The following is a 112,245-nucleotide window of genomic DNA, read 5'->3' as shown; positions in this document are numbered from 1 at the left end:
AATGCTCGGATTATGACGGTGTGCGTGCACTGCAGTACCTCCTTATAGTAGTATTATAATACAGAACGATTTACCGGCAAGTCCGAGATTCTCTACGCTGCCGAGTGCTGCAGACTTCCAGAACCGGTTTCGTACGGATTCAAATTAAACCGTAGGTATTATATACTGTTGTTGTACCCGTCCACCGGGGCTATTATTAAGTAATTGATAGAAACTTCTCAGTTCTCAAACACGCGTAGCCACACCAAATACCTATACCTATATTATATTATACTTCTTAGTCTTATACATAGGTACGTTATAATACCTATAGGCCATCCACGTAGGTACATAATAAAATAATACGAGGTGCCGTTTGATCGTTTTTCGATTTTATTTAATGCTGTTGTTCAACGGGCCGCAAGTATGGTATTAATGGTATTATTACTATTATTACAAATATTAGTAATTTAGAGCCAAACACAAAAATAAAATATTAGTTATTTCTTTGTCCTCTTTGAATCTCACACATTGTTTTATAGTCACAATAATATAATTATACTTATAGCAACTGTTTATTGGTTTTATTCGAAGTGTCAGTGTTTCATAGTTATCAAAAATGAATAAACGTCTCAATGAAAAGACTGCAGTTATTGTTCTTTATATAATATATTATTTTTCGTCGTTTAAAATGCACTGTGCGTACGAACACAATAGCTCCGAAAAGTAGCTCGCATCAATGAGAATATTGCGAGATCTGTGCATAAGATAAAGAATTATTTCCTTTCACGATCTCCACTACATTTTCTCTTATACACAGCTGATATTACATTGTGTATTTAATTATTTAATTTAATACTTAAACTGTGCCTTCACTCTATGCGCAAGATTAAAAAAAATGTTTTACTCGTTTAAAAACAAAGATAAATATTATACGTCATTCCAATACATTTGGGTTAAGTATTCAACCAACCATGTATTTAGATTTAGTGTAAATGTGTAATTATACTTATAAGCATCAAGCATACATTTGTGTTTTATTTTGTATCTGAATTGTTTTCTATAGTTATATATTTATATATATTTAAAAATGTAAATATTTGGAATGTGTCGACCTAATAAATGTTGTGTCCACAAAATGTGAGTCAGACATATCAACTTCAAGAATTGAGTGGTAGTAGTGGAGGTCCTCTGTCTCTTGTCGTTTAAAATAAATACATTTTGATGTTTGTTTTGTTTATTATGAATGACGTAAAAAATGTTTAATTTATATCCACTATCTAACTTAAATGTTAGCTGGATAATTGGACAAATATATTGGCAGTCATATTCAATAAAGCGGGTAAGTGGTAACGTTCTGCTGTGCGCATTATAGGTGTCTAGAGAGACAGCGAATCACTGGTAATGGATGTGTTGAATTTGAATTAAACAGTCACTATACACGAAAAATGATTCGGTGTGTTAGCCTAATATCAGTTATTACTAAGTAGGTATAACTGTATAAGGTATATGTCATGATATAAGTGTGATTAAAGTACCTCATTTATTTGACTATTAGCCATTAGTACTACTGCAGTGAGTTCAATTGATTTTTGTCAAAAAAATTGCATTTGAAAATGAAAAAAAAATTTATCGACAATCATTTAAAAAAAAAATAATAAAACTCGAAATTGCATTATGCCTATAAATAGCTCAAAAAGAATCACAATATTACGAAAATTGTATGGTGCAAAATACGCTGGGGACGAAACGTCTTTAGTTTCAGTAGTAAACTCGTTGGCTGTTGCGATAATATAATATCATCACGATTCACGGCAGCAGTCGCGTACATCTAATTCGGGTTTTTCAACACCTTACTATATAGATAGAGGTACAGGTACCTATATAAATTATTCTTTTTAGTGTCATCCGGCATGTCGTTAGTTTTGTATATTTTATAACTTATGCATAAAATAGGTATATATTATCACTGTGTACAATAATTCTCGTATAACCTGATACAGAACGCAATAATAATCCGGCAGCAGTTGAACAGTCGACTGCCACGCATTATCCAGCGTCATCCAGCTTGATCTTTAACGGTTATTCTTCTTGCGATGACCATTACATTAATATATTTATATCCTATACAGCTACATTAATATGATATAAGTAGATAGGTACACAGAGATTAGTGCGAGTCTCGTCGTAATATAGTAAAACGTCTTTATATTCAAATTGTACAATATAATAATAATAATAATACAAATAACAGTCTCGCTCGTCGGCCGCTCTGCAATGGTGTTTATTTTATTTAATATTATAGGCAAGCAGCTCAGATTATTATGTTATATCGACAATAATAGTTTTTTTTTATGTCTCCATTACTTACGTTTGTATATCGTCATATAGTCGCACGTGATTTCGTTTCAAATTTTTTTTTAATGTTTTTCATCTCACATTTTGCACATTCCGTGGCGATACTGATGGTCGTCTAACTATTATAATAGTATATTTGAAATATATAAGACAATATAATATCATATTATTATTATATACACTAGATACCAATGTCGACTCTTCCGTTCGCGTATCAGATACGGATGTCCGTTATTGTACGATGATACACTATATATATATGTTATAAGTACATTCTAGTCCGCTTTTTAACTGTTGTGTATACAAAATAGTGATTAGTTACGGACAACTGATCGCATCTCAGCATTTGTGTTATTACTATTATTATTGTAGGTACACGCCGAGTTCTTTACAATATTATAATTATATTACGTCATGTCGACACACAAAACTCAAAATCACGGAGTTTTTTACCCCTGTATGTGTGTCAACTGTCAACCAAAGATACGCTACAGTAATATATAATAATATACCTATATGTATTATAATACTTTTACACCTCCTACGTACGTACTAAACTATAGTATTACGACCACAGTTCAACCGCTGTGTTCAATAGCCACGTCGGACGTCGGTATTATTTTTATCAGCCACATGCAATTTTAAGGTCTAGTTTCGCAGTCTATAGTTTGTTAACGTTATTAAATTACATTTTACAGATTCACTACAGATAGGTTAAACAGGTGTGTGAATCTAGCAGAAAATATTGACATAAAAATTCATGAATTTCTAGATAATAATATTATAATGTGTAAAACTACATTGCGGGGAGGGGGTAGGGTCGTCTGGGGTGGTTTCAATGGCAAAATTATTTATCATTAATTATCATTAATTTGCTTAAACAACAATATACAGCGAGTTCCACTTAATGTGATCACTGGTTTATAGAATCAACCGTTTATTAGAATCAAAAAAATGTAAAAATAACTATAAATTATTATATATATAATCATAAATAAATATGGAACTGTATTAAAAGATTGGATTATGAAAACAAATGTTGTAAATGATGTTTTATAGAACCAACCAGTTAATAGAATCAAAATTACCTACAGAGAAGTGATCACATAAAGCAGAACCCACTGTTTTTGGGTATTATAAATAAGAGGGTTTAAAGATACTATTTAAATAGTTAAAAGTAATTTAAAACTACATATATAAATATTGTATTTACTTAACTCGCTTGATACTTTTCGAAAATGCATTTAGCTTGCATTTAATTTATAATAAATAATTAATTTAATTTTCTACTATAAACAAATACTTTTATATTATCTAGGTATATATTTAAAATTTAAACACTATATAGTATATTAATGGTTGGCTTATTTTGATAGGTAGGTACATAGTCACATAGCTAGTCTTTATATTGTTTAGTATTGTTTCCCACAGTTAACAGAACGGAAGTTCTAATAATCTAATTTATTCAATTATAATTATAATCTATTACACGACCATGCTTAAAAATACTAAATAAATATCTCAAGGTCAAATTTTTGAAAGGAGTTGTATAATAACTTTGATTTGGGCATTTACTAGTTCAAGCAGAATTGGGGATGTTTAGAGAAAACGCAGCTTGTGCCTGAGTAAAATATCAAGGCCCCAGATCTTAAATGCATCCATAGACCTTATACTAAGTATACACATATATTGAGTATAAGGTCTATGAATGCATCATTCCTTTTAATTACCTTAAATTTTACAGATACCTGATCCCCAAATTAATTTATGAACATCTGGAAATTAAATATGCACTCAAATATGCGCGCATTCTGTACTACGTATAAAAATAAAAAGCTAGAAATGTTACTCTGCGTTATTGAGTAGGTAATTTTAACTTTAATGATATACCTAGAGAATGGATAAACTTGAATTTGAAAAAAAAATGAAAAACGACTATGAGCGGAAATTTCAAGTTAGTCATATTTCTAAGAAGATTTTATTATATAGGTACTATTATATTGCTATAAGTAATTTTCTATTTCTCATAGATATCTGATATTTTAAGATCAAATTTGGATGGAATTCAAATATTTAAAAGAAGAATAACAATTTTAGTTATTTTGTTCTAACTTAAAAATATTATTCAAGGGTAATTGAAACTTTTTACGTTCATTATTACGTTTTGTACACATACAATAACGTTTTTAAAATGCATTTTTTGGCAATAATTATTTCAACTCTAACAAGTACTTATATAGTAAAATAAATTACTTTAATAGCGACAATATCATAAACTTAGGTAGTAATATAGGTTGACAGACTGTCTTTACCTAGAATCGTTTTATGTATACAATGGTTTCATATTATTGATTTCGAGTTCATCACGTCCATATTACAGTACCCTACACCTCGCCAAATGTTCAGCAGAGCCACTTGTACTGTATCTTTTTAAGCATTTGAAATTTGAATGCTCCCAAGTCCCAATGTCTATATAGTTTTAATTTCAGCTATCACATAAAAATGTATGTAGCTGTACACCTGTGAGCGAAAATTAACTACAAAATAATTTACTTTCAAATTGTTGTGGTTTTAACGTGTTTCGAATAATTATTGAACTATTAAAGTTTAAAAAAAATGTGACTTGTGTATTTTGTATGTATTTTAGTAGTAAAATTGCTGTAAGAAAAACTTTTGATGAACCTTGTAATACATTTTCTAGCTCTTTAATTACAAAAATCTGTGGATATCACAAAAAAGCCAAAATATTTTTAAATAAATATGTCACAAATGATAATTATTATTTAGAGAAAAATTCAAGCCTCTACAGTAGTCTTTTTGAACTACAATAATAAAACTATACTATTGTTGAACGCTTTTATAATTTTATTGTATGGGTCACGTGAACTCTTTTGATTGGTGACTTGAATATAAGTTCAGTTTTTAAAAGAACTTTCAAAACACTATACCTACTTAACCTATACTATTATCTAAACAATACTATGAAGACGGTGAAAAAACGAAGTTAAGTACATGTACGTTTCTTTTTACAAAATCCGTTTTCTATTCGACCTTTCCTTTCTCGTTTCTCGACATACTCAAAATATGTTTAAGTAAGGATAACACAATTTTGTGGGTGACCAATAAAACTGAGGAAATACAAATCAACACAAATGTCAACACGTACAGTAAGTAAAATTGATACCACTTTAGATTAAACGAATAAGATTTCATGTGCGCCGCTCCTTTGTGACTAAGTACATAATCTGTCAAGTAAGGCAGTAAACAACAGATTCTGCTGGCGATATCGGTTGATGCTTGAATACTTTTGATGTGATTTTAGCGTTTTTAATGTACCTAGTAAAATATAGTGAATTATAGTATTGTTATATATTATACTATTAAGTTTATTTTTAGATTCTGAGTGGAGCAATAAATGTATAATGATTTCATAATTTTTTTTCCGTGGGTGTAATTACTCATCTGCACCTTTTGAGGTACTAAAAATTCTCAATTTTCTACTTCAGCATCTTTTTTGGTAGGAATTAAATCTAGCTAATGCTTAGGGGGATCAAAAGTAAAAAATGTTTAGAAGTGCGGGAAAAAACCAAAATTAAAAATCACTAGTACATTTATTAACGCTTGTTCTAGGTGTACAGGCAGTGATGACATTTTGATGGACGAACCAAAAGTGAAATAGATTACCCCGAGGGGTGATTGTTCGATGAGTTCTAACTTCTAATACATCCTGAAATTAATAATGGCTTATATTTATATGAACCATGACCTTAGGGCTTAGACCATATCCATAGACCTTATGCTACAGACAAGCAATGCATGTATGGAAAGAGAACAACATTTGGTTACTCGATTACTCGTACGCACGGTATAAAATATATAGATGTATAGATTATTGTATTTTGTCTTCAAGACAGCCTACATCACTGCGTAATGTTGTTACGCCTCTCGTAATGCTGTTGTTATTGGTTCACAGTTCTTGTCTAGTAGTATAATAATTAATAGGTTTATGTGTCATATTCTATTAGGTACTTCATTAAACTATACTCATTTAATAAAAAACATCATTGTTTTAGTATCAATAATCAAACGAAAAATTTCCAACCACTTTGTGAGGGGGGGGGTGTATAGTTATATACTGCAATTTTTTTTTATACTTAAGGTCTGACTAATTTTAAATGTATTTTTGTTACATTGGTACAAGACTCCTAAGCTCACAATTTTTCATTAAACGATATAGCTACGACAATATGTTTGAAATTTTGAATATTATATTATACCTATAATCTATGGTAATAATGTTATTTTATTTCAAACAATCTATTTCAACGTCATAAATCATGAGTCTAGTAACAAATCTTTGCAGCCTTTCGCAGATAGCAGAAGTATTCCACGAGACTCGAGGAAGTCCGTGTGGACGGGAACTTATAACGATTACTCCATAGTGGATAATAATATATTATAATTTATAAATTATAATATAATTCATAAAATGTACCTATATAGTATATATATAACCTTTTCAGTGTTAAAAGATGCTCAGCCATGTATTATTTTAAATTAAATTACCAAGGTAAATCTAGTAGGTACTTAGGTGCTAAGTATTATACCTATATGGCATATTCTGCTCTAGTGCACTATATTTACTTGCGGTCAGTTCTTGAGTTCACGCAGATGTATTCCGCCGATATTGATGACATTCGGCGGAACGGGGTTCGGATTGGAACTATTATGAAATGTTTGTTTACAAACACTATATAGACGCCGGGTGAAGAGTTAATAGAATCGTACTCTTTCGGTTCGGTGTATTTCAAAATTGATTCGGTGTACTCTTTTATGATCACGCAATAAGCCAACATAGCAGTGTTGACCAATCTCTGTACGAACTTCTCGGGGACGGCATGGGCGCATGACGGGCAAAGATGTAAGAAACCGTGGAGAGATTCTACATATTGTGTCCGGTCATGGAGTATTCCATAACGAAGTGGACCATTGGCGACCCCGTAACGTAGATCTGAGGGCCCAAAGGTGCAACTAGAGGCCAAATACTTTGGGTGCTAAAATTATGCAGAGGAGCAGACCCGCGGGGGGTTACGCCCTCTCCCCCCCCCCAACCTACCCTACCTAACCTATTTCATAAAAACTAAAAAAAAGTAAGTAACGATACATAATTGTTTAAAATGTTCAGTAAATATAAATCATAAATGTAAAATTGGCTTACTTTGGTATAAATATTGTTTTCAATAAAAATAAAAATGTAATCCTTATAGTGAAATGGGCCACTATTGCGCTGAGCGCCTTAAATTATTTTACTATATAGATTATAGATACCTGGAAGTGCTGCTATAATATTTTCATTCAATTCACAAGATGAACTTTAACAAGAGGTTCCAGGATTATCAATACATTCATCTTCTATAAAGTGATTGTTTTTTTTGTTTTTTTTTCATTCAAATTAAAAATATTCAACATTTTGAAATTTATAATAGTTAACATACTTTACAGATCACATCAATATAAGGAAACGAAATATTTTATTGAAGTCGTACAAATGGGTTTAGATAATGACAACTATTAGGCAGCGTAATACGTGTACACTATAATATGATTTTTAATAAACAAATGCCAAATGCCCAATTTGTGTTTCGACTAAAAACATCAAATAAAAAAAATCTTTTTTCATATGATTTTTAAATTTTTGGTGATTTTGATCTGGGGGTGCGGTAGCACCCCCAACCACCCTCCTAGTTGCGCCTCTGTCTGAGGCAAGTTCAATCTCGTCGCCAAGTACGAAACGCAGTCCGAGGCATACGGTTCTATGATGACTAAGTCGTAACGATCAAACGAGTGATTTGAGTCCAACACTTCTCTCATTCGGTCATTCTTGTAGACCTTGTCACACATGACACATATCCCTACACATTGTTATCATCATGTCCATATTCCCCGTCAGATTAATCCATCTGTTTATCATTGTATTTATTTCTGCAAAGTTTTGGATTTTCCACAACGCGTAAAATATGTCCACTTTCGTGTAGTTTTCTCGGTTAACTTCGATGAATGGTATGAATAAGGTGACGTTATGTCCACCATCAACCAGCGTCCGGAGGGTGTCGGTCATAAATTTCCAGTCGCTAATACTGCCAATCCGCTCCACTGTTAATATTCTCGCGCCATCGGCTGCTATCGATCGCTGGAAGATTCGTGAACCGACAAACGCAAAAACTAGTACAGAAATTAAACGCACATACACAGTATATTATTCAATTAAAACACCTTATTGTTGTTTTTTTTTTAGAAATTGATACGATGTGGTGATGGTGATCGACGTAATCGAATAAGTTCATCACGCACTGAACTTTAGAATAATAGTTCTCGATTGAAATTTAGTAGGTTTAATTATGAACTAAATTAGTAAAGATATTGTTTTTCAAAGATGTGTTACACATAAGTAGGTACCTATATGGGTGTAATGAAAATGTAAAATAGAACTAGGTAATAAAATTATAAAATTACATTTTGAAAACGTTATTGAAATAATGCATTAATGCCATATTATAATCTTGAAGTAATACCGCACAGAACATAGATTTAGTCTATTCTGTAATAATACCATATCATTTCAAGTGTAAAAATGAGTGAACAAAAAAATAAGTTTGTACCTTTCATGATTTTACGACCTGTGTGTTTTCGTCGAGTGAAGGGATAAGGTAACCAATAAAAGTATTATATATATTATTATTTATTATACACATAATGTAAGTTCCTACAGTCCTACACGGTAGAAAAAGGTAAAAATTCTTACCCGGCAATAAAATATATTACTATATTTCATAAATTAATATTATATAAAATACAGAATTTTTCTGTAACAAGTTTAAAATGTTTATAGAACGTATAAAATATAAACAATATTTTTCTTTACAATTATGAAATATAATGACATGAAATTCAATGCTTTAACATTTTAAAATTTAAAATTTAATGTCGTGTATGACAAATGACAATGAAATATAATTGTATATTATAATAATATATTTGTCTGACATGTAGGAATGTACAGGTACATATCAAAATCTCATTTCTACATTTGTGTAGGAATCATTTACGTGTGTAACTTTTTATCTGCTACCCTCGTGTAGGAACTTGCGATACCTCGTATTTTGTGGTATAATCGAGTTTTTCGCCGATCACCGACATCATGGCGCGCTCTGTATGCGCTTAATAATTGTCTTGTTTGGCGTTCTATAGGCGAGATAGCGCCCCACATCTAGTAGCCAATACTCAAATACAAGTACACATTTTAGATCGCTATTTTTAACCCGTTATTTTTGCTATTTAAAATCTTTTCATGAATTAGTTTTTTTCAAAATCGAATTTAGGAATAAAGGCTTGGTCCAACCTCTTGGTCATTCGACTGTATTTACAATATTTACATTATAATATTACTATATTAGTGTACAATTGTTACATGTAACTTAAAATTAGAACAGCGTATATAATTTGTATAGTTATATTGGATAGGTATTTAAATTATTTTGTGTATAGGTTCTTATATTTACTGCGACGATAAATATGGTGAAAAAATTGGTCTGCTTAAATCGTTGGTCCCGCCTATCAACACTCAAATGATGTCACTGTATCTACCTACGACCATAGACGTATATTATATTATACGTCTATCGTCTTATGGTATCTTCAATTTTTTTTACTATGATGGCGTCCATCGCCGTCGTGGCCGTTACAGTCATCGTTGAGTAATCCTGATATAATGCTCGGTCAATCGCTTAATTTTTCATTTCAGCAAAGTATTTGATTTTAATATTTTAGAACCTCACATCACTCTGAATCCTAAATTGAATCTCATCGTCCATCTGTGTATCATAGTTATATCATTTTATAAAGGAGAAAACTTCGTTTATATTCATTTGATACAGTACAAAAGTGTCCACTATTGTAAGAAAATATACCTTCGAATCGAGACAAAATGACATCTGATACCAAACTAGAAGAAAAACCTTTAACGGGATTCTCAAAGTATTTCAATACAACGACTATAAACGGTCGAGTGAATGTAAGTAAACCATTAGTATGCAGCGTGTCGTCAAGAGCGTTTTAACGTACAGGAATTTAAGATATTTTTTATCGTTAAAATAAGAATACCTAAATTTTTACAGGTTTTTAAAATTCAAACATTTTGAATATTTCTTTATTGGGAGGGGCTGAACAGTTATTCCGAACAAACCCTACTGTAGTTTACCCTTAAACATTTGCTTACATCTTGCAATATTATTTTGCCGTATTTAATTGATACACTGTCATGGCTAATAAGTCGAAGTTTATTAAAATAAATAATTCTAAGCATCATCGTTGTTATACAATGACAACTATAATGAGCGAAGATAATCCATTAGCATTACCTAAGTATCAACCTATGTATAATTAATTTGCGATTTTGATAAAATCGTAAAAATTTGAAATTCAAACCTTCATAAAAAATGAATGTGATTTGTGGCTCTGAATATCTATTAAATTCTTGCAAGAAAAAATAATGAGAGACCTTGTGGCTTGAACTAAAAGTTATTTTCAAACTATTCTACCTTTGAGATTAAAATTAAAGTTAAAATCTAAAGATTTTATTACAAGAATTTCAGAATTTTTAATGTTTGACGAATTTTGTTGGTTTCTGTGATATTTATACATTAAAAATGGTTTTACATTTTAAAGATAATAGTTTTATTAGGTTCTATTGTACTAACATAATAAACCAAACTATGTGGTTTGAAAAACACAACAGCCCTCAAGCCAAACGTATGATTGTTCTGCCAAATCACTAAATTTTTAATACTCAAATGTAGAAGTATACTTGAGAAGCCCAAATTACATCAGATGAACTTTTTTTAAGTATTATACATTATAAATGCTGAATTAGATCATGATCAAATTATATACTTTAGCCTCTGTTAATCTGTTATATATAGATTTCCTGTGCTACATTTGCAACATTAGGAATGTTTTTGCTGTACGTGAAATTCAAACCGAAGCTGGATAAAAAGTCACAGACAAGCAATGAAAAATAAATACACAAAAAGTTATTTATTTTTTTGTAAATTTTTTCTTTTTGATATATATAGTGGTTTTCATTTTTCAAAATTCTATTTAAAAAACAAAAAAAAAATATATATGTAATAATGAAAATAAAATGATAATAATAACTGGTATTCTTTTATAATAAATATAATTATTTACTAAAATAATATGGTTTTCAAAATTATTATATTATTATTTACAAAAGCAAATTGAAATGTATTAAAAGTATACGTTTAATATTAAAGTAAAACACGCAAGTTCGTAAAACCTGTTAAAACAAATGTAGTGTCTCCTATCAACTTAAATGCCCCTTAGATAAAAATATAAATCAAGAAGTTATCACAGCTTCTACATGTGTTTTAAGTGGCAATCTGGTGTGCCTACGCTCTTAAAAATAATCATAATTTAAATATATAACTCTACACATATTTTTTTCATTGTAAAATTACTTTTTTAAAGTACATTAAGAGAAAATAAAAAAATACTTATATAATTCAATGTTTAAATTAGTCAAAAGTTTCTTAATTATTATTATTTACACAATAATGTTCATCTACATTTGGGCATACTTATAGTTGATAACTAACATGGAAATATTTTTATTATTAAGAAATAAAACAATTATTTACATATTTAAAAATATTCCTCATAGTTTATTATTTGAGAATAGCTAAATATAGAAAAAAAAAATTGTGTAAATGTAAATGCTTATAAAATTAGTTGACGTATATTTTTAAGTAAAAAAAAATAAAATTAAGAGTTTTTATTAAATTTAAACCACAGACTCTATCTGCTTTATTTCTTGCAATGGTGGTTTATTAGGGGTAGGAGCTGTTTCAATGATAGTTGGGACCTGGTGATGATGATGGTGTGTGTTTTCATCCTCTTCATCGTCTTCTTCATCATCTTCATCGATTGGAGTCAGCGCATCATCGTCGTCTTGAGGCAGGGCCATCTGTCTCTGGTCCAAATAACGTTTTAACGGAGCTGCCATAAAACTAGTTATTGCAGACAACAGGAAGAATACAGCAGCCATAAAGAATGGCCAGTCATATGATTTTGTATAGTCATATACTGCACCAGCTAATGGTGATCCAATAATTGCGGCCGCCCCACGGAATAATATCAAAAGACCAAAGGCATTTGTAAGCTTGTCCAGACCCAATAGATCCACAAGAATGATGGATGTTAATGATATGTAGCCAGCTAAAACATAATAAATAAAATATTTTATCAAAATGATTAATTTGTGCTTATATGTTGATTAATTAATACTCACAGACTGCAATTCCAAAGAAGACTGCCATTATAACATAATGAGTGTAGGTGACACAGAAAGGAGTTGCAGCAACAGCAGCTGTACTGATTAATAAACATACATTATTGAGGAACAGCGAATCAACCCAAGGGAAATCGGCTACAAAACCACAAACTACGCGCCCAATGGTATTGGTTATACCAATAATAGACAGGAGAAATGATGCTTGACTTGAATCGATATGTGAACTCTAAAAATTTATCATATAAAGACAATTTAATTTGATAAAAGAAAAATCTTGGGTATGCCAATAATTATTTATTGTATAATGAACTATCAAAACTCACAGATTCTTTGGCAGCATCTACTAAATACACAAAAGGTACATAAAGTCCAGCCATGCCAAATACATTGCTGATGCCAATTATCATAAACACAGGATCTTTAAGTAAACTTGTGTCCATCATCGAAGACAATACAGAGTTAATAGATTCTGGTAAAAATGGACAGCAACCTTCTGCAATATATAATCAACAATTCAGTGGTGTTCTTTCACCTTAAAAGTAGTTCATATCAAACAGACCGTCTATTTCGTCATCATCATCTTTATCGTTATCTTTCATCATGGATTTTGGTAACGACAAAATACTTTGGCGATAACTGGCAAGTGATTTTTGTGATCGGTATTCGGGTAAATTCAAAACACTACCCGAGTAAAAGATATCTTTTCTGGACATTGGACGAACTGTTTCTTTTCCTCTTATGCTTGTTTTAGATGAAGTGTATCCAATACTGTCTGTATCCACCTGAACATTTGAAAAGTAAAAACAGTTAAGTTTAATTTTGTTCATGGGTTCAAAGTTATATGAAATAAATTTTATTTCTAAATATAAAATATATTGATATGCCATCACCCGAGAGAATCAAGCACACAGAAAATGAAATCAGTAAATTTCTAATGCAAGATAACTATTCCAAGAAAACTGTAGAATTATATTCTCTCGGCAGATAGTGTATAATATACTATTTATTTATAAATAGATAAGTTATTGAAACACTAACATTTGACCACATATCTTCGGCGTTATTGTTTTTACTACCAAGTATTGATACATTTGATAATCTTAAATGTATAGATTTACGAATATCTCCATTTGAACTGAGATTAGGTCGAGACACTTTTATGGGCCCCAAAGTAGGTCGGTAACGTTCGCTGGCACTTGTTTTTCGAATACGGTCGAAAAATGGTACTGAGCCATTTTTTGGTAAACCTTGAACGTGTGTAGTAAATGCAGGTTGAGAAGCATTTCTTGGAATGGCGGCCTTCACTTCAGTCAACTCTCCATTTCCATTTGATTCACCATTTTGTTCAGGTACTTCTGGTTTTGAGTTTTCTATTTTATTGTCTTTTTTATCAGATTTAAATTCTCCACTTCCAGCATTGCTAGAACTATTGCTAGATCCACTCTGTTCTGGAGCTTTTACTTCTTTAATTGTAGGTAAAACTGCCATGGTTGGTATTGGTGTCATAGGAGATCCAGTGCCACCTACCAATTCATCTAAGTTAAAACTTGAATGAACTCCAGGATCAATGTTTAGTGGTAACTTTTGTCTTTTTTCTAATGACCCATCTTTAAGTTGTACAATGAAATATGATCCACCTATCGAACCACGTTCCATTTGCATGCGCTTTTCATCTGCCATTCTTTGGAGTAATGGTTTACAGCCTTCATTTGGATATTCTAGAGGCTTCATTAAAGCACCAAACAACTGAAATAAAAATAAAATATTAAGATGTACATCTAACAGTATGCAGTTAAATAAAAATAGTAGAACAGATGAACCAAGAAGAAACTTACGGCACACGACAAAATCATCCCAGCAAGTATCAAATTTGAGACTTTCCAATCAAAGTTTTTGAGAAGCATAGTGGCAAGGGGTGCAAAAGCAAAGGTACCAAAACCAGAACCACATACAGCAATACCGGTGGCCAATGATCGCTTTGTTTCAAAGTAGTATCCAACACATACTACAGCTGGCAAATAGATAAGTCCAAATCCAATACCTAAAAAACATTATTTTTTAATTGAAGTATTTTTTTTTGAAAATTTAATTGGTCAATGTAAGGTAATCTAAATTAATTTATATAATTTTAAAGACATTTTAGAAAAACAGCTTGATAAAACCACAAGCATCCACATATTACCCGACTTAAACATGCTAAACCTAAATACAATATATTATATGAACTATTAAAAAATTAAATAATATTAAATTAATATTACAACACATTATAGGTATTACTTATATTAAATAAAAACATGTAGTTATATTAATATCTTAAAGTATATATGTAATATATATGTCTGTGTGTTTATACATGATGTATAGATAAATATTAAAAGTAAAAGTTGTTTTTGACAATTATTATTATTACTTAATGCTTATTTAATACATAAAAACGGCAAACTTGATGAAACAATACTTTAGTCCTATATTTTTCAATCAGTGGTGATTCAAGGTTTTTATAATATAGTATAATATAAAATTAAAAAATATATTTATAAACTACGATTTACTTTAAATCAGTATTTGCTACACTCAATCATATTTTAATAATAAAAGCAATTGAATTAGTTTTAATCCACTTCAACTTGGTTTTACACAATATTTGAAGTGAGAAAATCAATAAAAAATAATAGAACATCTTTAACACTTAATGAATATTAAGTCAGTTGGCTATTCCTAATTAATACTGAACTTTGAATAGAATGAATTTCTAAAATTAGAGTAGTATGTCTAATATTGAATTTTTTTAATCAAAATTTCTTTAAGAAATGCATCAAAAATAATTTTAGCCGGTTATGAATCCTAACATTAATTGATCCTATAATTGAAAAAATTCATCTATAAGAAGTATGATATTTAACACATTTCAAATGAAATAAATTAATAGTGGTACATAATTGATTCCACTAGGGCTACAATTAATATGCATTGCTGTGCTATTTTTGTGTCTTGAGAAATTTAATTAGCTATGTCCACTAATTGCTTCATACTAATAAATATGATTTATTTTTTACTTAGCATATTTTATGGTAAGTTTAAATAAAAGTCATGTTAAAACGCTTGTCTTATTTCAATAATTTAATTTTCAATTATCTTAAAATCATTGATTTTGTCTTTGACGAAAAAAATGAAATAACATATTTAAAAAATGCAATGCAATTATTTAAAATCAAGACTGATAAAAATGGTTTTGTTTACATAAAAAGTAACTTATTTCAATTTCAATTATAAGAAACTTTGCTTTCACTTAATGATAGTTTGGAAAATATTGGTTAACTCATTGCATATTTTATTATATTATAGTGCACATAAATCTTAAGCCTGCTTATTATATATTTAACCATATTAAAACAATTATGTAAGTTAAGTAAAAATGCATTCTTAATAAAATATTTGTAGGCAATAAATTTATAACTTTAACTTATAATTACCTACCCATAATTCTTATATTTACAGAATTATTTTCTATTTAACAAAAATAAATAGTTGAAAAATAATTAAATAATGGAAGGAAAAATGAATTATTTATAAAACTAACAAAAAATATATGGTAGTAACTATTAAAGCTGGTCTGATATATACATCTTCCATAGACAATTCATTTTTTTATATATTAACAGTCTAAAAATATTATTACTTATTAGTTATTAGTAATTTATTGGCGTACACACTAATTTATTTATTAATAAAAAAATAATTAATAAGAAATAAATTTCATTGTACATTTGAATCATAGAATTAAAAACATTGTGCAATTTAAGGGAAATTATAGAATTAATGTTTTATTTGAAGTAAGTACATTTTTGGTTTCATATATTCATTAAGAGAATTAAAATCCAGCATTCTCACAAAATAGAGTTCAACAGAAACAATTTTGTGTTGTAAGCTTTGGACTTGGAATGAATTGAGCTGAAGTCACTTTAAAGGAAATAATATTATTTAGGCCTATACAACAACTACTCATAGGCTTTTAATATTTATTTTTAAATGTGAATTAAGAGCATTTTAAAATAATAATATTTTACTTAGTTATAACTCACTTTAAAATTGAAATATCAATACAATCCTATGAGGGTGCCATAGACAATATTCTCACCTTTAAGTTTGATAATAAGCCAATTCACTCTAATCTTGAAGCTAAAAATATAAATATGGTATGTTGTATGACAGAGGCACAATACATGCAGATTTGGCGTCCTCCTTAAGTTAGAAATATTATAATTCAAAATCTTAAGATCTTTAAATATTTTTGCACAGAAATGCTCATAATGGTATTTCAACATTAAATAGTTTAAATTTAATTAATATTAAATTAGACAAACTATTTACAAACATTTCCTAATAATGGAAACTTCCAATTAATGTACTTTCTTGTATACTTTTTAGCACTTATCCTATATACATTGATGTGAATCTATATTCTATTGCCGGCTCCCGCATCCTCCCGAGTTAGCCTACGATCGAAACCAGTTCTCCTATGGCAGGGTGTTGTGTTGTGACATGTTCTCTCATAGAACAGAATATAGTCACTGTAATTCATAATAAAAATGAAGACTTATATGCGATTTCCTAAATTAACACAAACATGCTTTGTATGCAAATAATCTCACTTATAATTGTACATACTGAAAATATATTGTATTTGAATACACAACAAATAACTTTAACATGTAAATTTTGAGTACCTTACAACAAATTAAAGTTTGATTAAACAATAACTTAATTATTGTTATTTATAACACAAGTTCTAAAAATCAACAGAAATATGCTTCTACTTCTCTCATCCTAAAACCCTGCGATTTTTTTTCAGACTATTAAGTAAAATAAATTCTTATTTTCGTGCAAAGAATATTTAGTTAACAAATTGTGTATGTACATTACATTTAAATTAAATTATAAGCTATATTATATTAACAGAGAATAACTGTTCAAATCTAAAAAGTAATTTTTTTTTAATGGTCATTAAAAATTAAATATTAAGTGTGTGCGCCAAAAATATACATGATTTCTCAAAAAAATAACTTTTTTTAATTTATAAACATGACAATCACATTCATACAAAATTATTTAAAATTACTTATTTTTTAATAATCAGTTTTGTGTTTGTAATTCTAAGTTGTGATATTACTGACATATTTGTTGTTAAATATTTATAAGGTATAAATAAAAGTAAAAAAAAAAGTACATAATGTGGAGACTCGACCAATAGCATTGGAAATTCAATGAATCAAAATAAATATAAAGTAATCATTGTAAGAATAAATACTCTCCTAATGACTTAGGTTTTGCAAGTATAAAAAAACTTTTAAAAATTTAAGAAAGTGAATTGTATCAAACAAATCTAATTAAATGGGGATAAAAAAAAAACAAAACAAAACAATTAATTGATACTTAAAAATTGTCCTAACATACCTTTTGTCCTAAACAATTATTTTAACCATGGGCTAATTTTTTTTTTTAGAGTAATCATATATATTTTTTGATATGACGATAGCTGATGTCCGTTGAGGTGGGATGTCGTACCACCTATAAACAAGGCAATGTAACAATCTTTACTCAATTAGGTTAGGTTATCACAGGCCGACAGATTACATACACGGCTAGTACATTATTACCTGTCCAGCTACCAACATTTTTAGAGGTAGCCAGACAATATATTGTATAACTTACCACCCATAAAACCATAAGTGAGCATCAAGACATTGACGTTTGGTGATAGTGTACTGAGCGCAAAGGCTATGGATGCGATGACACTGCCTGCCATACACACTACACGACATCCGTATTTGTTGGTTAAAGCACTGACAATAGGACCTGTATAACAAAAAATTATGATTAAAAATTAATGGTGGTTGCCAGATGTAAGAACCTGGCCAAAATTAAAACTTAAAAATACATTTAAAATTATATTTTTGAAAGTTTATCTAAAATACATAATTGATATACAACAATATTACATTATTGCTGTTTATTTAATATTAATAATGTTATTACTTTAGTGTTTAATCGCTTCAGTGCCTTTTTAAATCAAATAACTGATGCATTGGTGCAACTATTAACACCGAGGTACCCACTTTTTTAGTATAATTATGTTAATGATTTGTTTCTTAGAGATTTTGTGTTATAAATTTACAATAAAAAATTGATTCTTTACCTGAAATAAACCTATTTTAAAAACGGGTTCGATTTCTTTTAATACATTATGTAAATATTAAAAATAAATAATATATTATGAACAGTAAGAATTATAAAAGTAGGAAAAAATAATAATAACAACCTGGACAGTCTTAAACTTATAAGTCTTACAGTCATGATAATGAAAACATTTTTTTATGCAGTGATAATAAATTTGTCTTCCCCACCTTTCCTAGAAGTTTAGAAGTAGTTAATAGGATATCACCTACAAACATAATCTAAAACTAATTATAACTTTATTTCATGTCAATAATATTGCTATTTCTGACACCATCGTACTTCTAACTTTTAAGTTTTTGAGTATGACATAATTAAGGCGTCGGTATACTGTAATGATTATAAACATTGAATGTTTTGTTATTATATTTATGAAAATTTTGTGTTGTCATCTTTAATGAAAATTTTTTTTTTTTACTATTTTCATAATGCACAATACCTAATAAGTACAAAAGTTTGGACTTGAACTGTCTTGCAGGTTTAATTTAAAATAATTATTTTATTTTACATTATTTTTTACTTATAATTTTTTGTTGTAGAAGAATATTATATAAGCTTTCTTTTGAAATTTTAATTTATTTATAACTTATGAGCATTTTAAAAATTTAAATATATTTTAGTACATTTTAAAATATCTTTTTCAAAAAATGGAATATCAAAAAACAATTTTGGGGACAAGGATATTCTGAACTTTAAATTTGATAATTAGTCAGGTATAATATGTTATAGTTACAACATCTGTCAACATTTTATCACTTTAATATTAAAAATGATTGAGTGAAATAGATTTTTCTGAACATAAAATGTTCTATGTTCTGCATTAGTAAAATAGAGACTAAGACTACATATAGATTATGATATCCTCTTGATGGCTAAATCTTATATTTACAGTAGTTCAATATTATAATAACTAATGATCCATTTTCGGGTAAATTAATTAACTATGCCCCCCTTCCCCACACTCATAATTAAAAGTTCCGTCATTTTTATAATTTTGATTTTAGGCAGGGTTTCACGAAAACATCCCTCTAACAGAGGAGTGCGACGAAATGACATACCTGCGCTGAGGTACATTCCGGACAGGAGGCTACCGACCCAAGCAGTCTTGCCCTTGCCTTCTCCGAAATAGGTGACGAATTCGCCAAGGAACACTCCAAAGGTGTAAGCGATTCCGTCCACAACCATGTTGCACATGAAGCTGGCGAACACGATGACCCAACCGTATCCACCATCCGGCGGTGGCGGCAGGTCGTGATATTCGCAAAACGAAATCCCGTCGTCCTCGGTGTTCTGCACAGGCCCCATTGCCAAAGGCGGAGAGTTGGCATTTTGCCGACCTGCTTCGTCGGCTCGGTCGGCGGCCGAACATTCGCTTTCAGTCTGAAACAACGATAGACATCAAAATATTATAATACAATTGATGAAACATATTTCAACAAACGACACACCATACGAAACGAATTCGCCGCGTCGACCACGTTTGTTGAATAAAGTTAAGTAAATAACACAGTAATTATTTTTATTATAAGCGCGGCAATTTAAACATTTGAAGTAAAAAACCGTATGGCACAATAAATATTAAAAGTCAAATAGGTTCAATGTCATTAGGTCAAATAAATGTATATACTTTGGTTCCATTCATGTTTTCAATTTTATTATTTATAAATATTATGTGTAGTTCGCCGCTTCGACAGTCGCGTACTATTAGACATTCACTATGTGAATGCGATTATCGGCAAGCTGGAGCCAAATTATTTGTTAGCACAATCGAATAACTGTCTCTTATAGTCGAATCACTACCGTTCGTCAATTTAATATAGAAAATAAAAAAATAAAATTATAAAACGACTAACGCCACGATAATATAGTACCCAACGAATATTCCTCGACTATGATATGTGTATTGTATTTTGAAGCATTTCGCTCGAGACATCTGTACATGATCGCGAATAAGCCCTCGAAGAAGATAAGATTATAGCATAATACTTATTCATTATAGCCGTTAACAGAATACAATTCACTGCGATATAAGTAAGTATAGACATCACAACCGATTAACGCGAGTCTTAGGACATTTATACCGGTGTATATTATAGTATAGGAGCCTGATAAAACGTTCAACGTACTAAATACACGCGTATAGACAAACAAATAAACAACACAAGGTCGAAAAACCACAGACATGGGAAATTAATACGTTGTTACTAATGATATCGAAAACTTTTTTTTAGGATGAACGATTTGATTTTCAGAGGATATAAAAATATAATTATTTTAATAATATACCCATATACCTATATTATAATGTAATATACGACGGAACTGCGGTTGGACGATATTCAAAACGTACCTGTTGCATAGATTAAAATATATATTTGAAAAAAAAACAAAAAATATTAGCACAATATATATACTATATGTCTATATAGGTAAGACAATAAATAAAACTACACATACACAGTGCGATTTTCTTCCAATTCTATTGTAAATATTAAATACAAATATATATTCAATACATGTAATAATTATAGTATATTATATATTATAGGTACCCGTTACCCACAGTCTCATTGCATTTAAAATACGCATGGCTTTAGAAAACTTTTTCATTTTTACATATTATAGTACCTAATGTATAATAAGTGAGGATTGAATGATTACCCAATGAAACATTGCCAAGTGCTACCATATAGGTACTTATACTACAAACTTGGAGCAGAGCTATTAAATTGCTATGCAAAAATTTTTAAGGGACTTTTTTATTTATGCAATCCATACAGTCAAAAAAATCAAAGGCATACAGTTTTCATTGAATATTTGGGGACATTTTTCAATAATTTTAAGGAAATAGGTTAGAGCAATAGGTATCAGTATTTCTAACGTAACCCGTATATTATACATTTTATATCCATTATTGTGTGACATACATACAACATGTGATTCCAAACGTCATCAGCTCTGGGCAGAATTTCATCGCATCGTTGGGGATGAGAATATACTTCAAGAAGAATGTAATATTATAATACCAGAAAATATTACGTAATTGGTTCAATGTGATACCCGGCACGAGCCACGAGAAAAATTAAATGTGATGACGTTATCGATCCGACGCCACGGTATGATATAGTGTAATTTACGACGATTTTGAAGAAATCTAATGAATAATAATTAAAACACATCTACATCAATTAAAATTTTATTAATATCATATGCCCTATTAATCAAACAAATCGAAAACAGAACAATAAATAGTATATATACAGCAACGACTATACCGAATAATATACTGTTTACTACATTAACTATTACATATTTACATAATTCAAACCAATGTTTCATCACGTCGTCTGTTATTAAGTCGTAATAAAAATGAAGTAGGTGATGCATAATTGCCATAATGGCACAGTGTTAAAATTACTACTTATATGTAGGTTAAGTATGTCATTTGCTAATGTATAAAATAGTTAATTATTATCATCTTGGATAAAACACTGGTTGCTTACTGTTATAGTACTAAAGCCGTACACCCAACAACAATATTTTAAATATAATACGATTTAAATTTTTTACTAAAAAACGAGATCAACAAAATATTGAAATCAAAACGAATAAAAATCCTATATTCAAGAACATTTAATGAACTATTTTGTACTAATTTATGGAGAGAAATAATAAAATGATCTGTTAAACAGTAACAATATAGAGGGACAAGTTGTTTATTCGACGGTTCAATAACTTATACTGAACACATTAAAGTTCATTAAATAGCGGATGATTGCATGTCTTGGATGATGTCACTCAGCAAACAAACTAAATTATTAACTGGAATGAAATTGTGTATTGTTCTACTTTTTACAAAATATAGTCAAAACTGAATCAATGGTATACCATGTGCATATACGCATTGTCGGTATCAAGTATACTATACAGTATACCTACTTTAATAAATCTTAATTATAATTAAGTAAGTTGAAACCATATCAGTATTATAAAGTAACGTGTTAATTTTCAGTTATTTCATAAATATTTTTATCCTCAGTGTTTCATGATTTATAACGAACAATTCGTGAAATTATTTATACTGTAAAGTTACAACTAATGCGTAAATAATGACGTTTGGTTTTGTACGCACTTACCTAATGGCATGTGTAGCTAATTGTATTTTTATGATTGTCTGGGTCTAAACGATCTACGTAAAATATTTTGTCGAAACTGGGTAACTATGAACGTTTTTTTACGTTAGATGGATTTTTAAATGTCAATTGTCAACAAATATTCTAAGCGTTATATTTATATATATACATTATATTTTTAAGTATACACACATTTAATGTTCAAACATTATTAATTATTATGGTATATAATATGCTGTAAAGATCTTATAAAAATAAATTGTTCTATTGACTTGTAACAAAACTGTTAAAATTGTGTTCAAATAATATATTCAAGACCTAAGCAATATAGTTTGACTGTTATGCGACTGTATGATTCAAACCGTTATAACGTTTCGAGTTTTTAAAATCAAATTATGCTCTAAGAAACATTTTACTGCCACTTAAAGACATAGATAAACAATAGATATTATGTTCACCTACCTAGAAAAAAAAATATAATTCACTTAAATTAGTCTAATTATTTGATCTACGCTTACATAAAAACATAATATGTAACACGGATTAATCGTTCCAATAATTAAAAATGTAAGTACCTCTAAGATAGGTATGCATAAACAATTGACAATTCTTCAAGACGAATAATTTATCAATTAAACAAGTGTTTTTTTAATAAATCCCTCATAAATCTAAGCCAACCAAACTATTGATACGTGATAAATGCCATGTTACATATTAATATTATTATGCGACGATTAAGCACAAAACTCTTTACAGACAAACAAGTTCCATTGAAAAAGTCCTTGCTGATAGTGCACGCGGAACGATATATACAAAACGATAAAGTGTATAATATTCGTTGTTTCGAAATCATTATTATCATCTAATTTTAATAACCATTTTATACATACATATATTATTATGTATTATGATACAGTTCTACTTCCAACACTATAATATGTATGTATAATATAGGTACGTGGGAGTTGGTTTATTGTTTGGCATCATTTTATACTATATGACAAGGAATGCTATGCACGTATATAATAAATAATAACACAATATTCTATTTCGTTACAATAACCTCGTCGTTCGGTCGGGGAAATCGAGTTACTCACGTTGAGAAACTGCAGAAGCTAGTCGCTAGTGTATATTCTCATTATGAAATCAAATAAATACATGAGCAGCACGCTATACTAAAACTTCACGGTAATTTAACCCAAGACAATTTTGTCCACTTATCATCAACACATCACAATAACATATTATGTACACATTGAGCTCGGTTACACATTAAACATCTACTCATTTACAGTGTAAATGTTTTACACTACGGACTGCATCAATTGAAAATGTAAATAATTAATGGATATAATGACCATCATAACACGTGCCCGAAAATATTCTTTTTTTACAAATATGTATAATAAATACTAATAATAAATATAGGTAGGTACACAAAACCTATAATCTATATTTTACACGTCAATGATATAAATGACATATTGAGAATAATAAATTACTTTCAGTTTTCGTTTGGATTGTAAACTATAAGATAGATTCATTTAAGGATTGTAAATATCAATATGACTGCAGGGCAAAATAATTTTAATGAAATATACTCTCAACAAAGATCACGTTTAATTAAAAATAAAATACTTATTATTTAATTAAAAATTAGCACAAACGGGATGGATAATTCATTTTTAATTAGAAGTTTTAAACTCCATTTGAAAAAATGTGAACATAATTATTTTTGAAATAAAACATAAATTGATTAATTAAACATTGACATCGTTTACAAAATATAATAAACATTTAATCTCGTAACGATATATTGACTGTCATGTCTGTGCATCAGCTGTTAAAATAAATTTATTATTTTTAGAAGATTCTAATAAGGTTGGAACTATACTATGATTAAGTATTATTGTTTATTATATTAAAATAAGTGAGGTATCAAACATTTAAAATTTAAAAACATATTTATATTATAAGGGAGATTAAAGTGACAATTTACTGCACGTTCCTATATAATTACCTACCTACCTACCCAATTATTAATCTCCAGTGTATTTAATGAATAGTTTTTAAGTTATATCATACATTATTCAAAGGACAAACCAGTATTTTAAATGTTGACTTGTGTTGTAATCTGTATACAATTAATTGATTTAAATTATCTGGGCACCAGCATAGAAAATAATATTATACTAAATCGGAAGACATAGTCATCATGAATTACAATTGAGCAAAATACAATTTAAATCAATCATGGGCGGTGTTAAAAGCAAGACTAAAAAGTAACAATTAAAAACGTTTTGAAACATTTAACTTTTCGAAAAAAAATTCGTTTCTCTAACATCGTATTGTATAAAATATTATACAGTGACCTGTGGGTCAAACTGACAGTTAAACCTTAAACCGGTCACGCGAAGTTTCAAAAAGATAGGTAGGTAAGAAAATAAATAAATTAAAAACTCATAATAAAATAATATTTTTAAACTACGTTTTGGCAGCAACCTTGGCTAGGAATTGATTAAACCAATAAAATGTTACTCCTTTGAAAAATGACTCCAATTTATGAGAAAAATGTGTTTAATCTGATCAAGGACGATAATATACGAATTTTATTTTACGGAGTTGGAACATTTTAAGACACTAATTTTTATATATAATATGTATACTTCACGCATTTTCTTATAAATTTGTTTTATTACAGAGGCCACTTAACGTTAAACAAATAAGTTTGAGTATTCTCATTGCAATCAACCAGACGCATCTTAGCCATGCCAAGGAAAACCACTAACCTCGTATACCTACCGTAATCAGATAAAGTAAAAAGTATAATAGGTATATCATATTATTATCATATACAATATATAGGTATATAGCACAAGCACATGTACAAATAACAATGAAGATATTTTCGCTGACCTTCAAAAATAGAAAATCTACATATAAGTAAAGCTCACATTGATAATAGTTATCAATTAAATGAAAAACTAATCAAATTTTGCATTAAAGTAGGAAACAAAAAATTTCAAAGTGAACAAAGTTCGAGTTAAATATTGTTCAGACAAAAAGTCAGAGTTCTAATTATTAATCATTACAATTATGTTTATAAAATATTATGTACTTATAAAAATTACTACTTCCATTTTAATTTTACAGTTTGAAGTAGCACTTAACCACGAATAATTATATATGATATTGGACAACAACTTTACCGATGTTCTTAGTTTCTTACGTTATACAGCATTTCACTTTTCAATCGAATTTTATTGAGTTTACCTCCAAGTTAATTATGATAGTTAATAGTTATCTTGCAGTTTAATATTATTGCCATATTTATTAACTTATACCTTGTACTTTATACTTTATACCTGTATAATACTTTACGTATTTACCCTATAACCCAGATTCAGGCTTTTGGACATAAGACATTTTAGATTACAGGTACAAAGCCCGATTAAAAGAAATTGGGGCCTTCGTCTACATACATCTATCTAAATGCGTCTAGTCAGTGCACCTCAAATTGTTCCTAAATTTAAACTTATGTAGAGAAATCATTTCCAAATAAATCTCATATGCTTATAGGGCTCAATAGTACCATATAGTATCTACAATAACGTTAAATAATATGGCCGCAACAATATAATAGGTATGATTTCTCTTTTTCGAGTACAGGCGCAAGGGAGATTGCACAAACATAGTCGATAAAATAATATTTATTGTTTACTGGTCTATTGAATATCAATATAGCTGATTATACGAAATTGTTTTTATACATTTATTGTCCAGAGGTCTACGGAAATAAAATATTAAATATGAGGTTCCTAAATTTTCGTGGCTAAGTGCGTGTGCAGCGATTGCATATTTATAAATCTGGGTCCGCCAAACCAGCTTTTAAAGTTTTCTAATTTACATTAAATCCTATATAAGATATTATTTTGAACATAATATAAGTTATAACAGTCCGGACTTTTTCCTTGTTGGTAATTTGTTGTTCGACTTTTTCACCACAAAAAATGAAATCGAACTTCTTTCCCGAGATTTGTTACAATTCAAAAATGAACACTAAAAACTTCATTTAGGGGCGGAGAAGTATGTAGCTAGAAAGTCTATTTTATATCTGTTTGATTATTACCATACTGTTCAATAAATTTCATTTTACAAAAAACTGAATTTTCTATGAATATATTAAGTAAGTTATTTTACTAGTTATTACTCATATTATCCTTATGTACTGAACTACTTTTATATATAAATTTAACACCCATTAAAACTTGCATAGTTTCGAGCACAGTTCGAAGATAAACTTAATTTAATATAGCAACAACAATTCTCTGAAGCGACACTTAAGTATCTAAAAGTTGTAAAAATATAAAATAAAAATTGGAAACAGTAGGTAATTAAAAAAACTTTATGTCAGAATACCCGAGTATATAATAATAATATTATAACAGTACCTATACCATAAAGAATTAAAATATCTAACCAAGTGGTTTTACAATACGACGTGATATCTTTTAAGAATTAAACTCTTATTTAGAAAAGAATAATTATTCTCACATTTACTGTAAAATCATTCTTGAAATAATAACCTATTTTGAATAGTAAAAATGTTCTACTTTTTACAAAAAGTCCAGACACATTGACGCACCAGACCATAGTTACGACATTAATCACGTATACATAAGTACTATAGTCTATAAGTAGGTATTAATTTCAAAAAGTGAACGGTCACATCGCTATACAAAAATTTAAAACAAATTTAACATAACTATATGTGAACCAAAGTCTGATCAAAACCCTTGCGATGTGCTCTTACTTTCGAAATTAAAATACGTAATGACGACAATGACTGTTTTTCCCAAAGGCCAGTAGAGTCAGACGAGTATTTGCAACTATTACAGCAATAATTAGTTTCTATACATCCTGTCCACATTTGCTTAATGATTATTTATTTATTATAAGACGTTAACAATAAATCATATTATTTTTTTTTTTACATAATGATTCAATTTCATATTTAATTTCTTGGGTATATATTTAATCATATACATTAGAAGCGTATTCTGGGGAACGTTATCTAAGAATTAAAATAAAAAAGTGGTTTCGATCATATTGAAATTCTTAAGAAGGCCCAAGCTGACACCAGCTGACAAAACTGGTTGGGTGCATATTAATTCAAACACATATTAACTGCAACGCAATAATATTTTCGTGTATAAAATGTGTAGTTAACTATGGTTTTTTGAAAAATCGATAACTTACATAAGTAAACGACGTGCATAGCTTACAACGTACATTTTTATCTACATCTATTGATCAGTCACTATAGGGAACGGCAATGTTGTTACCCAAGAATGTCGAAACACAAACAGACCAGGTAAGGCGTAATAAATGTTTATTGAAATTAACTCCAATACTAAAGCTTACAGGTAAAGCAGTGCCTAATGTTAGCATATTAAAAGTATTTAAATTATAATATAGAGACAACCCGTGGAAAAAGGATCAACATTATCAATATATAAAATTCGAAATTTTTTAACACGACGTGTTAAACATATATATATTTTAATCAAGATTAGGTAGAGGAAGTCGTACCCAGTTTATAATGATAAGCAAACAAAAAAACCAATAACATTGAGGTACTGAATATAGATATAAACGCAAATTTAATATTCTGAGTACCAACATCAGTGCATTTCACACATATATATAAGGTAAGTATTACATAACTGAACAATGAGTTGCGTAGCACGATTGTTTATGTGATTAAGCTCAATAATTTATCATATATTCGAAAATAAATGGGATGTCTAAAACGTTTTTCAATGAAAAACAAATAATTTTCTTTACACAAATACAGACTGTAAAATTTATTGTGAATCGAATGAGAAAAATAATTTAAGATAATAGATAACTACATAAGTGCCTAATACTTTTAGCAGTTCGTTTAGCAGTCAGTTCAATAAATAAACTACACAATAAATTAACGTGTGGCACGGTGGTTAGCTAACTAGGTTAGGTTGATATCATTTCAGAACGTAAGACAAATAAAAAAATTTAAATCGATTTATATACTATCAATTTTTATTTTATCGTTACTCAATCAATTCACTTTAGATAACCATGCTGAACATCAATTAATTTTTTGAATTCGTGAAATTTATAAGACAATATACATTATAAGCGTTACAGCGAACCAATTAGTAATTTGTTTATTGACAGTAGTTTATTTACAATCAATATTCACTACTTGCAATACAGAAAGAAGAAATTGTAAAATACTCGTTCGGATCTCAAATTAATATTAACTGATTATATTATTTACGCAATAATTATGGTTGAAATTATAAAATTATTCCCATTTTCCGTGGTCTGATCAAGGCATTAAGTGAAAAGGTTAATTTAGAATAGAGCTGTATGCTTGAACATTTTCATATAAATTTTATTTCCCTGGACATTTTCAGCAACATTGAAAATGTTCAAGTTTTTTCAATTTTTGTTCTGGAGTAAGGTAAATTAATACCGGTAGAAGTAGACACAGGACGTAATCACGTTTTCAACTTAGGCGTAGTAATAATAATATTAAAAATTCGTGATATTACGTATTTAGTAATAATAACGAAAACTGCGATAATTATTATAATAATGATAGTGATAGTATACCGACTATGTTGTTGTAATACTCTATTGTCGGTAAATGTTTTGTGTTTCATTAATAAATGGTCAATAACTTAAAAAATAAATAATTAGATTTTTTTAGGAATGTTTATGAAAATGTACAACTTTAGTTTCGAAGAATACACAATTAATATATAGGTACTTATTTTTAAGTTCATCAATACACCAATAAGTTCCAGTTTTTGGGAACACAAAACGATGGCAGTTGAAAATATTCTTTTCTCTCAAAAACTATAAGTAATATATTATAATTACATTTTATTATAGGCACGAGTACGATTTATCTGCATGAGAGTATTAAATATTACTTATGCAAATTAACATATTGTACCTATATGAATAATATAGGTAGAGACTTTTAATATTTATACGGATGCGATTTCACCAAAAAAAAATAGTAAGTAAATATATTTTGTATTACAGATAATAATTATTACCTAATACCTACATTAATTGCTGAATTTCCGAGTAAATGTCGATAAGGAGAATATTATTTACATTTTACAAATGTTACAATACAACAAAATTGAATGTAGAATTTTTTATCGAGTTGATTCATTAGTTCACTAGTAGTAAAATAGTACCAAACACATGCATCAACACAAATCGGGTATATTTAATGAACGGGTGGGGTGCATTCTAATTCATCCAAATTTATATTTAACCTATACAGATTAAATTGAAACAAGTGTATCATAATCAGTCTACCTTTATATTTTAATCGGCAAGCCTGCAACAATAATTCTGTAAATATACATAAATAATAAAATTTCAGCACTAGGTTATTGTAAGCTTCTCTCACCTCTAAATCTCAATAAATTACTGATTTCCTATGGGCTATGACTAATGCAATGATAAAATATGTGAATACATATCATGCTACTACCTAACCTATAAGGCTATAACATATAATTCGAATTGATGATAAATAAGCATTATATTATGTGAAATTGTTGGAATTAGAAAACAACTAATGATTTTGTTCTAGCTTATACGGATAGTTTTAAAAGTAAAATATAACCACAAACAACGACAACTATTATCATTCAAAAGTCAAAACATAATTTATGTAATATGTACTTTTGTATTATTTAAGCACTTCGAAGTTCAGAATAAATAGTTAAAGATGCCAGAAATATTATAATATTCACTCGGAAAACACCGGGAAATTCTCCCTGAAATGCTAGACTCAATTGGAGATAACGAAGTGAAAACCTGATGTATATAACCGACTACTAACGTAGTCGACACAGTTATTAATGAATAAATAAATTGATATTAACGTTAACAATCGACTAAAGAATATTATTCTAAGAATTTATGAAAAATATTACATTAAAAATTATTTTATATAAAAAAATATTAAATATTTTGGTACATAATGTATGGGTACAAACAGTCTGTTTCCAATAATTACTTATTAATACATTTATTTTTCATTTACATCCGCAAAATCGAAGAATTCGTCCCAGAATTCGTTGCCCAATAAAATATAAACGGTTTAAGTCCTAAGAGCTTCCATATAAAGAACAAGAATGGATGGATGGGTACAGAGTTCGTTTCACATTCATGCAATATTATATAGAGAATGTATAATTCCCTATAATTTCACATATTTAATAGCAAATAATAAACAAAGTGTTTTACTAAAAATCAATAGCAATTTTAATAATTTAAAATTGTAAGTATCTAATAATTGAGACAATATATATTTCTATAGATTTTTGTTTTGAATGTCGATTCATCGGTTAACTTATTTATTGATTAAATAAAATAATTAGCTAATACATCTTATTAGATATAGGCAGAAATACGGTTTTTCCGAATTATAGGCGGTATTGAAAATTAGTTAGTTGTTTCCGAATTAGTAGCTGAGATTAGAACTTAGAATACTAGATATAAGAAAAAGTTACAATGAAATTAGTTTGTTACGATTAGTGATGGCTTAAGATGTTAACAAACAAATGTGTTTAACTCCACTCATAGATAAATAAGCTGACGTGTGTGACGAGGAACTTGAAGTGTAAAATATTAAACAAATAGGCCAGTTTTTATCTAAAACCTCGCAGACCACCCGTGTAACTACAGTGTACCTAGAGAAGCCAAGGCTGTTTAAAAGTATACTATACTTAGTGGTACAAGACACATACACACCTATAGTTCTACACAGGGTTTCACACTCACCCCAACCCATGCCATCAATCACATTTTCCATAAAAATAACTATGAACTAATATGCGAATGAATTCGAAACCACAGTAATCATGATAACCATCGGTTACTTTAATGGAAACTAAACATTAAGTAATTATACATTGCGGTCAACAAAAGTTCAACAAATCCCCTGTTCAAATATACTGATGGTGCAGTGCACCACGACTGTACCAAAAATTGTACAATCGAATATTCGAATTGCCCCAGCATACGAAGACGGGTACACTGCAACGGTTTTTGTTTTCGCGTTTACAGTACGACGTAACACATAAAAACTACCGACTCTATTAACTACCTAACTGCCAAAGTCCAATTATTAATATGTTTGTTTTTATCATAAACAAAAAAGTTATGACGAGACATTAGAAAACGCCGTTGAGACAGTTGGTCGCTAATCCGGTAAGACCGATCAACGTTTATTTTCAACATATTTACAAGAACCGAGAAAAATTAAAACTATAGTTTTACAATTTATATTAATAAATAGGTGATTTAGACCATGTTAGTACAATACATTAAAAGAGTACCAACCTAAGTTATAAGCTAGACAGTACCTACTAGGGTTAGTTATAAGTTAAGTTTGACCTAATATTTAACGACTTGAACTGTGTCTATTTGACATGACTAGTCAATTTTATAGTTAATATTCGGTATATTAATCATAAGAATAATTAAATATTTTGAAAATGGGTTAAACTTAATTATTAATAATACATACAAGTAGCTAACTGAATATTATACATCCATTAGTAACGATGTATGTAGTGGCGGTCAAGCCATGGGGAGGGGGGAGGGAAGATCCCCTTGTCCCTTAACCTTTTTTCTAATAGGTAACTTTTATATAATATTTATAAGACAGTAACCTGAAATTATATTTTTAATCACCAAATAGTGTGTGTTAAAAAATCACCCCCTCTCCCGTGACAAAATAATTTGATTACACTACTAGATAGATGTATGGTTTTTTTTTTCAAAAAACACTTTGTGGTAGTGCAAAAATATATTAGGTAGGTAATAAGTCTCTAGGACTTTGACAACAAATTGTTTTTAAAAAACAGGTACATTATTGAAAAAAAATAATAATTAGGTACCTATCTAAATAAAATCTTGAATAATTTTGGTTCAATATAGTTGTTTAAAAAATGTTTCGAATTTAACGGGTGGTCCCCTTAGCTTGACCTACATTTCGGATATCATTGATTTAATAACTGATAAGCGTAATCATGGATACGCAAAAGAAATTGTCGTGGACATAATGAAATTGTCAAATATTATAACTGTACCCACCAAAATATTAAATAACCACAATTAATTTAACGATAGGACGGTAAGTGGTGTATCGTACTAGAAAAATATTTTAACATCATATTGAAATTTTATTTTATAGCAAATATTTAAAAAATCCTAACCACAAAAGTATATCGACTAGAATGATAGATTACATAATATTATATTCGTATGGTTTTCGGGGCGATAGTAAGCCAGTACCATTGTATGCTGGCGTTGACAATCTGATATGATAAAAATTATTGTTGTTTTCGTCATCGTCGGTTGGTTAGATCAAATAGTGTGGAACATATCGTCGCTCAGGTGTTTTCACCGTTTCGCCTCCCACCCACCCACCGAAAGCACAACGTTAACGGCCCACTCGCGCGAAAAAAAATCGTAGTCTCGACCGCGATAACTGTTATCACGACGCGGGAGGCGTTGGACGTACACAAAAATGCGAAAACGACTTGCAAATTGTGCAATAAATATTTTACACACGCAGTTGTCAATAAGTAGGTACTAGGAACTTTTTTACCTAGTTCCACCAGTTCCGAGTTCCGTGGCTGGCGTACGCCACGCCGTCTAATTTTAGTACTCAAACCCAACGGCCACGGTTCGGATTGACCGGGAGCCAAAAATAAAAATCAACCTAAGCGAGCGCCCTAAATTTTGTTTTCCTCAGACAACACGCACGCCCGGCGATGACGGGGCGTGCGGAGCGGACGACAGGTCGACCCTTCTTCGTAAATCTAATCGTTCTTGTTTCAGTTATCCATATCAATAGGATAATCATTGAACTGAAAACTAGAGCGACCCGCGGTAGTGAAAAAAAATCCAAGAACTCCATAGGCCTCACACAAGTTTACAACAGATCGTTTATAAATTATTTTATCGATAACATATCAATCCCCCTCCCCCCACACCGCCACCACCGGCGACGGTAGCGGCGGCAGTCACCGACGTGTTTTCAAACTGACCTTAGACATGGCGGCGATTGGAGATGTTACGCGTAAACGACCACGAAAATCGGATCTTGAAGTGACACGGCGGCGGCGGTGTTAAGGAGATGCAGGCAGAACAGCAACAAAAGCCGGCCGGGCCGAGACGTCGGTGTGACCGGTGGCGTCGGGTGGACAAGAAACGCGGACGCGCGATCCAGACACCGGCGCGTTTCAATGGCGACAGTAAGATGGCGTCGTCTGGCACGTAGACATTTCGAACGCGCTGTATACACGGGTACGACGGTGTGTTCTCCGGGGGACAGTAACAGTTGTAGTACACCCTTGTGGCGTTACGACGATCGCGAACGATGTAGCTTCGTTGTTTGAAATCCGTCGCCGTCGTCGGCGCGCCGCTCGTCAAGATGACAAACGAAATTGATACGCCGCGTTTGCGGAACGGAAACGATTTGAATTATTTTTCAAAAAATTAAAATATTAAACTAATATTGGCGGCAGCGTCGATGGTCGTACACGGTGGTGGTACACTACAACAATACACAACAGTGAACCGTGTGTGTGTGTGTGTGTGTGTGTGTGTGTGTGTGAGCGCGCAGTGTGCTGCGGTGGTGTGCTGTGGCTATGGTAGCGCGGCAGCCTACTCGCACGTCAAGAAACCATGGCCGACTGACTGGCACACGGACACGGGGACGGGACGTCGGTCGGGCGACAGAAACCGTTGTGTGAACGACGCGCGGGCGCGTGTGCGTGTATACGTGTGCGTGCGTGCGTCCGCAAAGCGACCGAGCCAGCCAGCGATCGGCGACACGAAACGCTAGTCGTTACTCGCTACCGATCTCACTGACGCGGCGGTGGTGGACCGGCGGCAGTACGCGCGGTGTACACTGTACACCATTATTACACCGGTGCGGATGCCGGGTTGGACGTGCAAGTGTGGTGCAAGTGTGGTGCAAGTGTGCAACACGCAGGACGGCGCCGGCGGCGGCGAACGCAACAGCCATGTTATCTGTCGGTGACGTCACAACCTAGTGCGGCACCGTGGCCGCCGATATCTGTGCACCGTCCACTGCCGTCGTTTTTATTAATTGTTTAATACACTACAAACACATCGACCAAGTACCGACGCACATCGCGTTGCAGAATTCACGTTAGAAATTATATATTTTAACTTGTCTGAGTTTTTATTACGACGTTGTTTGCGTACGCGTTTTTCCCGTCGTGTCGTTAGTAATTTTCTATCGATTGTTAGCGGAGGCGGCGGTTATTATTACCTACGACCCATGGGCGCTGCAGATCGATAAACCCGGTCGTACATTTAATGTTAATATAATATTATAATATTATTAATATTGTGTATTAACCGGATTCGTCCGGGAAAAAAATTGGCAATTAATGAGCGCTCTGTATATTTTGGTTTTTGTTTAAAAGTATATCAGTTCACGGGCAAGCGGCGGTGTACCTTGCTTTGAGGACAAGTCCGACCGAAGCGGGCAATCCGCCTGAAGTTTGTTCGGTTAGGTTAGGCAAGGTTCCCAGGTATCCCACCTATCGAACGTAGTTTAAACTACTTTCTAAACCTTTTTGGTATCTTTAGGAATTATTTCTGAAATGTTCTTCAAAATCGGTCGTGTAGTTTTTTTGTCTATAAATCACAACGCACACACACAAATTGCCTTTTATATATATATATATATTATGTAATACATTGATAGATTATGTTATATTATACACAAATCGTCGTTTTTTCACCATCACCACCATACAAAATGTCTAAGGAGTGGTCGGAGGGGGTTGTTCATATGTGTAAATTGTTTAGTCACTTCCCCCCACCCCAAAAAAAATTCCTCGTGTCCACCAAATATTTGCAAAATTAACCTAGAAAGAATAATTAATTATGTTAATACGAGTTGATTTATATTTCTACGCCCCCCCCCCCCACTACAAATGTTTAACCACATATGAATATGATGGGGTGGTCCGACGTCTCCATATCACATTGCATTATTGTTTTGTAATATTATTATATAATATACCTACCTAATCCATGTAAGAGTGGTAGACGTTTATGTATATATACTTTCCACCGTGAGAACGCTCACCCGATTCTGAGCATCCCCCCGCGTCACCCTGCTATCAAAACCAGTTCCCACATGGCTGCAGGGTGGCATGTGAGGATGCGTAGAAAAACCGATTTTGGTTGGCTCAAGACTCGTTCTCTCGTTGGACGGGGTATAGGTAAGCATTACTACTTTATTTTTAAACTCGGAAGACCAAAACAACGCGCTGCGGTCGTCCCTGCAGCTATTGTTGTACAGTGTTTCGAATAGGAGGGTTTCACTTTTTAGTGTTTGATCAGACTGGAGATAATTTAACTCCATCGTATCCCGACTCACAAATTATGTGGCACAGTCGTTCAACTACTACACAGACGATTCTTTCATGTTATTATATATATAGTGTCTGGTTTGCTGTACATACGCATTGTCGTATTGTGTTTCGGAATTCGGGACGCTTCTTTCGTTTCAGACTACCTATTCATATTTGATACACACCCCCTGGGCACCGGCTGCTACTCGCACGGGATAAGATCTGTATTTTTTATGTTGACACTAAAATAGAATTGCACTCAAGTGACTTTTTTAAGATTCAACTGCTTAAAAAAAAATACCAACATAGTACATGATTATTTCTACAAAACTTGAGGGTTTAGGTAGCGTTTTTGTGTGACTTTGTTCGTAATTATTCATAGATACAGCAATAATTATAGTCTTGGCAATTTGTATAACAATCAATTTGACATAAATTGCTCTCATAAAAATGTAATCAAATACATTGTATTATGAAGATTATTATAAATATTTCGATATTTAGTTTATAATTTAAAAAGTAGGAACCTAATACAATTTGAATTCGAAATTAATTAAAGTTCAAATACAATTCATAATTAACTTAGTGCAATTATACAGATAGTACACGGTACATCATATATTATATGAACACATGCATAACTATACGTACGTTATGCAAACGTATAAAAAAATAAATATTGTTGATTTCCAGATAATAAATCTAATTAGGTGTTACAATTCGTTAATATAAGCAAATGTATAGATGTTTTTGAGAATGTTTATTTACTTATCTAATTTACGCAAACATGATAATTCATAATTCATAATAAACACATAAAAGTTATGAATGTAGTCATGTATGTACAAAAAACAAATATACCGTAGGTATACGTTAGTAAAATAAACAAAAATATAATACCGAAAACTTGTTTTTTTTTTTTTTCCAAACAACAAATAATTGGCATTTCATAATTTCGCCATTAGAATATGAATATAGGTGTATATATATTATATATTAGGTTATGTCAATTTTACAAAAATGTTAAGAATCGTTGAATTGTACATATTTACACTAACATTTGTTCGATAAAAATCAAAAACCATATTTTATTTCAAATTGGTCGACATTTTTGCGCATCTTTAATTTATATAAGTAAACATTTAATCAATACTTAGTAATATGTTTACGTCAACCAGTAATTAAAATAAAAATAAGCATGTATCGTTTGCCAATCATTTCTGGCCACAGCAAATTACTAAATATGCACGCATCCGAGTATAGTAAATTAGTAACCATAGTAAGTATTAAAGAATTAGCGAGTTAAATTATTGTGAGTTACATCATTTAAAAAACTCATGTGACATATATAAAAGCTATATGGACATTATTTTATTTTTTTTACATAAAATATAAATAGACGGTAATTCTACTAGACGTGAATATTTTACAACTCGGTACTATATAGCTAGGTATCATGACTTAACCTACATGTATACTACTTAATATTCTACTTAGGTACCTATATATTAAAATCTTAAATATTTTTACATTTCTAAGAATTAATAAATTAATATTGTAGGTATATAAAATGTTTCATTTAATATAAATATCAATTTAACATCATAATATCATATTATATACTATATTTATTAAGTAGGTAGGTACATTATCAATTATGAACCATTAAATACTTGTCTTTTCGTATATATATTATGTTTCGTTTTAAGAACATAATGTTTTTACGCAGATATTTCTACATATTTTATATAACATAATTTACTTATTTCCTTAAAAAAATATCGTGCAAGAGCAATATTATTCACTATATTACGTCAATACTCAATAGTGAATAATTCATATTATTTAATTTTATATACATACATACATACATACATTGATATTAATTTAATATATGGTATATTTGATTGATATCTGAAATTTTAATTATTCAAAAAAATTGTATTAACATTGTCATTACATTAAATTATAGAACAAAATATGTTCACTATTCAATATAGTAATATATCGTACATGGTCACATGGACATGGATATTATTTAGTGACATTTAAGGCATATACGCATATAGGTAATTAAATATATAAATGGTATTATAGTGTATACATCTATATCAATAGTTGAATTATCGATTGTGTAATCATCTTTGTATGGTTGAACCAGGACATTTATAAGCGCTTTCAAATCTACTATACTTAGGTAGGCAATTAATAAATCACAATAGTTTAAAGATGTTAGTTTTTTGATTAAATATTTCATTGTTGTTGCACGTGAACATACAACATAATTTAAAACAAACATAAAGATAATAATGTGCATTGAGACTTGAGAGTTAACGTAGGTAGAATTATCCACTAATAGGAATGGGCATTTACACGTTGAAAATACGGTAAAGAGCATATTATTATTTAAAAAATAGATAATAATATAATATTATAACATAATTAACTATACTTTTTTCTTGAACAATATCATATTATATTCGCATACCACAGCGTACTTACGTAGTTGAAAAATAAAAACATGTTTACTGCGTGTATCTGCATGTTTTTTTATTTGTATATAGGTAGGTACAATAATATATTATAGACTTAAATTTATAAGGAGGTCCAAATATAGGAATTTCTGAGAGCGTTTTATATTGATATTGTATTAACTTATTAATTAATATAACATTAATCAGTAACCAGAACCAATAACGCATATTTATAATATATATAGACATATATCGTTGCATAAATTGTTACCAACAATTATAGGTAGGTTAGGTTAGGTACCTTTTGCATTACCATGTACATTTCCGATATTTATCAAGGATAATATTACGTGATTATTTGTTATTATATATCGGTAATGAGTTGATAAAATATCTTTGTAAAAACAAATGTGGATTCTATTACCTATATTTGTTTCTGTGAATGGGGTTAAGTTCAGAACAATAAATCAAAACATTCTTAGTCGTTAATCAAGAGTTCTCCTCCTTCACTACATATACTTGTATACATCCTTAGACACCTACAATTGTAGCCTCCCCCCCACAAGAAAAATGTCCCTTATCCAACGTATTTGAAATATTGATTAATCTGATTTAAATATTGAATTGTCCAGTCCACAGATAATTATTGTTCTCGGAGTTATTTAAGAATTAACGATATTTAAATTACAAATCAATAAAAATTATTATTATTAAATCTTTATTATGAATTTGGATGTAAATACACAATTTTATTGATGCAGATCTCTTAATTTTTTTTAAAAATGAGTACGTTTCATAACACCCTAAATAAAATAAAACTTTTTCATATTACATATTAATCATAATTGTACATATTACAATAATATACAATCTAGTGTCTACCTTTTAGAGCATTTTAACGATATCATTGTACCTATTGATATTACTATTCTTTTTACTTTTTAAGTTATTTACTTTATTCTCAAATTTATTTTTGAATACAATTTATAGGAGGAAATTATATTTTCAAATTATTCCCTAAAACATCAGTAAGTACATCAATGTTTCGAACCTCAGCCATAGCCCATATATTTTGTAGGTATAGTTAATTTTTCTGTAACGGAACTATTTCTGCTTATACTTGATAATAGTATAATTGTGATCTCCTTTGCATGTTATCCAGATAATATTAAATATAATGTAATAATATGATCAATATCAGAAAAATAAAAATAAATTTCTAGTTGTGCCAATAAACGTTATATGTTTTAAGTAGGATAATAGTGAAAAATATCTACTATATAATATTTATATTACAGTAATATAATATAAATATTAAATTGTTTATAGACTGACTAATAGTTTTAAAAATTTAAGTATGAGAAAAAGTGGAAAATGTTTTAAAATTAAGCAAAATTATGGATTGCTAGAAAAAAAATTACATGCAATAAATTATTTATGAACTTTATATTTTGCGTATAAAAATCTATAAGCGTTGAGCTTCACAAGTGAATAATAATTACATTTTACTAGAAATTCGGATATTACAGTTACAATTAATTATTTATTAATTATATTTGAATGGTAGGAAATATATGTTGTAGACACATTGACACAAGGCATATGAAGAATTGATAAAATGTTTATAAAATGTTGTATCTAAATGTATCTGTTCTAAACTTCTAAATAAGCCAAGGAAAATAATTAGGTTCATTATTTTAGTGTCAAAAATGAATATAAATGTTAATAGTGAAGTTTTAATTTTTAACAATTCTTAGATAGGTATGTATTAACAGTACAAATAAATACGTTTAAAGATTGTTTTAATAAACTATCATTTACATATTGTGTCAACATCCTTTAGCCATTTTCAATACAAGAAAAAATGTTTAACTTTTACTGCACATCAATCATATGAAGGTCAACGTACTATACAGGTGAATACATTTACTGGTTTATAATATTAATGTAATATTATTTTATTTTGCTATACATTAATATAATTCGTGTTTAACATTGCATATTGAATTCACGTTGTTAGACGTTTGCAATAATTTAAAAATAATGCGAAATGACGCCCATAGGTACGAAAAATAAATCAGAGCTCTCTAAATACGTATTTTTAATTTAAAATAGTAATGATGAGTGTATAATTAAACTATTATGAAAACTCTTATTAACTGTCTTTATTAGACATTACATTTTATAATAAGTATATTTGATAATATACCTAGGACCTAGGTACAATTAATTGTATTATGTATCCAACGATCAACCTGAATTATACACAAAATTATACTTATGTGTAAAACCAAAAATGTACAGCAATTACAAAGTTATTTATATCGACAACTGGTACTAAAACACTTGTAGAGTAAATATAGAATTATTATTAATATGCTATATTAGTTACATTATAATATTATGCAAAATATATATTAGACAATAATTATGTGTATACTGTTTAGTAATTTGCGATATAGACATAAAGTACTAAAAAATAAAAGTCCAATATGTAAACACTAATAATATCCGATTGATATATAAACATTATTATAAATTATAATAATGGTTAGGTATACTTACATAGATTGGTAATTAAAAGTAAATAATAATATGCGTTATTCATATTATCATAAACGTAAATATACTAATATCAATAAAATTAATCTGAGGAATGATAAACCTGCAATAGCTATTATAACAAGTGACATTCTAATCAGTAGGTACCTAACAAAGTGTCAAATAATATTTTTAATTAATTTAACGAGCTATAAAACAGACAAATAATCTAAATAAATTACGAAAAATTGCATTAAGTTTTAATTATTGAAAACACATACATGATAGTATAACACATATGTATTTATGTACTGTATAATGTATATAGCCATATAGGTATTATATAATAGCAGAAATATTCTCTTACCAAGTGAACAAAGATCAAGGTTAACATACGTCATCACTACTAGCATAAATTCTAATTAATCGTAATGTTTTTCTTGAGAAATACTATGTCTATTAAATGAAGTTGACGAATTGAACAAATTATAAAATTTCACAACACATCTATTAATTATTATTGTTTAAAACAACTAAAACGATTTTGCATTTGATATAACTTGTTATAGGTGTGCACGAATCGTAGTATGTAGTTAAAATTGGACGTAGAGAGAGAAAAATTAATTTTTAAGAAAAAGTAATAGGTAGGTCTGGCATAAACACTTTTCTCGTTTAAATTTTTAAATTGCATGCCACAATTTATTAAACATCATTACGTATATTACGTATTTTAAAATAATAATGACGTATACCTATAACATTATTAAATTTAAATATGCAGTTTTAAACACAAACACATTTAATGAAAAATTAAATTGTTTATATGCTATTCGCAAAATTGTATAACTAACGCCGAAAATTGCGGTCAGGCAATTTACACAAGTAATTAACCTACTTCGTATTAAACTAACTTAAGCGTCCCCAAATCAGCTCTGTGCTCACATAGGAATAGGAATGAGGTTCGATGTCACATATTGTAACATATATCCTATGTATATTATTAGGTTATCATTTTCTATTTTAAAAAATGTGTTTAAGTTCATGGTTATTTTTTAAAATTAATAACTAGTGAGCTTTAGTAAAAGAAAACTATTTACTTGTGGTAATTACAAACAATATATTATGATTATATTTTATTATTATAATTTTAATACATACAAATTAAGGAAGTATCAGTTACTAAGAGGATACTACACAGGACACCTTCGTGTGTTGTTTAATTCTTTAAGTGTACACAGTGTAATAACACATATCAAAAAAAAATTGAGTTCATGAAATCAAATCTTTTGTTGTAATTTGTAAGTTTTAAAATAGGAGTAAATTGATCTATTGCCAAACTTGAAGTTAAGAACATTATCCGTGTTTTACGTAGGTTTTTTACGATGTTTAGATGTGTCTGCGATTTCCTTAAAATTAGCATTTTTAAATTGTAATATTATGTACTTAACATACTCATAATTACATATATTAACGAGTATACTTTACAGACCACGCGTATAAGAAAAAATAATACTATATTCCGCTGTTCAAAATGGATCATCCTATTTCAAATTGTAAAATACCTATTAATATGAACGGGCTCTACCTATTTATTCAATTAATAAATATATCAGTATTATACAGTGTAATGTGAATAACCTGTAATATAGGTCCTATATAAAAATGACAAATATAATAATATTAAAACTATATTTGTACAAAGTAAACATTATCATATAGACTATATGTTTGATCTACGTTCGATTTTAAAAATACATAATGAATTATAATACAAAAATGAAATATGAAATCCTATACAAATTATAATTCAACAAAATACAATGCGTGTGTATAATACATGAATAATGATTATTGATTAAAAATTCTAGAAAAAAAATCACTTGAAATATACTAAAAGTATATTTAAAAAATACGAATAACTGTTTTATAATATATACCAGCTGATACTCGTATTTCTAAGAATGATTATTAGCAAATTTCACTAGAATCAGCAAAAAGTTATGTATGGCATGTATTTTTAAGCAAAAACTTACCTCGAAAATTAGTTGTCATTATAAAATGATAAGAAATTAACGTACTAAGACATTAATGAATAATTAAGCTTAACATATTTTTTTCAAATATAATATCTAATATCTAAACAATAATTAAGTTGAATTAAATGAACATACAATAACCAATTTATATCGTATGTACACTTACCAACGGATATGCATACGTTTTGAACATATTATAACTTATAAGTATAATGCTAATTGAGTTACAACATCATAAATAAAATAATAGTATACTCAAATATATCACATCTTAATTTATAATTTTAAATTTTACAACAAACTTCAGTTTGACATACTGTTTAAAAAAATAAATTTTATAATTTTTGATTAAATTTGAATTACGCCTAATAAACTGAAATTGAAAACCAATTTATGGGATTTTTTTAGATATTTAATCAATTTAGGTATTTATTGTTACGAGTTATGGCCGTGGGGTTTGACCATGAAATTAATTTTTTATGAAAAAAAACCTCACATTGCACTTAACTTACCTTATGCAGGTATAATTAATAGTTATATTATTATACCTATATAAATATTATCCTCTTGGTGGCGAGAATATAGTTAATACCTACGTTCATTTAATGTTATAATATTGTATTAAACTATACTGAGGAAACAAGTTAAACACGGGAATTATTATTAAGTATAGTTTTTAAATAGAATATACTACTTATAATAATAAAAATTATTGTTATAAATGCAATATTATGCAATAGGTGGAATTTGTAGAAGGTACAAAATGTATTATAAGTTATAGCCAGATTGTCTTAATAGTAGCAAGTTGTAATGTGTGCTGCGCTCTAGACGATGTTTTATAATGCCTGAAGGCTGAACTGTCTATAAGTAAAGTCTAATAGATGGCTCACACTAAATCGTGTTTTCCAATTCGTCATGATACCGATAATAAATAACCACGATGTAGATAATATAGTGTCTTCACTCGGTGTAGCGGTAAACACATTTAAACTTTAGGAACGAGTGTAGTTTGTAGTTTTTAAGAGGTTTATTAACAAAAAAAAAAATTAGTAAGAAAAATAAATTCTGATTTAACCAACGCGCTGAGCATTATAACACTAACATTTCAAAAACAAAAAAAAATTTCGAAAAATAGCTTGGGAAGTAAACTACATTCGTTCCAAAAGTTTATGTGTTTACCACTACACAGTATTTTTTAAAAAACTAGCCTACTTAGCGCGCCTGGCGGCCAAATCCCGCAATGTGTCAAATTACAACTCAAAAATGTCATTAAAAGATAGGTAGTGACCACACCATATTAGCTACATACATCGTAAAAATAACCTAACCCACGATTATAAATAGAAATATAGAATTAACTAGGTACATAATTATAATGATAAATGATAACGATTAATTATTGACGATTTCGGCAGTACACAATTATAATTTTTTTTGACAGTGAATTTATTACCGTAAAAATATAAATAAATAAAATAGAAAATAAGTATTACATTTTATTTGCTTATTCAAAACCTAAGCCAATTGTTTTCGGAAAAAAAGAAATCTGAACTCGTTTTCTAATACAAAATGTAATACCTTTTTTATTAATTTAATACAACACTTCACAGTATGATGCTAATACTACCCTATACAACTCTTAAACCTAACCAACAACCTAACCTAATCATTTTCCAGGCTCAAAAATTAGTCGCACGCAGCAATATACTCATAGGAAGGCATGTATTTAGCATTGAAATTAATGGAACACAACAGATCAGTGGTAGACATAGACTTAACTAGAGCTTACATTTGAAGGTGGAGGGGCAAATTTCCCTCAAAAGCCCCCCTAGTGGGCCGATTATGGCGCAATGAAAGGGGTGGAACTCGTGGCTGGACCCCCTATAAATAAAGAGTGTCTGAAAATGTCATATTCTTCAAAACAATTACATTATTTTATTTATATGATAGTTATAATTATATAATTATATAGTCGTATTAAGTATAATCAATTATTTTTATTGGTTATAAATTCAAAACTGTAGAAAAAAATATGTTCAAAGATAGTAGTCGTAGTGGATGAGTACTTGATTTTATGAGACATCGTTTAGTTTTAAGATTCTGTGTCCTCAAAGTCACTTCCAGCTCCCCTATTTGCACCAAAAGTGGTGTCAGATATATCAGAATGACATTAAATTAAGTGATGAATATCGATATATTGGAAGTAATCGGTAACATGATGGTTTAACCTATCAACCATTATTATAATATATATTTTTAGAGGAATGGACTTACTATGTGGTTTGTCGATGTGTTTGATGAAATAAAATAATATTTCTTATCAACTCAGCTCCATTCGGCATCGTATTTTCGATTGTGATACTAAATCCATGTGTTAGAATTGTTTTAAATAATAATATATAAGCTAGACTTGTGCCTAGGTGCTTAAGAGGACGTCGCGGTCGTACCCGAATGTGTCGCCTCCATCTAACACACGTACGATGTACCAAATTTTCGTACAGCAGATTCAATAGTTTGCTTTTAGTTTTGATATTAGAGTGAATTGGCTTATACAATAAAATTTAAAGGTAAGATTATTATCTAGGGCCCCACGTAGGCTTTTATTGATATTATTATTTTTAAGTAAGTTCTTACCTTTTTGAAACTATACTTTTTAAAATGATCATAAATAATAATCTTACCTTTAAATTTTATAATCAGTCAATTCAATCTAATATTAAAACTAACAGCACACTATTGAATCTAAAGGACAAAAATTTGATATGTCTTACCCTTACGTAAGTGTGTAAGACGGAGACAACACACGCGGGCACGACGTCCTCTTTATAATATACCATTCACCGCTGTATATAATATTCTAATATTGAGGTTGAAATCATTTATTGAATTTACCTTTAACTTATTTTATTATCTAAAATCGATTCTGTAATCTTATCTATGGACTATTAAAACTCGAGGTGGAATTTTACGGAACATTTTAAATTTAAGAGCAATTTTTGTTTATTAATTAATATATATAGTGTACACGAATGTTACCTATATAATAAAATACCATTTGAAAAATAAATATTCTTGTATTTCATTTTAAATTGAGTATTAATATGACCATATGGGTATTGTAGACGCCGTTCCTCGTCGATAATACCACCAACAATCTCAGAAGCTACCAGAAGAATAACAATCACATGTGAATATAACACATTGATGTTTTTAAACGGTTCAAAACTGATTAATCTAATTTATACAAGATTCAAATGCAAATAGGTACAAATGTAAAAATTATAAAATTAAGAATAGTCTTAAATAATCTGTGTACAACTAAAACAGTAAAATCTTACTGAATACCTAATAAAAAAATAATAACATGCATCGATGTAGAGGCATAGTCATTATATTATATTACCTAATAAAGCAGTTAGGTACCAACACAAATAATACAATAAAAGTGTTTGAATAATTCTCAACAATTGATTATTTTGAATCCTTGACAAATAAAAATTAATATTGGTCAATTTTATCATTTTAAACAAGAACTTTTATAATAAATAGGTATATAATATTATATATACTATATAGGTAATATAGGTTAATGTTTGTAACTTAATAATATGAGTAAAAATATGTATAGAATTCATCGTCTTATCGAGCTATATATTTTGAGTTTTTTTTTAAGTTTATATATTAGCTCATAAATTATGTTTATACCGAGTTACTTTATTATTTCAAGTAACTAATTTATAAATAGCAGGTTAGGTATGTTAGTATGTATACCTACCTACATTGGGAAATTATATCAATGAACGTCTATTATAATATTATGTACGACTATACTATAGGACTCGTAGAATTTGTATATTACACAAACATAGAATAACATAATTTGATTTAATACTATATAACATACCTATTTGATATTTATATTAAGTTTCTTTGTATTCTTATTTCGTATAATATACGATACGTATTATAGTTTTATAGTGTAGGCATGGACAACAATATGAATGTTGTTGAAGAAATAAAATCGTAATAACTTTTAAATAGGTAAATTTAATTGCTTATAAAATAAAGTGAAAACAAATTTCTAATATTCCTAAAATTCCTAAAATTGGCTATAAAATGTAGGTTTAAATTTGATATAAATATACTTTACAAATTATGTAAAGACGCAAAGTCAATATTAGTTATAACTTATAAATTATAATTACCATAATTTGTAATATGAATTCGTACGTGACCAAAATTAATGTATGACGGAATAATTTTAACATCTGTATAAAATAATACATTCTGTATTCGGTAGTAGGTACCTAATTATTGTCGATGAATTACAATTATAATTTTGAGTAAACATTTTAAAAATATCCTATACAAATATTTTTGCATAATCTAGACTTAATTAAAAACATTTTACAGTAAATATTTCTGAGTAGGTAAATTGAGTCCATGAAAAAAGGCCATAATCAAGGCCTAGGTATTTTTGAAACTCACGAGACATTTTAAAAAAGATATGCAATGTGATACACATATTAGTTTGAAATGTTAGAGAAAAAAAGAAAAATGTCGGAAAAAAAATATAAATTATATGATTAAAAAATTAAAAATTGCAAACAAAAACATTATTCGTTTAGACTTTGAACGGAAACTATCATACATATTTGTACCAGTTACTTGATGAATATATTTTGATAAAAGTTACATATTTTTATCATAAGCAATATAAACAACAAACCCAATATTTCTATCTATACGACTATACCTACCAATAATAATACAATTATATTTCCATTCCTTGGTGTGAAAAGTATTTATTTTTATATAATATCTTTACACGTAATGTGAGTATGAATAAAAAATATAAGGTCGACATTTATATAAAAAATTTAAAATGGGACGCAATTTACAGTGACTAAAACATTGTTCCACTTCGTTTTTAGTTCTATCGAATCTAAATATTGAAATCTAAATCGCTAAAATATTTATACCTACCTACCTAAGACAAATTATACAATGATATCTAATATCTATTTTGATAGTTTTGATAAATTGTGCACTATTATTTTCATATGAAAAGTTGTAACAATAAAGTATGGGTATAATATACTATATGGGTAATGGGTATATACAAAAACCCAACTGCGCAAATACTACACGACGCAGCTAGTTTATTAAAGGGGAATTTAACCTGGGTCATTCAGTGGCTAAGGCTCAAGGTTATATGTAGATAATCTGCTATTGTCATCTTAAATTTTAGTATGGATCTATTTACAATTTAATACCGCTTAAATGTAACTTTAGAGGATCACGCCAATTTATTAAACTTGTAGGCATTTAGTTAAACGAGTTTACGACCATACAATTTAAATAACTATTCGAGATTATTAGCAATTTAAATAGAAAATAGTAAATAGTAAGGACCAAATACTAAATATACTTTGAATATAATATGAATCGATTCGAATTAAGATTTTATGCATTAATGATGTCTTTTGATGTGATGAATGTTTTATTGCCTATATGCGTTCAACGCTCAAGACAAACTAGATAAAAGACAAATAATATAATTTATTACTTATGTATTTATTCACACGTATAAAATATTTAAAAGGCTCATAGAATTCAGAAAGTTTACCAAAGAGTCCTATTAATAAATTCATATTAAATACCCCCCCCCCCTCCACAGATATTTATGATTTTCGGGAGAACAAATTATTTAAGACAAAAATTTTATTTAAAATGATTATTCAAATAATTCAGAATATAACCTTAGGTAGTCTGTATAGTTACAATATATCTAATACATAAAATCTAAAATTTTAAACTGCTTTACATACAATTAAAAACTAACAATATTTAACACATAACATTCAATAAATTAGTTATAATAATCTAATAGAGTCTTATTATTTTGATTACATTTTTTCATGGTAACTTTCATTTTATGGTTTTTATATGACGTATACGTCATGTAAATGTAATCTATATTATATATAGGCAGGTAATTCAAACGAGCAGTCTAATATAAAAAGAATATATAACAACTATAATCTGTAATGGAAATCATAATTACTAAAAGCTCATTAGAATAATATGTACATCTGTAAACAGGCATGCTGAATTTATTTAACCATTGACCTATAGAAACCTTAAAGAAATGAATATATTTGAATGTTGAAATAAACAGTCATTAATATGTGATTATCAGTTCTTCTTCTATCGAGGCATTGGACGAATAATCTAATGCCCTGATGCCCAGGGCTTATCTCAATAAAAAAAAAAATTATCCAATATCAAAATGGTACAAACAAATAAAAATATAACTAAGCTGATGATGAAAAATGTGTTAAATAATTAATTAGTTAATACATTTTGTCTGTGTTCTAATAAATAGTACCTACTCGTAGCTAAAGTAAAACTTGTAGATACCCAGCTAATACAATCAGTGATATTTCTTAATACCTTCTGTAAATACAACATGTATTTAAAAAAAAAATTAATATTTTTCATTTTTACTCTATTAATATGCATGATTATAATTTAAATAATTTTTGTGGAAATGACAAATATTTAGCTTAACAAATAATATGTGTTTATCAACTATAAATATTTAGCTAGTTTATAATTAATATGTTAAATTATTATTTTTCCAAACGATAGTAATACTTTTTAAAATCCGTTTAATTATACACACTATTACCATTTAACATTATATAATTTTCTTTAATGTTAAATAATTGTTCATATATGTTTTAATTTATTACTTTTACTATATACCGTCTTATAAACTGAAATATTTAAAACAAGTATTTTTATTTAATCTAATAATTTTAAGTCCATTTAAAATGAATTCATATATGTATAAGTTAATTATTATAGTTCATCTAAAAATTTTAAACCACACAATACTGGCCTGGAGTTAAAAATGTATCGATGTTTATTTAATATTCGAAGTAATACAAAATAAATAATACCCATATTTATTACCTATATGAACAAATTCACAAAAAAATTGAATGGTTTCAGGGACACTTTCAAAGATGCCATGGATACTATAATTGCAATATTTACCTATTACATAATATGACACAAATAATATTATAATTTATAATAAACTCTAATAGTAACATAATAATGACGTAAATGCATACAAAATATTATTTGATAAGATAATTATAAATGGAAAAATAATAAATTATATATGATTACGAATTAGGACAATTAGGTATTATACATGTTTTGATTATTTTTATTAAATTAGTGTATGCTATAACCAATATGATTAATTTACTTCAAAATAAAACATATACAAAAACACAAAGTTAAATCTTTAATATTCAATTATTATGATATTTCAAACAAAAATAATAATAATCTAGTACGCAATGAAATTATTATTATATTTAGAAATTTATATGTAAGTACATGCTGTTATTCCATAATTTATAAATTGTTCACATTCCCCAGAGCTTATTTTGTAAGAATTTGGGAATCACTGTGTCTAATTTATAACCTCTACTCATCAGTAACATTTTAAGAACCTTTTATTACCTAAAAACTTGTTAAGATTTTACTCTTTATAGGCTATACTGCTGTAAAGAAAAAATATTGTGAGCAGTCTATAAAATTAACGAAAAACGTAAATCGTAATTTTACACACCTTAACCTATTCATATTAATTATTGTCATAATAATATAACTTTTACATTAATCTAGTATTAACGAACTTTCAACAATACTTTAGAATTTTAGATATATTTTTATATTTATTATTTATGCAAAACCTCATTTCATCAATACCTACATATTTATAATTATAAAACATAAGTCAATTGTTTTTAACTACCCAAAATGTATTAATGCGTAAGATTGTAAATAATTGTAAAGAGGTCAATATTCAGTTAGTACTTTGAAATAAAAATAGTTTGAAAAATGATTTTTAGCGTATTTTATTGGAAATATAAAATAGGCACTTGCCAAAAAAGTGTGCAGGCCACGAAAGAAAGTAAACAGCAATAAATGTATACCCGTAGCTAATATTGACAGTTTTTGGAAGGACGCAAATTAAAGTGTAAACATAAAGGTATTAATTCCTACATACTCCTTTTTACTTATCCAATTCTTTATTATTATCCAATAATTTATGTTTCTATTGTTACACTCTCCGCGAAAACACTCATATTATACAGTTCAAATCATAAATATGTGTATTTATGCCATTAAGAGTTAAGATAGATTGATTGTTTAGCCTTAATTTTTCGAGTTACAAAATTTTCATATTTCATCTTATTAACTGCGATAAACCAAAAATTAATTAATTTGAATGGAGTAGTGACTAATAGTGATAAGTAGCTTAATACTATATACGTTTTGGAACTTAAATAATTAAGTTATGAGGACGTCCTATCATCTTAGGCGGCATTTAAGTGGTGGTCTTATGTTGGGATGGCATGCATTGAACCTGTATAGATTTGAAGAAACTTTCATCCAATCTTTTAATGTACCTAGTCTTGAAGTTGTGGAATTTCCGGATCTTTGTGTATGTTTAGGTTTCATACAAACCATACATGTTATATTTTTAAATATTTGAAATTTTTTACCATGGGCTTTTAGAATATTTTCCCCAGATAATAAAACCGGCTGTAAAACAAGCATATTATGTTAGCAGTGGTCGCAGTAAGTACTTGCTTATAAATAAGCGGGGAAAATTATTTCTATAATGTGGACTTCCTATTTAAAATAGGGAACAACTTCACCAGGCGTTGATAAATTTATTGAAATTTAGATGATAAGTGCGGCCATCAAGTTAATCTTTTGTCCAACGTTACGTCAAAATACTTAACGGATGGTTTTCAAGGGATCAGTATTCATTGTTAAAATTGGGAGAAGATGGATTACCGTTACAACGTAAAATGAACAAAACGCAAATACTTTTTGAGGGATTTATTAATATTTTCCAACTATTGCACCAAGTATATAAAATATTTAAACGATTTTGTAAATTGACTGTTATTGCATCTATGTTGAGAGATTCAGTGTCAATTGTCGTATAGTTGGCAAAAAGAGCTAAATAATTGGTGTGTGGGGTCTGTGCGGGATGTCAGCTATGTAGACATTACATAAAGTAGGGCCAAGTATTGATCCTTGAGAACACCAGCTGTTATGGATTCAAAAAAAAAAATCATAATTTATTTTAACAGTAAATTGTCTCTTAGAAAGATACTATATCAAATAGGTATAGTTAGGTCTACAGATAATTTTTAGTTTGTAGGTACAATTAGTGGGTTTTTTGATACGTTCTTATAATATGACAATTAACTAATCACTAATCAGATCATATTATAGGCAACCACATTTAAAACGACTTTATGGTGGTGAATGTATTACGTATATGTAATTCGAAGTGGATTGAACCTGTTGGTCTAACTAGTGAACTATGAACATTTGCAGCCAGGGTGCTTTTATGATCTAGAACTTTTTTTAATTAGGAGACCTTAGTATAGGTTTTTGTTACGTATATGAACCGCAATTACATTCGTTATTACTTATTATTCTAAATATTTTGGAAAAATTAAATTTTAGTTGAAGTTTAGTAGAAATATTTATAATAGTAATAGTAAACTATTACTTTTTGAGGCATTAATTTGAATTATCCAGCTTTTTCACCAGTTTGGTAGTACCTTGGAGATCTTGTAGGTTGTTAGTTATCGCTTTAATATTACGGGATTCACAATATTATTTTGTTGTAACGTCTGCAAAAAGGACGTGATGACAGCGGTACATCAAATATAAAAATATTGTATAAGATAGGTCCTAATTTTGAGCCACGGGGTACGTCTGCAGAATATTGTCATTTATTTTAACTGAGAATTATCTGTTCTGTAAAAAGGAATAAATTATATAAAAAGTATTTTGGTGCATTGATAATTTTAATTCTTTTGTGCCATACTTATCGATAAAAACAGCGCTGGTATAAGCCAGTATAAAAAAAGCTATTTTCGAATAAGCTATTGTACTGTCAAATAGTTTGATCTAAACCCAAATTAGAATTTTGGATTTACATCTGCAATATTCAAATAATTTTGCAGTCTCGTGGGTATATCTTTTACTAATATTTTTGATAAGGAGGTTAGTAGACTTATTGGTCAATATAGCTATATCAGGATTATTTTTGTCCTTTCCAGATTTTTTTTTATTAATATTACTGATTACTGTAGCTATTTTCCATTTGAGAGGGAAATGTTCAAATAGTAGGAAAGAATTAAACAATAACGAAGATATAAAGATGAGTCTTTTTGCATGCATTTTTTTGAATACGAGATTATGTGATTGTATCCCGGTGTTTATTCATATTAGTAGTTTTTTTGAAAAATAGCTTAATTTTGTTAAGTTAGGTATTCAGTATTTGGTAATATGTATTTACCGTCCGCATTAATGACACGGCATCCCCAATTAGCATGTTTTAAATTTAAATCACCGGTTATTATAACGTTATTATTTAGAATCATTGCTTTGTCGTAATCGGTGATAATATGCGTTATGTGACTTGCTAGTTGATAAGCAGTAAGCACTGGTGATTAAGGTAGATCGATTATTATTGTATAGCACTATTGTGGCTTCTAAGCATTGGTAGTCGGATATGGGTAACGATCTTATTCAAATGCATAATATTATTAATAATATAGTCTACATATCAGTGGCACAATTAGTCACACTTTTAGTGAACGAGTCCAAAATATAAGTTTTTATAGTTTTCTACGCTTAGATACGCATGTAAACAAAATATGTGGTCGATAAATTGTGGATTAATAGAATTCTTAAATAACTAATGTATTTCATGATATGAAATGAATAGATTAACATTTTTACAAATTAAATAAAAATACAAAATACCCAGGTACTATTATAGGTACTACTATTGTCAAACGTTTTGACGGGTTGAGAGAGAAACCACATGTGGGATGTAATTTTGAAAATTTTGTACGAGCCACGATGAGTATAAGCTTACTAATCCACTATTATAGGTAGTAGAGTTCCTCGATTAACCTAACTTTACACACAAAACATATTATAACACACCGCTGGAAATTCGGAACGGTGAAATGTATACTATATATATAAATGTACTATGTATATTACACCTCCTATACAAGGGTGGAGTCCCAGGAATTCAATTTCCTGGGGTGTCAAATGTCACGTTTACATCCGGTAGTTGGAAATCAATACGGTCTGTTTGTTTGCTTAAAGCTCAATGGCTACTTTTCGTGAAGTGCATTTGAAAAATAATGTTAATATTCGAATTCATGTGTTGCTGCATATTATGTAAGCATACATTCAAATACGTGGTATTATATATAAATATATGTAGACGTCATATTGTGTAAATCGTGGGCCAACATATTTATATTGCACACTATGTTAAAAATCAAAACATTGAAGTCGGAAGAGATCAACACTGCACGATAACTCGATGAATGATAACCTTTTTAAAGTTGATTAGTAACGCCAATAATAAGTTCCTATTAAACACGTTTTACACATATTATCATACTTGCTATATATTATACTAGTATTATAATATTATATTGTATATTTACAATAACGTACAGTTTTTACATCATCCCTTTAAGTCTTTACAACAGCTGTAACCGTGTAGAAAAACTAGGATAAGTTGTTTTTTTGTACCAACAGCAAGTTAAAAAATTTTTTAAAAAAATATCCAAAGTTTATTAAATCTCCACGAACATACAACGTGATTTCTAAATAACTAATAAGTAGATACAGTATTTTTTTTTGCTAGAATGCATATAAATCGTATGATAATAACAAAATAAACTATATAGGTATCTAACTAATAGGTAAATCATACATATTTGTAAGAAATTATACTAACAAAAGTACCTACTAGAATATAAAATTATACTTAGTATAGTCGTGTACTTGTGTAAGTAGTAGGTACTAACTACTATAGGCTCGCTATTGTTACTTAAAGTTTAACTCATTTAAGCAATTTGTGTGATCGTAACTGTACCAATACAACAATATCCTATATACGTTTTGTATTTAATATGAATAATTATGAACTGAATGAAATAATTAAATTGGACATGAGTGAATAACAACAACAACAATAATAATAATAATAATATGACTTAAACAATTTTAAATTAGTAGTATATTATGAGGATTGTAAATAAACAAATAAACAAATAAAATGATGAAAATTTAATATACAGTCGTAACTCGTAAAGAAGCAATATTATTCAATATTAAAGTAGTAGAATATTGATAGTTCTTAAATATTTATAATATTAAAATTAATATTTTTATTACATTAATTTCATTTCTTTCTTCTATTTTTAAATGTACAAAACATGTATACATTAGTACTCTTGCCCTAAAAAAAATGGTCTACCTTAGTGCGGAGAGTACTCTACAAATGATTGTTTTAATTGTTATGGTAATTTAGTCCAGTTATTCTAGCAATAAAATTATTATTATTGTTATTTGTGATTACAATGACTATAGTTGTGGCCAAACTAGGATACGGATACTACTCGTATATACCACGCTGGCTATCAAAGTGGGCGTGTGGCAATGTAAATAACTACTATCCAAAATTATAGAACAATTTTTATATTTGTCTTCAAATGACCTTACAAATACTAATAAATATTAATATTAACCGGTCATATGATACAAATATAGCTCATGTTAGGTAATCTAATAACAAAGGTATGAAAGCAAAAGAAAGATTCAAAAATTGTTTAAAGCATATATCCGTATAAAATGTATTTTGGAATTGACAAAAAGTCAAATGTAACATTTAATTAATTTTAACACACTTTGTTGCCCTAGTTAAAGTAAAAAACGTTTTGGCAACATTAACAGACATAAATAAACTAGTTTAGTTTTATCTTCACGGACACTATAAAAATAATTTTTAATATCCATACGATTGTTTAAAATTAGTTAGTTAAGCATTCATTATTCAACGAAATACCAAGAAAAAAACTGGGCAACTATCTTCTGCTAGTAGGTTTTGAGTATACCACGTCATTGATTAAGTCACTGTATCACTATAGTATATGTGTTAAATTTTAAATCAATAAGATATGATAAACAAAAAATTCTTCTGATTAAAAGAGATTGCAGTGCGGATCAGGGAGCATCTATTTCTTAGGATAGTTTAAAATATACTACATTTATAATATTACTAGTATTTTCTTGATTGAGTAAGTTGAACTTATTTTTGACAAAAATAACGAATATAACTTAAGTCAATACCAATAGACAGTATCATAGTGAGAATCAGTTCTCTATTAAGTAGTTTGAAATTAGTCTAAATATTAACTACTTGTTCAGAGGATAGTTGTATTACATTTCTAAGATTTTAATCGGGAAACCAATATTTTATGAATATTAATGCATTAATCGATTACAAACCAAATCACAAATGTAATTTATAGTAGAATATTTCATGTTACTACTATTAATTATTTTTTAAAAATTTCCAGAATTGTTATTTTATAATTGAATATGTATCTAATTTTGCATAAAAAAAATAGCTTTATAAAGAACTAAAATAATTTCAAAATTATATTATGTCTGTACTTAAAATCTCTAGTATTAATACTTTTGTTAAAATTATGTATAAATTTAATGCTAACCTATCGACAGTAATACTGTAGTTATAGACAGTAAACCTCGCAAATTCCCCAAATTACATATTACTTTATTCGGCCTATAAATTTTTTAATACTTCTACAGTTTTGAGTGTTGATTACTGACTAAAAGATGAGTCTAAAATTAAATATAAATATTGTACCCACTACGTAATACCTACCTAGACCTACCTAGTTAATATTATTTCAACGATAATTAGACGTATATCATAAACTTTATTTATATATAAATATAATTCTATATATTATAATTATTATAAAATATATAATACTGTGTAGTCCGTTTTGGGGGTAGTTGGGTGCTTTTTTACACACGTACGAGTATGTAACAGAATATGGTACAAGTATTGTGGTTTTGATAATCAGAACAATTAATTATTGTATTTTATAAAATCAATTTAACTTGAAATATTTACCATTTTTCTTTTTTAAATTTTTTCTAAAAATAATGGGATTTGCAAAAGAAATCCAACTTGTTTGAAATCAGTATCAGCTAGTTTAATACTAGATATATAATACTAGATATTATAGATAATATAATATAATATAGGTACAAGAATTTCTGTCCAAACACTATAATACTACCTATCGTATATCAATGGTTAATGACCATTGACTTACAGTTTCATGATTGACATTTTCCATCATTAGATAATAACTGAGTAATATTTTTAGACAAATCACTATCACGGCAGTCGACGATATTTCTTAAAAAAAATACTACTACACGTTTATGCGTCAAGGGAGGATAAACTCTGATATGGAAATTATGAAATGAAGTTATGCATTACAACAAAAAAATGCGTAATAACTGCCAAATTATAAATGAAGGAACATATATTTGTAGACGCATTTGCAGTAGCCGGAATACCCGGAACAAGTGGTTGCAAGTGCGTAGGCGCTAATTGGCGTGGCTTGAGCGGAAGCTTTGATCTCTCTAATTAAATAATAACTATAGTTACAGATACGGTCCGATTTTTCGGTGTATATGTCAGTTAGATGTATAAAAAGCCTTTTGTGTTAGAAATACCCTCTATTTAAATGTATTCGTTCGTTACATTACGTTATTTATAAATGTATAATGTATTATATTTTATAGGTACTGTATTATACGTGGTATATCACAATAAATCAATAAATATAATCATAAAAAACATTTCTTAGCTTTGTTCATATTTTTATTTTGCCATACTTATTCCACAGTTATAGTCAAAATTATTTTACATATTATGTACTTATTGTAATTTTAAGTTATATTGATAACAGTATTTAAAAAATGGCAGATATACACGGTAGCCATAGGGTATAGTAGGTACCTATAATGTTGTAAATTTTTTTTTTTCTAAAAAGTAAAATAAGTTGTTGCAATGTTATTAGAAGGCCTAATATTAGGGAGGAGAACGAGATTATTACCTATATTTAAATGCACTATGCTCCTCATAAAATAATGAAAAATGAATGTTATTCTATACATACAAAGTTTAACTAAGTGTACAGATGCGTATGAAGCGTAAACAATTTAAAAAACTGTTATTTTACGAACTTGCAGGTACTTAATGTAAAATCGATTAAAGGTGATGCCCCATCTATAAAGAAACGATTAGAGCGATCTTGCGAAAGCAATGGCGATTTCAACGCGTTATCATCAAAACGCTACGAATTGAGGTACGTATTGTACGGGAAACCTGTCGATGCCAAAATAGTTCGATAATATGCATTTAATCGCTCACAAACACATAAAAATCGCCCGGTAACCGTCGAGGAACGATTGCTTCGGAGAATTGCAATTATTAAAATCAACTGTAACTGTAACATGCCGAACTAACTCGGTAATCGGTATACCTTAAGTCACCGAAAGGACCGCGGTGCAAGGCGAGTATTCAAGTGGTGGGTTACTCGTTACTCTTTAGTGCGGTATGCTAGTATTCGTTCCTGAGTAACGAGTAATACATGGATGGAACGAGTAAGAACAAATACTCTTATTCGCTACACATTCATTTCGTCGGAACAAAGTTAAAAATTACCCAAATGGTCCCAAACAGTAGGAAACTAGGGACCACGGTGTACGATACAATATTCCCTGCAGAGTCAACACGATGATGATTTACTACAATAACCCAAAGCATACCTAACCATGGCTCTCACTTGACACCGAATAATGAGTACATGTACTATATGCAATATTTACAACATTACATAATATGACTAGACCGTGTAGGTACACATTAATAAGTGCACAATGCTCAGAATATTGATTTTACTTTATCAGAAATGGATACGATATCGATTAATCGGTACATTTGTAACAACCAATACCTTATACCTGTATCTATATATACGTCCACCTTGATAGCAACTAACAATATTATCATTCGGCGATAAAAAGCACCAATGTATCGAAAACGAGTTTTTTGAAATCGTTCCTTTATTCTAAATACAGATTGGAAGTTTGGAACGATTCCACAAAAGGAACGAAAATTCCCATCGCTATTCCGTATCTCCACCGCCACACCATGGGACGACGGGCGGCGGCGGCGGCGAACGCTGTGCGCTGAACGTCGTCCGCGTAACAGCCGCCGGCAGTGCACGTGTGTCTCGCGCCCCCGCCGCCGAATAACCGGGACGGGGGCGCGCGCGCGCCGAGAAAACCTCCACCGCGGCCGGGGGGTTTCGGATTTCAGAGCGCACGGCGCGGCAACGTCGCCGGGAGAACGATGACGATTCCCGTATACGGCGGTAACCAAGGTAACGGGATCGGGCACGCCGCCGCCGTACACACGCGCAACAGCCATAGTGCGCGAACACACATGTGTGATACAAGTATACAACTCTGATGTCAGTGTACAAGCGCACACACGCGCACCCGCCGCCGTCTTGGAATATTATTATTATTGTTATTATTTTGGACGACGACGGAGACAGACGATAATAAATAACAATATTATATAACCCAGCGCAGACTGCAGAGTCGCACTGAACAGATCGTCGTCGTCCTCAAACGCGCTTTTTACAATTATAGCGATATTTCAAGAGCGCCCCCATCGCTTACCTCGGAAACGTGTCTGGCCCTGGCCCAATGTCCGCGGTTAGTGTAGTTCTCTTTGGTCACGAAATAGTCCATAAAGTTGTTCATTTTCTCGTCGACTCTGCACTCCGCGCGAGTCGTAAAACGTACACGTGAACCGGGCCGCGGTTAAATTATATTTTTTTTCGACGACGTTAAAATTGTAGTAATAGCCGTTATGGTATAACGGTGAACAGTTTATCTGAGACGCAGACTCCTACACGCACGACGTGCAGATTGTTTCAACAACAATAACAACAACAATACAGTTACCGCGTTGTCGCTGATGCACCACGACGGCGGTTACGGCGCGATCGCACAGAGTACCGGAGAGACATTATTATTATTAGGTGTTGTATCTTGCGTGTGCCAGAACTGTTTCGATATATAAATATAATATTAATTGTATATATATATATATATATATATTATAACGTCGTAATTAAAACTCGTGTTCGTCGTAATAAAAAATCTTAAAAACGCACCTATACGTTAAAAATGGAAAATTTAAAAAAAATGTATAAAGTTCTCGTTGCCGGCATGCGTTTCGTTAGAACATCAATATTATATTAATTATTATCTCGGCGTAATACGAAAAAATTTTATTTACCGTTTAACGAACGACGATTTTTTGCAGAGTGTAAAAAAGTAAAAAATATGATATCAAAATAATTATAAATGTAAATAAAACCGATCCGGGCAAACGAACGTCCGACACTCGCTGAGTGACCGGTGTCCGACGCGGCCGCCGCCGTCGTGTGTTATCTCGGAAGTGGTATAATAGTAGTGCGTGCGTGGTGCTGGTGCAGTGCTTGTGCGCGACGCGCTGCCGCCGCCGCCGCCACCGCCGCCGGTGGCGCGGTGCCTTCCTCGGCGGCCACCACACGTAGTGCCCAAATTATGGTTTATTTGCACATACGCACAATAATAATATAACAATATCAAATAGTACGGCCTAAAGGTACACGCAGTACAATAAATTAGGTGACCAGTTATACGTCATACACTCATTATTTCAAAAACTATAATCGTTTTTGAAAACATTTTTCAAACTGGAACTTGAACCAGTAAATATATTTTGGATCCGCACCTAAACCACTTAAAATCAGTATATCAGGTGGCACCCACACCATCGAACGAGGGCCCGTTGAAAATTTTATCTCGCCAACAATTATTTTTATGTTGAATTAAATTAAATTTTCATAAATATTTTAAAGTGATTTTTGGTTTTGCCCCCATTTTCTTAAAATAAACATGTAAATTAAATCGTATAGACCTCCCTGAATTCATGAATTTCCTAAAAAAGCTTCCTATGTTTCTAAAGTGACACTACAAGAATATTAATTGGTGATTCCTGGTATAGAGTGGAGAGTACAAACATAAAATTCCAAACCGAAATTTGAACCACCTGAAGTATAGCTAGAGGTGGTGTACTTTATTTGCGAATTGCGAGGTACCGAATAATATAGCAATTATTAGCAAGAACTCGAACAATAAAATAATATAATTATCATAGTTATAGAAACATATAGCCACTCTATATGGTTTTATAGGTGGGTGGTATTCGATAATCCGATAGTCGATAGGTATAATATTATATACCCACCTACTCTACGCATTAGTGATTGCATGACGTTTGACGGTTTATTAAAAATTTAAAACCAAAATTGAAAATCGGAAAATCACGGTGGGCCTCTGTGAAATATAATAAAATAATTTAAAATATTATGTGCAGAATGCTACATTATTTATTGATTTATTGCACGTACAATATTACAATAATATAGTTAAATTTCAAATACAGAAATAAATATTAATAATAACAATAGTAAATGTAAGTAATAATTAATAAATAAGTAACATTAAGAAGTTTTGTAAATACTTTAATGATACACGAGAGTAAAATGTAGAATAAAAATTAAAAACAATGTAGGGAATAGGTATACATAAAAAGATAGTCGATGGCTATTGACAATCAATGCATTGGGTATATACCTGTATACATTATACATTATACCTAATACTAGTAATACTATGTATATAATAATATTGACAGTGACATTAATAACTTTAATATAAAAAAATGAGGGATAATAACTTACCTAAATAGATTATTATTTATTAACATTAAAATATTAATGGGGTGATTTAACATAATATGTTTAGGAGAAATTATAAATATAAAATAGTTGATTTTTGCGATTGTTTTGACTTCGTCAATTTCATTATTTAATAATTCGAAGAGAAAAAATTTCAAAGCAATAACCAGCTTCTAGGATTTTTTAAAGAATCCTTTTTTAAGATTCCTAGAATGTTTTTGCATCCATAATGTTGGTAGTTCTTGATACATCACATATAAAAATTGATATAGTATAAAGCAAAGGATTTTATTTTAAATTTTTTCAAGTTAGCTAGTTACTATGTCCAATTCTATTATTTTCTCAAATTATTAGTGCATAATCAACCAAAGAGCGGATAAGTGAGGTAAGTATAGAGGCATTTGAAGGTTAAAGTATCGTTGAATTCGGAGCAATAATTACGCTTAATCATACCAAATCACAGATACAGCTTTATTTTGTAATTTTGGATTTTTTTTTTTTTGTTAATAATATGGGAGTTGAACAGTAGTTTTGAGTCAAACATTATGACTAAATATTTGATTAGAGAGGAACGAAGTAGACATATATTCGGTATACATAGTAATACAGTGTAATATACTTAAATATTATGATATTACTGTACCATTATAGGTATATTCTATGTTTCTATTTAGCAGGCAGAAATACGCGTGTAACATTATGCTATACCCGAATTCAAATAATCGGTACGATAGGTATGCGTGCGCACAATATATCATTATAATGATGGATAGAATAGGAGGACTCGCAGCACTGTTATTATAACACGTGAAAACCTATGTACGAATATTTACATCTCAAACGAGTGGTGTGTAATGTGCGCTTATTATATTCACGGCCGCTAGTATATAGTGCGCGCGTTCTTTTAATATTAGGTACTCGCGTATTCTCGTTCCGACTTCAGCTGTCAACGGGGTCAAACTCCTATAATAATATAAAACGTATCTATACACGTTGGCGAGGTTTCATGACTATATTATTATTATTATTATTATTATTATTATTATTATTACTATTATTATTATTATTATTGCTACACGCAAACGGCGGCCACGGTGTTTGTTTTTGTTATATTATTGTGTTTTTTTTTTGTTTTGCCTCTTCCGAAGGAAACATTATTATATTATTTATTATTGTTTTTGTTCATGCTCGGCCTCGTCCGGATCAATGACGTTTCTACAATAATTGATTGGTGTAGTATTTTTGAATTTTTTACTACACTATAAAAACTATATTTTCAAAATATTTTAATTTTCCGTGTAATTTAAGGAGTTTTGTGTGTCGATACTAACTTCTATTTTCCAAATATTTGTATGATAACCTATGATACTATGTATCTATAGTCTTTTAGTATATTAGGTATACCCTAAAAATTCCAAAAATCAGAATTATAATAAATACATCATTAAAGGATTCAATTGGGGAGGGGGTGGCTAAGTATGCTTAGTGAATTGCTGCAGTAAAATCGCTGTATGCCTCTACACTCCCGGGTGTTTGAATCAGACTTCCGCGTAGGCGTGCGCAGACATTGCTTGCAGGTGGTGCATTCCTCTTTTAGTATTTACCTACCTCTACTATTTTTGCTATCATCCAATATGTTTTCCTATACAAAGTATTGAAAATGTTTAAGATTGGTTCCTCTAGAAATATTTTTTTTCAACAAATTTTTTCTTTATTTTGTAATTTTCCTATTTTTATGCTACAAAAAATTATGTGTTGGTTATTATTTATTTTGAATCGAAAATAAAATTGTGTATATCAGTGAGAACCTTATAAGTTATAACTTATAAAATAATATAATCACCATTCACCTCACTTAAAAATAAGAAAATAAAATAACCAATAACATATTTTGTTAATTATTTGGCTTAGTTATATGGTTATATTATATACTTATGTCAACGGGAAACATACATTTTTACTTATGACCTTAATAATATATGAAAATTTAATAGGAACTAGAGTTCAAGATTAGAAGTTACTAGGTTTTAAATTCTCCAATGACTTCTTCGATTTGATAGAAAATACCACAGTTATTAAAACAGAAATCCAACCGCGGTTACTATTAATTTAGATGTAACTGATAAGAAAACAAATTTTAAATATCATTTTTTTTTTTAAATTGAAATGAATTCCAAAAGACATATACTAATGTTAACATACTTGAAACTCAAATAAACAATTTGTTTCTTAGACAAACTGCGGGCCTCAATGGCTATTTTTGTGTGAACTATGACACACTTTGCGTTACACAAAATCTTAAAAGTGCGCTACGATAAATAAAATGATCAATGATAAGCATGAACTCAATAAAAAAAAATGAGTAGTGCGATTTAGGCAGGAGGTGAAAATTTATGATATATATATATATAGTAGTTGCAAATAGTAATAGATAAGCTTAAAAAAAATGTTGAAAATGTTTGAGGTAGCTTATTTGCTCCCACGGTGCACATATTAATGTACCTATATACTCTCCGAACCCCGTTAATAAAAGTTATTCGATGTATCGATATGTTTATGAAAACACGAGTAATATATTGATTCAGTAGATTAAATCTCATATATTATATATTTATATATTTATACTAGCTGAATTACCCGGCTTCGCCCGTGTGTATTTTTGTTTTTTTCAAATTTACAAATTTACAATATATCCATTATATCCCTATAACTTCCCCGAACAATTCTTATCTACGTGAAGGATAAAAATGATAAGTTGCAGGTAGCTGGAAACCCGTGGGCCGCCATGAGCCCGTGCCGTGCAGCACAATACATATTGGCAATGAATAATTATAATTGTTCATTACTCCACTAAAACACAATATTTTTGAAAATCCTTTCTTATTGCACGGTGAAAATATGAGAAGAACCTCTATTCCAAATTTCAAGTTCGTACGTTGCATAGTTTTTGAGTTACAGCGATCAGTGACTAAGTGGTATTTGGATTTTATATGTATAGATTAAAAATATAATAAAATATATTAGATTTGATGCAAAACGATCGTCCAAGTCCAACTACTAGGACTAGGACTTATTCTTTGAAAATACCTAAATGTGATCAAATAAAAACGATCGTTATCACTAATTATACTTAAACGGTGATGGTGGTAACTGTCACCACAGCTCGCAATATCGATATCATATTACTTGAATTCTTACAAAAAAAATAGCGTACCCAGCCTTTTCACTTTAGAATTTTAGATTATTAAATACATATCTGTAAAATATTATATACAAATTACAAAATATTATGTAATCTAAAACAGTAGATGTATATTTACTGTAGTAGCAGCAACTAGCAATGTAACGTGAGATTTATTTTCTGGTTATTTTTATAATTTTATCCGAATATATAATATGCATATCAGGGTGAATATCGTACAATGCGAGACGATTGAAATTCACAATGCGATTGAATACCATTTTTTTACTTCCATAATATTTGTTGATTTGTTTGTGTCGTTTGTGTTGGATTACTGATTTAATGAGAGACGTGTGTATGATGGTTTTCTAAACGAAATTAACCGATTTCGCTACGCACGCATTAAACATATTTTACTATCATTTATAATTTCGATTGATTTAATATTTTAATTATTTTGTGTATCACATTGACTATAGTCTACAGTATGTAGATAAATCAAAACTAGGCCAACTTAACACTTTAAAAATATTTTTCAATTTGTGTATAATAACATAAATATAATACACAGACTATAAAAAATAATTATCGGAGTAGAAGCCAGAAGCCTATAAGTTTATGTATTATAAATTTATAATTAATAAATAATATATATATATATATATATTGAAAAATACTTCGACTGAATTGGCAACAAATTATTTTTTGTTGCATTTAACCGGGTATACTTTGGTGATCCATTGACCATTACTATCATGGTCTTATTTAACTAACGGATTTTAGTTCCCTAGAATACTGAAAGGCGTAGGCGTAGATGTGATGAATTTATATAAGGGAGCTTTAGCTCATTATATTTCTGGTACACAACATATAATCTAAAAATTTAACTGGGAAGGGGGAGCTAAAGAACATTCCAGGGGGCCTATTGGATCTCCTCATTCTAGGTCCATGCTACTAAGTTTCTCTTCTACCATTAAAACAGTCGTATCTAGTACCTACTCAACTGAGAGAATGAAACGTATATTCCCTTTTATTTCTTATTATTAATGATATTTCCTCAGCCCTTTATAATTTTCAATTTCTGTTATTTGCAGATGATTTGAAAATGTTTAGGTACTCGTGCACCTTCCTTTATGGATAAATATTTTATTTGCCTGGTGGATTAGGCTTCATATTTCTAGATGCTACTCTATGAGTTTCTATAGGTCTCGATCGCCTACAAAATGTGTTTATTCTATCAATTATAACTTGTTCGAATCAATTTCTTACATCAAAGATCTTGGTATAACTTTTTCATTTAATTATAACTAAATCAACACTAATTTCGATATTGATATACAATATACTAACTCCACTTTTTGAAGCTTTTATCATCAAAACTCAAAATACCTATTATTATAACCACTATGTTACAATCTAATTAGATCAAAACTAAATATTCAAACCTTATTATTACTTCGCAAACTATCAAATATGACTTTAATACATAAATTAATTAACGGCCACATTTTATCTTCTTCTCTTCTATTCTCTAAATTCCATCCCCTTTATCGTTCCTTTTTATAGTAACCGTTCTGTTCCACTTTTTTATATCCCGTCGTACAGCACAAATTATCTTAGGTACCAACTCCCTCATACCAAGAGCATTGACACTTAACAAATAAATGCCCTAATATCAAGTACTTTTCGTTTACTTTAAGGGTTTTATTCTTATTAGACTTTTAACTAACATGTTTATTTAGTTATTACTTATTAGTTATTACTGAATTGAAGAATATCTCTAGTTTTTATGGTTGTAGTTTTCAAGTGTTGCTTATAATCTATATATTAATTATTAAGTATAATTTATAATCACTTTGTAGGTAACACTGGGCCTTGGGATCTTTAACCAATTAAACATATCTTAAATTGTCTACTTATAGTCTATTATAAAATATCTAGATGTCGTTCACCAATGGTTTAATGTTACAAAGTATTTTTCTTAGCATCTATTAAAGTATTAATAAACATTGCATTAAAATACGTCATACGACATCTAATAATTGCGGTGTATACGAATACAATAAATACGTACAATAAACTGTAGACATTATAGATATCTGCGTGAGCGTGGCCTTTAGATACAATGAAAATAGAGTATAAGTTTTTCATGGGTAGGTATATGAGTTATATACTTATATAATATGAAAGTTAAAATATAAGATTTTATAAATTATAAATGGCAACGCATACTTCAAAAACGTGGCTTATTACTCATCAGTCATCATCCATTATGTTTCTGCACTTCTGCAGTAACCTGACTCCGGCCATTGCAATATTATAAAAAAATTTACATAACATTTCATGTGTGTACTGTTGGACCTTATGCCTATACCCTAACAGTTGCATGTATATTATTCAGTGTATCCGCTGACTATAAGTACTTATTAAATTAAAAGCCAGTCGTGCAGTGAGTAATAAAATGTAAATATCCACGAACATTTGACATTTTCTATGCATATACGATATAAATATTAAATACATAGCATAAATTTTACACTTATGCAATACAAATACATCATGAACTAACCGAGTAAGCAAATAAATAATTATATTATCCACTAACAGGTTACACCAATCGGATATCCCGTTAAAAACCTAGAATGTATGACGTTTAGTTTTAGATATTATAATTGCTATTTTCATAATAGTAACAGGATTCGTGGAAAAGGGTTATAAACTACCTGCATTAAAAATAAATTACATTATGGCCCGGCCATTTTAATAAACATAAAATGCATCTCTCGTGTCTTTTGGTATTAACAAAACATTTTGTAACTCATGAATAATCAAATTAACACAACACACATACACATTTTCTTCTCATTTCCCAACTTAAATTTTATCAACAGTCCATATAGTTAAAATATTATTTTAGATGGTACCTAACAAAAAAATCCAAAAAGCATCACGTTATAACTTATATAACTGCTGTTAACAAATAACAATGTACATATTTCAAAAATATAACTAGTAGTACAAGTAACTACTTTATTTATTTATTGTATATGACAATATATAGTTTTATATTTTACAACTTACAAAATGTCTCAACTAAAAAGAAACATTGAAAGTTTAATAGTGTACTAGTATTAGTGTCTAGTACTTACCTATACAATTTAGCCATATAGCCATATATACGTAAGAAGTATGTTCAAAACTACATAATATTATTAATTATAATATTGTATTTAATTTTTAAGAAAATAATGTTTTAGAAGAGATATCGTTAAAAATATTTTACCTTGCTTTCATCCAATAATTAAAGTTAAATGATATACATGGTTAATCCACGTAAGTTTATGTAGGTATAAAGCAAACGTTTGTTGCCACTAAGTTTTTCGGAACCGGGGTCGAATTAATGCGGGTTCCTCTAAATCATTATGACACAATGTGATTAAAAATTAGTCTCAGGCATAGGTTTGCACACAGCAGGGGGGAGTAGCCGGTAAGGTGATGCGGGAAAATTAAAAATATAAAGAAAAACATTTTAGAAATGATAGGTATTATTGGATAACAACGATTAATAAACACATGTGTTAATATTAGACTGACAAGTCCATCAGGAATTTTTTAGGAAACTCCTCGTAAAATGGGGGCGGGGGGCAAAATGTTCTCGTTTCCCACTTTCTGAAAGGCCCTGGTCACTGTAACTGTGAATTGTGATAACTACAATACGGAAAAAAAATGTAAAGTGGCCATTTATGTAATATTCTCTTGTAGCTATAGGGATAATGTAAATATTATGTAACAAATACTAAATTAATATTGTTGACATGATTTCACTGTATGTGTATCAACTACCTATACGGCTGTACATATTTTGTTGATACAACTCAACAAGTAACAATCATATGTTTCAATCACTGAATCATAAACCTATTTATTGTAATTCTAGCATAGTTATTTTGTAGCACTGACCGTCTGACTATATAATACATATCATTGAGATAACAACAAAAATGATTATGATTACAATAAATCAGTATTATTTGCCATATTTTTTTTGTTATGCGAACAGTACATCAAGGAATATTTAGTTATTCCAACAATATATATTATAATATATATATATTTAAGTACCTACCCACGCATAACTCAAAATAACTAATAAGTCATAAGTTACAGTTACATATATTATATTAATATACTTATTGTAATTTAACCATAATTCTTTGGTTGACCTTCTGACCATACCATGTTATTGAGATAACATTACACGAAAATTATAATATTATTAAATATACGTGATGGTGAGTTATGATTTATCATGTACCTACCTACATGTATTATATGGGCATATTGCTCTATATTATTAGTATGTTTACTTGAAAATGCAGGTTGCAATTAAAACATTACAAATGTGAGATGTATAAAATATAATATTAATATCAAGAAGTAAGTACAATAAAATAAAGCGGCTAATAGGTAGAAATGTGGTTTTTACACCTCAAAAATTAGTTTTGTATTATTACTTTACGTTTGTATTAATACTCTGTATTCAGTCAAAATAACGGTAACCATAGTATGCCTCGTGTTTACGCCAACAGATGGCGCATACAGTTATGTAAGAGGAAAACAATTAAATAGCATTACGGACATATTGTTTACGTATTTGACGTATACGTCAGTGATAAGCATTAAAATAATTAATAATATTTAATAAACATTGTAGCAAGAAATTCAAAATACTAAACCCACTCCTAGATTTTTATAAGCTATAGTTATTGTGAGCGTACATCACATAATATAAAAACATTTTTTCTGTTTTCGTAATTTGTACAGGTTAAATTGTACAGGTAGGTGTAAAAGTCAATAACTAATAAAGTAATAACTACAATAAGTTATAAGTACAGTACATACATTTTATATAGTAATTCATATTAAGTAATTATAGTTCTAATTTTCAAATTGCATATTAATTTAAATAGTTAAATTAAAATTATATGAATTTATATTAGACTGCCGACGCCCAAGTCAGTCCAACACAATATAATACATTAATATATAATTATTTATGTATAGGTAAATGCAATATTTGAGTACTCACAACTGAGCTACTATTTAACATTAGGAATTAGGATTAATCACTTGATTTTGAATATTGGGTACCTAAATCTGCATTATGTGTATATCTGATATTGATATACCTATATCACATTAATTGACTAGGTTAGTATCTACGACCTACGTGTTTAGAACTATTTAGCGAGTTTGGAACAATTTAAAAAATAAAAAGTTATTAATATTTGGTCATCGTCTCGATTAGTTGATTTGGACTGGTTGGATTGATCAAATTCAACGTATCTCGGGTAAAATTACATTTTTCTGAAAATAATTTATAAATTATAAGTATAATCAACCGTTAGAAGTAAAAGTTAAAAGTATTTATATTTGTTAGTGACATGCATAAAAAAATGAATTTGGGTGGTGTTGGCTAACATTATATTCATAAAGGTAATAGGTTAACGTGTGGTACCTTCTGTAAATTGTCATTGTATCATTGGCTTAATGTAATTATTTCCATCAAATATAATACAACGAGACAACTTAATTAATAGATATTTTTTTTTTTAATTTAAATTTGTCATGGTAGGTGTATATTACTATATAGTATTATTTTAAATAGTAGATTCATACACAATATACCTACTACCCAATTAAGTTCACTATAGTTTATTTTTCAGAGACAAGTTTATTTTGAAGTTTTGAACACATGCTGGCGATTACATTAAATAATTCTTATTACTAAATCATTTTGCTTTATTTCAATTCATTACGTAGCTAAATTATACGGTGTGCTTAGTGCTTGTTGTTTATATAGTACCTATTTTTAATAGCCGTTGGTTTAGTTCCGTACTTGCGTGTACCTACTGCATATACAGTAGGTATACAGGAGCCTCGGCCAAAATATAATATTACCTTTAGGGCGTTAGTCTGATGAATGATGATGATCATCCGTGGTTAACAGTATTGTTGTTGAAAAGGCGCATTCACAGCAGCTGCGTCGTGTGTCGTGTAGTGTTGATCGAATCGCATTGTAATTGGACATTAATTTTTTGGTATCATATGATAACCAAGTTGCGACCTCGTATACCAATTACCAAGAATTAACTACAGCTCAACTTTTAAACCATATTGATTACCAGTTATAACCATATAGTTACCACGCCCTCACACGACAAGACACACGACGTAGCTGTAAATCCGGCCATGTGCAAAGATAAAATAACATGAAGTCATTTTCAAAATGACATACTTTATAACAACAGTAATAAAACAGTAGTCTACAATTTTATGCAAATGCAGCGACTAAAGTTTTCTTTTTGCATATTATTATTGTTATAACATATTATTGCATAAAAATATATAATATTATGGAATATTTTAGTCGAGTACCTACAGAACGTGTACAGGGACTTATCGACGATATTTTAAATACTGACAGATAAAATATAAATCAACTTGGTTACAGTTGCTACAATATGTTGAATTGTTGGGATGTATAACATGATTTATATATTTACATTAGTTTCAGTATCTCGCATTAATCAAACATTTTACATCATCAATAACAAATTCCATTATCCGTTGTATACATATATAAATAGAACAACAATAAATATTTTGCATTGAGGCTAAACTTTAATAGCGATTATGTTAATAATAATATAGAATATTAAAGATATAAATATTAAACTCCTTTTATTGATTTAAAGCACCACTGTGGCTTCCCATACTTATAATAGCTAGCCTATTCTTATACCTATACCTACCTATGTTCATTGTTTAAAGTGTTACCTGCAGACCTGCAGTAATAAAAACTAAACATTTTTAAACAATAATATTATGTTGCTTTTTGATATAAATAGGTACGTAGACTACGTAACGTAGATACACACTACGTATACAACATTACATTTTTTTAAATATTTATAGTTTATATAGATGGATATAAAATGTTCGGCAATATAGAATCATACTTATATGCTATATGACGTATATAAGTTAAATGAACTGCCTCTATCCCAAATCTATAACCAAAGAAATTATAAAATTTATAAATTTATTTTAACTATACTACTATACCTATTATAATGTTTTATATATGATGTCATACTAGGTATTTATTAATTTAACAGAAAGTGCTGAAACTATAATTGAATATTGTATGTATAATAGGTATATCGTTTATAACATTTTCTCCGACATCCAGGACTCACACAGAACCGCCTCCGGGGGAGGCCATAATAGCTGCGACCTCTTCCCAAGCACGTATTAAAAAAAATTGTATACTGTTAAAACCAAAATTATCAAAAAAAACATATTATAGTATGACTTATATAAATTAAATTATTATTATTTTGAATAGGTACAATTTCTGTTCATTCTTCTTTGATTTTTAGTATTAATAAGTTCATACATATATGTTAAATTAGAGTATTATACCCTGCATTACCAAAATGTCTTACTTATTTATTTTTTATTTCATTAATTTACTAGCTAGATACAATTGATTTTAAAATTCAAGCCTAAATTAAGCAGTGAGCTTACAATAATTTCGTACCTTTCATTTTTTGATTTTAAAAGGATGGCAGTAAATAAAACCGACAGCTTTTAATCCTGAAAGTTTTTACTTTCTATTTAACACTCTAAAATTATATATCTACTTATAGAATTTAAATTGTGAGTTGTTGTAGGATATAGGTATTTCTATACAATATATTGACAGATTATTGTTCACAATATCCGTATCTATTCTGCAATTGTATAACATTTTACAAACTATTGTTAACTTCTCTTTATGTATTTTATATATTTTCTCATTATGATTTTCTTTTATTAATAATAATTAGCTTATAGATGTACAATGCATGTGACACGTGTTTCATATTCGTTTATAAATTGACAATTGTATATACGAGTATAATATTATATATAAACCTATTTTATTTATATTATATATTATGTACTTGAAAAGACAAACCCAATCAATGGCCTATGTTTCCCCTAATTAAAAAAAAATAAACTAATGAGATAAAATGAAACAAAAATAAATGGAGGGACAGGAAAGAGGGGGGCGCCCACTGGTGACGCCCCGTGAATCGTGACTTAAAGTTACATGGGTACATTTTTAAATTCTTTCGGCAATACGTGTGTGAGACGTCCTTTTAACATCTCATTATAATATTAGGTACTTATAACATATACATTTTAATAATTATTATTTATAAGTGCATAGGTGGGTAATAACTAACCATAGATGGCACTTGGCAGTTGGCTCTAATTGTTAGGTGATGAATTAATCATAATTTACTGACCCATCAAAATGATAAGTTTGCCCTTTTACTATTTTTTTCTGGGGGCAACTGCCCTCTTGTGACCTCCCTTCCCAAATTTTGCCTATGGAACTAAACTTAGTTTTGTAAAATTTAAAAATGAATGTAAAGTACCTATTGTACTAAGTATTTTAAATAATTTATAAATTATAAATATCTAATGGCTAACATTATAAGAGTTCTGGGCAAATGTTTGTATAAAGTACAGGGTTTAAATCAATAATCCGTTCTAAATTATAGTACTGGAAATATACGGAATATATGAGATTGAAAAGTAGATATAAAATAGTTGTAATTATTGTGATAACTGTTTTATATAATGGATATGTAGTTTATCAATAGCAACAATACCTATACTTTAGTAATTTAGTTATCAACCTATGCATTTATTAATTAATTGTTCTATTAAATGTGTTTGTGATTCATAGTAGTAACTAGTAACACATTGCACACGCATAGCACATTGTGTATAAAATACAAAGTTACCTAATTATGGATGTTAGTTTTTTATAGTTGTTTCCTTTATAATAATATTAATGTATTATATTATTATACACCATTCTCTTAAAAATAATGTAGATTCAAGATTATACTTATCAGGTATCTTGTACTTGTATAATATCGTGTATAATACTATAATATACTATATTACATTATTTTACATGTTAATGTTTTAAGAATGGATAATCCATCGATTATTTTAGTGAGTTAATCAATCAATAATAATAATCATTAAATAGTTTAAATTAAAATAGATATTTGAATTTTATAAAATGAAATGGTTGAAAAATGCAGTAAAAAGTATATATAAAGTAATAATAACCATAATACTTGTCAAAATACATCCTCAACATTATTATATTATTTTTTTCATAAAAGAAAAACAAATATATTTACAATCTATGCAACAGTAGCATCTGGTAAAACAATAATATTATTTTATGAAAAAAATTACGTGCTAACTATAATATTACTTATTACTTAATATAGTGATTACCTATAGTATATTTAGTATATTATCATAAAATAAAATAATCGAGTAAAAAAAATGCGAATACACGTACCTAGTTATTATATTCTAATTTCTAATATAATTGCATATTTGCATATTATATCTAAGTAATTTATTTTTTGCAATAATGCAAACAATAAACTATAGTCTTTATTATTTAATTGTAATATTTAAAGTAAGAAACATCAAGTATGATTTTTGCTATAGTTATTAATAGGGGTCGATGCTAGTTTTTCCAATTTTCTGGAACTCTATAAATTTGAAAATTGCATTTTATATTTTAGTTACTACCTTAATTATAATACTTTTCAACTAATCTACTACCCTGTACCTATTTAGTGTGGGAAGTGTAGTTATATTATATCAACGAAAATGGCTTCACAGGAAAAACTTTCAGGTCTATATGGGGTAAACGTGATGCTTGGCGAATCACTCTGTATAGAGTATATAGACACACATCACGATGGGATACAAGCGAACGAAGCCCATATAGACATATTTATAATATACATTATTACATTTAATGTGTCAAATTATGTTATCAATACATCGAGTAATACATAACACGCGATATGTGTCGTGTACTCTTGTGTGTATAATAGGTACATTAATATATAATATTATATATAGAAAATAATAATAGCTGTATAATTATATGTTATAATGTCTTTAGTCACGAATCGATCGACCGACACGCGTCAATGAGGCAGCACGGGGTAATCGTAATCCATTTAACGTAAGACCCTAATTATTTCAGAAGATACAGTTTGAAAATATTTTGTTTAAATAATTTTAAGTCGTTTCAAAACTAAAAATAGGAATTTTATATTCCTGCAAAATATATTATTCAGAGTATTATAAAAATCAAATATCGAACAAGCAGTTTATTACTTTATTAACTATAAATACGTATAAGTTCCTACAGTGCTGGTTATAACTTATAACTCAAAAACTTTCAAAATTAAATTTTTATATATCAAAGTAAAAATTAGCAATAATAACGATAAAAAATAGGTACAAAATAATAAATATTGTTTTTTAATGAGTAAAAATTATGTAAAAAAAATATAATCAAAAACACTAGGTAATAGTTTTTTTTTTAAGTAATGTCTTACGTTAAGTGGATCACCTGGTATATCATATTATAATATATATTTTATTTACGAGTGGGCTGCAAAAGCTCATGATTTATGGGCACCACGAGTGACAAGCATTTAACATTCTCTGCACCGCGGTGTTCAATCACGCTGCCTTGGAAATACCTTGCGCACACTTCTCCGGTTTTCCGCGATTCCGGTCGTGTAGGTTATGGGTATATAATGATGCATAAGGATCAGACCTTTCAACGTAAGTCGCCAAACATTTTCACACGCGTGACGCGTTTACAATTTATCACGCCGAGCTGGGGCCAGGATTTAATGAAATTATTGTTCATGAACTGAGACTTTATATCACATATTATTATTTTATATATTGTTAAAAATATATGTAGGTATACTTATTATAATTTATAATTTTTTTTTTCAATGGGGTTTAATATTTTATAAAAAAACCCATTATATTATAACAATGTAACGATCTAAACCCCCGTCTTTTATACATATGTGATATGTGTATACAAATATAATTATATAAGTATATATGATTAAGTATTAGTTGTATATACTTACCAATATTTACTAAATTTATTGCGTGTGTTTTTCACTTAAAATTTAAGGGGTCACACCAGTTTACTTACCGGGTTGTAAAATATACAGATAGCCAAAAACCAACAAATGAACTTTGAGCTTTACCACATAGCACAAAACAATTAGAATTGGTACCAAAAGATTAAAACTAAATATTAAAAAACCAGGGAACTCCATCTGCTATTGCTGTATAGTAATAGAGATGACCGCACTTCATCATTGGTTGTGTTGAAATTGAATTCAGTGGTTCAACATTGTATACGAAAAACGATTCTGAGCGGAAGCGGCTTATAAAAGCCTATATTTTTGAGGATATTTTTAAATTTTAATTTAATTTAGAGTCTGAGTGGAGCGATGAATGTATTGATTTTACAATGATGTGTGTGTTTTTTTTTGTGCCTGCGTACACGATAAGTAGACTAAATAATTCTTCAATTTTCAACTTCAATAACTTTTTCGGGAGTGAGTGAATCTAGTTGGTGAGAAGTAGAAGTTTAAAATTCCCAGAAGTTTTCAAAAACGACAGGAAAAACACAAAAAAAAATTTAGTAAAAAGGGAATTTTTATGCAAAATTGGTTTTTGATAACTTTACAAAAAGCTACTGTATATAGATGAAGTTTTCACCGAATGTTAACATTAAAGCATTTTCTATACACATAGAATTTTCAAAATATTGTGACTCATTTCTATCATTAAATCATATACCAGTTGAAAATCCATTTTTGTATTTATCGCCCAGCGAACCCAAGCTAGTGTTGCATTTTAATTTTGAAACTAAAAATCAAGCAAATTCGCAAATTACTTTGTAGTTATTTTTATATCCAAGATTTGGAAATTTAATAAAAGATTCTTTCATATACCTTTATCAAAAAAAAAATGTCTACCAGAAAGTCAAATAAAATTTATTTAAGAGCGTGAAGTTCAAATTTTTACAACATTGGATTTTTTATGTAGCTATGTCCTTATTTTGTTGTAATTCATAAAACGAATAACTGTAGATACTTGAAATTTACACCATATGTTTATTATCATTTTCTATAGGTACTCGATACTATTTCCAAATTATTTTGACTCGTTTTGCGCATCATATGGACATTTTTTAGTTTTTCCATAAATGTCAATAAAATGTCTTTGTTGGGTCAAAAAGCTTGAAAATTGAATATAAGGCTTCTGATATATTGTTACAATAGCAGTTGAAAAATATTAAAAATACATGAGCACGATTTTTTTATAAGTATTTGAAGTTCAAATGTTGACAAAATGTATTAAATTGAAAATGTACTGATTATTTAGTAGTAAAAAATGTATAAAACGTTCAACTTTTATAGTTATAGATTAAAAATTTAAAACAAGGTTTTACGTAAGTATTTCATTCTTTAACCAAAAAATCTATAAAGCATAAAAACACTGCATTTGTTTTGTATAGTTCTTTTAAATTCAAATTTTGACGAAATTACATATTAAATAATCAAGAATAACGATTTAGTTATAATATAGTAATCTAAAAATATTATTTGTTTGTACTTGAAACTATTTAAGTATTTAGTATATTATATTATTATACACAAATATGCTGCAAATATAATAATAATTCAGCCTACCAGCTACCACAGTAAAATAACAATATTAATTTAACATCAAATACCCTATCGTCTCCGCTCAGAATTGTTTTTCGTATATATACCTATTATATAATATTGTAAATTCGCATTTATTTTTTATTATTTTTTATTTCTTTATATTCACATTTCACTTTGTTCAATTTAGAATATTATTAAACTTATAGATACTTGTATACTGAAATCTGATATCACGCGACGCGATCAGCTTTTTCCTGCTTGAATACATTATATTAAGTCATTAAGATACATATATAACCCATATAGGTACCTATTAATATATAAATAATATTTATAATACAACATGCAAGAGCTATTATATTATATCATGATTTATTTAAATTGTCACCTTAATTTTTCAATACAATTTTCGTCGTACAATTAATACAAGTATATATTTTTTAAATGTATTAAGAGCCTATAAGTTACTCAAAGTTTATTAGATTATTCAATTACTCCGCTACACTATCCTGTAGTATAACATAATTGTTGGTACAATCGTTTCTACCAACATTATGGTCAAAATAAATGTAACACAATAATTACACGATTAACCATTATATCATAGAACAATATTATATGTAATATGAATAATATACTCTGTTGTCTAATTATATATTGCAAGTGTATGTTGTGTTTATTTTGGTCTATAATAATACTATAAGTTCACAGTTTAAGAGGACATCACATCCACATGAGTGTTATAAACTTATATCCGTCTTGCAAAATATGTAAATCATTTCAAATTTGCATTCAGCATAACCAATACTGCGTTGTGAGTTTTAACTTTCAACATTGATATTAGATGACCTATTATCCAGCTTAAATGATTAATAATTAATACATTGGTATAATGAGTGAAGGTTATATTTAAAAAAGTGTATACATGATAATTTACTGAAATACAATCAATGAAGATAACAATTAAGTTGCAATGCAATATTGTACAAACATTAAACTGATTGTTTGAATCTAAAGTTTGAACGGCAAATTAACTACCTATTTAGGTCTAAAAAAGCTAAAATACATAACATAGGTCATATAGGTACCTATGCAATAGATGATCAGTAAATCTCAACCACGCGAAATAATATAATGACATAATTCATAAGGGTCAGTTGGCGTTACCCTAGTGAACTAGGCTTCTGGTGAACAATTTTTTTTTTTATATATACACTTAAGAGGTACTAAGATCTCACGTATATCAATAGCAATACATAACGAAATACTCACGACGAGTTCGAATATGGGCCTTCTGCAGCTCTTGTTGGGCGCCATGCGGCCGTCGTCGTAGCGTTCGGAGCCGACGGGCGGCTGGCGGTCCGCGGTCACGGGCGCCGCATTGTATCGTCAAGCGTTACACACGCGGACCCGGCACTCGTATGATACTCGCGTGCTGCAGACACTATGCCGTGCGCGTCCGCCGCAGGGTGGCCACGGTGTGCGGCCGGTCGGCGCGTGCGTGCGCGGGGCCGTGTGTTCGGCGTGCTTGTGTGGGTGTGCGCCACCGTGTGTGTTCGGCGCGCGCGTGTGTCGTGATTGCGCAACGCTGCTGCCAAGGCACTACGGATTGACTAGGCCCGCGCCGTCGTAACACGACGTACTCAAGAGCAAAGGTCCGCGGCGACGCCACCGTGTACAAAATATGGCGCGCGACCGTCAGCGGCCCCATACGCAGGCTGCTTGCGCGCAGCTGACGTGCCCCGTTGACCTCGATTACGCGCGCGGCGCTCGGCTCAGGCTCGCTCTCGAGTGTTGTTGTAGGTACATGACCGCGACGGACGGCTGGTGTTTGTCCCCAGTACATCGGCGGCGGCGGCAGCCACCCATCGTATCAGAAAAAAAAAGTCCGACCAAAAATGAAAGTTTATGTGAACATTTCAAAATTTAAAATCACGAAGAATAATTTGCGAAAAGTTTAGACAGCAAAAACAATAATAGCGAATCCTTTTTTCGAAATAATATTTATTTTTTTCTTAAGATCGAACTTCAGACTTTCAAACTCTAACCTAAATGAAAAAAAAATAATAAAAATAAAACACACGCCTACAAGGTTAAAGACAATATTCATTGTGTATTCTAGTGTGTCCCTATATTTTAGTAATCAATAAAAAAGGGGGAAGTTGGTAACCGCTCTGCTGTACAGTTGGTGTCGAGTGTTTAATACCTCGTCACTAAGAAGTAAGCCACTTTAATGTATGTGTTAAATACTTACATTTAAATTCAATTATAAATTACTGCATACAAAAAATGATTCTAAGTAAAGACGGTTTGTGAAATTACATTAGTACCTACATTACTAAGTAAGTGCCTACTAAATTGGCGTTAGCAGATATTGAAAATTAAGGGTGGGGAGGGGGCTTGAAAATTAATTATAATTGTATTTTTTTTTTTTTGGTCTAATAATTTCCGACTTTTAGGTGTAGTATTTAAAAGTGTTTGTACAACTTCAAAGACTTCTCAACTTTTCTAGCAGAAAAAATGCTGTAGTAATAAACTTCGAAGGAAGTTTTTGGAAACAAATCTGGTGTTATTGATATTTTGGGAGGTCGAAATTGAAAATTCTCAATATTTTTTTAAATTATTAAGAAAAACAAAAAATAAATAAATGACAATTTGTTAAAATTCTTTGATAATCTTGGTTTGGCCGTCTTCGCTTGGATTTATTTGATTAATATCGTGGTCATACTTTTTTTGTAGTATTGCTTCCCCTATACAGCTCAGGCGTGGATACAAGGGTGGCATGGGAGCAATACCCCCCCAACATTTAAAAAAAAAGAGGCTTGCGAAAAAAATAATATGATTTATTATAGAATAAATCCATTCTATAATAATCAATGAAAATACTATATTATTTCACAATAAATTATTCTTAGGCTCTAGTAATATTTAGCTCAAATGTAGAAAAAGTAATGTAATTAAATATTTTATAAGCGATAAAATGAGATGTAAGATTAAATAACCTAAATATTAAAAAAAAAATGTTGCTTAATTATTTTTTAGTCTATTTAAAGGTAACCTAATCAGTAATCGTCATTATCCTGATGTCGAAAAATATTATCATAATAAACCCTGATAATCTCTATTAATAATATTTGATGAACCTCCTCGTAAAACTGTTCTGGATCCGCGCCTGGTACAGCTCCTCGTCGCTTAGTTCTAATAACAAAATCGGTTGTAAGCATTTAAAAAAGTGAGAAACGTAATTAAAACTTTGGAAACTACATTCCATTTTGTCAATACCACGATCAAGTATTACATTAAATATTTCAACTTCACATTTTTTCCAGGTGATTCTAACCTTTGGTCTTCACAGAGTTTATAAAAATTTTTTTTTTTGTCATGTCCTTGGTTTTTAAATGTTGGTATTATGTATCATTTTTTCAAAACATTTGTAGCTTCTATAAAAATTTCGAAAAATTGCCCCTGTAGGTAATTTTCAATTCGACTGTTAAATGTTAATGTTTGCAGTAGTACGACGTAAAAATCAGAATAGATTAAACAAACAATTAATTATAAAAACTGCGAAGCGTACATGATAGTGGCTGCTTATAAAATAAAATAGCTTTTTAGAATAGCTGTGTTGCAATTACTGCATACAAGCTATGATAATTTATTTTTGTAACTACAACCAGAAGTTTGAAAAACCAGTGACGTATATAATTAGATAATAATATACAAAATGATAAACGCCCTTAGGCACATTTTTTTTCGTTATTTAATATTCATATCAAATAATTTTTCTGCATAAATATAATTTAAATTAAAAAAAATGTTCAGTATTTTTTTATGGTCCTGTGGCCCTCCAACTTGGACTTACCTTTGGGGCCTCGGCGGAACCAGCCTAAATACGCTATTACGCCCTATTAGTTGAACTGATTCTTGCCAAAACCATTGCATTTCAAAATGTCACATTTTTATGTGTATAAATTAGTATAATAATATAGGTAGGCACTTTGAAAGTTTCAAGTAGGTACCTCCCTACGAAAATATTTTTAAATCACAACAAAATAAGTAAATTTGTTATTCTTCGATTAAATAGGTAGGTATATAATATACCCCCTAATTAAAACTTTAAATGCCCATGGTTGAGAATGGGTAATTTTTCATTTTAGAGTGGCTCACACATGGATTTCATTTTTAGTCACGAAAATCGTATAAATTAGGTACCTATATTTATTGGAGGATGTCGGGTATTTTTGCGGAGCCAATCAGTCGTGTTGCAGTAACTGTTCTTTTTGAGTGTTAGGCATCAGCGATAGGTACCTAATAGATTTCGTGATTTTATCTCAGGTTAGGTTAGGTAGACCTTGAAATATGTATTTTTTTTTAAACATAATCGAGAGAGTTAAAATCAATTGAAAACCTTTTCGGGAAGAAACTTATTTTATATTAAAAAATGTAACCACATCTTACATGTTAAATTGGCTGTTGAATTTAATATTCTAATGTTGACTGGTAATTATATGGAAGTAGGTATTGATTTTTTTTAAATACATCCCTAACAGAGTTTTCAGTTCTGATTTAAAGAACTATCAAAATATACTAAAGTAATATGAGTTTTTGTTTTTCTCTGTATTTTATGTATGTATATTATCGTAATATTTACCTATTAAACATATTATTTTGATTTGGGTAGGTATTTGAATTGTTGTCAATCATTATATATTATAGCCATGAGACATGAGCCTATGAATATTTTGTCTCATTAAACATACATAAGTACAATGTAATTGGAATTTGATTTACGTGAATAAAGATTATTATTAAAAGTAAAGTCATCGGTAATGCTACTGCCAAGTGCCAAGAGCCGTGCTCCCCCTTTTTCGGACTCTATATCAAAACAGTTTTTTAAAAACTGATGGCTTTATCTTTATGTATTTTATTTTGATAAACGAAGTTAGTAGTTACTATATTCTAGCAGGCAGAGTTCCAACGATCAATAACACACACTATAGCATTTTAGCGCCTGACCTTTGCATTGTACACTTCTTATTTAGTGGCTTAGCGCTCTCCCTCGAGTAAATAAATATTATTTTTCAGTTCTTCTGCGCCTATTCCTTCTTAATAATTTTAACGCCTGGACATTGTTGTACAATGTGAGACTTGAGTTATGTTTATCAATAGTTGTATTTATACATACGTGGATGTGGTTGGTATATGCGGATATTTAACTGCCAATAGGTACAGCCACTAACCGTTTAACCACATCATACTAGTAATGTGATACATACCTACCTAATATGTGCCTAGGTACTTACTGCTTTCAAGTTTCGATGTGCAATCGTATAGTACCCGATATTTCCTTATGACGAGTACCTATTTATTGCTAACTTATATTTCATAATATTTTGATATTATACAAGATGGTCGTATAGATTTGAGCATAATTTATAAGAATGGTATAATAATATGAAGATTGTAGGTATTTTATGGTTGCAATTAAAATAGGTATTTGAGTAAACTGTCCACATATTCAAATAAATCAAATAGGTAGGTACTTTTTTTAGGTACTAGTTTAAGTAATTATAATGTCTGGTAAGAACTACCAAGAGGGAGTGACTAAAAACCCATCATCATTCATTAGTGCATCACTGTTTCTCAATAAATATCACGTACGACGCCCATTCTCACAGAGTCAAAAATATGATCGGTCATCGGTAGTATTACAAATTCCTTAGTGCCGGTCCTGGTATCAACTGGATGTTAGATAACTTCAACTTTAGTATTCAAGTGCATGACTGAGGCCTAGATAACAATCACGTTTATTGCATTAAAACATTTTGGATGACCATTCAAATAACCTAAAATATTTGCTTAATTTTTTTTGGCAGAAAACGACTTTTTTTTTTTAATTTTGACAAGTTAAGGTTAAAGAAGAGAGGTGGTCATCTGTAGGAACCATAGTTTGAATATTATATATGTTATACATAAACCATTTATTGAAATTTGTATTGTAACATAAAACAATGGTTAAAAGTTCTATTATTATTTATTTATAACTCATTAGGTATGTAAAATGTTAACCTAAATCTAAATTTTCTTTTTATAATTAAATTTCAATTATTTTTCATTATTTACAATCTATTATTTATGACTAAAGAAAACTATAATTTATTAATCTATATCCATTATTATATGATTGCAACATTTTTCATTTTGACAGGTTTACTATTACATATTTTATCCAGCTATAAAATATAAACTACAAATCATCTTGGAATGAAATAACATGAAGTGCATCTATCAAATATGTTCTTATTGTACAGTTTCATTGTATCATTTTTACCTTTCAATGCATACCTATTATTGTATGTCAAAATAATATAATCGCATAAAATTATACTTTTAATGTATTTATTTTTATAACAATTATAAAATATCTAGAAGTTAGTTTTATTTTTATATCATAGAAGGTACATAATAAAATATGTGTTAAATAAAGAAGAACTTTTTTATTACAGCATAGATATTGGAATACAAATTTTTAATTAATGATTATTAAGTATTAATCACTATTTTATATTAATAGAATATTATAATTAAGTACAAATAAATAGAAAATTTAGACAAAATATGGAGGCTTCCGAACAATAATTCCATAATCGTTGAGTGCTGGTGCTAAATCTTCCATAGTTAATGTGAATTTACGGTCTTTAGGAACTTTTCCAGATTTAGTTGGCAAGGTAGCCAAACGCACTTTACAATGTTGCAATGCATCGTTGGCTATATCAGCAATAAATTTCTGAGAAGCAATTGATATCAACCGAACTCTGAAATAAATAAATGCACATAGATTTATAACTAAATATGAAAAACTTAAATGTATACCTATTTAAAATCGGAGCACTATTGATTTTATAATATGGTTTTATATTCAGTAGCTTAACTATAGTTGGTTTAACCTATTATATAATTTTAAATAGTATATAATATTTGATAATTTTATTTTTTGATTTTTAGAGTACCTAGTTTACATAAGCAGATGACAAAATTAACATACATTGTTAAATTAACAATGTTGGTTATTTTATTCTATAGTACCGCCAGCAAAAAGTGAGCCGTGACTGTTACGTTCTAAGTGGTGTATTTAAGCGTAATCGCATATAATTGTGGAAGGCCTGATTAAATTCGACCACCAGGAGCATTGGTATCGCGGCTCACTTTTCACTGGCCGTACTATAGTTCAAAAATTTACAATCACATATACTTAAAATATTCATTAAAATATTATTTATAATCTCATGCAATTATGTCAACAATTGTTTTGCATCTGCTGAAATTTAGCAGAATTATATCAATGTTAGATAATATAATAATATTTACTAATAGGCAATAGCTGAGTTTTGAGGCTTTGCTAACGATTAATTGTATTACAAAATTTTAAATTAAGAAAAAAAATTGAATTGAAATACCTATGTGATAAACAAAATTAAAATATTTTTCTAAAAGATATTAAATAAATTTATTTATTAAACAATAGCAATTTCCTTCCTTGACAATTAAAAGTATACGTCTAGGTGACTATCCTGGCTTAATTAAGATAAATATTATTATGATACAATCACATAAAAATATAATAATATACATAGTAGTATTTAACAAGTTGAAGTACAGTCAAGTTTTGATAACTTAAATTGTTTTCTTAACCCTTGAAGTTTGAGGTATGTAACTAAAATATAGATGCTGAATTTATTTTTATTCTCTTCGAGGTTTAAGTTATCAAGACTCTACTGTATTTTATCGATATCAATAAATGAACCATAACATTAATGTAAATAATAAAAATTATAAGGGGGATGTTTCAACATGGGACTATTTTATTAAATATGAGGATTTATAAATAGTTTACAGTTTTCAAATGTTTAAAATAATACATATTGGTAGCGTTCAAATAATATTGAATGCAAGTATAAAAATTAAAAAAGTAACAAAGAATTATAATAATTATTTAATAATTTGAATTTAACTAATACAGATAATATATGCCCACGGAGCCACGGAGCCCCTAGACTACTCTCACGGACTACTCTCTACCCTAAGGCTCCGCTGAGCACAGTTTGAGAACTGTTGATATAGATTATACCTATATAGTTTCTAACTACCAATACTTAATTATGAACAATTGTTTACAATTTTAGTGTTTTCATCTTTCATAGTCCTATAGTATATGATATAACGATACTACACTACCTATTTAATTCTAGTACTACTGTCATTCATTGATTTTCAACAAACACTGATCATTTTTAGCATATTAAACATATACTCTTCCTGTCTTATCTCTCATTAATAATTTTAAGTTATTTTTATGATAAAAAACAATAGCTTATTGCTATTCATTAATTTTTGACCATTTATTGCACAATAATCAATGTCATTCTTTGGACCAATGATCTTAATCCGATGGTCATCATCTGTTTATCAAGGATAAACCCTTAGGTTATGATAGTTGCATACAACACTTACAAGCTATTTTAAGTACTGGTGACCATAAAAATGAATAGACGACCCCCAGGGTAAATGTAATACAAGTTAAGTTTATTGAAAATGACCTATTCAATCTACTGATTTAACAATGAAGAAAACAGGTATAAAAATAGGGCAAGTATTCTAGGTTTAAATGTTTAATACAAATGCCCTATGTACCAATAAACTTACATTCGAGGGTCATTTGTCTCAAATCCAGCTTCTGAGCATATAGATGATGTGATAGAATCGGGTATCTGTAAATATAAATCAAATTAATACTTAAACCTAACAGTCATAAAAATAATGAAAACAATATTTTCACATTAATTATTTAGGTAGTGTTAAATTCTTACAGTGGGACTATAGTCTTGGAGTTGTACAATTACATCAGATATCGATAACGGTTCTTCGGCCACTGGCATCTTGCATATCATACTACGTCAAACAACTTTAATGACAAACATACAAATCAGTACGCAATTATAAACATCGAACTCAAAGATTGCCCAATTAATTTAAATTACATTATAAGACATTTTGATTACATTAAGCCCCGGATTCGGGAATGCCAATAAAGAATACCCGAACACCCTAATACGTAAACAGTTAACAATAAACTGAAAATGTTCTGTGTTAAGCAAAACACCTATTGGAAATTGAGGGCACGAATCATGAACGAATCATCAAGATTAATTCGTGATTGAGGGTGATCAGGATTGCTACAACTTCCTCGAGAATCAACTGTTTCGAATTAATAATACTCCGAATTTATTACTTCGAACCACGAATTAAGATATACTGGATACGGAACGCAGCGCCTTATCAATTCATATTTCGACGTACTAACTTTACTTCTTACGTTACGGCAAGATTGCTAGCGCGATCTCGTGCACATTATTATGAACAAACCGTGATCATTTATCACATTTCTCGCGCCTTTTTCAAAAATTTGATATATTGAATCTTACTCTATGTATTGAATAATAATAATACATTATATCAATACACATATTATTAATATATTATTCTAAATGTTAAGTTACAATTTACACATCAACTGAATTTTTGATTTTTTAAATCACCATGTCCCGGATAGACAAATGTTGTGTAAGAAACTGTTCTGGTATTAGTAAATCACGGTTTTCAATACGAAAGCTATATTCTTTGGATTTATTATATTATTATCTATCTGTATTCTATCGGTCAACTCAATCGATTTATAGGTCACATTGAACTTGACATTTAGCAAATATCTATTATTTAATTTTTGGATTGTATATATTTTTAGTATTGTTTTAAATTACATTATATGACTGTTTTGTTTACGTGCTACTCCCTTCCACAAGCTTGCTTTTGGAACAGCATCATCAAAATACCTATTATTGTATATTGTATTATTGTGTAATGTGTACCTACTTAGTAATTGATGATGATTCAAATAAATTAATAAATAAATAAATCGTTGACAATAACTGGTAATTAATTTTTCTATACCAATGTTCAAACGATTAGTTTAAGTGTACGTCACTTAACATTCACAACTTTATTTGTCACCTAATATCTATATCATTGTCACATTATACTATTGCATACCAAACATTTTTGTCAACTGTCTACCCTGAACACTCCATGTGAACACTTAGTAATAATTTATAACATACTTACATACTCGTTTACCGATATAGTGTCTAACAAAAACACAGATGTTCTTATATTCATTAAAATACAACAGTTATCATTATTTTGTATTTTTTATAAATTGCTAACAAGTTTGGTTAAAATGTTTAAATGGTGCTTCCATGGTGGTGGAAAATTCACAGTGTTACAAAATTTTGATGTTATGTTAAGTTACAAAACAAAAAATAATTGATCAAAATATTATTATTTTTTATATTTTTGTAATAATTTGGTAATGTACAAATTCTAACAAAGCAATAATATTGGTTAAACTCTTGCGTCTTAACATGTAACTTATCACAAAGAAAATATGTTTATTTTAAAAATAATAACGAAACTCATATATCAAGATGTCTGAATTGGCGTCTCAATTTCTCATGCTTGTTTCTTTTTTCTTTATGGTTCTTCCACGGTTTGGATGTACTTTGTTGAGCTTGACTATAGAATGAGAAACATTGTTAAATAAATAAAATATAATAAGTTGCTTATAAGTTATAACATACTTATTAATACTGCCCATTATATCCATCTTTTTCATTCCTTTACTGTGTGCACCCATGGTTGTTTTTTGAAAAAACGTATTGTCTAAATCTGATCCAGATGCAACATTTGGCTGAAAAACACAGCATTTGAGTGTGTTTAATAACATATTTCCGTAATCAAATTTTTGTATAAAAAATGAACCTTAAGAAGAATGTTTTCGAATGGGGTGAATGTCTTTGTTGCGCGATTTTCTTCAGGTGGTGGATAAGAATGAAACTTTTTTTGATCAACTCCTGGTGGAGCAATACAAAACAGTAGCCGTCCATTTACATAATGCTTAAGTATTACACGAGCTGCTCTTGAACCATCTGGTTGTCCATTTGCCGTCATGTATCCTCGACTGCCTATATTGGTTAATATTAAAGCACACATGTTACATTATATATCTTGCCAAAAATTAGTTGCCGATTAAATTACATGCGTAAGCATTGAGAAATTCATCAGCAGTGGGCGGTCGGTTTGGATCTTCGCCTTCCAATGGTTTTGTTACCATAATACTAAACTGGTCTTCTAATATGTGTTTGGGTATTTGCGAACAAATTATATTCACTGGTGGCCTGTGATCACGCATCTGGTCGATGGGAAGAATACCGTGTATAATAAGGTCAGCTTTTGTAAATACAAAACTAGGCATAACTAAACCAGGACAATCGCATAACATCAGTTCCTTGTCAACAAAAAGCGTCTGAAAAAATATTGATGAACACTATTACGATCTTCCTTATACATATAAATACAAATAAATAATAAAACAAAAATATTTAAATTATTTATTAACATTTACCTTACATTTAACTAGACTAAGACAAACTATGACTCATAGGGATTGGTTAAGGAATATTTTAAGCTAACTTAATGAACTGTGGTTTAAATATGATACCTGAAAATGTTTTGTTTTTCCTGGAGTAGAAGATACTGACACTTTCTTATTAAGAAGAAGGGTATTGATAGTTGAACTTTTACCAACATTTGGATAACCTACTAGTCCAATAGTAACCAACTCATCATTCAAACGTTTATTATTTCCATGAATTGTTTTAAAGAGACTGATTAATTCTTCTTTTGTTAATAACTTTGAAGAATTTTTAAACTTGGGACATTCATCTAAACATAAAAAAAGTTTAACAAAAATGGTAAGATACTTTTTTGAAAAAATTAAACATTTTACCATCCACGTCTCCAATTACTTCTTCTTCTTCGTCGGTTTCATAATCTGAACTGTCCCACTCTTCTTCATCATCTGCTTCTTCTTCTTCTTCTTCTTCTTCTTCTTCTTCTTTGACTGCTTCTTTAACCTAATTTAAATAAATAATGTATACAAAATAGAACAATTTAAATATAATTTTGTCTACTAACAGTTTCATCAGCATCTTCATTTCCTTCTTGAATAGTTTCTTCACTTTGCTTAGCAGAATAAAAAGCTACTGTAATAGCTCTGGAGTCAAAATATTTAGCCCAGTATTTACGCTGTTGAGTATTCAACAAGTCAGACTTATTCAACAACAACAAATTAGTTTTATTTTTATCCACTTCTTTTGAATATTTCTCCAAGTCTTCACAATAGAATAATAATGGGTTGCGAGCATCCACAATCTGAACTAGAACATCACTTCTCTCAACAACTCTCCACAGCTGTCTCCAAAAGCCCAAGTTTTTTTCATAAGGAGTCAACACCAGGCCCTGTTCTTCTTGAAGTTCAGCCAAATTACGACGCCATTCTAAGAAGTTTTGTCTTTCTTTTGATTCTAAATCTTCGGCTGTAGTTTTGTTATCCCAAGCAGGTCTATAAATTAAAAAAAATAAAATGTGTTGGGTATGTTTGCTAAAAATATACATACCTTCGGGGAATTTTAATGAAATGTTTAAATTCCTGGTGGGACTTTTCAATCTTTGACCGTTCTTCATCAGTCAATGTACCAACCATTCGACTTTCGGGCACAAATTCAACATTTAACTTTTCAGCCTAAACACATTGTAAGTGATGAATTACAGTAATACAACACGTGAAGACATAAACAGTGCATAAAATAATATATTTGTTGTTTCTTACTGTAAATTCAGTTCCTGCCAATTCTGCTGTGGACAAAAACTCTTCAAAAGAACTCTGTTCTGTAACAGACTGCAAATTGAGTCTTCCCCAGTCATATCCGTCAGCTAAATCGGAGGTGTGAAGCTATTATAAAATATGTTAAAAATTATTCATATGAATGTCAACCAAACACAATACTATGTTAAAATTATTATACAGGTAATTTAAAACAAAAAATTTGACTGCAAACAATAGCGAATGTTATACTTACAAATGAGTCAGCATTCAGTGTCTTATTACCGCGACCAAACCTGTCTTTTATCAAAGCACGACCAAAATTATGACCGCCTCCACCTTTCTTCTTACCACCCATAGTGCACTGGTCAAATAGACAAAACTCTATATTCTATTAGTGTTATAGAAAATATATATAGGAATGAAAAAATACAAATTTATGTATCTAAAGCCTACACCGATTCCTAATGTCTAAATATCGTAATCCTTTATCTTGAAAAAATCATGTGATAAGTATGTAATATCTTGTATTATAAAACTTTGGTTTATTAGAAATATTAGAATAGAACGGAATAGATGTTTAATAGCACGGCCATGAACATTGGCTTAAATAATAATATAATCATAAAATAAAGATTAGAATGTAATATTCTGGTTGATACTTGATAAAATATGATAATACCTTTGAAAAATATTAAAACTTTTGAAAAAACTTCACGTGTTCCTATCAGAAAATTAATCACTACAACCACAGAACAATTACTACTTTACCTACGTACCATTTGGAAAAGTAAGAAAAAAATATTATTTTTTGTTACCGCGGTTGTATATTTTCAAGGATATCTTAAATCGTGTTACCAAGTGTCAGGTTCAGAATCGTTATCAGTGATTTTACGCGGGACAAAAACATAGAAGAATCTTTTGTCATCCATGGACGTAAATGTTATAGTTTCATGAAGATCATTTTGAATTAGAAATTAGAATTCTATTCTTCATGATTAATTTTTATACTACCAGCAGTCACGAGTAGCACTTGTAGTCTTTTATCTATGGCTACCGGTGTTTGAGTCAAAAGTTTAGGACTGTAGTTAACTAATAGACAACTATCTTCTATTTCTGTGTATCCCTTGTTATTGAGACGAATATTAATAACTGCAATATTTAGGTAAGTTAAACCACATTATTTTGTTCGTTGAAATGTCATACATCTTACGCGAATCAATTACAGAAAGAAAAAATATTCTACTTATAAATTTATAATGTTTTTAAAATAAAAACTTTCGTTTATCATTTTTTCTTACATTTATAGAATATTGTAAAAAAAAATATTTGCTTTGTTATGAAGTATATTATTTTTTACAGTATACAATTTTCAATAGTATAGGTTTAAAAAAATAGTTTCTTTTTCCACTGAATCTTTATCATCTAATGTTTATGTTTGTTGTTAAATTCAACAAGTGTACAATGTATTTTAATTGTTTTCACTTGTGTTGATTCCATAGAACAGCAATTTGGCTTGAATTTATCCAACCACAGTGGATGATAGATAACTTCACATAATTGTTCAATAATGGCATACAATAATCAGCATAGACAATTGTTGCAGTATTTCATGCATGAAAGAATGGTTTCTGATGTTAATGCTCAAAAGGTGATTAAAATTCTGTTTTCCGATAAAAAGATTGATGACATCATTGAACTAATAAACATCAAAATTTCTCCACTCGAATTCAAAATCAACAAGGTGGTTTGTGAACAAAATGGCAATGTAACCTATGTATTCATCTCTACGTTTGTTGACAATTTCAATGCTAAACCGGATCCAAGCAAAATAATCTTTGGCGGAATTGTTAATCATATTTTTGCTTCAGGAGGATCAATAACATACGACCAACTAATGACATTTTCAAAGAATATGTCTGATAATCAGTTGGATAACTTTTTTGAATCAAAATATTTGGTCGCTGACGAAAACAAAAATATATTTTTATCACCACTGGCCATTAGCGAATTGGAAGGGTATCTGATTGAAAAATTTCAGGACAAGAAATGTATGTGTTGTATGAGTATTGTTGGACATGGTATCAAATGTCAGTCATGTGAACAGTTTGCACATGGACATTGCTTGACTGCGTATTTTAATAATGTGGGCAGCAAGAAGTGTCCCAAATGTTCTAAGATATTAGATGTTAGTTGGAATCCAATAACTACAGTCAATAACTTATTATAAATGTATTTTATATTTTATTTATAATTATTCCCTGACTAGTTTACTGTAAAATGTAATATTTATTTTATGTGATATGTGATTTTCTTAACATTTTGAATACAAACATGTCATACATTAATGTTTGGATCTTAAAAATGTAGGATATTTGCTACATTTTATTTCATATAATATTAAGCTTAAAATTACAGAGCTGTTGCATAAAACTGGATGTTATAGTTAACTATAAGTTTAAAATTAAATTCAACAGGCTTATATCTATAAATGTTTTAAAAATAGGTAATATTAATTTACAAATGATTTAAGTATTAAATATTTAATTATTTAAAACTAATACAAACATATCATAATATGTATAATGAATGACTGTCATTTATTTATTAGTACAAATACTTTACTGACTTAGATATTATTCCTTATATATTCATAAATGATAAAAACATATTTCCTGAATTCATATTTACAATATAATAAATATTTATATAATTTAATAGTTTATTAATGTTTCATATATATATAAATACATTATATTTATATAATTAATATTTTTTAATATTTATTAATTTATAATTTTTTTAATATTTATTTTCATATTAACAATTTTCCTATTATACCAATACAAAATGTAATTTCTGTATATAAAGGCTTTAAGTATAACAGCATATTGTTCTTAAATTTTATTTGTAAGACATGTAACATTGTGTATGATTCAAAATGTAAAATATACTATTAAAATGTTGAGTAGAAAATTAAAATAATTTTTTCAACAGTTATTGACTTATTTTGAATTAACTATTCATACTATTGTTTAACTGTAGTTCATTGTTTATATTATGTATGAATATCTATATCAACCAATAGGTATTGGTATTTTGTAAGAATATGTTTAGACAAATTGATAATAGAATACAAAAACTAAAAAAATGTAAAAAAAAATAATATCCTTAATACCTATTAATTATTTGCTGCTACAACATACTATTCTGTGTAATGCAAATAAACCTATAAATAAATATATCAAAATGGACTATTTGGCTCACAAATTATTGATATATGTCCACACATGAATATTGGCTAATTGGTGTAGAAAAATGAAATTGTTAATGGTTATGACTTGTGACAGATCTCTCTCAGCATAGCATGCTTTTAGAAAGTATGTTTTACTTTTGCTAGGAGGAGAAATGAAATGAGACAATATTATAAAGCAAATTGGGTGTTTCAGTATTTGCAGCATTTAGGGTTGTGAAATGTGAGTTAATAAAAGTGGAGGGATGCCATCCCACCGTATCCTCCACTTTGACGACTGTTGATAATAATATGTTTAAACATGTGAGATAAATTTTAAGTACAGTTTATTTATTTGTAAATCAATAGAAACAGATTACCTTATTATAAACTAAATAATTTTAACATATTAATTAATTATCTATTAACTTAAAAATTAGATTTTATTATTATTTAACAATAATAAAATATATACCTTCTAATATTGTATATACATTTAGTGATGCCGATTTGGCTATGTTCTTTTCATTTTGTATCGCGACAATTTTAAGATGTTGACTGATCACTTTTTGGCAACCTTAAACAAATAAATATCCATAGTTATAGTAATTTGAGTATTTCTATAATACAAACGAAATGCTTGAATCTTACTTATTACGCGGCGAGGTCGTTGGTGGTGGTATTAAGGCATCTTCTTCATAAATCATTGCCATTCTGCAGAAATCAATTCTTCTTCTTTTATTTTTCTAGAAGAAAACAAATTCGAATCATAAATATTTAAGTAAAAAATAAAATAATTTTTATTAATCTATGAATAAGTGTGTTTTTTCAACTTTTTTTTTGGGGGGGGGGGTAGTTTTTAATGTTGCTAATTCTAGCATTTTCTAGGTATTTGGTATTAGAAAATCGTTATTTATTTATTGTTGTACTTAACGTCTTTAGATTAGATTTCTTACCTTCCACAGCAAACTTATGGATTTTAGCACTTAACAATAGAAGAATTTTTATTTGCAAAAATTATTCGGTATTTAATTAGGTAGGTACATTTACTTTTGAGACCTAAATAAATTTCATTACAATACTTTTTAAGACCCCGAAAGACAACATTTTCATTTATTTTTATTTAGGTTGAAAAATACATACTCCAATAGAAATGTAACATTCGTCTCCATCACTGCTTGATGAAGTTCCGTCTTCGAAGTACGATGTTTTAGATGAACCATTTACGTCTATTTCCACGCATAGTTGTTTCAACTGTTCGTTCACTAACATAGGCTACAATAAAAATAATTAAAATATCCATGAATATTGAAAATTCTACATGTGATGGGTAAAACTGTAAACATTTATTCAAAAATACAGTATAGTACTTTATTTACTTGAGTAAATGTATTCAATGTGTTCATATCTTTACGCAACACTTCGTTTACGTCCCCATAGTCCATTTGGTACCGATAGACTAAATCTGGAGTTGTTACAATATCTTCCATCCAGAATGGTTGCTAAAATTTGAATTTGATTATTAAGTTTATTTTTTAATAAAATATGTTTGATGTAAGGCACTCGTGGGTTATTATACCTTTTTAATTAATTGATGAGAACAATTTGTTTTTTCATATACATTCAGCAAAGGAAAGTCCTGAAATTATTTTAATTTGTTAATACATTTTAATAATTTAAACTAGGTATACAATTCATTTGTAAATTTTAATATCTTAATTATTTAAACAAGGTAGAAGTTATTACTTTTTACCAAGTACAACCTCTAATATATGAATGAAGAAAGTACCCCCTAAACCTTGTCACCTATTTTAATACAACCTAAGTACAGTCAAAACTCTTTATAACGAATCTGAAGGGACCAAGAGATTTCTTTCGTTATAGAGAGTTTTCGTAATAGAGAGGCTTTAAAAAAAACAAAATTTTAATTATTTATGTATAAAGGTATGTGTACCTATGTAATATTATATATCAAACACATCATTATTTTTACATTATTTTATATATATTTACGTATTATATTAAATTATTATTATTATTATACATACTTATTAAATATAATTTAATTTTTATTCTATACAATATATTTATACTTTATTTAAAATAGTCTGTCATCTTAGTTTGGACTTTTTTATTCGGCATTATTGCCGATTATTTTTATAGTTTATATATGTAATGGATACGATAACACGTAAATTGTATTATGAAACATAAAATATTGTTTCGTTATTGAAAGTGACTAATACGTTATAGAGAATGAATTGTCTAATGGGTTATATAGCAAACCAACCATTATTATGTAATGTTTTCGTTGTAAAGAGTTTCGTTATAAAGAGTTTTGACTGTACCTACTCTAGTACGGTATTACATCTACAGGGTATCAACTAATTGTGAGGTATGTAATATCTATCAGATATATGTTACCTATATTATAATTCGGTGATATTTTGACGTTTTGTGTAGATGTCTATCTATATATACAGCCAATATTTAGACTACAGCTTAAAAAAAAATATTCATTAGTTTTAATATTGAAACTTCTAAGCTTAAAAGTTCAACCTTGAAAATTATTATGAAAGACTGTTGTATTTGATATCCTCAGTTTCCCTATTACAAGAAATAGTAAGAAATAGTAAATGACGTTACCTACAGCACAATTCAGTTTGTTTATTTTGTTAATTTATTGTTGTTTGGAAACAATAAACCTAACTATCAATGATACGGTACTTTGTTTAAGTACCTACCTATAATGTAGATGGAAATAATATTATCAATCAATGACCATTGTATTTTTTTATTGATGATCAATTTCAAGTTTTAAAAGGCTATGCAAACAATATTGGTAGTAACTAATAACATGTGCTCTGCTCAGAAACCTTTCATTCAAATGCTATGTTATGTAATTTTAACCTAATTTAACCTATGAAATATTATTCTAAAGAGAACTAAGCCAATCATTCTACCTCTAACTCTGTCTTGATTTTCAGTAAGTTTTGTCTATTTTAACATGATTCTGTTATACGGCGTGTACGTTAGGCAATTTAGCTACATTCCCGTGTAGTTTTAAATAGCTTAATTTATTATTATAATACTGATTCTATGTATGACGTCATTCATCATAAATAATTTGTTGTTTTCAGTAATATCTTTATTTTTATAATTTAGTTTGTAATTCATTAAAAAAAAAATTAAATGGTCCTTTTTTTAAGTTGTCGAGGAGGAAATTAATTGATATTGGATACGGCATTCCTATCTTCAGTAAACATAACGGAAAGAGAAACAATGATTCTCACTTACAAAGAACATTCTGTGTAACAAAAAAACTTACATCTAAACAAAAGTGAATAGAGATGCAATGTTTTTGTGGTATATCGGTATCAGTTGGTGTTGGCTTAGCTAAAAGATTTGTATGGAATGACGCATCTATTATTTTAATATCAATGGGTGAGTTACTCATCAGATGAGCTAGTAAACTATAGACCGTTCAATAAAATGTACTGCCACCAATATTTTCATTCTTCTTAAATTACATACATCAGTTTAACCTATGAACTCAAAATCGTTTTTGGAATGCCATAAGTATTTTTATTGTTCTACAGCCGTCATATATGATAACTTATAAGCCACACAATTATAATTTATTGTGTAGCACCCCAATATATTATTAAAGTAAACAATTTTTTTTTCATACTTCTCTTTCACTACTATCGGTTTTTTCTCTCAAACTTGATGAGTAATAACTACTGTCTTCGTACATCCATCCACTGCTAAAAATTAAAAGTTAAAACTTAAGATGGTAAAGTATAATTTTATTGTTCTTATCGAAAATATTAGGTACTTAAAAATATAACTAACCTTGATTTCAAACTTCCGGTTTCTCTTTTAAAATCAGAATCCGAACTAGTCATAACTTCTTCTTGGTTTACTTGTGATGCTTTTGTTTTCTTTCGAATATTCTACACAGGTAATAAAAAAAAAAAATTATAACATATTTCAGCATTTTGTTAATAAAATTGTCAACTCTTTTTTGTTTTCTTTTTAATTTACAAATGCACATACACAATCTATACTGTTGCACAATAAGCGTATAAGAGTTCAAAAAAATACATGGATTGCTTGGATAATTAAACCCATTAGTGGCACTTATTTACTTGACGTTATATTTAGGGTAATTAATGAGGGATATTTAATTTAAATGGTCACGACACCATTTCCTTTTGAGTCTACGTCGTGGATTTCCGGGGAGTGAGAAGGTATGTAGATTGTCAACTTTTAATATATTTTTTATGGTATTTATATTTTTGAATTTTATACTGTGGATTGGTTTAATATACCTATTTATGACCTCTAAGATTTCCAATGCATAAATAATGAATAATGATATTCACATAGGTATTTATTGTATTGTACCGACTATAGGTATTGTGTAATATATTTTGAAATTAAAAAGTTTTATTTAAAACACAATACGATATTAAGGCTATAATAAAATTAATTCACTTGTTATAAAATGTAAACTTAAAAACTGAATTACCTGGTCACTGTTTCCCGATTGAATTGATGCTTCATTTTTATTTTCAATATTCTGGTATAGTTGTTGTATATGTAACTGAAACATTTAATTTTAATTTTCATGTCAAATATCTTTAGTTTATATGTAACTATAAATTCAGTGGTGTATTGAAAGGTATATGTGGGTGGTGTCCGTTGAGTATACTGTAAATGGCGGCGTATACGACATTTGGCAATATACTCAAGTACAACTGTCAAACTGTCATGGAAACATGTAAGATTTAACCATATAGTTTCAACTGTTAAGTATCAAAAATCAAAACAATAATTGAAGGTAAGAACATACTAATTTGGCCCCATGTTTTTTTAATAGTTGTTTTTAAAACAAAATAAGAGTATTTTAAAGCTACATAGGTACTAAAAATAATCAAAATTTCTCTTTTTTATAAATAATTTAAAAAGAGTCAAAATGTTATGGTATATAAAAAGCTAATATGAATATTTGCTTAAAAATTCCAGTTTTTCCCTTATTTTTTTCTGAATTCAATTCGCCATGTTATGCACGTTGCCTACTAAGACGGCTAAGGTCTAAGACAACATCATGTGGGGACAACGTCCTTGCATAACGTATTTATAAAAAAAAAGTATTATATTATATTGTATAATATGCAATTTAAAACTATATAATATGCATAGACTGAGTTTATTACTTTTATATTTCGCCCCCTTCCCTGCTAATGAGATGTCTCTGAAACACTATTTTAACATTTTGTATTGACTGTACAATAATATTATATAGGTATTTTGAATGCGGAATATTGTTTAGGAGCTGTTAACCCATCATTGTATTTACCAATATACCAGTACACCTCATGACTAAATACTCATTATTAATTAAATTCAAACCTGTTGTTCCATGTGTAAAAGTTGAGGATTTTCAGTAATGTGACTCGGCATACTTAATGACTGTAACTTGTTAGATAACGTTTCTGTAACGAAATTATTTTAAAAATATTATCCATCATCTACTCTGCTCATAATTGTATTAACTATTATAAATTATATCTATTATTTTTTAAATTTTTAAGTTACATAACTTATAAAACTACAATTTGAAAAAGTTTGTGTTATTTGAAACACCAAATTTATTTTCTTTATAGTGAATAAGTGTTATTATTACTACTCAGTATTTCAATAGTTTAATCGGGACTATAAATAAGAACTTTTAAATTAAATCTAAACGATATTGATTACTTATACAACTCATGTCTTATATACTGATATTGTGATATATATCTTTTTTTCTAGTATATTGCAAGTAGGTACCTTGATTGTTTCCAAACTTCATGTCCATAAAATTACATTTATTTTGTACAGGCATCACGTTATTACTGAGTGGTACGTTATAGATAAGCGGTTGGCATGGTACAATTAGTGCTTGACTTGGTAAAACTAGTTTTTGACATGAACCTGGTAAAGCTTGTGGTTGTATTGGTGGTAAATCAGTCCTACATTTTAAAATTTCAAAATGAAAACATTTTTTATGATTAAAATATAATAATTAGTGTAATCTGAAAAAACTTACATTGTTTGCGAATCTCGTGTAATTTGACAAAAAGACCAAATTTGTGTTGCTCTAGCAACAGTGGGGGTAGCAGCAATGTCTTGATGCTTAAATGGTTGTGTAACATTAGTCGGACCACTGCTATTTGAAAGACATTTTCTTTTAGAGAGCTTGAATGATTTATTTTCATTTGCAGTTGAGTTGTTACGTTTTATTCCATGTGCTATATCAGACTAAATGAAAAATACATTTTTGTTAATTTCGTTAAACAGTATAGTTGTTTTTTCTGATATTTTATTTACAATGTATATAGCTTGATTTGAAAAATTTTGTTTTTTGGACGATTTGTTTTGTTTATGCTGTTTGACGAGATCACATTCCATTTTTTCATTGTGACTAAAATTAAAAGAGTAATTATACATTAGGTACTTCATTGATTAATTAAAACAGGTGTACAAGTGATGTACCTACATAGTTCTAAACACAATTTCATTTTTATTTAGAATAACTTCATGTTAGTTTTTCGCACCCAAATTTTTTTAATAGTATCAGCAAATTAGTATTGGTTATATTAGGTATGATTAGCCCATAGGTATTCTAAGATTATATTTGTTTTCATAATTATAAATAATAGTGAATTCCTATTTCGTATCGGTATAATATAGATTATAGGTTAGGTATTATATACAAGTAATTGGTTATATAATTAAGAAGTTATGTACCTATTACACTGAAGACTGCATTAAATGCATAGAATGCGTATTATGTATAATTCTTATAAATGTGAAATTTGTCTATTGGGGTCTGGGGATCCGCCATAGCTATTGTCGTGTGAGAAACCATCAATATAACTTCGTATCTTCGCTGCTAAGAAGTGCTCCTGTGTGGCGATGTGTGAAAGAGCTCTGAGTTCCGATATAACGGTTAAGGTACGTCGAAAATCTAAATTGTCTTATAATTAGAAAAAACCATCTACAAATAGAATTAAGGGACTACGAGGTCAATTGTAAATCCGAAGTGACCATTCCGATTTCTTTTGTATTATACTTTTGTATTTTATTTGATTAAGGATTATTAATGGCGAAGAGTGTGTGTGTGGGGGGAGGGGGGCGTGAGCGAAGCCACGATTCACTTCCATCGACATCCCTTAAATGTAACCCAAATTGTGTCTATAAATTATAATAATAGACATGTAGGCAATGTATTGATTTAATATATTATCATATTTTACTTTACTTATTAAAATAAAACTTACCGTAAAAGCATTTTTTGAGTAAGTTGACAATTTTTACTTGCACATTGTTCTGAATCATAACTAGGAGAATTTTGAGTTACAGTCCTATTTAAAATTGGTGTTCCACATTGAGATAATGGTATTGTATCTGGTTGAACTTTAGTCGTATCTCTAAACATAAAATGGATTATCTATCATAGTATAATAATTATAATTGTATGTTATATTTGGTAACTAACTTTTCAAAAGAAGTGACTTCTCTTGCAGCAAATTTTTTAGAACAACTTGAGTCTTCTGATGAATTTGTTTTTACTTTGCTATTGAAAAATCTAAACATAATACCCAGTAAAATGTTTATTTGATTTCAAAATGGATACAAAATATGTGTGCTGTAAACTTAAGCGCAACTATATTAGATCTGATAATTATTTTTATAACCCCGTTTAAAAATTACCTAGTTAAAAAGACTTTTATATTTATCAATTATAGGTACCTAATAATTATTAATACCTTCAAAATGTGAGTTTAACTTTCAGAAGAAAATAATTATAATGTTAGTTAAAATAACATTTGTCGTTATTATTTAGGCTGTGAAAGAAACTATAGTGATTTATATTATAGTTCTGCCTTCGCCGTACAGAACGGATATAATTTCCGTACACAAATAAACAATACGTAAAAATATATTGTAATATGAAGTATACCTTTGTATGTTGTCGTTATAATTGAGTTCAGTATAACTTAGTAGTGTATCGGAACTAGATTTACTTTCATTGTTGTGATGTTGAGATAAAGATGGAGAGTCGTGGTCCTAAAAATGGATTTTTATATTTTATATATATATTTTTTTTTAACGGTTTTAATATATTCTGTAGTATAATTAAAACTTACAGAATAATTACCAGACATTTCTGGTTGTACGTCGTCATTAAGAGGAACTTGGATTGATGGATGTACAAAGCAATTCATACACTCTGTTAAATCTTTATATTCCATTGCTATTTGTTTCTTTGAATTGGTGTCCATTGTTTGATTTATTTCATATGAAACTTCAGCAACTTCTTTGTTCTATAATATAATATAATTTAATACAAACTCACATTTAAAGTATTTTATGTTACATTTCATATCTTTGTACACAATTGTTATTTTTTAAAATTAAAAATCTTGAAATGGCATTAATTCAATATTGGCGAGAGAAAAAATAATATACATAGATACTACAAACAATTTTCAAAGTTTTGGACTTTTGCCTTTTATGAGATATACATAGGTTAATAGGTACAACATACATAATATATGTATGATGCTTATACATATTTACGAATTTGTTTTTTTTTTAAATAAATAATAATTGATAAGTGGGCATTATTTTTGAAATGAATGTTTTTATACAAAATGTGAATAATTTAAAGTATAAGAAATAGAGAGTAATAGTTACTTTATTCGTTCTGTTAAAATTTGTTGGTGTTTTATTTAAGCCATATTCCACTTTTGTTTCTGTATCTTCCGGAATGGTATTATCAGCTAGAGTTGTAACATCAGGATTAATAGGACCCTTAAACCATAATTTATTCATTATTTTATAATTAAGTACATAATTTTTATTTTAAAATTACCTGAATGATTTTGTGTTTACCAATGACAAATTCTACTCGACCAGACCAAGGATTTACAAAAGTTGACCATTCTGTTTGTACTAATGCAAAATCACCATTTTGACATTTAAATCGGTAAGGGTTTCCTTTTAATGTTATACTCTTAGCTTTAATCACTAAAAAAATAAATGATAAGAATAAATTATATTATGTGCTTTAGAGAACGTTTTAAGTAAAAAATTGAAAATTTACTATTTGCGTGAATTTCTTTAATAGTTGTTAGGTCCTCAATACAGTAATAGTCAAAAATCGATCTCCCAATAAAATTTTGTGGTAGATATCCAAAGTATGATGTAATTAATTTATCAACATAACACCATTCAAAAAAAGCATTATGTTTAGTGATAAATTGAGTTGGATTTTCTATTTTCTCTTCAGGACCTAAATGTAAAAAAAATAAATATTTTTTGCTTGTTTTATTTCTTATAAGTATATGATAAATATAATAGTTATTATTTACATACATATGTATGCTGAGTGAATTAGTTGTGATTTAACAACTAGAAATAATTGAGGTCGTGCTAATTGTGTCATATTTTGTGTCGTCGACACGTGTGATAAATCTTTGAATGTTATCGTTAGCTTACAGACTTTATAGTAGTTTTCGGTTTCAGATATTGAATAACCCATATTACAGTAAAATCCATCATTGGTCTTGGGTCTCAAATAAGTCACTGCAGATACACCATCTAAATATTTGTTTTTTATAGTTTATTTATGTAATGTAATACATACCTGTATATCAATAATTATAGCTAATAAAGGTGAGTGTTTTTTTCTTTATTATAGGTAAGAAGAAGTAAAAAATGATTGTAATTTTTTTAATCGATATTTTTACATAACGTTTAGCATAAATTATAATATTGTAAGCATATATATTGTAATATTGATAAATGCGAGATTATTCCATTTAATGGCATAAAAACTAATTAATATTAATTGAGTCATTTTATGAAATTAAATTAACGACAAGTTGCACTAAGTTTGGTTAGGTACTTACCATTGATTATCAATTTATAATTTCATTTATAATCAATGGTACAATGTACGCAATTGTTTCATAGTCTTGACAGGTACGAAATCGTATCGTTTTGACTACATGTCATTGATATTACATAAGGTAATTGTTATTATAGACGTATAGACATATAGTATTAGGTAGCCAAAATAGGCATTTAGGTACTTCGGTTGACGAGTCTTCAGATAGATTTCAGTTGATCTCAATAGTTTAGTGACTAAATACTATTACAGCATTACATGATGTGTACTAATATATATAAGATACAATCAGTGGATTTACCTTTATAACCCATTGATTTATCTAAAGACTATAAAAAAAACCCTCATATTGTAACTAAAAGGAAATACAGACTATAGGTAATTTTGTTTACTGATTTATTAGAAAATACTTGATTACTTGAATTTATTTATAGGTAAAATCATAATTGTACATAATATAATATAATATAATGTGATGAATTAAATATAGGTACTAAACTTACATTATTTGGCACAATTTTTTAAAATTAAATATTAAATCAACATTGGCAGCCTACAGCCTAGGTACAATAGGTTACTCCACAGACTCTGCAAGTATATATAACGTTTAATAAGTAATAAAATATACATATCACAATATTTATATGTAGTATACATAAATTATATAGGTATATATGTATAATACTCAATCAATTCTATCTTCCCAATCGACTATATTTTTGTTGATACTTTAAAATCACTTTATAATTTGTATATAGCAATTTTAAATTTTGTATGAATATTTTTGATATTTTTGAAATATTACTTTTTAGTTGAGCCCTTGAAAGAGGCGTCTCTAAATGTCCAACTTAACTTTAGTTCCAATACACATAATCAAATACATAAAACTGTCAAAGCTCTCCTTGTACCTAAATATAGTGGCTATAAATAATATACGCTATATGTTAATCCGAATTCCAAAACTCAACGCAACTACATTATTCTTACACAATACACAATACATACACCTATTTTATGTTAAATAGTACTTACAAAAACTTGAAATAATAAATTGATAAATAACAATTAAAAAAAAATATTTTTAGTGTCTATATGATATAATTTTAATGCTGTTAATATAAGACATTTTTTAAACATACCTGCTCTAGTAATCATACAAGGATCTGTAAGAATGGACGTTATGTAATTGACAAATGTCATCCGATCCTTAGGATGAATAAAATCAATAAATGATCGATTTTTCCACATATCTTTTGGATAACCCATACTTTTATTAATACTATTTGATATATCAATAATTAGACCATCGGTCATGGACACCACTACACCAAATGAATCGTTTTGAACATCATCTGACTCAATTATTTCATTGAATTGTATGTCTTGGTCTTTTAATACCTTTAAAACAGTATCTGTAAAAAAAATATTTTTTTAAAAACTGTTATTCATTAAATATTGAAAATCAAGAACTCATTTTTCACTTTTAGGATTGCATTATATTATAATTGTATATAATTATTATTAAACTATAATTTAAATATCTAATACTTAAATTAATACGTATATTATAAGCATGCGTACATTTAAAAAGTAAGGCAAGCGGGTACCACTCTGCTGTAGAGTAGATATCAAGTGGGTCACTGCAATGAATGTGCTAAATTTTAAATCAATAAATCATAGCATACGAACAATTGTACTGAGTGAAGAATATAGTCTGTCAGTTTATATTAGTATACCCATAATTGTATGGTATTATAAGGTACTATTAAAGTAATTTATTTTATTATTAATAATTCATTAGGTTGAAATAATTTAAGACAAAAAAATAGCAAAATTCTATAAAAAAATTGTACTCTAATAGAATTTTTTAGACTTTTGATTTCTAAATGAGCTACTTACAAGTTACAAATAACCTTACATTAAATTTTCGAGCCTAATTAGCTATATAAATAGAACATTTTAAAAATGTTTACTAGAAAATAATCTTTAAATGTTCGTGATTTTGACGAAGATCTAATTTGATTAAACTAATAGAAATTTGAATAACAAATGCTTATACAGTTCGAAGTTATGACTTATATGGTATAAGCTGTAACAAATATTGTGACTTTGTATTTTCGATACTTTGTAAGTGGCATATAAACAAATTATGAGAAACCTTTTATTCAATTATTATTTTTCATAATTAGGGCTAGGGACTTATTGAATTTGCATATTTTTATTGAATAGTCCAAAAAATTGCTAAGTAAGACAGAAATTTGTTTCAAGTTGTAGTGAATTTAAAAACGCCAAAAAAAAAATGCATATTTTTGCATATATTGCAATTTTTATGAAAACATGCATTTTTTTATGATGAATACATTTTTTATGCATATAACATCCTTATTAAGTACGACGTAGATTATTTCCCACAATATTATGGATAATATGGACGTTTTTGTTTTTCATTTAAGAAAAATAAAATAAAATAAGAATTTTATAAATAGAATGTTTCCATGCATTATCGAAATAAATTATTATCGATTAACACCAAATGAAGATAAGATATTTCTATCTGCTAGCCATACCGTCCGCACTCAGCACGTCAGTCTCGCCTTTCGTGTATTGCGGTATCGTGTGCTTAATTGTTAACCAATATTATATTTTTATTTTTGTATCAAATTTCATTAAATTTTTTATTTAATTTCGTTTTTGTTACAAAAATGCCTAAGCAAATTACATGTGCTTTAGTTAAAAAGTATATTACAGAATTTGGGTCAGATGTTTTTTCAGCAGACCAAAATGTGTTGTTTTGTAATTTTTGTGAAACAAAAGTGAGCGTGGATAAAAGGTTTATTGTCACCCAACATCTTAAGACGGAAAAACATAAACGGGCAGCTAAGCGCATTGAAAATCGCCCAGGTACAAGTAAAATACTTACACAACAATTTATAACGGACACAACAAAAAAGTCTATATTTAGTCACGATCTTTGTGCAGCTTTGATGTCAGCCAATATACCTTTGAATAAATTATCAAATCCATATTTTAAAGAATTTCTATCGAAGTACACTGGTAAAGATATTCCTTCTGAGTCAACGTTACGAAAAGGTTATGTTGATGAAATTTACGAAAACAAAATTCAAAAAATTAGGGATCATGTTCAAAATAAATGTATTTGGGTATCAATAGATGAAACTACCGATATTACAGGTAGATATGTAGCTAATGTTGTTATTGGCATTTTAAATGAAACTGGGAGTAGTATGATTTTTCTTTTACATTCCGAGGAGTTGGAAAAATGTAATCATTCCACAATTTGTCAATTATTTGATAGATCAATGAACTTACTTTGGCCTAACGGTATTCAGCACGATAAAGTATTATTGTTTCTTAGCGACGCTGCCCCCTATATGGTAAAAGCTGGGGAAGGAATTAAATTATTTTATTCAAAAATTATACACGTTACGTGTTTGGCCCATGCATTTCATAGGATCGCAGAAACTGTACGAGCAGGATATCCAAAAGTTGACAAACTTATCGCAAACGTAAAAAAAGTTTTCCGTAAAGCACCTTCTCGCATTCAATATTTTAAATCAATAGCCCCATCATTATCGCTACCACCTGAACCAATTTTGACAAGAAGCCAAAGAAAAATTAATTAAAATTAATGGAGTAATGGGGAATATAATAAAAATTAAGATTGAGTCTGTTTTATCAAAAAATAAAGGCTATCAAGCAGTTTTCAAAATATCAGAAATATTAAATGGAAAAAAAGAAGACACATATGGTTTACCCGAAGATTTGAATTTAAATGATCTCACATATTTTAAAAACTGTCCAATAACATCAGTTGACGTAGAACGTTCATTTTCGATGTACAAAAATTTACTTACTTTCAATCGACGTTCATTCAAGTTCGAAAATATCAAAAAATCTTTAATTATTCAATGCAATTTCCAAGGTAAAATAACTTATAAAATAATCAGTAAAAATAGTAAGTATAAAGGAAAATTTGTTTTATTTTACAGAGCCGTTAAAAGAAAACCTTGAAGAAAACTTTTAGACCACAATAGTATAACTACAATCTTTACTAAGATTTTCAAAATTGTTATAAAAGAATAAATTATTTTTACACATTTTTATTACACATTTAAAATAAAAAAATTAATTGCATATTTGAGTGCATATAACATTTTTTTTGCATTTTTTTGTGCATTTTTTATGATAATTTAATGCATTTTTGCATGCATATTTTCATAGTTTTCCATGCAATAAGTTCCGAGCCCTATTCATAATTCACAACATTTTTATCGATATTTAAACGAAAAAACTATAATATATGTCTATAAAAAGCCTTTTAAAATGCTAAATAAAAATAAGTTTTTTAAATTATTTGTTAAAGTTATCTTATTTGCAAGTTATTTAGTAATCTTGACTTTTATAATTTTTATAGAATAAAACTCTGATAGATTACCTATAATAGTTAATGTATTTGTAGGATTTGAAGTGGAGTTTATTTGATTTATATCCCGATATGATTGACACAAGTAAGATAATTGCAAAAACGCCATATTTTCTTGACTGTGGTCTACTTTAATATCATTATTTAAATCATCAGATTCCATTTTTGATGTAGAAGCTAGATGTGAAAACGCAATAAAAGTCTTTATTGTAATAAATATATTTTTTTTTATGATTATTCTTCAGTTCATACCATCGATACATAATTGGTTCGTTTGTGGTTTATATGTTGTTGAATTTTTCTGTTTAGATTTTGAACAAGTAGTACTTGGTTTTGGATTAGTATTCAAGCCTCTCAATATAGTTTGGCTTGATTGTTCGACGAGTTTAGAGTTTACAGTTGACATTTCCCTAGATGTCAAAAAATGATTAATATTATATTCTTAAATTCTTAATATTGTTTTTTCTTAATATTTTATGGAGTCGTTCAATAAATTGTAATCAACAATAAATATTTTATTTTATTCCGATTAAATATGGTTTAAAGTTGATATTTTATGTTAAGGAAAGAAGTATTAGATATAAGAATTAATCGAGTCTGTTTATTATGTTCGTATTAAGTGTGTACAAAATGTGTGATTTAAATATGAATTTTTCTTAAATATTAGATTCACAACTAAACTACAGCACCTATAATTATTTATTATCATATACATATAAACAACAATTTAAAATTGTATAGTTATGTACCTGTCTGCATCAGTTGTCAATATAGTCAAACTCTGTTCTTCAAAACTTGATTCCGTGGATGGTTCTTGAAGCTGTGATTTAACACTGTGACAATTTAAATTCTATTATAATATCATTCAACATAATCTATAGGTAAAACTTTAATAGTATATTTTGTATTGTAATTTTGTAAACATTAAATGAAAAAAAAGACTAGAATAGACGAAGTTAACACTATATTAGAATAGGTAAGGTCCTTACCGTATGGGATAGGGGAAATAGAAAGTATATTCTTTATAATATAGTAGATATACACAATAGAGAGTTCTATGTTTAGGCCTCTGTATATAAAATACTTAAATGTAGTACCTGTATTTAGATTGGGTTGATGTACACGAGTAGCCTGAGTCATAATCAGTTCGAGTTTGATTTACTGAAAATGATTTACTTTCTTCCATTTTTGTTCTAACCTACAACAGACATTAAAAGTAATTTTTAATATTAATATATGTTTTTACGGTGTTTTTGGGAAAAATCGTATCGGCGAGTAAGGACAATTCTAGTCTTGTAAATACCAACCTAAAAATCTAAAAAATATATGTGTACGATGTAAAGTTTTATTTGTAAATATTACAAGTTCAAACTTATAGATGCCATTGGATATTTAAACGAAAATTAAAAATGTTGGTTATTTTGTAACTTGTTGTGTATTTAAAAAAAAAATATTTGTTCTACAAGTACACAATCCAATTTTTGAAATTTTTAAATTAATTTCATATCCATACGAAAAACTTATACACACCATTCTATACGGTTTAACGGAATTGACTTACAAGCTAATAAGTAAAATAATACCAATAGAAATATTATATTATAATTATTATGACATATATAATATATGTGATTTTTAGCTGGCAAAAATAATTCAATCTAACGTATAACTACTGGAAAATAAATCAATAATACTTAATAGTAATAAATATGTATAGTAAAATATATTAGAAATATAGGCTGACAGACCTCAGGACACAGACTGTCTCCACTGCTTAATCATTGAATTCAAATTTAACACATATATTACAGTAACATACTCAATGATAAGGTACACTCAAAACCTATTATACACAGAAGCGACTTCTCCGGTTTTATTAAAATGTCATACCACAAAGTTGAATATTTTTCTGAGCATTTCAATTTCTACAAATTGAATTTTTGAATATTTATATTAATAACTGCCTATCATAAATTTATTAAAAATTTAAATTCTTAGAAAAATATTCTGATTTGAGATATGAATTAAAAATGTATTAAAAAAAATAAATGATAAAAATGTTTACTTTTTTCATAAATGTTGTTTTGTAATGACTGAAAATTATATAAGCTAAATATTTTCAGAAACATACATTTTTTCCGAAATAATGAGTGTTTACTGTTTAGAGAATGGTCCATATAAAAGAAACTACTATAGTTAAATATGTAGTGTAATGTTCCATTTTGTAATTGTATCACATAAGAAGAAGTTTTATTATATAGTTTTCTTAAATATTATTTTCATACATTAAGGAAAACTATTGACAAATACCAAGGATTACCACAAATCTAGATAACTGATAAGATTTTTGATCCGCACTTACATGAAACATTTAAATCTATTTTATTATCTTTAAAAGTATATAAATATGCAATTATACTCAAAATATATTCGTCGTTTCTTCACTACTCCAGCAAAAATCCTCCCCCTGATAATTATTCCTATATTTTCATTCCAATGTTGTAAACCTAATTCATTTTTTTTTTCATTCTAAGCCTAAAACGTCGTAGCTAAACCCTAATTTTTTTTTTTATTAGCCTTTACAAAAAATTTAGCTCAACAATTAAAGTATCTTAAACCCTAATTTATAGTAAACATATATTGGCATGAACAGTATCGCCTAAAGTATATAGCATATTAGATAAGAAGGCAAGAAGCTGGTTTAAATCATAAAACGGCGATATCGATATAAGTTATAAAATAATAAAATAATTGTATAATTATAATTGATTATTTGAGTTGAAAAAATTGTGCCTCACCGGTAAACTGCTTAATTTCGTGACAAAAGAACAACAGCTATGATCAAAGTCGTTTGGCTGGACGACCGCGGGACCGGTTGCGTGTCGACACTCGTGCGACTGAGTGGGACGTGGGTCCGTTGGCCGAGAAAAAAATAGAATGTACGACAGCGGTTTAGCAACGAAGACGAACGGCGGTGCGAGTGATGGTACACAGGCACACAGGCACACAGCAGCTCAACGACGACGATCTGGCGCGGCTGCTGCGGCAGTGCGCACCTCACGGGGTTGGTGAGGGAAAGCACATAAGAACGCTAGAGAATAACTTTTTCATTATTATTATTATTATTATTATAATGATTAATATTATTATGCGGTTCACCGTACAGGGATATTCATGAAGGATGAGCACCGTCAAATCCCTCAATTGTCTAATTCGTTTTTAAGTAATTTTATGAAATAGATGCGGGTAATCTTTTTTTTTTTAAAGTTTGAAAATATAATAGATAAATATCACAGATTAAATAACATTGTTGTTCATATTTATAAAATAATGTATTTATTAATTATTGCATTATAATATACATTATATAGAGGGTGTATATTTTGTCATTGTACGCCGGAGTTTTAAACGATTAGGGGATTTCGAAAAAAGAAATAATAACGTGTACCTTTATTTTTAATAGGATATTCTTTTTGTAACAATTTCGAAATTTTTGAACACGCAGTTGTACCAACAGTAAAATCAACTTTATTT

General features: G+C 28.9%; 7 protein-coding genes across 15 annotated transcripts; 3 read left to right on the top strand and 4 right to left on the bottom strand.

Annotated features, from left to right (window-relative positions):
• Positions 1-9,331: 9,331 nt before the first annotated feature.
• LOC111029181 (up-regulated during skeletal muscle growth protein 5-like) lies at positions 9,332-11,469 on the top strand. Its single transcript, XM_022308076.1, has 2 exons — positions 9,332-10,408; positions 11,316-11,469. Exons 1-2 carry the CDS (start codon positions 10,322-10,324, stop codon positions 11,412-11,414), a joined length of 186 nt encoding a protein of 61 aa, XP_022163768.1. The 5' UTR covers positions 9,332-10,321; the 3' UTR covers positions 11,415-11,469.
• A 124-nt stretch (positions 11,470-11,593) lies between these two features.
• Positions 11,594-79,693, bottom strand: LOC111029185 (monocarboxylate transporter 1). Of its 6 annotated transcripts, none has more exons than XM_022308088.1 (9): positions 60,340-60,423; positions 20,002-20,323; positions 18,422-18,565; positions 14,542-14,747; positions 13,745-14,452; positions 13,266-13,488; positions 13,030-13,199; positions 12,704-12,932; positions 11,594-12,630 (listed from the first exon to the last, which is right to left on the bottom strand). In XM_022308088.1, the coding sequence occupies exons 1-9, from the start codon at positions 60,421-60,423 to the stop codon at positions 12,197-12,199; spliced, it is 2,520 nt and encodes an 839-aa protein (XP_022163780.1). In that variant the 3' UTR covers positions 11,594-12,196. The 6 variants fall into 6 exon arrangements, with proteins under 6 accessions (XP_022163780.1, XP_022163781.1, XP_022163783.1 ...); XM_022308089.1 differs by lacking the exon at positions 60,340-60,423 and adding an exon at positions 79,566-79,693 and having other exon boundaries at positions 12,197-12,630; XM_022308091.1 differs by lacking the exon at positions 60,340-60,423 and adding an exon at positions 34,212-34,870 and having other exon boundaries at positions 12,197-12,630.
• A 5,074-nt stretch (positions 79,694-84,767) lies between these two features.
• LOC111029209 (transcription initiation factor TFIID subunit 10) lies at positions 84,768-87,574 on the bottom strand. Its single transcript, XM_022308143.1, has 3 exons — positions 87,158-87,574; positions 86,994-87,058; positions 84,768-85,105 (listed from the first exon to the last, which is right to left on the bottom strand). The coding sequence occupies exons 1-3, from the start codon at positions 87,236-87,238 to the stop codon at positions 84,898-84,900; spliced, it is 354 nt and encodes a 117-aa protein (XP_022163835.1). The 5' UTR covers positions 87,239-87,574; the 3' UTR covers positions 84,768-84,897.
• A 1,093-nt stretch (positions 87,575-88,667) lies between these two features.
• LOC111029168 (large subunit GTPase 1 homolog) lies at positions 88,668-91,791 on the bottom strand. Its single transcript, XM_022308057.1, has 10 exons — positions 91,325-91,791; positions 91,075-91,197; positions 90,863-90,987; positions 90,381-90,807; positions 90,193-90,319; positions 89,905-90,128; positions 89,442-89,709; positions 89,166-89,368; positions 88,985-89,094; positions 88,668-88,919 (listed from the first exon to the last, which is right to left on the bottom strand). The coding sequence occupies exons 1-10, from the start codon at positions 91,424-91,426 to the stop codon at positions 88,820-88,822; spliced, it is 1,809 nt and encodes a 602-aa protein (XP_022163749.1). The 5' UTR covers positions 91,427-91,791; the 3' UTR covers positions 88,668-88,819.
• Positions 91,792-91,970: 179 nt separating this feature from the next.
• Positions 91,971-93,596, top strand: LOC111029169 (non-structural maintenance of chromosomes element 1 homolog). The gene is made up of 2 exons (XM_022308058.1): positions 91,971-92,233; positions 92,571-93,596. Exon 2 carries the CDS (start codon positions 92,639-92,641, stop codon positions 93,296-93,298), a length of 660 nt encoding a protein of 219 aa, XP_022163750.1. The 5' UTR covers positions 91,971-92,233; positions 92,571-92,638; the 3' UTR covers positions 93,299-93,596.
• A 1,133-nt stretch (positions 93,597-94,729) lies between these two features.
• Positions 94,730-111,777, bottom strand: LOC111029214 (period circadian protein). 4 transcript variants are annotated; one of them, XM_022308155.1, is made up of 26 exons: positions 111,510-111,777; positions 109,809-109,909; positions 109,461-109,544; positions 108,964-109,121; positions 108,724-108,888; positions 105,407-105,679; positions 103,733-103,957; positions 103,461-103,649; positions 103,230-103,384; positions 103,052-103,168; positions 102,502-102,678; positions 102,315-102,421; positions 101,850-101,939; positions 101,632-101,781; positions 100,679-100,772; positions 100,398-100,609; positions 100,139-100,320; positions 99,719-99,801; positions 98,835-98,909; positions 98,156-98,256; positions 97,992-98,064; positions 95,880-95,939; positions 95,671-95,802; positions 95,444-95,575; positions 94,952-95,046; positions 94,730-94,877 (listed from the first exon to the last, which is right to left on the bottom strand). In XM_022308155.1, exons 2-26 carry the CDS (start codon positions 109,895-109,897, stop codon positions 94,847-94,849), a joined length of 3,249 nt encoding a protein of 1,082 aa, XP_022163847.1. In that variant the 5' UTR covers positions 109,898-109,909; positions 111,510-111,777; the 3' UTR covers positions 94,730-94,846. The 4 variants fall into 4 exon arrangements, with proteins under 4 accessions (XP_022163847.1, XP_022163844.1, XP_022163848.1 ...); XM_022308152.1 differs by having other exon boundaries at positions 97,992-98,067; positions 111,510-111,776; XM_022308156.1 differs by having other exon boundaries at positions 95,680-95,802; positions 97,992-98,067; positions 111,510-111,775.
• On the top strand, positions 107,925-108,404 carry LOC111029215. Its single transcript, XM_022308158.1, has 2 exons — positions 107,925-108,210; positions 108,278-108,404. The coding sequence occupies exons 1-2, from the start codon at positions 107,925-107,927 to the stop codon at positions 108,310-108,312; spliced, it is 321 nt and encodes a 106-aa protein (XP_022163850.1). The 3' UTR covers positions 108,313-108,404.
• Positions 111,778-112,245: the final 468 nt, after the last annotated feature.

Source organism: Myzus persicae, unplaced genomic scaffold (assembly GCF_001856785.1).
Source record: "Myzus persicae strain clone G006 unplaced genomic scaffold, MPER_G0061.0, whole genome shotgun sequence".
Taxonomy (NCBI): Eukaryota; Metazoa; Arthropoda; class Insecta; order Hemiptera; family Aphididae; genus Myzus; species Myzus persicae.
Note: the sequence above shows the minus strand (reverse complement) of the source record. Positions and strands in the feature narration are given on the sequence as shown.

Bases quoted from the DNA above. Each gene is read 5' to 3' on its own strand.
- LOC111029181 (XM_022308076.1), top strand. From the start codon at position 10,322: ATGACATCTGATACCAAACTAGAAGAAAAACCTTTAACGGGATTCTCA. The intron at 10,409-11,315 runs GTAAGTAAACCA...TGTTATATATAG, and splicing joins CTATAAACGGTCGAGTGAAT to ATTTCCTGTGCTACATTTGC.
- LOC111029185 (XM_022308088.1), bottom strand. From the start codon at position 60,423: ATGAACAACTTTATGGACTATTTCGTGACCAAAGAGAACTACACTAAC. The intron at 13,489-13,744 runs GTTAGTGTTTCA...TCAAATGTTCAG, and splicing joins CCGAAGATATGTGGTCAAAT to GTGGATACAGACAGTATTGG. The intron at 12,933-13,029 runs GTGAGTTTTGAT...ATAAATTTTTAG, and splicing joins TAGATGCTGCCAAAGAATCT to AGTTCACATATCGATTCAAG.
- LOC111029209 (XM_022308143.1), bottom strand. From the start codon at position 87,238: ATGATATGCAAGATGCCAGTGGCCGAAGAACCGTTATCGATATCTGAT. The intron at 87,059-87,157 runs GTAAGAATTTAA...TTATATTTACAG, and splicing joins TCCAAGACTATAGTCCCACT to ATACCCGATTCTATCACATC. The intron at 85,106-86,993 runs GTAAGTTTATTG...TATTTATTTCAG, and splicing joins GAGACAAATGACCCTCGAAT to AGTTCGGTTGATATCAATTG.
- LOC111029168 (XM_022308057.1), bottom strand. From the start codon at position 91,426: ATGGGTGGTAAGAAGAAAGGTGGAGGCGGTCATAATTTTGGTCGTGCT. The intron at 90,988-91,074 runs GTAAGAAACAAC...CAATGTGTTTAG, and splicing joins TGGCAGGAACTGAATTTACA to GCTGAAAAGTTAAATGTTGA. The intron at 89,369-89,441 runs GTAATTTAATCG...TAACCAATATAG, and splicing joins ATTTCTCAATGCTTACGCAT to GCAGTCGAGGATACATGACG.
- LOC111029169 (XM_022308058.1), top strand. From the start codon at position 92,639: ATGGCATACAATAATCAGCATAGACAATTGTTGCAGTATTTCATGCAT.
- LOC111029215 (XM_022308158.1), top strand. From the start codon at position 107,925: ATGGGGAATATAATAAAAATTAAGATTGAGTCTGTTTTATCAAAAAAT. The intron at 108,211-108,277 runs GTAAAATAACTT...TTTATTTTACAG, and splicing joins TATTCAATGCAATTTCCAAG to AGCCGTTAAAAGAAAACCTT.
- LOC111029214 (XM_022308152.1), bottom strand. From the start codon at position 109,897: ATGGAAGAAAGTAAATCATTTTCAGTAAATCAAACTCGAACTGATTAT. The intron at 109,122-109,460 runs GTACATAACTAT...TTTGACATCTAG, and splicing joins TTGACAACTGATGCAGACAG to GGAAATGTCAACTGTAAACT. The intron at 98,068-98,155 runs GTTAGTTATATT...TTTAATTTTTAG, and splicing joins ACCGGAAGTTTGAAATCAAG to CAGTGGATGGATGTACGAAG.